The sequence below is a fragment of the Phacochoerus africanus genome, chromosome 13 (genome assembly GCF_016906955.1).
Source record: "Phacochoerus africanus isolate WHEZ1 chromosome 13, ROS_Pafr_v1, whole genome shotgun sequence".
NCBI classification, from domain to species: Eukaryota; Metazoa; Chordata; class Mammalia; order Artiodactyla; family Suidae; genus Phacochoerus; species Phacochoerus africanus.
In genome coordinates, this window is record NC_062556.1 from 2,299,710 (window position 1) to 2,442,713 (window position 143,004).

The 143,004-nt window shown below is 48.8% G+C and overlaps 2 protein-coding genes and 1 long non-coding RNA gene across 8 annotated transcripts; 1 reads left to right on the plus strand and 2 right to left on the minus strand.

Moving 5' to 3' along the window:
* Positions 1-11,982: 11,982 nt before the first annotated feature.
* SGCG (sarcoglycan gamma) lies at positions 11,983-76,831 on the plus strand. 6 transcript variants are annotated; one of them, XM_047756081.1, is made up of 7 exons: positions 11,983-12,192; positions 46,524-46,718; positions 49,040-49,141; positions 53,856-53,943; positions 63,267-63,386; positions 72,825-72,948; positions 76,117-76,831. In XM_047756081.1, exons 1-7 carry the CDS (start codon positions 12,139-12,141, stop codon positions 76,727-76,729), a joined length of 1,296 nt encoding a protein of 431 aa, XP_047612037.1. In that variant the 5' UTR covers positions 11,983-12,138; the 3' UTR covers positions 76,730-76,831. The 6 variants fall into 6 exon arrangements, with proteins under 6 accessions (XP_047612037.1, XP_047612038.1, XP_047612041.1 ...); XM_047756082.1 differs by lacking the exon at positions 11,983-12,192 and adding an exon at positions 30,156-30,292; XM_047756084.1 differs by lacking the exon at positions 11,983-12,192 and adding an exon at positions 30,384-30,447.
* Positions 76,832-80,114: 3,283 nt separating this feature from the next.
* On the minus strand, positions 80,115-119,436 carry SACS (sacsin molecular chaperone). Its single transcript, XM_047755764.1, has 9 exons — positions 119,294-119,436; positions 119,075-119,225; positions 115,513-115,600; positions 114,540-114,625; positions 111,647-111,758; positions 109,174-109,320; positions 105,475-106,960; positions 104,654-104,745; positions 80,115-92,239 (listed from the first exon to the last, which is right to left on the minus strand). The coding sequence occupies exons 1-9, from the start codon at positions 119,302-119,304 to the stop codon at positions 80,682-80,684; spliced, it is 13,731 nt and encodes a 4,576-aa protein (XP_047611720.1). The 5' UTR covers positions 119,305-119,436; the 3' UTR covers positions 80,115-80,681.
* An 18,522-nt stretch (positions 119,437-137,958) lies between these two features.
* LOC125113499 (uncharacterized) lies at positions 137,959-140,491 on the minus strand. Its single transcript, XR_007131477.1, has 3 exons — positions 139,860-140,491; positions 139,507-139,629; positions 137,959-138,601 (listed from the first exon to the last, which is right to left on the minus strand). It is a non-coding gene; the product is annotated as an uncharacterized LOC125113499 (long non-coding RNA).
* Between the last annotated feature and the right edge of the window lie 2,513 nt (positions 140,492-143,004).

Below are 143,004 nucleotides of genomic sequence, written 5' to 3' on the forward strand. Positions count from 1 at the left end.
ACTAAGCACGCGCTGCCCCACGACGAGCGACTTGCCGTCCAGGCGTTCAGCCGGGGGAGGTGAGAGCGGGTGTCCCCGCAGGAATGACACAGACATGGTCACACGTGCTCTGGTCCTAAGAGACAACAGTCGGGCGCAGGCTGTCGATCGCAGGAGGGCGACAGAGACACGCTGTGTTGCACTCAACAAGGCTCTGCGCGAGCAAAGAACACACTCCCGCGGCGGAAGGGCTCTCGGATGCACCGCGCGGAGGGAAGGCGCCTTCCTCACAGCCACGGACGCCGCGCGAGGCCGGGACGCCAAGTTCCATCGCCGGCAGGGCTCGCGGGCCCCGGCAGCACCGGGAGCTGCGGCCGCGTGTGCGGGGAGGAGAAGAGGGCACGTGCCGAGGTGGGGGGGGGCGTCCACACGCCAGCAGAGCGCCGACCCCCCCACGGGTGGGTGCCGTCCAAACTCGTGGCCCCACAGCACACGTGAGACTCCGCGGCCTCCCACGACCCAGAGCAACGCATGGACGTGGAGCACGTCAGCCGCCACTTTCCTGGGAAAGTCACTGTCCTCGGACGGGCCTTTTCCTCGTTGGGGACATGGCCTCCTCAGGAAACGGGGGTCAAGTGAGCGACGTGTGCTCTGGGGGCTCAACACGGAGGAAGTGGGGCTCCGCCTTGGCCTGGGCTGGGACAGAGGCACAGAGCTTCCGGGCTTCCCACGTCCTCATCCAGGCTGCTGTTGGTCTGGTCTGGTCTGGTTTGGTTGGGACAGGGGCCGTGGAAACGGGTAAGAGGCGGTGTCTTGTAGTTTGAACACCTATTTGTCCATCAGGGATGCTGAGCATTGTTTCATGTGCTTTACTAAATGCAGAGGGCAAACCTGGAAAAGAAGGGACTGGACCCTCGTGCCCTGAGAGCCTGGTGGACCGGCGCAACTCAGAGCAACCGGCATCAGGGTGGGGGGGGCCCAACCACCGGCGGTGCCAGCGGCCGGTGCCACTAAGACTGTGCCTTCACGGCTGCGAGGGCCCCGCCTCTAACGACTCTTACTAAAGAGACAGGTATGAGGTCCAACGTCAGGTGTCAGAAGGTCGGTACCATGCCCGTGCCTCACCCAGCAGGACTCGGCCGAGGAATTCCAAGCTGTTTCACAGCCACAGTCCCACCCACGGCACGGAATTATCTCGAAAACACGATCTACTCCAAATCTAACACACGCGACAACTGTATCTAATCATCCTCAATATGCTTCTTACGCTCCTTCTTCTCAGTGCATCAACTCCCAACAATACTCTCTTCGAAATCCCTCAAGGGACATCTGGCGGCACCTCCCTTCCTCACGCTCCAAAGGGAGCCGCTGGGATTCCTCGGCGTTAGGAAATGCCCACGTCTTTCTCTTGGTCTTTCCTCCCCCGGCTGGTACAGTTTTTGATAGGTAGTAGGCACCGCTTAACACGTTACCTAATTTTATTTCATTGAACATATAAACGCAAGGCTTAAAGGTTCATAAAAGTTTACGAAGGAAAAATGTTCTAAATCTCTGAAGTTGAAGCTGAGAAGTGACATACAACTCTAAAATATCTACGTTCTTCCATCCGAAAATTCTTTATTATTCTGTTACAGCTTATCCGGACCCATTTCAAACATTTTTTTTTTTTTCCTCAAAACCAACAAAGAGCTAAAGAGTAACATGTTAAAGCACAATTCAGGAGTTCAAACAAATTCCGTTTTCTCATCATAAACTCAGAGTTTTCTCATCATTAAAGTTAATGACCCTTTGAGACTAGCGTTTTAAGGTGAAATTATGATGTTATTCTCGAAATCTGTTCATGCCTATTCATGGTGAAGCAGTTTTAGGTTCCCTGAATTTACATGTGACATACGGCAGAACGTGACAGCTTGAAACCCCAGAGCCAAGACACCGTGTGACTTCTAATTCGAGTTAATTTATGTCATAAATTTGCAAATATGCAGACCTGCCATCGACCCAGACCGCAGTGGCAGGAAGAAACAAGACAGCTACGTCTTTGCCACCACGTTTCGGGCCGGTTTCTGAGTGAGCGTCCTTAATAACATTTTTACACTTTCCTAACATATTTTAGGGCTTCTGACGTCTGTTCCAATGTGCTAAGCCTTGTGACTTCCAAAATTTCTAGCACAGTCCAGAGGCTGCAAAGACTTAAACACTTTTCTTTTGAAATTGAGTATTAGAACACAAAGGTATCTGAAGGAGAATCTGACCCTGGGACGACGAGGCTGTTTCATGCAGGGAACTTTTTTAAGAACCTTATAAGGGTGACAGACACCGTCAAACAAATGCACACGCACACAAAATTCTGCTTCCAATTTTAGGAATCTCAAAGACAAATGAAGTCCACCTCTTAGACCCCAGATCAAGAATCCTTACCTGGTTCACCCCTGCCTGAGCACCAAAGCCCAGCATGGGGCAGGACCCAACACTGCAGTGGCTGAGCCAGCCTGAAATCCAAGCCTTTGCTGTCTGAGTTCAGTGCTTTTACCTCAAGCTCGAAAGAGGTGACTAGAAACACAACAGAGGGTTACAAATCAGGGTTCTTATTAGATCTAGAAGAAAGGCTAAACAAGACAGAAATAAGAGGCGTCATAGCTGTAGCATCATGTAGCCAGTGATAGAAAACAGCCAAAACAAACCATCCAAAGTGACAGCCTAAGCACTAGTGGCCACTGTCCATCTATAAAGTGACCATGGATCAATGGCTCGTCAATATGACGTTACTGCTGGAAGGGAGCAGGGAGGGGGCACAGGAAGGGAGGAAAGAGAAGGGGAGGGAGAGGAGAGGACTGTGTTGACTGGCACAGAAATAAATATTAAGTCTAAAAAAGTCACACTTCTGCTAAGGTTAACGCTGCTTCATCTAGGCGACTCGGTAAAAATGCGAAGATGATATAAAGGCCTGCCGTAAAGTAACTGTAAAAGGAACACATACTATCTCAAACTTGGAGTAAGATGGACCATGCTAAGATCATGCATTGTCCCGAGAAGGCCAGCTAAGGCGCGCCCCCTCCCGTGTCCCACCGGGAGCCCAGGCTGGGAAGAAAGCAGGCGCCATGCGTGCAGCAGGAGCGGGAGGCGCATCTGGCCTCCTGGGCAGAGGGAGACCCGGGACAGGGAAGGACAGAGGTGGGGAAAGAGAAAGAAGGTGGTTGCCAGGAGGTGACAGAAGGGCTGCGGGCCGGAGGTCTCTCTTGCTCAGGACCCCAAATCTTGAGATTGGTCTCCAACCCACAGACTGCTGAATGCAAGTGTCTGCCTCATGGAAAACCCGGAATGAGCTACACGCTCCCCTCGAGGGCGATGGAGGGGCCAAAACCAAGCTCTTCGTTCGAAGCAAAGGCTTTCTGACAACAGACTGTACTTCCAAGGACAATGAGAGAATTGTCTCCGGAAACGTTAAGGCTGAATCAGTTACCCAAGCGACTGACATAATGCAGCAGCACAACCAGGCGAGGGCCTCAAAATCGGCTAAGTATCTTCTTTAGCATCTTTGAACTTGTTTCTTAGGATTCCATGATTTGCCTTCTTCAATAGCCTCTTGTTTTAAAATATTAGACACCATTAGAAAGAAGAATTTCAGATACTGAAATTAAATATGTCTGTGAGATTCACTCATGCACATGGATTTCATTAAGTTCAGTGAAGCAAATAAAATCTGTTACAGAAAAGGACCTTTGACAGCTCATAATTACATAAAAATAAATGCATCAGCTGAAGAGTAGAACAAAATTAAGATGTCAGCACTGATGGATCTCATACAGAAATTTTTAAGAAGCCCTTTAAGACTCAGTAACTTTTCCCTGTCTTGTGTGGTTCTATTAAAATGGTAACAATTAATTTTGCAGCAACTCGACAGTAATTATTTAATTTTTAACACATCACAGAAGTTAATTTTTAGAAATGATAGACTAAAATATGTTATATTAAAATCTACTTAATTAAACCATGAAAGACTAAGATGGCAATTGCAATGAGAATCTAATTAGAAATGAGAATTAATTCAGAACCAGGACTAAATTTACAGATTACAAGTACATGATTGATTCCAACACTCACAAGCAAGGATTATAGCATTAAAGATAAAACTAGCTCCAGATGGCCAACGAGCACAGGAAAAAATGCTCAACATCACTGATTACTAGAGAAATGCAAATCAAAAGTACCACAAGATACCACCTCACACCAGTCAGAATGGCCATCAGTAATAAGGCCACAAATAACAAATACTACAGGGGGTGCGGAGAAAAGGGAACCCTCCTGCACTGCTGGTGGGAATGCCAGCTGGTACAGCCACTGTGGAGAACAGTATGGAGGTACTCCATAAAACTATACATAGAATGACCATATGACCCAGCAGTCCCACTCTTGGGCATATACCCAGACAAAACTTTCCTTAAAAAAGACACATGCACCCGCATGTTCACTGCAGCTCTATTCACAACAGCGAAGACATGGAAATAACCCAAGTGTCCATTGAAAGACGACTGGATCAGGAAGATGTGGTATATACACACAATGGAATACGACTCAGCCATAAAAAAGAACAAAATAATGCCATTTGCAGCAACATGGATGGAACTAGAGACTCTCATACTAAGTACATCAGAAAGAGAAAGACAAATACTATATGATATCACTTATATCTGGAATCTAATATACAGCACAAGTGAACCTTTCCACAGAAAAGAAAATCATGAACTTGGAGAATAGATGTGTGGTTGCCAAGGGGGAGGGGGAGGGAGTGGGATGGATGGGGAGCTTGGGGTTAGCAGATGCAAACTATTGCTTCTGGAATGGATGGGCAATGAGATCCTGCTGTGTAGCACTGGGAACTCTGTCTAGTCACTTATGACGGAGCAGGATAATGTGAGAAAATATAATGTGTACATGCATGTGTAACTGGCTCACCATGCTGTACAGTAAAAAAAAAAAATGTATTGGGGAAATAACTATTAAAAAATAATAATAACAAAAAAAAGAAAAACAGCAAATTAATAAGTGTTTGAAATTATGTAGTTATATGCACTTTTGAGTTGAACATCTTAGTGTCATTCAGACGACTGCACTAAGGAGACAGAAATTTAAATTAAAGATTTGAAAAAAAAAAATACTAGCTCCAGGCCAAGGAGCTACAAAAGGCATTGTTGGCAATAGGGGCAAGAAGATTCCTTCTGGTAAAAACTCCTAGCCAGCAATAATTAGGACAGATAAGTATGGCAGGCATCCCTTAAAACTAGTCTCAGATCAAAATCCATCACACATGGAGATTTTCATTACAAAATAGGAAAAAAATAGTCCATTCCCCAGTTCTGCAGATGATGTGAAGACCACAGCACCCTTCACAAAAGCCTCATCCAAGGCAATGATATTCTCTTACCAAGCATCACCCAGTGACCACACCCTCAGAGTAGGACTCTGTTAGCTGTCCTTTCAGAGTCAGGCACCAGTTACCTTCCAAATCAGAGGCTGAACATGGGAGCGCGCAGAAATCCAGTCCAAAGCTCCACTCCAAGGCTACTTGATTCTCAACATTTTTCTAGCATATGCATGCAATTATGTATTTATCTCTAAATTTTTATAACCAACCTTTATATCTTAAACACAATGAATTTCACTGGTAAACAGCATCTTTGGCATATTAATAAGCTACAACTTTTCCAGGAGAAACCCATTTCTAACACCCATTATGCTCACTTACTGACCGACAATAAAGACAACCAGGAGCACCTGTTGTAGCTACATCTTGAATGTGGTTCTTTAGGGCAGGGAAGGAGCATGGTGAACGGGACAGGCAGAAAAGCGAGACCGCTCAGAACACACGCGGATTTAGAGATGTGACACTGGAATGACGAAATCAATTCACACGTTTAGTTAAAGTAAAAAGAATAAACTGCCAAGGAGCCTAAAACCATTTCCCACAGCCATGCCATCCAAACAATTGCTATTAGGGTCCCGAACCTGACATCATCCAGTATGAACCAACCACAGAAATGTTTGCAGAGCTAGCAAAAGGCATGCGCTAGACCGCTCATTCAGCCGCAAGTTAGAAATAAGACAAACGCCTGCCAACACTAAAAGACCTTGGGTCCTCACTGATCGAGGTAATTCACAGCCACAGAAACTGCAACTACATGCAGTGACACAGATTAAGTCATAAGTAGCACGTGCAAGAGAAGCCAGCCACAATCTATGTATCTATCTGTTACCTATCTATTCTTCCTGGGTTTTTTTAGGGCCATGCCTGCAGCATATGAAAATTCCCAGGCAAGGGGTCGAATGGGAGGTGCAGCTGCCAGCCTACGCCACAGCCAGGGCAATGCCAGATCCTGGCTACATCCGTGACCTATACCACAAGGCATGCCACAACAGCTACCTTCCTACAGGTTTTTCAATCAACAGCAAAATATTTTAGGGCAGAATATTGCTATAATAGAGAGGAAATAAACCTACTTTGTCTTACCCCTTACATTTCTAGATTGCTCATATACAGCAGTGTTTATATGCACTTTTTAAAATTATAGTTGATTGATAATACTAGCTTCAGGTGTACAATATAGTAATTCTGTATTTTGTAGATTATACTCCATTTAAAGTTATTATAAAATACTGGTCTATTCCCTGTGCTATACAATATATCCTTGTGGCTAATTTATTTTTTTATATCATAGCTCATACCTCTTAATTGCCTATCACTACCTTGCCCCTCCCCCAATCCCTCATCCCACTGGTAACCCCTAGTTTGTTCTCGCTCTGAGTCTGTTTCTGCTTTGCTATATGTATTCATTTGTTTTATTTTTTAGATTCCGCATAGAAGTGATACCATACAGTATTTGTCTTTCTCCATACGACTTCAGCGAGTAGGGCGCCCTCTAGGTGCATCCTTGGTGCTGCAAATGGCAAAAGTTCCTTTTTTGTGGCTGAGTAATTTTCCATTGTGTCTATGTACCACATCGTCCTCATCCATTCACCTGTGGATGGACATTTAGGTTGTCTCCACATCTTGGCTGTTGCAAATAATACTGCTATGGCCATAGGGGTGCATGTGTCTTTTTGAATTCATGTTTTCGCCTTCTGTGAATATACACTCAGGAGTGGAACTGCTGGACCATGTGGTGGTCCCATTTTTACTTTACTGAGGAACCTCCATACTGTTTTCCTTCATCAGGGTAGTTGTTTACATTCCCACCAAGAGTTTACAAGCATTCCCTTTTCTCCATATCCTCGCCACCTTTCGCTAGTGGTCTTCTTTTTGATGAAAGCCATTCTGACAGGTACGAGATAATATCTCACTATGGTTTTGATTTGCACTGTGGTAACATTAGCATCTTTTCATGTGCCTGCTGGTCATCTGTGTGTCTTTTTGGAAAAACATGTATTTAGGTCCTTTGACCGTTTTTAATCAGGTTATTTGTTTTTTGATGTTGATTTGTGTGAGTTCTTTGAATATTCTGAATATCAACCCCTTATTGCATATATCATTTGCAAATATCGTCTCTCATTCAGTAGGCTGGCTTTTCATCTTGCGGAGTTTCCTTACTGCACAAAAGCATTTTAGGTTGACACAGTCCCTTTTATTTTTGGCTTTGTTTCCCTTGCCCGAGGAGACACATCCCAAAAATAATATTGCTAAGCCTGATGTCAAAGACTGTGCTGTACGTATTTCTTTCAATAATTTTGATGGCTTCAGGCCTTGAAGTCGTTTATCCATCCTGAATTTACTTCTGTGCATGATGTGAGAAAAGAGTCCAGAAAGTTGACTCTTTTGCACGTAGCTTTCCAGTTTTCCCAGGGCCATTTACTGAAGAAGCTGTCCTTTCTTCCATTGGATATTCTTGCCTCCTCTGTTGCAGATTAATTGAACATTTAAGCGTGGGTTCATTTCTGGGCTTTTAGGTTCCACTGATCAATGTGTCTGTTTTTGTGGCAGTACCACGCTGTTTTGATCACTGAAGCTTTGTAGTATAGTTTGAAATCAGGGCGTGTGATACCTCTAGCTCTCTTCTTCTTTCTCAAAATTGTTTTGGCTATTTGAAGTCTTTTGTGTTTCCAGATCAACTTTAGAATTGTTTGTTCCAGTTCTGGGAAAAATGCCCCTGGAATTTTGGTAAGTAATGCACTGAATCATTTGATCGTCTCAGGTAGTGTGGTCATTTAAACAGCCTTAATCCTTCCAACCCGTAGGCACAACACATCTTTCCATCTGCCTACATCATCTTCAATTCCGTTCATTAGCGTCCTACAGTTTTCTGTGTACAGGACTTTTATGTCCTCAGATTTATTCCTTGTTATTTGATTCCTTTTTATGTGATTCTAAATGGCGTTGTTCTACAAATTTCTTTACGGAATTCCCTGTTAGTGTATAGAAACGCAACAGATTTCTGGTTGTTAATTTTGTATCTGACGACATTACCAATCTCACTAATAAGTTCTAGTAGTTTTGGGTGGTGTCTTTAGGAATTTCTGTGTGTCGTATCATGCAAACAGTGACAGCTTTATTTCATCCTTTTCAATTTGGATTCGTTTTATTTCTTTTTCTTGTCTGTTTCTTCTTCATCTGCTTGGCCTGTGGGGTCCCGGGACTGGTGCTGACTGGCAGGTGGGGGGGGGGGGCTGGAGGAAGGATTTCGCAACGGTCCTTAACAGCACCAGCATCCTCCTGGGGAGATGAGCTCCCCAAAGGGCTGCTGCAGCGTCCTCGCCCCAGGGTGAGCTCCAGCTTCCTCCTGCCTCTCTAAGAGGCTCTCCAAGACAGCAAGTGGGTCTGACCCAGGCTCCTTCCAAATTTCTGCTTCTGCCCTGGGTCCTGGAGTGTGTGAGATCTGGAATGTGCCCTTTAAGCACGGAGTCTCCATTTCCCACAGCCCTCTAGGGAAGCCTGGCTTCCCACAGTCGTCTTCTCTGTCTTTATCCTTGGGTTTCTCTGTTAAGCCTCTAGCTAGTCTACCATTTAGCTTTTTGCTATCATGGAGCTACGAGACTCCTCGTAACTGGCTATTACCAAGATCTGCATCGTTTCGGACAGTGCCCTTAAACCGGAACCAGCCCACACTCTCTCCAAATAAAACCTGTCTCCTTAGGGAGGGCTGTGGAGCTCCCTTCTTACAGCCTGCCTCCCTGGGGGCAGAAGCTCTGCCCCGGCTGCTGCAGGACCAGAGGCAGGCATGGCAGTCCCCTTCTTGCAGTGACCTTCTGCGCTACGACAAGGGCACTGACCAGGGACTGGAGCGTCTGGTCTCAAGTCTCCTCTCTGAGTGTGGAACTGCCCCCCTGGAGTGAGTTAAGATGGGGACAGTTGTGGAGTTCCCATTGTGGAGCAGTGGTTAATGAATCCAACTAGGAACCATGAGGTTGCGGGTTCGATCCCTGGCCTCGCTCAGTGGGTTAAGGATCCGGCGTTGCCGTGAGCAGTGGTGTAAGTTGCAGACGTGGCTCAGATCCTGCATTGCTGTGGCTCTGGTGTAGGCCAGTGGCTACAGCTCCGATTAGACCCTCTAGCCTGGGAACCTCCATGTGTTGCGGGAGCGGCCCTAGAAAAGGCAAAAAGACCAAAAATAAAAATAAAAAGATGGGGACAGTCGTGGCCCAATAGCCTTGGCCTGCCATAACTGGGGCAGGGTTTCCACCCTAAGGTGGTGGCTGGGTGCACAGGAAGTTCCAGATTGATCAGCCCCTCTTGCCCTGAATACAGCTTGTGCCTGCAGCTTAGGGGAGTGCAGGTGAGAATGCTGGGGGCCTGCACCTCTGGGGAAGAATCCAAATTGCAGACTGAGAATTGGAAGAGAGGGAGGCCAGCTTCCTGGCTGCGCCACACGGTGCATCACACTGAGCTGGGGGGCAGAGGTTCTCATCCTGGCCCAAATATCCAGACTCCTGCTGCTCTTTCCAAGATTTAGTCCACGCTCCATTTGCTGTACACCCTTAGGACAATTTACAGAGACTTTAAGTAATCGATGGTAAAAGAATTTTCACCAATTTTGATTGTTTCGCCGAAAAGAGGGTCTGCCAAGATCCTCCCGTCACCATTCCAATACTTCTTCTATTTATTGGTACTTTCACTGTTCATTTGAAAACCTCTATTTGCATTTTACAATGTAAGTTACAAATAACTGGACATGCCCTGCGTTGCTCAAAATATTTCTTGCTGATGAGGAGCGCAATCAAAACCGTTCGGAGAGTTCGGGCCTTGCACACACCCCTGGCATTTTCCACACTCTGCTTGGGAGAGGTTTGTTTTTTCCATCATGGAAATCGTGGCAAGTGCTCTGGGTCCTCTGTGCTTCCACCATCCCCAGCAGGAAGCTGGGGCCACAATTCCGTCTTTACCAGTCAACGCAAGACAGTGCTGGCTCTGGGATCATGCTCGTGTGGGCAAATTAAACGCCTTATTTTACATACTTTTGACACAAATATAAAAGAGCAGCCTTTGCTGGACAACATGCACAGTTTTTAGAGAAGCAAGCAAGCAACTCTTTTCATTAAGCTGCCTTTGAAATATGTAGAAAATGAACACATCCTTAACAATCTACCTCAATCTACATCAATCTTACTCCTTCTCCTGAGAGTAAGTTAAAAAAGAAAATCATCACTATCACCTATGAGGTAGAGAATTAATGAAAAATTTCCTTGGATTTGTCTAGGAAATTGGCTTTTGATTTCTACCTTTGAAAACGTTTGTTTTAAGAAATGAAATCTGGAGTTCCCGCTGTGGCACAACAGGATCTGTGGCATCTCTGCAGCACCAGGATGCAGGTCTGATCCCAGATCCCACACACTGGGTTTAAGGATCTGGCATTGCCACAGCTGCAGCACAGGTCACCACTGCAGCTCAAACGTGATCCCTGGCCCAGGGACCTCCATACGCGGCGATCAAAAAAGAAAAAAAAAGTGTAATCTAAGAGTTGTAAATATTTCTGCCTTGCAATAATCTTTGCTACATGAAAAACACTTTTAAATATCCCAGCATCTTTATGTTTCCATTTGGTTTGAAATGTAACAGCGTATCTCCATTTAAAAATGCATAAAATAGTCCAGTGATCCTTCCACGAACGTTTGGTAATTTACCTCGTTAGCACATTCATCAGACGCCTCCAACACCCAGGCCCTTCCCAAAGACACCAAGCTGCTGAAATCAAGTCGCTTTCCTGTGTGAATGAAGGGATGCGCGTGGATGTCAATGAGCAAACACCGACGCACTAAGGAAAACTGTTCGCCACATAACCATTTGAGCGAACCTCTCCAGGCTTTAAAAAAGAGAATCACAGTACCTCTTAAAAGTAGCCTATGGGCGCTATTCAGGAGCCCCGCTCTGAGAGCTGGTTCCAAACTGTTTTTCTGCCGCAGCCAGAGTTTCTGCAAACCCCGAGGGGGCCTCCCAGCGGCCGGGCCGGGCCCTGCCGTGTGTCCGGAGCCGGAGAGGTTCGCGGGGAACAAGCCGGGGCGACACTCCGGAACCCGCGAAGGGCCCGGTCCCCAGCAGGGACTCCCTGCCACGCGCGGAAAGGGCGGCGCTGGCTCTGGTACCTCGTGGGCCGAGGGCCGAGGTGGGAAGACCCGCCGCTTCTAAGCGCAGCTCGGAGCCCCAGATGCGCGAGGCGACTCAGCGGCACGGGAGCAGACGGAAGGCGCCCGGCGGGCGGCGGAGGGGCCGGGCGGGAGTCTGCGAGGGGTGCGGGGACCCGGCCACCTGCGGGCAAGAGACCCGCGGGTGGGGCAGCGGAGGAGGGAAGGGAGCGTGCAGGAGGGACGGGACCGGAAGGCCGCGAGGTCTACAGGCGCGCGGGCGATCGCGCAGATGCCCGCGATGCAGGCACGTGGACGCACGCGCGAGGCGGGGTCGCGCGGGGCGGGGCGCGGAGGGCGGAACCCTGCGTTGGCCCCGCCCCCGCCCCGCGTTGGCCCCGCCCCCGCCCCGTGTGCTCGGCTGAGTCTGAGGCCCCCGCCTCCGCCGGCGCCGCGTCCCGGCGTCCAGAGCCAGCGCCGGGATATGGGCGCCCGCGGCCGGGGGTGCGGCTTCGCCGCGGAGGAGCAGAGTCGCCGCGGCCGTCGCGGAGGGCGGAGGACGGAGCAGTAGCCCGCGCTGTCCGCGGAGAAGACGGTGGCCTCCTTCCACCTGGAATGAAGGGACACGCGGGGCCGGTCCGCGCCGCCCGACCCCGGGAAGCTGGGCAGGTAAAGAGGGCGGCCTCGGGCCCCCGCTCCGCCGTCGGCTGCCCAGTTTCCTGCCCCTACACTAGCCCCTGCGAGGTCGGGCACCCCCGGCCCCCCAGCTCCCGCCGGCTCCACCCCTCACCTGCTGGGCAGCGAACAGGTCTCCTTCCGTGGCTGCGGCGCGGGGCTAGGGAGCCGCCAGGTGTGGCTAAACCGTCCGCCTGTCTTTGCCCCAAAGACTTTGCTGGCCGAGCGGCACTCGGACTGGACTTGACTTTAGGATAGTGAGTTGTGTTGTGTAAGTCGGTTTTGCCCATCGCGACGCCCTGGGTCGCTGCCTAGTCCTTCGGGGTTAGGTAGGAGCGGCGGGGGCACTAACCGGGCTTCCCGGAGGGGCACGGAGAGGTCACGTGTCTCACACCCTCTCCCCTGGGCTTGTGCTTTCATCCTCAAGCGAGTATATCCACTACCCCAAAGTACCCGTGGTTGACGTGTGCTTACTGCATGTTATCACTTGGTTAAATGGGGATTAATTAGGACGTTGATAATAGCCCTTGCTGGATAGTTGATGTGCATAAATGCTGGGACAGTCATGTTGCGTTTTTCTGTGAAATAGCTACTTTTCAAATGATACCTGCTGGTGTTCCGGAAGTTCTTAGTGAGATGACTGTGCGTGTGCTGGGTGTTCCTTAAAGCGGATACATCTGTGTAAAGCAATGGAATGGAATTTTTTTTTTTTTAAGCAAGACTTTTTATATGGCTCTTCATGTCCTTTTCTTCCTTTAATATGAGCGGGATATATATATATAAAACTATGAAAATAGATGTTACAGTATTATTCAAAAATCTTACCCAGTTCTCGTGATGGAATATTTTACTGGAAGCTTCCGTTTGCCGCCTATTAAACCTGCCTCTCCAGAACACGTGCTTCCAAAGAAAGTAATTGCAAAGTGGCAGCCACTCACAGGTGTAAAACATCCTACAGTGGACTGTTAAGGTTGTGGGACAGTCCTGTTTTCAAGTATTTAACTCTCTCTAAATCCTGTGTTCTTTCCATTTTCAGTGTTTGTTGCTGCTGAATCAGACCTTAAACCCAATGTTTAGTAGATACTACCCATAAATCATTAACACAGATAATACAGTTACCGTTGCCAGCTTACAAGAATAAGAAGGTGTCTCGCATAACAGTTGTAATTGATGAGACAATGTTTCTTTAATCTCAGAAAAAAAAAATGTAGGGATGCGTAGTCCATTTAATAAACTAAATTCATTAGAGCTACATAGCAGACTATAAAAGAAATAAGTGAACTTTTAACATTTAACCAATAATGTATTTGCTTTTTAAAACTATGAAAATACCTTTCTCAGAAATATGGAGGTACTAATACTCATTTCATTTTCAAAGAGGCATTTTAGTCACATGTTCCTGTGGCTAGCTCGTGTTTAAAATATTTTTTTAAAATATGTGTGTGCTATAATACCATTTTAATCAGCATCATTTCATTGCCCAGGGTCTGATTTTTTTCAAGTGTATAAGCCCCTGCTTTAGTGTTTAGTTCTTAAGATTGTGTCCTGCAGAAGCGCCTTCTGTACTGCGGGTAATGCATGCGCCTATCCGCAGACACAGTTACAGTTCAGCCAAAAAGATAATTTTACTTCTTTCTATAGAATTGTATTGTTAGAAAGTGATGTATATGGAAATGGCCATTATGGTATAATAACCCAAACATTTCATTTTCTCGACTTAGGAGATGGTGCTTTGTGATTTAAAAAAAAAAAAAAAGTCCAATTCATTGTCTTCTTAGTTGAATTTATTTGAAGTAAATAACTAGTTATGTGCTGTCAGTGTTCTCTGTATAGACAACCCTTGGTCCAAGTATGTTTATATATAAATTTCTGAACATGACACCTTCAAATTAGGCAACAAAATAACTGCATACAACAGCTTGGATTTTTAGCTTATCTTTTGTTGTATATGAGGGAGCTATTTGTACTTTAATGAAGGCTGCAGGAAAAGGAAGGAGTTGCTTAAGAGATGCTTCCTAATGATTTTAAGGTCATGGACCCCTTTGCAAGTCTGGTGATGGCTCTAGGTGTGCTAGCCAGAAAAAACACCTGGACAGGTATACCTACTCTGGATTCAACTTCAGGAGGTTAACAGCCTTCTAAGCCCAGCCTTGGACCCCAAGCAAGATCACTTCACTTAGATTGTTAGCATGTCACTGGGCTTGGTTGCTGCAAACACAAAACCAGCATTACAAAATATAACTACAGTAATAATTACCTTAATAACACAACAGTGAAAACTGAATTGGAAAAGCAATATGAACCAGGTCTTCATTTATAAAAGTGTGCTTATTATATTTATCTCATAGACTTTACTATTTGTTGCTAAACTTTCTTCAGAAAGAAGGTATCTGAATGAGGAAGGGAATATTTTTTAAATGCAAAAACTATGACTAAAACCACATAGCATTGGAGTCAAAGGCCTAAGGAGCAAACAGATACGGAAAAGCTAGGGCTGTATACAGGTTATGTTCTTATAAAGAGTGTCTGTGTGAACATTGCGTTATTTCGGTGAAATTCGGTGGACTGTATTTTAACTGAGCTCTTCTTCATTTCGAGGGTGGGTAATGTACAGACAGTTGTGTTGCAAAGTACCCCCGAGTGTAAAGGACCAGCCAGCCTCCCTGACCAGTGGTCCCTCTCGGCAGCATGGTTTCCCCCTCTCATCCTTCTCCTTCAAGATTCTGAACTCAGGCTGTTTGCTGATAATCCCTCTTAACCCATAGTAGGAGTAAAAATGTGATAAATTCAGTTATCTCCTGATAATTTTCTTCTCAGATGTGCCCCTAGTAGCTTTCTCCTTTACCTCTGTCTTCTAGAACTTGTCCTACAGGGAAAAAGTGGTGTGTCCGTTGCCCCTGCTTTAAGCCAGGTGCTTTAGGTATTTCATTTCATCTCATCTTCACGAGCACCCTGTGATGAGGGCCCCACTTTACACAGAAGGAAACTGGGCCCGCAGAGGCTGTCATGGGCCAGGGTGGCTTCTGGGCAGAGGCCCGTGGTAACACAGACGTGACCCCGAACCCAGGCTTCCCACGCAGCACAGCGTCCAGGCAAACGCTCCCATCAGCCCTGCGTTCCACTCTTTTTATGGATGCAAAACAGCTGAAACCACTCGTCGATATGGCCAGGGCTAGGAATTCCTTGAATCAAAGGAAAGAAGACAAAGCAGTTAGGATTAAAGTTAAATAGTGTAAAAAATAAAGACCCCTAACCTTTGAGCCCTTGAGACCTCAGAGAATTTGTCTTTGGAAACTCTGTAGTTTAGATCTTCTTTCTCTAATTAGATATTTTTTCTCTGTCTGTTGAGTAAATCAGGTAAATACAGGAGATTGTGGGATAATCTCTTACTAACACAGGAGTCTGTCAGCACGTCTTGAGATGGGTTGACCCTAGTGAGATGGTGTTTTAGCCTGTGGGGCTTCCTTTCTGTGAAAGGTTTTATTAACACATCCTAATCAGGTGGCAGTGCTATCACCCTTCACATCGCATCATGTTTTACCATTTCATTTGTGCCTTTCTTCCTTTCTTCCCTTCTTGATGAGCAGTTTTTCTGGACACATCATTTCTGTACATTACATTCACATTCTAAATCCCCACCAATAAAAAAAAAAAAAAATTAACAAACCCGACTAGTATCAGTGAGGACGCAGGTTCAATCCCTGGCCTCACTCAGTGGGTTAAGGATCCAGTCTTGCCATGAGCTGTGGTGTAGTGTAGGTCACAGATTCGGCTCAGACTTGGCTTTGCTGTGACTGTGGTAGGCTGGTAGCTGTAGCTATGGTTCAGCCCCTAGCCTGGGAACTTCCATATGCCACGGGTGCGGCCCCCAAAAGACAAAATAAATAAATAAATAGGAGTTCCCGTCATGCCTCAGTGGTTAATGAATCTGACTGGGAATGATGAGGTTGCAGGTTCAATCCCTCACCTCGCTCTGGCGTTGCTGTGGCTACAGCTCCAATTAGACCCCTAGCCTGGGAACCTCCACATGCCGTGGATGCTGCCTTGAAAAGACAGAAAGACAAAAATAAATAAATAAATCCATCCCCACTGTTTAGAGCATGTATTTGCTGTAGATTTGGGCAAACTCACACCCACGGTGTGCTGCTGGCTCTGCCTTTGCTGTCTTTCTATCCATCGCCTTGGGGAGGGGGGCCTCGTCCTGTGTCTTCTTCCATGATGGGAGCCCTGGCCTTGCCCTGGCCAGAGGCCAACTATCCCCATTGGCCACTGAGTCAGGCTGGTCCTCTGAGCCCAAGAGTGGATCTCATCACCTCTGTGCTTCTCTCTGCAGTTTCTCCTCCGGCCATCTCTGGCTGTGACTTCCATCCTGATTTCTAGGTGTTTTGGGAAATAGTTAATTTTTTTCATTTTTTCAAGGTTTTTTGAAGTATAGTTGATTTACAGCGTCGTGATCATTTCTGTTGTGCAGCACAGTGATTCCATAATACATGTACAGACATCCGTCTCTTTCAGACTCTTTTCCCACGTAGGTGACCACAGACTATTGGGTAGAGGTCCCGTGCTGTACAGCAGGTCCCCAGGGGCCATCATTCCATATGTGTCATTGTGCACATGCCAGTCTCAAACCCCTCTCCCCGCAGCCTATCCCCTTTGGTAACTGTAAGTTTTTCAAAGTCTATGAGTCTGTTTATGTTCTTCAAGTTAGTTCATTTGCATCCTTTTTTTTTAAGACTACTTATTGGTGATGTCGTCTGATGCTTGTCTTTCACTGTCTGGCTAACTTATGATGGTAATCTCTAGATGCATCCATGTTGCTGCAGATAGTAGTATTGCATCCTTTTTTATGGATGAGTAATATTCCATTGTATATATGTATCACATCTTCTTTATCCACTCCTCTCTTGATGGACATCTAGGTTGCTTCCATGTCTTGGCTGTCGTAAATAATGCTGCAGTGAACGTTGGGGTGCATGTGTCTTTTCAAATTATGGTTTTGGATAGATGCCCAGGGGTGGAACTGCTGGATCGTATGGTAATTTTATTTTTAGTTTCTTGAGGAACCTCCATATTGTTTTCCAACGTACATTCTCAACAACAGTGTAGGAAGGCTCCCTACTCTCTGCACTTATTGTTTATAGACTTTTTGATGATGGCCATCCTGGCTGGTGGAAGCTGGTAGCTCATAGCCTTGATTTGCATTTCTCTAATAATTAGTGATGTTGAAGCATCTTTTCATTTGCTTTTTTTTGGTTTTTTTTGGTTTTGGTTTTTTTTTTGGTGTTTTTTTTTGTTTTTTGTTTTTTTTTGGCCATCTGTACGTCTTTGGACAAATGTCTTTTTAGATCGTCTTCCCATTTTTTAACTGAGTTGTTTGTGTGTTTTTTGGTTTTTTGTTTTTTTTTTTTTATATTGAGTACACAAACAAATACAGGAGGTGTCTGTGTATTTTGGAGCTTAATCCCTTGTCAGTTGCTTCATTTGCAAATATTTTCTCCTGTTGTGTGAGTTGTCTTTTCCTTTTGTTTATGGTTTCCTTTGCTGTGCAAAAACTTTTAAGTTTAATTAGGTCCCATTTGTTTATTTATGTTTCTATTTGCATTACTCTAACAGGTGGATCTGAGAAGATTCTACTGTGGTTTATGTCAGGAAGTGTTTGGCCTGTGTTTTCCTCTGAGTTTATAGCATCCAGTCTTATATTTAGGTCTTTAATACATTTTGAGTTTATTTTTGTGTATGGTGTTAGGAAGTGTTCTAATTTCATTCTTTTGTATATAGGTGACCAGTTTTCTCAGCACACTTGTTGAAGGGACTGTCTTTTCTCCATTGTATATTCTTGCCTCCTTTGTCATAGATTAGTTGACCATAGGTGTGTGGGATTATTATTCTATGCTTTCTATTCTGTTCTATTAATCTATATTTCTGTCTTTGTGGCAGTACCATACTGTTTTGATGACTGAGCTTTGTAGTATAGTCTGAAGTCAGGGAGCCCGATTCCTCCAGCTCCATTTTTCTTTCTCAGGATTGCTTTGGTTATTTGGGGTCATTTGTGTTTCCATGCAATTTTAAATATTTTGTTCTAGTTCTGTGATGCATATCCTTGATAATTTGATAGCGATTGCATTGAACCTATAGATCATGTTGGGTAGTTTAGTCATTTTGACAATATTGATTACTCCAATTCAAGAGCATAGTATGTCTTTCTATCTGTGTTATCTTTGATTTCTTTCATCAGCGTCATATAGTTTTCAGAGTACAGGTCTTTTGTCTCTTTAAGTAGATTTATTCCCAAGTATTTTACTCTTTTTGATGCAATGGGAAGTGGGATTGTTTCCCTAATTTCTCTTTCTGCTCTTTTGTTGTTAGCTTATAGAAATGCATTCCATTTGTGTGTATTTATATCCTGCAACTTTACCAAATTCATTGAAGAGCTCTAACAGTTTTCTGGTAGCATCTTTAGGATTTTCTAGGTACAGTATCAGGTCATCTGCAAACAGTGATAGTTTTACTTCTTCCTTTCCAATTTGGATTCCTTTTATATCTTTTTCTTCTCTGATTGCTGTCACTAGGACCTCCAAAACTATATTGAATGAAAGTGGTGAGAGTAGACATCCTTGTCTTACTCCTGATCTTAGTGGGGATTCTTATAGCTTTTCAACATTGAGAATGTTTTAGCTGTGGGTTTGTCATATATGGCCTTTATTATGTTGAGGTAAGTTCCCTCTATGCCTACTTTCTGGAGGGTTTTTATCAGAAATGGGTGTTGGATTTTGTCAAAAGCCTTCTCTGCATCTATTGAGAGGATTGTGTGGTTTTTATTCTTCAGTTTGTTAATGTGGTGTACCATACTGATTGATCTGCAGATATTGAAAAAGTCCTTGCATCTCTGGGATAAATCCCACTTAATCAGGTTGTATGATCCTTTTAATGTACTGGTGGATTCAGTTTGCCAGTATTTTGTTGAGGATTTTTGCATCTATGTTCATCAGTGATATTGGCCTGTAATTTTCTTTCTTTCTTTCTTTCTTTTTTTTTTTTTTTTTTTGGTGGTATCTTTATCCAGTTTTGGCATTAGGGTGATAGTGGCCTCATAGAATGAGTTTGGGGGTGTTTCTTCCTCTGAAGTTTTGTGGAAGAGCTCCAGAAAGATAGATGTTAACTCTTCTCTAAATGTTTGATAGAAATCTGGGCCTGGGCTTTTGTTTGTTAGAAGATTTTTAATCACAGTTTCAATTTCAGTGCTTGTGATTGGCCTCTTCACCTTTTCTATTTCTTCCTGGTTGAGTCTTGGAAGATTGTACCTTTCTAAGAAATTGTCCATTTCTTCTAGATTGTCCATTTTATTGGCATATAGCTGCTTGTAGTAATCTCTTATGATTACTTATATTTTTGTAATGTTGTAACTTCTCCTTTATAATTTTTAATTTATTGATTTGAGTCCTCTCCTTTTTTTTTTTCTTGGTGAGTCTGGCTAAGGATTTATCAGTTTTGTTGATCTTTTCAAAGAACCAGCTTTTAGTTTCATTGATTTCTTCTATTGCTTTCTTTGTTTCTATTTCATTTATTTCTACTGTGACATTTATGATTTCTTCTGCTGACTTTGGGTTTTGTTTGTTTCTCTTTATCTGGTTGCTTTAGGTGTAAACTTAGGTTGTATATTTGAGGTTTTTCTTATTTCCTGAGGTAGGCTTGCATTGCTATAAACTTCCCTCTTACAACTGCTTTTGCTGTGTCCCATAGGTTTTGAATGGTCATGTTTTCATTGTCATTTCTGTCTAGGTATTTTTAAAATTTCCTCTTTTATTGCTTCAGTGATTCATTGGTTTTCAGTAGCATATTGTTTAGTCTCCACTTTTTTTTTTTTTTTTGCGGTTTTTTCCCTGTCATTGATTTTTAGTCTTAGAGCATTCTTGTTGGGAAAAAATCTTGATATGATTTCAGTTTTCTTAAATTTACCAAGGCTTGATTTGTGGCCTAAAATGTGATCTATCCTAGAGAATGTTACATGCGTACTTGGGAAGAATGTGTATTCTGCTGCTTTTGGATGGAATATCTATAAATACCTATTAAGTCCATCTGGTCTAATGCATCATTTAAGGACTGTGTTTCCTTGTTGATTTTCTGCATTTGTACCCACGATTGCTGGGTTTGGTATCATATTCGTGTGTGGATGATTTCCTACCTTTACTATATGTTTGTGTTTGCCAATGAGCCTTATCCTTTGTAAATTTATTGTTTATAGTTGTTGTTGGTTTTTTTCTTTTTCCACCTAGAGAAATTCCTCTAGTATTTCTTGAAAGCTGATTTAGTGGTGCTGAATTCTTTTACCTTTTGCTTGTCTGTAAATTTTTTGATTTCTCCTTCAAATCTGAATGAGAACCTTGCTTGGTAGAGTATTCCTAGTTGAAGGATTTTTTTCCTTTCATCACTTTAAGTATTTCATACCATAGTCTTCTGGCCTGTGGAGTTTCTGCTGAAAAATCAACTGACAGCCTTATTGGGGTTCCCTGTATGTTATTTGTTGCTTTTCCCTAGCTATTTCTCTCTTTGTCTTTAATTTTGTTCAGCTTGATTAATATGTGTCTCTGGGTGTTCCTCCTTGGGTTTATTCTACATGGTACTCGTTATGCTTCCTGGATTTGAATGAGTGATTCCTTTCCCATGCTAGGCAAGTTTTTGACTATTATCACTTCAGATATTTTCTCTGTCTCTTTCTCTCTTCTCCTTCTGACACGTGTATTAATGCCAGTGTTGGTGTGTTTGACGTTGTCTCAGAATTCTCACAGACTGTCCTCATTTCTTTTCATTCTTTTTTCTTTCTTCTGTTCTGCATCAGTGATTTATACCAGTCTGTCTTGCACCTCATTGTATGTTCTTCTGCCTCCTGTATTCTGCCATTGGCTCCTTTTAGTGAGTTTTTTATTTCGGTTATTGTGTTTTACATCTCTGCTTAATATTTAAATCATCTATTTCTTCAACATTTCTTACAGTTTTTCCTATGGTTTTTTTTTTTTCCCCTGAGATCCTTATTATCATTACACTAAAATCATTTCAGGAGTTCCCGTCGTGGCTCAGTGGTTAACGAATCCGACTAGGAACCATGAGGTTGTGGGTTCGATCCCTGGCCTTGCTCAGTGGGTTAAGGATCCAGCATTGCCGTGAGCTGTGGTGTAGGTTGCAGACACGGCTCGGATCCTGCGTTGCTGTGGCTCTGGTGTAGGCTGGCAGCTACAGCTCCAATTAGAACCCTAGCCTGGGAACCACCATATGCCACAGGAGTGGCTCAAGAAAAAGGCAAAAAGACCAAAAAATAAAATAAAATAAAATAAAATAAAATTGTTTTCCTGGAGTTTTCTAATCTCCAGTTCACTTAGCTGTTTTTCCTGGGGTTTGTATTGTTCCTTCATCTGGGGCTTATTTCTCTGCCTTTTCATTTTGTCTAGCTTTCTACGTTCGTGGTCTCCTTTTTGCAGGCTACAGGGTTGTAATCATTCTTGCTTCTGGTGTCTGCCCCCCCGGAGGTGAGGTTGATACAGGGGCTTGTTGCAGGCTGCCTGATGGGAGGGACTGGTGGCTGCCCACTGGTGGTAGATGGAACTGAGTCTTGTCCCTCTGGTTGGTGGGGCTTTGTCTCTGGGTGTGATTAGAGGTGGCTGTGTGCCTAAGAGGACCTTATGCAGCCTGTTTGCTGATGGGTGGGGCTGTGTTCCCACCCTTTTTGTTGTTTGGCCTGGAACTTCTCAGCCCCAATGGGTGGAGCCAGATTTCTCCAAGATAGCCTCCAGGGGAGGTCACACTGACAGTTATTTCCCGGACTTCTGCCTCCAAGGTCCTGCCCTTCCACTGAGCCACAGCCACTCCCTGCTTTCCTGGGAGATCCTCCAAAACCTACAAGTAGGTCTGACCCAGGTTTTTATGGAGTCCCTGCTTTGTCCTGGGACCCAGTGCCCATGAAGCCCTGTGTGTGCCCTACAAGAGTGGAGTCTATTTCCCCCAGTCCTGCGGAGCTCCTGCACACACACCTCACTGGCCCTCAGTGCCAAATGCTCCAGGCGCTCCTCCTTCCAATGCCAAACCCACAGGCTAGGGACCTGACCTGGAACGCAGAACTCTCACTCCTGTGGCAGAGCTGCTGTGATATAGTTACTTTTAAGTCTGTGGGCCGCTCATCTGGCAGGTGTGGGATTGCTTATGTTATGAAAGCACCCCTCCTAACTTCTTAATGTGGCTTCCTCTTTGTCTTTAGGTGTATTGTGTCCTTTTTGGTAATGTGCAGTCTGTTTTGCGGATGGTTGTTCAGCAGTTAACTGTAGCTTTGGTTCATGTGAGAGAAGTTGAGCTTAACTTCTACTCCTATATTTCGTCCCAGTTTCTCAAATGTCATTAAATTTATGCTTTTAGTAAGACTAATAAAAAAAGGGAGGACTCAAACAAAAGCAGAAATTAAAAAGGAATCATTACAAATGACAGCACAGAAGGACCATGAGAGACTCCTATGAGCAATTATATTCCATCAAATTGGATAACCTAGAAGAAATTGGTATATTCCTAGAAAAACACCACCTACCAAGACCAAATTAGGAAGAAACAGAAAGTCTGAAGAAGCCAATAACAATATGGAGATTGAATCAAAATTTTAAAATCTCCCAACAGAGATAAGCTAGAAACCAGATCTGGCTTCCCTGGTGAAGTCTACCAAACATTCAAAGAATTAATGCACTTTCTTCTCAAATTCTTCCAGAAGTATGAAAAGGAAGGAAAACTCTGAAACTCATTTTACCAACCCAACATTACCCTGACACCGAAGCCAGATAAATACACTACCAGAAAAGAAAACTACAGGAGATACTCCTGACAAATATAGATGCAATAGCTGTTAGCAAAATATTAACAAACTGAGTTCAGCAGCACATTGAAGGGATTATACACCATGGTGAAAGCAGGCTCTGGGATGCAAAGATTGTTCAAATCAATACACATAATGCATCACATTAATAAAATAAAGGTAAAAGTCACATGATCATCTCAATAGAGATAGAAAAAGAATTTAATCAAACACAAATCCTTTCATGTTAAAAACACTCAACAAATTTCATATAAAAAGAAGATATTTCAGCCCACAGCTAACATCATACTCAATGATGAAAGGCTGAAAGCTTTTCCTCTAAGACCAAGAACAAGACAAGAGTGCCGGTGTCACCACTCCTGTTCAGCAGAGTACTAGAAGTCCTAACCAGAGCAGTCAGGCTTGGAAAAGAAATGAAAGGCATCCAGATGGAAAAAAACAGGTAAAATTTGTCTTTATTTGCAGATGATATGATCTTATACATAGAAAGTCCTGGAGTTCTGTAGTGGCGCAGTGGTTAACAAATCCGACTAGGAACCATGAGGTTGCGGGTTCGATCCCTGGCCTTGCTCAGTGGGTTAAGGATCTGGTGTTGCTGTGAGCTGTGGTGTAGCTTGCAGACACAGCTCGGATCCCACGTTGCTGTGGCTGTGGTGTAGACCAGCGGCTACAGCTCCGACTGGACCCCTAGCCTGGGAACCTCCATATGCCACAAGAGTGGCCCAAGAAAATGGCAAAAAGACAAAAAAAAAAAAAAGTCCTAAAGACTCCACTGAAAAGAACTGTTAGAAGTAATCAATGAAGTCAATAAAGTTTCAGGATACAAAATTATCATATATAAATTAATTGTATTTCTGTACGTTAACAGCCACCTATCTGAAAAAGAAAGGCAACAATCATTTTCACTGTAGTATCAAAATGAATAAAATACTTGGGAATAAATTTAACCAAGTAGGTGAAAGATACGTACACTGAAAACTACAAGACTTGGGTGAAAGAAATTAAAGTCATAAGTGGAAGATACCCATTGTTGCGGAAACCGCAAAAACCGTGGCAACGGAAGGAGACAAACAGCACTCGGAGATATGGAAAAGCAAGGTTTATTCAGCACCGGTGCGGGCTCAGAGGCGTCACCTCCAGAGTCTGAGCACCAGGTCTTTGTTCTCAGTAACTTTTATACACTACAAGGTCTTGATTTTCCCATGTAAGCATCTCGGACCTCCCCCATCCCCAAGCAGACAGTGTTCCTCCCTAAGAAACTGAGCGAGCGAGGTTACAGAAGCAGAACTGATGAGCAATGCTGGGTACCTGATGAGCAAGGCTGCTGGCTTGGACAGAGGGCACACGGTTGTTACATTATTACAAGAAGGGTGGTATAGTGATGAGCACAGCTGGAAAGGCTTGCAGCTGCGTTCTTGGCCAAGGGGGGGTTCTTTAGTTAAAACTCCATTTCACCATGTTCATGGATCAGAAGAAGAAATATTCTGAAACTAGCCATACTACCCAAAGCTATCTATAGAGTCAGTGCAACCCCTAACAAAATTCCAATGGCATTTTTCACAAAAAAAAAAAAAAAAAATCCTAAAATTTATGTGAAACCACAAAAGACCCTGAATAGCAAACTACTGAGAAAGAAGAGCAAAGATGTAGGCATCATACTTCCAGACTTCAAAATATACTACAAAGCCATGGTAATCAAAAAAGTATGGTATTGGCATAAAAATAGGCACATAGAACAATGGAACAGAATATGAGAGCCCAAAAATAAACTCTGAAATAGTCAGCTAATATTTGACAAGGGGGCCAAGAGTACTCAGTGGGGAAAGGATAATCTTTTCAATTAATGGTGTTGGAAAAACTGGAAACCACACACTAAAAAATTACACTCTCACAGTGTTAACTCAAAGTGAATTTAAGACTTAATTATAAGACCTGAAACAGGAGTTCCTGTCATGGCATAGTGGAGACTAATCCAACTAGGAACCACAAGCTTGTGGGTTCCATTCCTGATCTTGCTCAGTGGATCAAGGATCTGGTGTTGCTGTGAGCTGTGGTGTAGGTTGCAGACACAGCTCAGATCCCGCACTGCTGTGGCTGTGGCATAGGCTGGCAGCTATAGCTCCTATTTGATCCCTAGCCTGGGAACCTCCATATGCCACAAGTGCGGCCCTAAAAGGCAAAGAAGAAAATAAGTGCCTGGCAATGATTTTTTTGGGAAATGATACCAAGAGCACAAGCAACAAAAACAAAAATAAACAAATGAGACTACCTCAAACAAAAACTTCTGCAGAATGAAACAGCAAAATGAAAAGTCTGTCTACTGAATTGAAAGAAAGTATTTGTAAACCATCAGTCTGATAAAGGGTTAATATCCAAAATACATAACGAACTCAAATGCAAAAAACACCAGACAATATGATTTTAAAAGGGGCCAGGGAACTAAGTAGATATTTTTCCAAAGAAGCCGGGCAGATGGACAGGATGCACAGAAAGGCTCCACACCACTAACCATCAAGGACATGCAACTCGAAACTGCAGTGAGACCTCAGCTCGCAGGTGTCAGAATGGCTTCTATTAAAAAGACAAGACGTAACAAGCGTTGGTGAGGGTTTGGAGAAACTGGGACTCTTGTGCACTCTTGGTAGGAACATAAATTGGTGTAACCACTATGGAAAAGCAAAATAAGGGTTTCTGTAAAAGTAGCACTCCCGTATAATCCAGCAATCCTGCTTCCAGGTGTATATGCAAAGGACATGGAACAGGACATCAAAGAGATGGTGTCCGCACCCCTATGGTCACTGCAGTGTCATTCACAACAGCCACGCCATGGAAGCAACCTAGGCGTCCAGTTAATCCACTCCCCCCGGCAAGAAATGAGTGAAAATTATGGAGAGAGCCCAGGAATGTTAGCACAATCGAAGGAACCTTCTCACAGAAGGAGCAAGTGTTTCTTCTGTAAATGACCATGTTCCCCCATTTTCAACGCCTGACATTCTCTCCAAGTCCCTGGGCATAGATCTTCGTATTTCTCCATCTCCAGACTTCCAGTATTCTCCTTTCCACTTCCACTCTTCACGTCCAATTTTATTTTATGTCGCTTTTCTTTCTTTACGTAACTCCTGCCGTCGTCTACCCTCTAAGCCTTGATCAGAAACTTCTGACTAAGGCCAAGAGATTTTAGGAGCATCCGTGAACTTTAACTTGTCTTCTTACTGGATAATGGCTACTTTGCGATAAGAGTAGCTGCACTTACATGTTATAAAGGTGCGTTATCTTCTCCTTGATCACATCAGATTTGTGAAACGCCGGATGAATGGGAGAGGAAATAAATGGAGAATACCAACTTACTCAAAGGTGCACGCACCTCTCTCTAAGTAGTGACGTACCTCGCTCACTAGAAGTTAGACGTCACATCAGACCAGCGTTACACTTCTCTGCAGGCTCTCTCAGTGATGGATGTTCGCGGACCAGGGACGGCAGGTTAGCCTGAAATTATTTCCATCCAGAATTTAATGCTAAATGAAGCAGCCACTTCTAGAGCTAAATCATTAAATTTTCAGATGTGAAAGGCCTCAGACGATCTACTTCTGAAAGGTCCTTTTTGAATAATTCTTTGTGGGCTCCATCAAAGCCGGGGGCTTGGGAGGGGGGGGACGGGGACAGGAGATGATTCAGGAAGTGACATGCCACCTGTGCGGGAGGCCCAGCCCTGCTAATCAGCCCGAGGCGGAGCAGGGAGGCCCTCAAGGGCCGGGAGGCTGGAAGAAAGGCCATCCTGTCCAATGGGTGTTTTTCCCAGACATGTGGCACAAGCTTGAGCACGTGACAGGGAGAGAAGGCAGGAAATAAAAGAAACACCCCTGAGAAAATAACGGAGGTAGACGGGAGTCATGCAAGAACGTCATGACCCAACCGTGATACAGACTGTCGAAGTGACAGGAGGGCGGTGCATTTCAAAAAGAGAAATGGAGTCCAGATAATATGTCAGTAAAAGCTGGGAGACACCTAGGATGCCCTGAGGAGGGCACATTCGCCGCATTTCTTATGTTACAGCAGAGGGAAAAATGGTTGTCGGAAACCCTGACAACAGAACGCGACAGGAAAGGCATCGTGTCAGGATGAAGCAGTGACAGTGTTTGGAGGACTGCTGGAAAAAGGGGCTTCCATTCAGAACGGATCACAGCAGCGTGGAGAGGCAGCGAGGGCAAAATTAACCCTTGTCTCTGAGACGAAACAGCCGTAAAAATGTGAACACTGTTCTTTGCGTTTTAATTTTTTAAACCAACGCGGTCAAAATCCTAGGAGATGGAGGAGGTGACAGTTTTCACACAGAATGTGAATGTGCTCTTTTGATCGTGTCAAAGTTTAGGGCAAGTGATGGAGGCCGGGGAGAGAAGGGGCAGGCGTCCGAGGGCAGAAGGACGGGCAGGCCCTCTGTCGTTAGGGCCCCAGAAACAGATGGGTACATGGACTGTTAATTTCACAGGTGACTGTTTTGAAGAAGTGTCGCTTTAATTGAAGGGGCAAATAATTCACGTGGCTTTTGAAAAGCTTTAAAGTTTACCCCTTACAAAAGAATTTAGTTTGATTTTTCCTTTCCTTTGCTCTGAGAGCCACGCTCTTATCGCTGTTATGCTGACCCCTTCTGGATAGTTCTTGTAATGTCATCCTGATCATCTATGTTTGTTCTGTTGGTTTTTTTTTTTAATATTATTATACATTATGGACTTAGTATCATAAAAAAAAACAGAGTCTGACGTGACTGTTCAAAGTTCGGTTCATTGAGGGTTCACCGAAAGCACATTCTGAGCAGGGCATCCATGGTCCTGGAGAAAGAACAGGTATAGAAACTGGAATGGCATGGTACATGCAAGTAATTATGTTTTAAAATGCATATGGAAGGCTGGCTTTTGAAAGGTAGATAGTCGCTCGCCCGCAGCAAAAGACACAGCCGGGCACCCAGCAGCACTGTGACTCCCAGCAGAGCCCAGAGGACAGGGACAGGGCCGGATTATAAAGGTGTGTGCACCTGCCCAGAACCTGGCACCACGTCCTGAGGGGCCTGAAGCAGGAGAGGGGTGAGGACAGAACCGCTTGTTCTCAGCGTTTCCCCGGCAGTCCGGGAGTGTGAGATGGAGCACAGAGGTACCTGGAGGCAGGGAGGTGGTGCCCGCTACACGCAGGCCAGGCCTGGTGGTCAGTCCCCCAGGCAGAGGGGCCCTGGGGAGGGGTAGGGAGGCAGCGTGCGAGGCACTGGGAAGTAGCGAGGGGGATTCCAGATCCGTCTGCCCGACCCTGCGGAGGATGGAATCACAACCAAGAGAGGAGGGATGGACAGAAGAGCAGGGGCGGGAGGTTTTGTCACAGGCGCTCACAGCTGCAGTCAGGGGATAAAGTGCCAGCAGCTGTTAAACTGGGGCTACTGTATGTTCAGCCACACCTGCCGGGCCCTGAACACGATCCACTACGTGTCACGAGTTGCCTGCCTCTTGAGGGCGACCCCTTGAAGCGTCTCTTCCCAAACCTCCACTTGCCCATCTCAGAGTCCCTTCTGTCCAGGCCCTGGGCAGCTCTAGCCTCCAGCACCCTCCCTTCCAGCTGGTGGAGGGTTAGGCTTGTTTTCTTTGAAGCCTCTTAAAGCTTTAAACTGGTATGATTCTGTGGAAAACAGAGGAGATGTGAGTTACAGACCTAAGTTTGACCTGCATTAGACTCTTTGAAGATCTTGTTTCAATAATCTCAATTATCCTATAGAATCAAAGGATTTTTTTTTTCTTGAAGTCATTCTCCAGCAGAACTAAAAGTGGCAGTTGATAGGGTCCAATGACTGTGTGAATGTGAATGCAGATCAGATAGACAGCCTGACTGACGGCCTTCCAAAGCAGAGCCCCCACGGCTGAAAAGTTTGTCCCTAAAAACCAGTTTACTGATTGCTGAAAAGTCCCACGGTAAGTAACCTTTAAGTGTGGCCTTTCAACCAGAATATTGAGTTAGGAGTTTTCAGACACACAAAGATGCAAAAATATATCTCATCACTGTTAAATACAATAGACATTTTTGTTAAGAGTTGGTAGCTGTGCCCTAATTTTGTGTCTAACTGAATTGCCAGGAAAGGAAAGATAGTAATGAGCAGAAAATTTTTGAAAGAGTTTTAAATGCCTTATAAATAAATGTACGATTAGTCAAAGCTGTTGCCAGCTTTTAATTTAAGGCCTGCAGCTGTTGGTGTAAGAAGCATCACATTTCAAAAGAAGTTAGAGCATAAAATAAAGAGAATCAAAGAAAAGGTCTCCTAAGAAGAAAAGAAAATAAAAAATTCAACATACGGGTGATCGTTACATTGCTTCTTTCTCATCATCAGGGCTTAGTGCTAAAATAGGAATTTCAAATATATGATTTCGTCAGTTTTAAGTCATGCTGCAAAGCAGGCTTTGTAAAAATAATGCAAAATGAAAGATTATTCGAAAGTTCGATTTTCTTGAGTCCTCATAAAAATGGAACGATCCGATTGTTCTTTCTAAATGAAGACAGCATCGTATCACCTTGGGACATTCACATAGTTTGTTAAAATACGAATGTAGTTTACTTAGAAAATGACTCTCATATTTTAACGTGCAGCACTGACCTTCTCTTTACTGTGACGATGATTATTTAAGATTTTCTCAAATATTAAAGTTTTTTCACTTAAAAAGAGGCCTAGGGAAAGTGATTTTCAAAGAGTGACTGCTTGAGAATATTCTGTTTATTTGGATAAGAGCATTTAGTACTAGTGAAGTCACAAGTTCTAAATGTTGCCTGTGAATTCGAAGTGATTTTTTATGAGATTTTTGTCGACGTTGGATCCTGCTGGGAACTCGTCTCAGACGTTTTTGCTGTTCCTTTAAGGCAAAGTTCACTTTGGGAAGTTACCGTTGCGTAAGACCGTCATGATTCAGGGTTTAACTTGGTTTTATGGAAATTTTTTTCTTCTTGGCGCACACAGAGCTGTGTCCCGGAATTGGTGCCCAAACAATTTTAAGTGTGGTGTGAGCTGTTTGTGTCACGGAGTAAAATTAGATGTGCCTGTGGCTTCACAGGAGGATGAAACCTGAGACCAGGCCAGGCCGGGGGCCTTTTCTTCCAGGCTGGTTGGTGAACTTGAACCATCCCCTGTCCCTCACCGAGTCCCAGGACAGCCTGAAACGCTGTCTCAGAAGGATCTGGAGCCAGGGCAGCTGAGTCACCAGCGTGCTTTGGACAACCGCTGCGGTAAGTGGTCGGATCTGACTGGGATTTTGCATAATGATGCCGTTCAGCTTAAACAACCAAGCGCTGTGGGGCTTCTTGATTTTGTTTCCCTTCACAGACGACGTACTAGAAGGCAAATGCAAGAGGCCGAAGCGACGTAGCTCTCGGGTCACGTAGTAAGTCCCAGCAGGATGCAGGCAGCTTCTCGTTTCAGCTTGCTGTCCGGTTGTTCCGACTGCTCGCGGGCAGGGCGTCTTTAGCCTGACGGCGTCCTTTGTGTGGTTTTCGTCGGTGAGGGACCAGGATCGCGTTTCTGTACTCGCGGCCTTGCCCTTGTGGCGCTGGGGTTCGGGCCGAGAGGTGTCTGTCATCTGTACGATCACCTGCTTGCAGTCCTGCTCTTGAGCCGCTGATGGTGGAAGAGCCCTTGCTTTCCTCTCTGTCCGCAGTTTTGTTGCCGACATTGAGAAGCAGTGAGATTAATGAGAACAGAAGTCCAGGTAGTTGGATCAGGTGGGAATAAGCAAAACGGAGCAAAGTGCCCCCTTCAGCTGCCCCGCTCTCCGTGGATGAGGCAGAGAGGAGTGTTCACCTCCCCAAATCCAGAAAGAATAACGAACGTGTTGCTCAAAATGTGTATCACAAAGGAAAATAAACAGAGCACAAGGTGAATGCGTGCTGCCCGTCGGCCTGCGACGGCGCCTGTTCCCCCTGGTGGGTGTGCTGAGTTATGGGAGGCCCCGGGAGACGGGTGATGAAGAAGGGCCTCAGGAAAAGCAGGAAGGAAGGTTTAACTCAGCTGCTGGCAGATTTGCCAGCAGGATGGGGTGACTCACTAACCAGTACAAAATGGCCTGCAGAACGCACTCTCTTTATATTTTGCCTGTTTTCTTGGAAGCTCACGCACTGCCTAGTGGTGGAGTTGGTCTTAGTCAGCAGCTTCTAGAATTTATCTAGGGTTTCTTTCAAAGCCAGGTGAAAAGTTGTATTTTAATATATTTAAGTATCAAACCCCAAAGGCTCACATGGAGTTCCCGTCTCGGTGCAGCGGAAACAAATCCAATGAGGAACCATGAGGGTGTAGGTTGGATCCCTGGCGTCACTCAGTGGGTTAAGGATCCCGCGTTGCTGTGGCTGTGGTGCAGGCTGGCAGCTACAGCTCCGATTGGACCCCTAGCCTGGGAACCTCCATGTGCCGCGGGTGCAGCCCTAGAAAAGGAAAAAAGACAAAAAAATATATATACACACTCAATCATTAAACCAAAGTGCTATTATACTGACTATGGACATCAAATTATAATTATAAATTGTGAATGGGTGCCCAGTTTTTTTTTTGTTTTTTTTTTTTATTTATTTTTTGTCTTTTTGCTATTTCTTGGGCCGCCCCTGCGGCATATGGAGGTTCCCAGGCTAGGGGTCGAATCGGAGCTGTAGCCACCGGCCTACGCCAGAGCCACAGCAACGCGGGATCCGAGCCGTGTCTGCAACCTACACCACAGCTCACGGCAACGCCGGATCGTTAACCCACTGAGCAAGGCCAGGGACCGAACCCACAACCTCATGGTTCCTAGTCGGATTCGTTAACCACTGCGCCAAGATGGGAACTCCCCAGTTTGTTTTATTTTACCCAGTTCTCTCTCTATCCTCATGAGCTTTGTAGCATTCCTCACCCACTTTATTTGCCTTTTCAGACTCCGAGTTCACTTTTAATTTTTCCTGTTATTATGCCTTAGGGAATTGTGGGAAGATAGATGCAGGAGTGCTTAGTGATGGTGGGTTTGCCGGAGCCTCAAGACTGCGCTCCGCATCCCCCCGAGTCTGAGTCCTCCTGACCGGGGTGCAGCTGGTGTGCGGTGCAGCTGGTGAAGGAAGTGGCGTTCCCGCAGCTGTGTCCCCCCAAGGCACCTGTGCTTCACCCTCAAGCCTTAGGGATGGGTCGAGTCGTGGGGAAGGTCACTCTGGTTGCCATGGAGACTGGAGAAGGGGCGTGGAAAGGGGAGAAGGGCGCTGGGAAAAGTCGAAAGACGGCCTCAGCTCAGGCCTGGAAAGCAGATCCCAGCGGAGAACCAGCCAGAAGTAGTAGCTGTGGAGACAGGACTTAAAACCCAGCCGCATTTTTGCGACTATTTAACTCTATTGTAAACAGTCTCGGTGAGTTGTCTTTTTTTGTTAAAGCGCAGTTGATTGGCAGTGTTGTGCCAGTTTCTGCTGTCTCGCAAAGTAACCAGGCACACATATATCTACATTTATTTTTCTCATGCTGTCTTCCATCATGGGCTATCCCAAGAGATGGATAGAGTTCCCTGTGCTGGACAGTAGGTCTCAGTCCTGCTCAGCCATAAAAGAGAATGAATGACATTTGCAGCAACGTGGATGCAACCAGAGATGCTCATACTAGATAACGGAAGTCGGAAAGAGAAAGACAAACACTGTCTGATATCACGTACACGCGGCACCTCAGTGAGTTTTACATGTGCGATTTCTCTGGAAAACCACACTTTTTTTTTCTTTCGTCTTTTGTCTTTTCAGGGCCGCACCCACAGCATATGGAGGTTCCCAGACTAGGGGTCTAATCAGAGCTGTAGCTGCCGGCTTACGCCAGAGCCACAGCAGCACCAGATCCGAGCCGCATCTGCGACCTACACCACAGCTCACGGCCACAGCGAATCCTTAACCCACTAAGCGAGGCCAGGGATGGAACCCGCAACCTCATGGTTCCTAGTCGGATTTGTTTCCGCTGCACCACGACGGGAACTCCTGAAAAACCACACTGTTGGTGAAGAAGCAGGGGTTAAGAGTTGTGGCTGTGGGGCCAGACTGCCACTTTCTCGCTGGTGTGATTCACTGCTCTCAGCCGAAGTTGCCTCGTGTCTCAACCTGGGGGTAATCGCAGTCTGTGCCCCCCCCCCCCGCCCGGGTTATAAGGAGCATGGGATTTGGTCCATGCGGAAAGCTCCTGTCGCCTTGGTGAAGAGTAGCCCTCCTCCTTGTCCCCACCACCATCAGCAATTAGAAACCTGCAGCCTTGTCTCATCCCTGTGGCCGGGGAGCTCAGGGAGGAAGCTCGGAAGGGTAAGATCAGGCTCTAACCTGCGGCTCCCGGGCCCGGAAGGGCCGCCACAAGCCCTGTTCTAGGCTGGGGCAGCGAGTGTTCTTCGCCTGCAGCAGGGCTGCCCGGGGGCTCCGTGGGTCCAGAAGGCACCCCAAACCCACGCCTCTCTCACCAGCTGAGAGTCCCCGGGGGGGCCTTGAGTGCTTATAAAGGGACAAAAATCAGATGATGGCTTAGGCTTCCTGTGAACGTGTTCCTTTCATAACACGTCCCAGATCTTAATGAAAACTTTGTATCAGATATGCTAAAACGTTCATCTTGGTGAAGCATAGCGTGCTGCTCCCACACCGGGAACGCGTTTGACCGTGTGTTTCTCACAAGACTTGCAAATCGCTTTAAAATCCTGGCATGCCCATCCTGCAGACAAGGCGACTGTGAGGGCAGACGTGAAGCGCCCCCCGAAGTCCTCTGAAACTTCAAACGAACTGTCCAGGCTGCACCCCGCAGTTGCTGGAACCTTAGTCATGTCTCCCTCCGACTGGTTTTCTGCCTGACACCTTTCAGAGACTTGCAGCTAAAAAGATGCTCAGCTCGGTTGATAAGTTTCAATGACTTTTTAAAGCGTGTCCTTCGTTTCGTGTGCCTATTCTTCAGAGTGAGAATTTCCTTAAATGCTATTTTTAGGGCCTAGGCCAATGGGGGTTTTGAAGGGAGGGGGTCAGACATGTCTTGCCTGGAAATAGCAGCTTTGGTATAAAAGTCACATGACTTAATGAAGTAGGTGACAGAGGGCTTTCCCCTCTGTTTGGTTACGTGCAGCGTTCGTGTATAATTTTAATGTAAGACTCTTCTCAGCTCCGCCTTACCCGATTAATAATGTTGAACCAAAGGGTCGTGTCCGTGCAGGATCAGCCCCGTGCCCCCCACAGCGCTGGGGTGTTAACTGGCTGCTTGGCACACGTCTCTGGGGAGTTGCCCACCTCTGGACCAGCATCCGCACTCAGCCTCCTCCCCTGCCTGGCAGGTGCCTCTTGAGAACGTTTTCTTCGTAAGTCAGTTGCGAGAGTATCTTCCTCGCAGGCTCTGCTTCTAGGGAACCTGACCTAAGGCGGGTACAGCTGCCGTGTTCTCCCCAGGACCCCGTCCCTGAATCTCATCACGTCCAAGGTCCCGGTCTTTCCCACAGCACTTAGGCAGACGGGAGTGAGAGTGAGAAGAATTGCAACCCGAGGGCTCTATTTCACGTGTTTTCGTACGAGCACACATGGCAAGTGCATGTGTTTTAAAGGCATCATTTATATGATGATTTTAGTAGACTGAAATGTGCGTCTCCTTTGGCTCTATTGCTGCTGTTTTATGTTTCTTCTGACTTAGTCTGAGTCGTAGCTGGAGTAATCGTTTCCAGGACTTGGTTGAGATGTATCACCATCAGATTCTAGAAGAACATTTTCTTTGAAATGCTAACATGATCTGGCTTCAAAGTCCAAAGACCATCAATCTTACACTAAGTGTACAACAGCAGCAGGTAAAATGCCTACTCTGTGCTAAGTATTCCTTTTCTTCAAGGAGCAGTGCATCTTCCAAGTGCAGCTTTAGTGACAATTTTCGATGGGTGAGATATGTAAGTATATTTGGGGATGCGTCACAGCAGTCAGAATGTTGACTGGGCTCTGGGTGAAGACTGGATGTCCACTGATAATAAACTGACTTGTTTGAAAGAATAACGGAAATCAGAGGCACGGCAATGATAGCCGAATCCGGGTTCTTGTTCACGGCAGTCCAAGAACGAACTTGGCAAACACACAGGCAGCAAGCAAGCAAGGTCTTTATTAAAGGAAAGCAGACGGCTCCCAGGGCTGTGGGGAGGGGAGAAGAGCCCCCTTCTCTACTGTCCTTGAGGGATTTTCCTCCTAAAGGTGAGGAAAGGCTCCAGAAAGGTGTGGTCTACTCCCATTGGCCTTGCTCAGTTACCTTCATCAGTCCTTGTCCAGTAGGGGTTTTAGGGGTGGAAACGTCCCCAAAGTTTTCTGGTTTCTTCGTCCTTGTCTTTCCTTGGATGAAGTCGCCATTCCTCCCATTCCTTTTCTGTCTGTTGAGGAGTAGGCTAGAGACTCGCATTTCCTACAGAAACAAAGCCTCTGGGGAATGCACGTTTCCCATAATAAAAGAAGGCCTGTGGAGGTGGTACTCCCTGCAGCCCTTAAGCCACAGATGTTAATCAGTATCCATATCAAAAGACAGTGTCGTGTTGGAGCCCAGGCTGCTCCACTCACTACCTGAGCTAGTATTCTGTCTCAGTCACCTTATGAAGCTTCTCATTCTCATGATGCTAAATATATGCAATTCACCCAAAAATATGTACATTCCACCTGTTATGAAAAAGATGCCAGCAGGTACAGGAGTTAGATGGCTCTTAAAAACTCTAAGAATCTCATTCACAGCATTGTAGGACTCTTTTTAAAAGAAAGGTGTTACATCACTCTTGATATTAGAAAAACTTTTAGAAGTTATGGTGCCAATAAACAGCCCTGTGAAGTCTTCACGTGTTAAATTTTTTTAACAACTGACTAATTAAAAGCTGTATTTGGTGATATTTTTTGTTTAGACAGCTTTCAAAAAATATTATGCAACCAAATATTCTGCACATTTGCAAGCACTTTGTAATTTGACGGAATACAGAATCAGCCACAAAAACTTTTTTTTTTTTGTCTTTTGTCTGTTGTTGTTGTTGCTATTTCTTGGGCCGCTCCCGAGGCATGTGGAGATCCCAGGCTAGGGGTTGAATCGGAGCTGTAGCCACCGGCCTACGCCAGAGCCACAGCAACGCGGGATCCGAGCCGGGTCTGCAAGCTACACCACAGCTCACGGCAACGCCGGATCGTTAACCCACTGAGCAAGGGCAGGGACCGAACCCGCCACCTCATGGTTCCTAGTCGGATTCGTTAACCACTGCGCCACGACGGGAACTCCACAAAAACTTTTTTAAAGGAGAACCATATAGTGTTTTCTAAAAGTCTGCATGTTAAAGAAACCCTCTTCCCCGTCAAAAAACGGGTAGAAGACCTAAATAGACATTTCTCTGAAGAAGATGCACAGGTGGCCGAGGGGCACGTGACAAGATGTTCAGCATCGCTAGTGAGAAATGCACAACCTGAAAGCAGAGAGTTAAGTTTTACGTGGGGCAAAATGAGGCCTTAAGCCCCAGAGACAGTATCCCAGAGTTTCCACAGCCCGCAGGTCTCACCAGGACTCACGGGCTCTCTCTCCAAGCCCTCGGAGACACCTTCACGCGTGCCGGTGACATTCTGCATCCTTAACTACAGACCGGGCTGAGACGCCCCCCAGGGAGGAAAAGGGGGCCTGTCAGGGTGTGATAAAGCCGAGGGGAGGTGCCTGCAGCGCAGGCACATTTTACAGAAGTTTGTGGCTGGTCTCCCGAAGGTCACTGCCGGTCACGAGGAGCAGGCATCACCCTGGAGGGTTGTAGTGTTTTTCTCGATATGAGCGGAGGCGAGAACGGGGCACACAGAATCTTCCCCTGAAAATACCCGAGGCTCTGGGCCTGTCCTCCCAGTGTTCCCGGAGCACAGAGGGCCGCCCTCCTGGTCTCCACCCTGAGCCCCACCCAGGGAGTGCCACGGGTCGGCAGGGCAGTGGCTCATGTTCTGCTCCACGTAGAGGCTGGTGGCACGGGCCGAGCTTGAGTTCACAGAGCCAGAGTAAGACGTCACCTCCCACCCGTCAGGCTGGCTCTCATCAAAAATCTGTAAATACTAAGTGATGGAGAGAACGTGGAGAAAAGGGCAGGTATATATTTTAATAAGTGCTTCAATATTCTGGTCCCTTTCACCCAACATCTGATCCTCAGCGTGTCCCTAGGGAATTTCTCTACTTTTCGAACAGTCGATTCTGTAATGCTGTAATAATCCAGCGAGTGCGTGCCGCAGATGCTTAGCCTTCACTCATTCCGTTTCCCGGTGGTCAGCGTTACAGATAAGGCCACAGTACATATAACTCGTCATTTTCATCCCTAATTCACCTCTGGACTGAGTTTCTAGAACTGAAGCTGCTGTGTGTTGTGAGGTTCTTGGGGGACAACGACGAATACTTTCCGGAGGCCTGGTGTCAGAGTCCTCCCTTCGCGCACGAGAAGAGCTCCGTGCCCGCGTTGCAGACGCTTCGCCGTGCTGCCCACCACCAGGTCTGGAGTCTCCCTTCATCTTGGAACTCGAGTCTGCTGGCACTTGGTGGTGAGGCGGAACCCTTTACCGTGTGTCCTCGTTGTTTGCGTTGCTTGAATGTACGAGCCTGGGTTGGCTCGAGTTGTCTTGGGTTATTTTCGTTTTTGAGGCTATTAACCTGTCTTCAAGGCAAGCCTCGCCCCCGTTTGTCATCTGCCGACGCATCTTTCCCCTGGGTGTGCTTTTTGTCTTGGCGACTGGGGCGAGCTCCTCGCCCGCTGCTCTTTGTTTTCCTAAATGTTGGCACCACTTGGAAGTGATGTGAAATCAACTAGGATGCAAACAGAGAGGCAGGAAGTAAATACCTTGGGAATTAACTCTTGAGTGTGGGGACGAGCTGCTTCTTAGAAAAAAGAAAATGGGAGTTCCCGTCGTGGCACGGTGGTTAACGAATCCGACTAGGAACCATGAGGTTGCGGGTTCGGTCCCTGCCCTTGCTCAGTGGATTAACGATCCGGCGTTGCTGTGAGCTGTGGTGTAGGTTGCAGACGCGGCTCGGATCCCGCGTTGCTGTGGCTCTGGCGTAGGCCGGTGGCTACAGCTCCGATTCGACCCCTAGCCTGGGAACCTCCATATGCCGCGGGAGCGGCCCAAAGAAATAGCCAAAAAAGAAAAAAAGAAAAAAAAAGAAAATGGAGGGAAACTCATCCAGGGATGCCCCGTGCCAGCACGACCTAGTCAGTTTTAACTTCGTAAGCATATGTCAGAGATACGGAAGCAACCTAAACGTCCATCAACAGAGGGATGGGTAAGGAAGATGTGGTACCTTGATACAGTGGCATACTGCTCTGCCATAAAAAAGAATGAAGCCATGCCATTTGCAGCAAGCTGGGTGGACCTAGAGATTGTCATACTAAGTGAAGTCAGACAGTGAAAGACACATGTCATCTGATCTCACTTCTACGTGGAATCTAAAATATAATACATAGGAATTTATTTGCAGAACAGTAACAAATGCATAGACGACAAATACGGTTACCAAAAGGGAGGGGTAGGATAAATTAGGAGTTTGGAATTAGCAGATACAAAAAACTATATATAAAACAAACAACAAGGGCATACTAACTATATTCATATCTTGTAATAACCTATCATGATAAAGAATACACACACTCACGCGTCTGTGTGTGTATACCTGAGTCACTTTGCTGCACACCTGAAACTAACACAGCATTGTAAATCAGCTACACTTCCGTTTTATAGATAGATATTTAAGAGATACATATGTATCTAAGAGCGACGCGTGTACACTGGACGTCTCTTATTTCTCACATTCATCCACCTGTCCCTTCTTGTCCTGGCGTCCGCATGCTCTGTGTCGATGTGTTGGCTGTCACTCACTCTCTTCTTTGTGGCCGTACGTAGCGCACAACTGCACTCTACATCCCGCAGGGCAGCCCCGCTCCTCACACAGTCACTTCTTTGGCGCGTGTTTACTCACTGCCCCTTACATGCACCTGTCATACTGGTCACCGTGTGTTGTCACGCACCTGCGATTGACGTCTCGCCTGAGTTGCCTTGTCTTTTTGGTGGATGATGTAACACAATGGTACTAGTTACATAGTGAAAAATCCCGCTTCTTGAATATAGAGCTAGGCAACTAAGAAAGGCAGTTGTTGAAACTGAAAAATAATTTTCCTGACGTTTGCAAAGGGACGTGATGGATGCTGCTGTCAGCGGTGTGGTGAGCCCGCGGTCAGCATGCAGCGTGGCCTGGCAGGACCTTCCTCGGGGGGCCGTAGGCATGTGGACCGCGGCTCCCTCAGTGTTTGCTTCAGGTTCTTCTTTGGTTTTTATCAGCTGTTTACAGATGAGCAGGTGTGGGTATGGACATGGGTGTGTCAGGTGTGTTTGGGCGATGCACACCAGCCCAGCCTGTTGATGCCTCCCCGGGAACTTGGCTTATGTCTCTAGTCTGACCGCAGTGCCCTGCCATAACGTGCCCTGTCCTTACGGGGGCTCAGATACAACGCAAACGTCAGGTGGTTCCTATCCTTTGCTTCTGCCCCAGGAAAATGCCTGGTTTTCATCCTCTTTGGGGAGAGGATGGGTCCGGGTGTGGTGATGGCTGTATCAGGCTGGAAACGAGCAGTGCCAGCTCTAGGGTCACCAAGAGAGAGCTGTAGCACCAATAGTCCCCTCGACTGTCTCCCCAGCAAGCTTCCCCGGGTGGTCCTCGGAATCCTGCTCCTTCCTCTCATGCCCTTTACTGAATCTGTGAGCGCCCAGGGCTCAGCACCGCCCCCTTAGGTGCCAGGCGGGAAGTGCCAGCCCGGAGGAGGCTGAGCTGGACTTTGCCCGCAGCCTCCTTGGATTGTGCCTCCACTGGGCGGTGGCACCAGTTCCACAGCGTGACCCTCCGCTTACAGAGTGGCACGAAGTTGCTTTGCTTTGGTGTTCTCAGACTCAGATTATACTGAATAAACTGCGTTTATGCTGCTCAGGGGCCCGTATCTGTTTCCAGCCTAACCTGTCCTGTCGTGGAACATTCTTGGCAGTTAGCCCTTTCATCGCTGTCTTTGCTGTATTTGCTCCAGTTACTCCCGCTGCAGCTTCAATAAGACACACTTGGACCAGCGTACTCATCACCCATGTCCTTCAGATGCCTCCACGTCGCCTGTGTTGCGAAGACCCCGGCGTGTTTCCAAGCTCTGTCTTTCCATGGACACGGATCCACTTTTCAGCCCTGTGTCACCTGCTCAATATAGGGAAACTGGCTTTATGTATGTCTCTGAACTCTAAGCTATGCAATACATACTTGGGAATTTAAAGTATAACCGAACTCTTCTTTCTTTTTTTCCTTTTTTTTTTTTTTGCTTTTAGGGCCGCACTGGTGGCATATGGAGGTTCCCAGGCTAGGGGTCGAATCAGAGCTGTAGCCAGCAGTCTACACCACAGCCACAGCAATGGGGGATCTGAGCTGTGTCTGTGACCAACACCACAGCTCACAACAATGCCGGATCCTTAACCCGCTGAGCGAGGCCAGGGGTCGAACCCGGAACCTCATGGTTCCTAGTCAGGTTCTTTAACCACTGAGCCATGATGGGAACTCCCACTATAACTGAACTCTTCAGAGGCATCTGTTTAGTTCTTGTTTTAAACCCACCTTTTCAAAAATAATTTTATATGAGTTCCTTTTGAACGGTCATCTGTGTTTTTATCATCAAAGTCCTGGTGATAGCCTGTCCAGATGAGGCATGTCAGGAAATGTTAGTTAAAATTAATAATGTCATTGAACATTTATTTAGTAGACGCTGTGTTCTATTACTAGACTATGATAAGACTCAAAGGATGTAGAAGGCAGAATTTCTATCCTTAAGGTGGTTTTATTTTAAATAATAAATAGGAAACCATGAATTCAAACATATGTGAAAACTGATATTTTGCAAAACATACTATAGTGTTTCATGTCTGGAGCCTTATCCATTACAATGTTATAACTAGATGTAAGAGAACCATTTAAAGCCGACAAAATTAAGTATACCATCAACAGACTTTGAAGACCGTTAGCAGAGAAAGAGGTGTGATTTTTACATGGTAACATCAATTTTTTTTGAAGTAAAGGCGTCTCGGGGTCCCCTGGTGGCTCAGCAGGTTAATGGTCTGGCGTCGCTGCGGTGGAGCGGGTTCAGTCTAAGGTCCAGGAGGTTCCACATGCCAAGGGCATGGCCAAAAAATTAATTAACCTAATAAAGGAGTCTGTGAAAATAATTTTCACTCAGGATATAGTAAAACTCAAAATGTTTTATCTTGGAATATAGCTTTTTAAGTTCTAACAAGGTGTGATCCCACTGAATTTTTTTGTAAAGGGTTTATAAATAGATCACAAAGCACCATGCACTATTCCAGTGCAGCTTCTTGCCAGCACGAATACTGCTTTACGGTTGTCCGACCTTGAAGTGATAAAGAAGTGTTCTTCCCTGTGCTAATTATAACAGCTATCGGAAGGGGGATAGCTGAGCCGGGGAGTCTCTGCAAGTCCCTCTAGCAAAAATTGAATCTAGCAAAACATGAAAACAGAGGGTCAGAAATCAGAGCCACTGTGAGCTGTGAGGAATAGAAGCTAATCGTTTATTAAATAACACAGTCAACCTTTTAGAAAGACACAGGAGTTGAATGTTCTCCCTCCTCCTATTTTTTTCTTTTTTAAAAATGTTATGGCTGCACCCATGGCATGTGGAAATTCCTAGGCCAGGGATCGAATTCGAGCTGCAGCTGTGACCTGCATCACAGCTAGCCTTTAACGTACAGCACCAGGCTGGGAACTGAACCTGTACCTCTGCAAGCGACCTGAGCCCCTGCAGTCAGGTTGTTAACCCACTGTGCCACAGTGGGAACTCCACCTGTATACTCCTTTAAATCTTGCCTATCTAGAGTAAAATCCTCGATTATGCTCCATTTATAGTTACTATAAAATACTGGCTGTATTCTCCCTGTTGTATAATATATCCTGTAGCTTATTTTATACATAAAAGCTTGTGCATTTAACACTGGCAAATGGCAGGGCAACCAAAAGAGTGAAAGTGGGTGAGCATAAGACATGATAGAGTAAGAAATACAACAAGGGGGGAAGAAAACAGATTTGGGAACTAATAGAAGAGATTTTGGAACATAGGGTTCAAACCTGGAGGGACCAGAGAGTAGGTCCCAAGCTTCCAGAAGTCAGCCTATTCTGCTGAGGAGATGGGGTGTGGCCTCTTCTTCAAGCTGCACAGATGGGGGTGACTCATCAACCAGAGCAGCTGCCCAGCTCCTCTTCCCAGGAGAGCCTCAGACAGTTGTCCTAGAGCCTGTGTGTCTCCTCCTCAGTACACCGCTAACTCACCCCACAGCCACGCTGCGGTGCCCCTGGGTTTCCACTTACTCATCCCCAACAGCTGAGGAAACTGAAGTCACCCTCAACTTTGGGTTTGGGGCTATGCCTGCCTGCAGCAGGCGGAAGTTCCTGGGCCAGGGGTCTGGCCTGTGCCACAGCAGTGACACTGCCAGATCCTTAACCACTGGGCCACCAGAGAACTCCACTCTCACCTTATTTTATTGCCTGTTGTACATTTAAATTTAAATGAACTTATCTGAGTATTTGGCCACTCAACACTTGTGCTTCATCTACTCTGCCAGTATGTGTTGAGCACATGTGCTGTGTTCCTGGTGCTATTCCAGGTGCCGGGGAGAGGAGAGAGTAACAGAACTGTTGCAGACGCTACCCTCTTGGGGTTTCTATGAGGTGAGCTAGGGCAGAAGGCAAAGCGGGAGGGAGCACAGGCTATGCAGTGGTGTTGGCATGGGGGGGGGCAGGGGGTGTCATAGCTTAAACAACATGCAAGGCGCTCTGTTCATAAATGACCTTGGAGCAGAGTCGAGTCTGTCTAGGAGGAGCCCTGCAGTTCCCTACCTTCCAGGTAGAGGGAGCTGTAACTGCAGATTCCCAGGGGGTGGGATGGAGCTCAGCGTGGACATGGGCTGAGGACCAGCGCCAGTGTGACGGGAACAGAGAGAGTGAGGGGGAGGGTGACAGGGACGCAGACAGGGTGGGCAGTGCCCATCAGGGTAAGGATTCTGGCTTTTACTCTGAGGGATATAGAAAGTCCTAGGAGAGTTTGGCTTGGGGTTTGGAGTTTTGTTTTTATTGTTTTGATGATACAGGGTTTTGTTTTTTTTTTATTGATGTATAGTTGATATACAATATTACATAAGTGACACGTGTACAATACAGTGTTTCATAATTTTTACAGCTTAGGGTCCGTTCATAGTTACTGTAACACTGGCCCTATTCCCTGTGTTGTGCGTACACCCTTGCAGCTTATTCTAAGGTAGTGGTTTGCATCTCCTAATCCCCGCCCTCTGTTACCCCCTCCCCCATGCCGTCCCCACCGGTAACCAGTAGTTTGTTCTCTACACCTGTGATCCTAGGAGGGTTTTATGGCGAGAGGGCATGTGAACCAGTTGGTGAGTTAAAAGGCACCTCCAGCCCCTTGTTGGAAACTAATTTTAGAAGGTTTCAGGCTGGAAGCAGGGACCAGTTAGGTGGCCGTTGCAGTAACCCAGGTGGAGGATGGTGGAGGGGGGCCAGTTCTGGGTTCGAGGTGTGCTCTGGAGTTAAGCGGGTTGAGGACCTAACACTATCTCTGTGAGGATGTGGGTTCAATCCCTGGCCTCGCTCAGTGGGTTAAGGATCTGGCGTGGCTGTGGCTGTGGTGTAGGCATGCAGCTGCACCTCAGATTTGACCCTGGACCAGGAACTTCCATATGTCACAGATGTAGCCATTAAAAAAAAAAAAAGACGGTGCTCTGATTTGCTGACTTGGTGAAGGAGAACAAATGATGTGGGTTTGGGCCTGAGCACCTTGAAAGGTAAAGCTGCCTTTTAGTGCGACGCGAAAGGTTTTACAGGGAGCAGGCTGGCGAGATGAGGTCGGGATTTGGGGGACGTGGGAAGTTTGAGATTCCCAGGTGGGTGTAGGAGTCTTGATTCAAGGGGAATAGACACCATGTAGACAACGGGGGGGGGGGGGGTTGTGCGGGGGTGGAAATGCAGGTGAAAAGGAGAAGCCCAGGGTGAGTGTGGAGCAGGAGATGAGAGGCAGCACAGGAGAATGAGAGGTAGCCGTCCCTGTGAGAAAGAGGCCAAGGAGCGTTCTGGAAACCAAGTGGGCACATTTCAAGGAGGATGGGGTGGCTGGTCTTGGGCAAGTGCTCACATGGGGTCTTGCGATGGCACCTTTTGTTTGGCAGTGGGGCCAGGGGTGAGCTTGCAGGGGCAAGCGGAGTGGAGCGGTGAGTGAGTGTAACGGGGTTCCAGGGAGGAAGGGAATCAGACCCTGAGCATCATCCACGCAGGAGTTTCGCTCTGGAAACAGGGAGCTGGGCTCCCTCCCGCCCATGGGGCTGGGCCGCAGGTACTCCTGGGAAGCACCTGCCGTCACCAGGGCAGGTGGTGACACAGCACCACCCCTGTCCTTGGGGGCCTCGGGCTGGTGGCTCGATGCCTGTCAAGACCAGGTGGGGGTTTTGGGTCTTGTACTTCATCCTCATTCCTGTTTTTTTCAGGATTTCAGATACTGGAGAGACCTCCTATTTATATACCCCTAGACCCCTTCCCAACATGTCAACTCTGACACTGTTTTAACCGGGACAGCGTAGTTTATGTTCACCCACTTAGCCATTTGGGACGCGCCCCTTGGCTGCGAGCATTATCTAAAAGCTTGGCCTGGGAGTACTAAATCGTTTGTTAATGGATGGAGCAAATTCCTAAATCACCAGACGTTCTGTCGGCTCTGGGCCTCAGAGGACTTACCCCATCTGTCTGGCCCCCTTTTCTAGCATCCTTCCTGGCGGGTAGCTCAGTTTGTCAGATTCAACAGTTCTTTCATTCCTTTCTTGATTCGTTTGTTCATTCATCCACTCAAGACTTTTGTTGGGAGCCTGTTACACGTTAGGGACACTAAACACTAAATGAACAGGAGTCACATGGAGTTTGGATTCTGGAGAAGGGATATGAGTAAGCACGTGAGCCTCAACTAAAAGAACAGGTTCGCAGGGCTGCAGTGAGGGCACAAGGGCTTCCCTCCGGGCAGAATTGCCACCAGCCCTCCTGAAAACCACAGCAAAGTTGACGTAAGTGACATGAAAGTTTTCTTGATTTTCTCTGTGAGCAAAACTTGGGAAGATTTCAAACCACAGCGTGACAGGAGCTCTCTTACACTTGCTGCTGGGGCGGGGGCGGGGGCTTCCAGAGCAGAAGGAGGGAAGGAGGGAAGAAGGCTGGCAGCGGTGGCGCCGCCGAGGGTTCCCGGCAGCTGGCGGTGGTGCCGCCGCAGCCCCGGGAGTGGAGGGGAGGCGGCAGATGCGGGAGGCAGGTTGAAGACAGAGTCGAGAAGGCCTGTAGGCCTGCGGCTCGAAGGGAAAGGGGAGGCGCAGGGGTGACTTCTGAAACTGGAGCAGCGGCCTGTGCGGGTGACTTCCTGCTACAAGGAAGACTGGAGGGTTCAAAGATGAGACGCCCTTGCGACATCCCGGGCACTCCGGTTCTCCGCAAGGAGGGGCGCCAGCCCCCCGAGCGTCTGAAACACCGGGTGGCGCTGCGCACCATTGCGTGCGGTCATTCAGACACGGAACGTGCCTGCTGCTCGGCTGGAAGGAGATTGAAAGAATTATTTTAGACCATGACCTTTTAAACAAGGACCTCTCCAAACCCTTCCTAAAAATAAATGCATTTTAAAAATCTCGAGGAGAGGATTCTACATGCTGCTTCGTGGCTGTGCTCCATTGACCATCAGAAAAGTCATCACAGTGTCTCATCTTAATTTTAAATTCAAACCGTGTTTTTTCTTTGTGTAAAGGCAAAGTGAACCGCTTTTTAAAAACCTTCATAGAGTTGAAATTGTTACTGAAACCTTTATTTACATAAAATGATGAATGCTTGTAAACATTTGTGCACACACGTTTTGACCTTTCTGGACATGAGTCAATACCTGGGAGCCTTATTATAAGCAAAAGTTGGTGGGGTTGGTGTCTTGTAAAGAGCCGTTCAAATTCTGAGTAATTTAGCTGAAGGAAAGTGCAGTGTAATCCTTGGCATAAGCTTAAGTGATTGAAATGTGTCTTAAGGCATATGGGTTCCAGCTTGATTTCCCTCCACTGACTCTTTTAAGAACCTGGTAACTTAGTTGTCAATAGGTTGACGTGTCCATTCCCGATTTAATCCTGCAGAATTTTGAAAGCCGTGTGTGCATCAACTTGATTGATTAAAATCTGAAAACGTAATCACCGGATGCCACATGAACGCATCACGTCTCTTTTGAGTGACAGATGAGCACTGCAGTTGAAATACAGTGACGTGTTTCACAGTAGCATTTAATGCTCTTTTGAAAAAATCCTAATTTGGGGAATGTGTTATTGGGCAATGGTAAGTCCCTGTTGACAGACGAGTTCTCCCTGTCTCCTCCCCTCCCCGAGGCAGATGGTGCGTGAACAGTACACCACAGCCACGGAGGGCACCCAGGTGGAGAGGCCAGAGAACCAGGCCGTCTACAAAATCGGCATTTATGGCTGGAGAAAGCGCTGCCTCTACTTATTCGTTCTTCTTTTGCTCATCCTCCTCCTTGTGAACTTGGCTCTTACCATTTGGATTCTTCGAGTGATGTGGTTTTCCCCAGTAAGTATGTCTTTGTATTTCCCGAGACGCGTGTTCGTGTCTTGTTTGCATGGTCACCCGCTCCCCATCCATCAGTAGCAACTTCCGTTCATTCACTTAAGATCTTTTCCTGTCGCGTTTTCAGCAGCAAAAATATACATACAGCATTTACTTTTCTTGTTTATCTGTTTTAGTCATTTCACTGTGAACGCTACTGTGTTGGTTTTTGTGGTTTGTTGTCATTGCCATTTTGCGTAATTGTTACCTTTGCCTAGTGGGGAGATGGTCAGAAGCTTGTCGGCGTTGACTGCATCATGACTGTTTAAGATGATTTATGCATCACGTTGGTAATATTGTATAAATCATGTTTTTTGAATCACCTTCATTTATAGACATTTACCATTCGGATGGTACTTTCTGATCGTTTAAAAGCTCCCTTCTTTTTTTGTGTGTGTTTTTTGCCATTTCCTGGGCTGCTTCCGCGGCATATGGAGGTTCCCAGGCTAGGGGTCGAATCGGAGCCGTAGCCACCGGCCTATACCACAGCCACAGCAACTCGGGATCCGAGCCGCGTCTGCAACCTACACCACAGCTCACAGCAACGCCGGATCCTTAACCCACTGAGCAAGGCCAGGGATCGAACCTCATGGTTCCTAGTTGGATTCGTTAACCACTGAGCCACGACAGGACTTCCAAAGCTCCTTTCTGATACACCATAAATTCACGTCTCCACGTCAGTATTTAACGACAAATTTAAATAAAGTATTCATAATCTTAAAGAATTCCGATTCTGTTTTAAGTATCCTCCTAGTCTCCAGATAGCTGGGCAACTGTGTATGCTCTGATCATATTTTGGACACTTTTTGAAGAAAATTTCGTTTAATGCAGAATGTCTTAATTTTGCAAGACAGTCGCAGTGAGAAAAAAATGCTGCAGTGAACATTTTTTTTGGAGACTGAACCACAGTCGAACTCCTCGAGTTTAAACTCGGGATCGTGTGGGGGCTTTTCCAGACCAGCGAAGCCCCTCGGTCTTGTGGACCCTCTGAGAGGCCGCTCGCTCCACCCGCAGGAGACCCTCGGGGGCCGGGGGGAGAGCAGCAGCCGCCCGGCCCGCAGGTGCTGGGGACAGACAGGTTGGAAGAGGCCCTCGGCGCCAGGGGCCGAGTTCTCCTGGTGCCCTGGGGATCCCAGAGCGTGGCTGGCACTCAGTCCGCGTGTCTGGAAAGAACGAAGGGGGCTTGGTCTCAGAAACACGCGTGCTACACACCGCGTGAAGGGCAAGTGCCCGTGGGGATCGTTTGCTCTCGTCTCACGGTGTAGCGGTTCACACAGCCTGCAGGCGTTACGCATTTCGACGGAGTGAAATGAAACGGCACCCGCAGCCGAGTCCACCGGCCCAGCTGCAGTCGGCGCCTCAGAACCGCAGAGCCTGCCGCGTGGCGGCCGCTGTGCGTGGCCTGCAGCCCGCGGGATGCGCCTCCTGAGCGTGGGGCTTGCTCTCCGCAGCAGGGGGCACCGGTCGGGATCGGCAGTGAATGTCCGGGTTCTTGAGCGCTGCTCTTCAGCCAGCAAGATGAACCCTGGAAAGGGCCAGGCCTCCGTCTGAGACGGTGTCGACCTGGGGTCCTTCTTGCCGAGGGGCTGGGCGGGAGGACGTACTCCCGCAGGTGCATGCGCTGGGTGCCTCCGCGCTTTTTCACATGCGCCGCACACGGGGAGGCTGCGGGTCGATGCGCGCTTTAGTGGTTGGAGAGATCTCCCTGAACCAGACTGCACTTCCTTTGTTATTTTATTCCCAGCTAACCAGCTAACCCCGTATCCTTCCCTGAATACGTGCACGCCAAGGAAATAACGGGACTAGAAAAGAACATTTTTTGAGAGCTTTGGCACCGAAATGAGAAACAGGAAGGGCTTTCACCCCTTGCCACCAGTGTATCTATCCAGCCTTCCTTGTTGCTGAGACAGGCACCCCGTCCTGTTGCGCTAGAAACCACATTAGCTCTTCACATTCTGTAGACCGTTCTCTCTTGACTCAGTGGTTTTGCACCCATGGGATGTTTTACAGTGTCCTCAAGACTTAACAGCGTGGTGGTCCCTGGTGATCTCTGGAACAAAGTCTTGTGTCCTTTCTGGTCATTTTTTGTGACTGGAAGCAGGCGCCTAGAATGCAGCCGCATGTCCTCCCACGTGGCTCGTCGCATAGAAAGGTCCGAGAAATAGGTGTTACGTGGTGAACTCACATGGTGCACTTGAAGCCTTAAAAGGGTTAAGTTGATAGTAAAAAAAGAAAAGGAAAGAGAAAGCAATAACAAAATCTCTATTGTCTCATCTTTTTAACAGGCAGGGATGGGCCACTTGCAAGTGAAACAAGAGGGACTTCGCCTGGAAGGGGACTCGGAGTTTTTATTCCCATTGTATGCCAAAGAAATACGCTCCAGAGTGGTAAGAAGACGATGAAACGTTTAAATAATTTGTGTTTTATGAAGAATAAATAATAGTTCAACACAGAAATTTAATACACTTCAGAGGAGAGTTTTTAAAATGTACACACGCACACATATATGACACACTCCTCATGAAAAGCTTGTCTGTAAAGTTGTGAGATTTGTTTTTGATGTTACATTCTAAAAAGACTCCATTCTTGTGCCCTTCAGATCTGAAGTTGGTGGCCTCAGTAATTTATACCATAATAATTAAGGGTTTAGTAATGAAGACATTGAGTTTTTAAGCACTGTTTTAACATACACAGTGGGTTTTTAAGCCTCTTCCAAACTAGACCCCAGGACAGTCACCATGCTCTGCCACCAACTGCAAAATAATGGGGCATAAAACTTCACACACACACTGCAAAGCACACGTGTGGTCACTTCGCCCTGTTTGTTCCTTCTGGTCCACATCCACGACAGTCGGAGCAGGCGATTGGCCTGGATATCACAGCTGACACATGTATGAGCCTGACACTGAGTTTACTCGGGTGACACACTTATGATGGCATTTCAGTGCATTGAATAGCTCTGTTGTATGGAAAGTGGAGAGCTGACACACACTTTTGTGGCAAGGGAAGTCAGATGTGAACAAAGAATTCAAATACTAGAAAGAAATAGACGCTCAACAGGAACAGAAGGCAGAGTCCCAGAGCTCACACGGGATGGGAAGGGCTCACGCTCCCACCCACCAGAGCAGGACAGCTTTGTAAGTCACGGGACAGTGGGTCGGATGCTCAGAAGCGTTGGCTCAGGATGGGCACAAGAGGCACTGGAGTATATGCTGATCTTGTCCCATCTAACAAAGCCTAACAAGCTGTGAAAGGACCATACTTTCTCCGGGTGACTTACTGGGTCCCAGAACACAGCTTGAAAAAACGGTGTTCCACCTGGGCAAAAATGTCAAGGAAAGCCTGGACACGTACAGAGAAACACGAAAGATGGAAATACAGGACAAAGCCCAAATTAGTCTTCTAAAGATGAAAACTTTCAACACGTGGAATTTAAAAAAAGTCATTTGGTGAGATTAGCAGATTAACAGCAGACTGGACACTGCAGAAGAGAGGATGGGTAAACTTGAAGATACCGCAGTAGATACCAGTTGAAATGAAATATAGAGAAAAAAGACAGGAAAAGTGCACAGAGTATCAGTGAACTGAGAGATAATGTCAAGGGCTCGTATATATGCATAATTGGAATTCAAGGAGAGTAGAGAAGAGATGACAAACATTATTGGAAAGAATATGTGATTTTTCCCCCCAGTGCGATGAAAACGTTAAACCCACATATAAAATGTGCCTATTAAACCTCAAACAAGAAATACAGGAAGACGACATCAAGATACATTATAGTTAAAGTGCTCAAAATCAGAGATAAAGAGAAAGATTTTCAAAGCAGCCAGAACGAAAGGACATATTCCATACAAACAAACCAAGAAAAGGATACCAGTAGACTTCCTGTCAGGAACCATTCAAACCAGAAGATAGCAGAGCACTGATTTATGGATTTTCGACTACTTAAAGCTGAAAAAATTTGCTTCTGACTGGCACTGTAAGAAATATTAAGGGAAATCCTTCATACAAGGGGACTATGATACCAGGTGAAAATCTGGATCTTCACAAAGGAACAGAAAACACCAGAAGTGGTGAATTTGTGGGTCAATAATAAAGAATACCACATTTCAGAAGCCATTTGACTGCAAGAGCAGAGACAGTCACATGAATGTATAGTTCCTAACAAGGATGGAAGTAAAAATGCAGGAAAACGATACAACAGAGACCATGAGAGCCAGTGCGGAAGCCCTGTTCGAGCGTATTTTCAGGTCAGACACGAAGTGGCCTAACATTGTCTGAAGACAGACAATGGGAAGGTAAAGGCGTGTGGTGTAAATCATGAAGCACATACACCCCCACGCTGGGAGGAGCTAATGTGCCAACCAAGGTGATGAAATTAGAAATAAACGAATCGGCAAGGGAGAAGACAAAGCAAAGGGCAAATGGGATGACCGCAAAACAGACAGCAAGTCATTAGATTTAGACCTAGCCATCTCAGTAATCACACTAAATATAAATGCTCTAAATACTCCAAAGGCAGAGATTGTCACACCGAAGGAGAAAGCAAGGCCAACTCTATGCCACCTGCCAAAAAAAACCATCTGAATTGTAACGATACACAGAAGGGAAAAGTAAAAAGACGTTTTAAAAGATACACTGACACTCGTCCGCAGACGTCGCAACGGCCATGTTAGTAACAGACGGTGGTTTCAGAGCAGAGAGATAAAGGTCTCAGACGCAGAGGGTCACTTCAGTTGGCCAGGAGTAAACTCACCAGCGTTCAGGTGGCTAAGTGTTTCCAAGCGTCAAGATACACGACGCAAAAATAATAGAACTGCAAGAAGCAAAGGGGTATATCCAACTTTATGGTCAACGATTTCAATATCACTTTCTCAAGAACCGATAGAACCAATAAGCCGGAAGTCAGTGAGGACGTAGGAAACTTGAACAACACGATCAAACGTGTGCAGGGCGCTCCCTCTGATAGCCAGCAGGAGAAGGCAAGTTATTTTCAAGTGCACTGGGAACATTCATCAAGATCATATTTTGGACTATAAAACAAATCTCTTTTTTTTTTTTCCCCTTTGTAAGGCCGTACGCACAGCATATGGAAGTTCCCAGGCTAGGGGTCAAATCGGAGCTGCAGCTGCCCGCTAGCTCCAAATCAGAGCCACAGCAACGCCACATCCAAGCTGTGTCTCCCACCCACACCACAGCTCATGGCAATGCAGGATCCTTAGCCCACTGAATGAGGCCAGGCATTGAACCCGAAACCTCATGGTTCCTAGTTGGGTATCATTTCCGCTGCACCACGGCGGGATCTCCTATAAAACACATCTCAATAGATGTAAAAGCATTGAAATCCTGCAGTGTGTGGTGTCCTGCATTATCAGGAAGCTGGAGGGGGCAGCTGTGGCCATCCTGTGTCTTGGCCCTCCTCCTGTGCCCCACCTCCCCGATGGTCACTAGGTGTCTGCTGGGGCACACACAGAGCACGGGCCTGGAAAACATGCAGTGTCAACGCCTGCATCCCTTTCATCAGAAAAGCAAAGCCTTGCCTGGAACTCCGGCCTCATCCCAGCAGTTTCCGCATATGTCTCCTTGACCAGGGCTGCATCCCAGGGCTCCCTCAGTCGGTGCAGCGCAGGCTGAGGAAGCACTTAGCTCTTCCAGCCCCTGCCGAGGAAGCCAGAAAAAGAAAAGGGTTGGAGAGTGGCCTTTGGATCAGACAAGCAGAGTGTTTCCCGGGACAGCTCCCTTTGTGTGGGCCTCGGAGGGGGCCTCCCAGCTCTGACCTGGGCCAGCCCTTCCCTGCAGGGAGAGCGATCGAAAGGGGCCTGAAGTTGGCAGCTGAAGCCTGGGTCCCATCACGGAACTGTCACTTGCTGGCCGTGGGTTTGTGTGAGCTGTAATTTAATCTCTCTGAGCTCAACTTCCTCATCTGTATGTGAAGAACGATGCTCCCTCGTTCAGAATGTAGCAGGTTAAAAAGAGAGGCTGGATGGGAAAAATCCTTGTCCTTTGCCAGCTCCTATATCACACAGTGTTTCCTAACAATGCAAGAAGGAGCAGTAAGGTCACACCACGGCTGAAAGGTGCAACCCTGAGAAATGCATCGGCTTCCACAAAGCCAACTGGAGAGTTTCTGACCAGCTGGAGCTCCAGAGGGCCCCTAAAACTTTCCTTCTGAAAAACCACATTATCCCCCCCACCCCCAACTTGGGAAGATATTTGGTTCCCTCCTGGTGACATGAACCTTCCTGAATCCAGCAGCCAGCTTGCTGCATTCCCTTTGAAGACAACTGTTTACATAAGAGCCAGCAATCTTCTGTAAAACAAAACCCCATTCAGACGGCAATCCTGCAGAAAGCACTTATGAGCTCAGAAAGCCACTTTATCTTCCAGGAAAGAGCTCTCAAAACGTAGGCATCCAACAAATTTTAAGAGCTCTTTTGAAATCAGAAGCCTTTGCATTTTGAAAACAACGTGGTATTTATTTTAGAAGCACGAACCCTTCTCTGATTTATCTTTTACAAGTGTATCCTGTCCTGGACATAAATTATAAGAAATGAAAGTTTTAAGTTCTTGGAAAAGAGAAGAACACTGATTAAACCTTGATTGTCTCAGGTCTTCCCCCTTGAACGTGGACTTGGCACGTGGTAACCGGTATACACAGGTGCCCTAAACCCAGGAGGTCATTATATTTTGTAAAAGCAGTTAATGCATTTACCCCCTCAACATAATCCAAGTTTTCAGAATAATTTTAGCTGGAAATTTATCAGATCACAGGCTCAATGGAGAAATTACTTTGTATAAACCCTAAACTCATGTACAAAGTTTATTTTTTTTGAGGGAAATGATGGATCATTTTAACCTTCGGGAAGTCTTGAAAAGGCCTTAGCAAAAAGATTCAGGCACTATAAGAGAAAAAGTGGGAAAATTTGGCATCAGATTCAGAAGTGCCTCCCAAGTGAAACCCGGTCCCTGGCGGCCGGGAGCGTGGTAACGGTTCAGATGTTTGCAGAATCCAGATGCACCCTCGCTCCGGCCAGCGCGGCCCTTGACCTTGTTCCCGCTGGCCGTTCTCAGTGGGAGCTAACCTTGTAAATCCCTTTGCAGGACTCGCCTCTGCTTCTGCAGTCCCCGCAGAACGTGACTCTCAGTGCCCGCACGGTGGAAGGAGAGGTCACGGGCAGGCTGACGGCGGGTGAGTCCTGCGGGTGGTCCCCTGGCCGGGTGCCGAGTGGATACACGCGGGGAGGGGGGGCGGTTCTAAAGGGTGCAGAGGTATTTATGCGCAAAGGAGGAATTTTCTAAATGGAGACCACAGAGAAGAGCGGGGAGGGCGGGGGGAGCAGCCTCAGGTATTTTAATTGACGTTATCTGGATGCCAAGAGAGAGGGGACCGGTTCAGGCAGTAGAGGAAACGCAGTGGTGCTTGAAGGATGCGGAGTCCCTCGCGGAGCCCGGGCCAGGAAAGCGGTGGCCGGCCTCACGCAGACGCAGACCCGGGGCTGAGCCGAAGCCTCATCCCCCACGCCGCTCCCTCTCGCCGCCCCGTTCCTCTCCTTCCCAGTGGGTCTTGGCCCGTGATTTTCACCCGAGCGTCATGGTTACCCCAGTCCTAACTCTGCGGGACTCTGGTTCGTCATCTGAGTGGCCGTGGTCCCCACACCAACCAGCGTGGGCTTCAGTTGCACGAATACCGACCTCCCAGCAAAGCACACTCATGGGCCCGATGCAGCTGCTCAGCCACGGGCGCTCGCGTGAGCTGGGCACCCACCCGCTCAGCTGAGACAGGAGAGCACGGCCACGTGGGGGAGAGGTCACGTGGCAGCCTGCCCTGTGAGCAGAAGGGTCAGAAAGGAAGCACGGAGATGCGAGAAGAGACAGAAGAGCAAACAGCGGGCGAGGGGAACGTGTACCCCTTCTCTCCAGCATCTGCGCTCTGGACATTGGCTGCAGCCAGGAGGCAGGATGGCCCTTCCGGTCTCTCTCTTTTTCATGCCTGTTTTTACTGAACAGTCATGTTATACTGGAAACTTCCTCCGTGTCGTAACTGGCGGTTCCTTTTATTTACGCTAAGACGAGGGTTCTGTATTTTGTCTTCCGATTGAATCTTTAGAACTCATGCTGAATGATAAATTGTTTTCCTCTTTTGCTTAGAAGCTCGTTGGATCACTCGGTCCCTTGAACTTCTCAGTGGCTCTGGGGCACATCTATGTTCACACAACGTACACGTTTGTGAAACCTGTTAAACTGAATCATAGCTTCTTGATGAATCGTATAGTACAATGCTACGATTAAATTTGTTAAAATTCTTTAACCGTGGCTTTTAAGTATTTCAGGGATGTTTTGCCTATCTTTTGTCATTCATTCAACAAACATGTATTGAATACCTATGCGCTAGTTTCTCTATGCTGGCGAGTAATTAATAGCATTTAAAGAGTGTGTAATTTTTTTTTTTTTAAATGGCCATGGCATGCGGAAGTTCCCAGGCCAGGGACCAGAGATGAGCCGTAGTTATGACCTAATCACAGCTGCAACCATGCTGGCTTCTTTAACCCCCTGCACCGGACCAGGAATCAAACCCATGCCTCTGTCGCAACCTGAGCTGCTACAGTCGAATTCTTAACCCACTGTAGCACAGTGGGAACTCCTGTCATTATTTTTTAGGAGCTCCAAAAGGGAAAGATTCTTTGTATAGACTTACAAAAATGATTTAATACAAATACTCATTTTCTCATTTGAGTTTTGGCTAAATGTGGGTTTTCCTATAGCCCACAAGGGAGTTAGAGATAAGTTTGTCTCCAATTTCAAGGATGAAAAAACGGGCGTGCTGGAAGGCTGATGTGCTCGAGAACACACAGCTAGTAGAACAGACGAGGCAAGAGTCACCCCAGGACCTGATTCCCTGTCGGAGGTGTGTCCGCCACTCTCGCTCTACTCAGACGGGCCTACGTCAGGGCACGCCACTAACTGTCCTAGTTACGGCGCATGTGGTTCCCTTTTTTGTCCCCGAGGAATTTATTTTTTTTAAGAAAAGCTTGCCATTAGAATTACTTTAGGAGTTCCCATTGTGGCTCAGTGGTAACAAACCTGACTGGTATCCATGAGGATTCGGGTTCGATCCCTGGCCTCGCTCAGGGGGTCAAGGATCTTAACCACAGCAGTAGAACGAATGTTTTCCTTCTCTTGCGGGAGTTGGTGACATTTCTTTTTCAATGATGCTGTCTTGGAGGTACCATAATGGAGGGCTCTTAATGCGGCATATACCGTAAATCAGGAACTGGATTGTGCTTTCACTAGAAAACCGTTAGGCCAATTTCACAAACTTAATTGATCAGATCCTAAAATCTTCCTCTATTTATTCCTTTGTCTTTTATTTATTTCCCTCTTTGTTTATACCAAGGGCTGTCATTAAAAATTTTATTTTATCAGGGAGTTCCCGTCGTGGCGCAGTGGTTAACGAATCCGACTAGGAACCATGAGGTTGCGGGTTCGGTCCCTGTCCTTGCTCAGTGGGTTAACGATCTGGCGTTGCCGTGAGCTGTGGTGTAGGCTGCAGACGTGGCTCAGATCCTTCGTCGCTGTGGCTCTGGCATAGGCTGGTGGCTACAGCTCCGATTTGACCCTTAGCCTGGGAACCTCCATATGCCGCGGGAGCGGCCCAAGAAATGGTAAAAAGACAAACACAAAATTATTTTACCAAATAGCTGGGGTTTTTTTTTTTTTTTAATCACCAAGAAAGTATTTGAGATATATTTCTTGAAGAACTCTGCTGCAAACGAGGGTTGCTTGTTCAGCTCTAATGTGTGTCCAAGTAGGTTAGAAAGACTAGTGGAATATTATGGACAGTTGAAAGGTTTAATTATAAACGCAGTTATTTGAAGAGATGATTATTCCTGTGGCGGGCTTCTTATCACCTGGAGAACAGTTTCTGTGGAAGTGGAAATCATATTTCAATGTGACATTCAAACGCTTCTATTTAAAATGGATAAGCAGTGAGGTCCTCTGCGCAGGACAGCACAGGGAACTACATCCGGTCTCTTGGGATAGACCACGATGGGAGAGAGTAAGAGAAAAAGAGTGTGTGTGTGTGTGTGTGTGTGTGTGTGTGTGTGTGTCTGGGTCATTGTGCTGTATAGCAGAAATTGGCGCAACATTGTAAATCAACTATACTCTAAAATTTTTTTAAAAAATTTTTATAACTAAAAAGTAAATATACTTCTTATTTAAATTGTCTTGTCAAGAAAATTGGCATTCAATATCTATATATTTTTTAATAAAATGGAGACGGAATTTCACTAACCTATGAGCCTTTGCTCAGGTACCGCCTCTGTCTGGAGTGTTTGGCCCTTTCTCCATCGGGAAGGGCAGGCTCTCTGCTCAAGGTCAGCTCAGACGTCCTCTTCCCCAGGCTGCCATCCCTGACCCCCGAGGAGGACTATGAATTCCTTGTCCGGGTTCTCACCCAACACTGTCCCCGCCTGCGCCCCAGTCATCTCACTGCCAGGGGACGAGTGTGCAATGCCTTATCTTTCCGTGGACGCTAAACCTCACACTCACTTCAGTATCCTCAACTCTCAGTGCAGAGCTTTGAGCATGAAGAACATACAATATATTTATCTTGAATGGAAGAGACTCCCTTTCCCGAATGTTCTTTGAGGGTCTTTGTGGCTTTGTTACTCATGAAAATTATGCAGCTAAACTCATTTGTTGAATGTTGCATCAGTGTTTATGGAATGATATCATTTAATTTAACCCCTTTCACTTAATTAGGTTCCTCAAGTTGTTAAGTGAGCTTCCGATGAGATAAACAGTGAGCTCTTAGTGGATAAGTTACTCCAGGTTTTTCCTCTTGATTTTAAAGTCAAATAATTTGATATTCATCATTTAATGCAAATCAGTATTCATATGATAAATATGTAAGATTTATCAGCGACCCAGAGCAGTAAATAATGGCACTGAATCACAGAGTAACCGAGTCTGGGTGGACACTCAGAAGAGCAGAAATACAGATAACAATCACAAAATACTGTGTTGGACAAAAGTGGGAGAGTGGGCATCCTTGTCTTGTTCCAGATTTTAGTGGGAAGGCTTTCAGCTTTTCTCCATTGAGTGTTATGTTTGCTGTGGGTTTGTCAGAAATGGCTTTTAGGATGTTGAAATATGTTCCCTCTATACCCCTTTGGTCAGAGTTTTTATCATGAATGGCTGATGGATTTTATCAGATGCTTTTTCCGCATCTGTTGCGATGGTCATGGCTTTTTTTACTTTTCTTTTGTTGATGTGGTGTATTACACTGATTTGCGTATGCTGTATCATCCTTGTGAACTTGGGATGAATCCCACTTGGTTATGGTGTATGATCCTTTTTAACGTGTCGGAGTCAGTTGGCTAAAATTTTGTTGAGAATGTTTGCATCTATATTCATCAAATATACTAGCCCATAATTTTCTTTTTGTTAGTAGCTTTGTCTGGCTTTGATATTATTGGGGTTATAATCATTTCATGGAATGTCTTTGGGGGCGTTCATTCTTCAGTGTTTTGGAAAAGTTTAAGAAGGATGGTTGTAAGTTCTCCTTTGTATGTTTGGTAAAATTCGCCTGTGAAGCCGTCTGGTCCTGGACTTTTGTTTGTTGGGCGTGTTTTTATAACATACTCAGTTTCATTTCTGGTGATCATTCTGTTTAAATTATCTATTTCTTCTTGATTCAGTTTTGGAGGGCTGTATGTCTCTAGAGAGTTGCCCATTTATTCTGTGTTGTCACATTTGTTGGCATATAATTGTTCATAGTATCTCTGATGGTTTATTGTATTTGTGCAGTATCCATTGAGATTTCTCCTTTTTCACAACTCATTTTCTTCATTTGGGTTCTCTCTTCTTTTTGGTGAGTCTTGCCAGAGGTTTGTCAGTTTTGTGGACCTTTTGAAAGAGCCAGCTCTTGGTTTTATTGATATTTTTTGTCTATTTTTTAACCTCTATTTTATTGAGTCCTTTCTGATCTTTATGATTTCCATTCTTCTGCTGACTTTAGGTTTTGTTTCTTCTTCTTTTTCTTATTCCTTTAGGTGGTAGGTTAGGTTGTTGATTTGAGATCTTTCTTGTTTTTGAGGAAGGCCTGTATCACTGTGAATTTCCATCTGATTGTTTTGTGGCAGCCCATGGATTTTGAACACTTGTGTTTTCACTGTTGTTTGTCTCAAGGTGTTTTTTAATTTCCTATTTGATTTCCTTGTTGACTCGTTTTTTTAGTAGCATGTTGTTTAGTCTCCATGTGGTCAGGTTTTTTCACATTTTTTCCTATAGTTGATTTCTAGTTTCATGCCACTGTGGTCATAGAAGATGCTTGAAATAATTTCTGTACTCTTAAATTTGTTGAGGTTATTTTGTGCCTCAGTATGTTCCATGTGCACTTGAAAAGAATGTATATTCTGGGTTTTTTGGATGTAATGTCCTGAAAATATCAACTAAGTCTGACTGTTCTATTGTGTCGTTTGGGATCTCTGTTGCCTTATTGAGTTTGTGTGTGGAAGATCTGTCCATTGATGTGAGTGGGGTGTTAAAGTCTCTCACAGTTACTGCATTCCTATCAATTTCTCCTTTTATGTCTGTTAGTATTTGTTGTGTGTATTTGGGCGCTCCTATATTAGGGGCATAAATATTGACAAGCGTAACATCCTTTTTTGAGGTGATCCTTTTATCATTAAATAGTGTCCTTCTTTATCTTTCTTTATGGCCTTCATTTTAAAGTCTGTTTCGTCTGATAGGAGTATTGCAGCTCCTGCTTTCTTGTCATTTCCATTCACATGAAATAATATCTTTTTCCATCCCCTCACTTTTGCTTTATATGTGCTAATACTCAGTAGAGAAAAGCTGAAAGCCTTCCCACTAAAATCTGGAACAAGGCAAGGATGCCACTCTCACTTTATTCAACATAGTATCGGAAGTCCTAGCCACAGCAGTCAGACAAACAAAAGAAAGAAAAGGTAAAAATTGGAAGAGAAGAGGTACAGTTGTCACTATATGCAGATGATGTGATACTGTATATATTGTATATGAGGCTATATACAAAACTACTCCAACTGAGCAACAAATTCAGCAGAGTAGCAGGATAGAAGATTATATTTTGGAAATCTGTTTCATTTCTGTATACTAACAATTAAATATTAGAAAATGAGTATCAAAAAAACCGTACCTTTTAAAATCACACCCCCCAAAATTAAATACCTAGGGATAAACCAGACCAAGGAGGTGAAAGACTTACACACTGAGAACTATAAAACATTAATCAGGGAAACTAAAGAGGATTCAAAGAAATGGAAAGATATTCCACGCTTCTGGCTTGGAAGAATTAATATGTGAAAATGGCCATACTGCCCAAAGCAATCTACAGATTTAATGCAATCCCTATCAAATTATCCATGACGTTTTTCATAAAACAATCCAAAAATTTTTATGGAACCTTAAAAGACCCAGAATTGCCAAAGCAATCCTGAAGGAAAAAAACAAAGCAGGAGGAAATCCTGAGCAGTCCTGAGGGGGGAAAAAAAAACCAGCAGAAGGTATAACTGTCCCAGACCTCAGGCAGTATTACAAAGCTACAGCAAACAAGACAGTGTGGTACTGGTGTAAAAACAAGCGTGTGATCATTGGAACAAAATAGCCCAGAAACAAACCCAGACACCTATGGTCAGTTAATCTTTGACAAAGGAGGCAAGAATATAAAATGGGAAAAAAAGAAACAGTCCCTTCAACAAAAGTGGTACTGAGAAAACTGGGCAGCTACATGTAAATCAGTGAAACCAGAACACGCCCTCACGCCATGCACAAGAATAAAGTCAGAATGGCTTAAGACTTAAACATAAGGCAAGACACCATGAAACTCCTTGAGGAAGAACATAGGCAAGACCTTTCTGGACATCAACCAGACAAATGTTTGCTTAGGTCAGTCTCCCGAGGCAACAGAAATAAAAGCAAGAATAAACCAATGGAAGCTAATTAAACTTCAAGCTTTTACACAGCAAAGGAAGCCATTTTTAAAAATGAAAAGACAACCTACAGAATGGGAGAAAATAGTTGCAACAGTGCAACTGACGAGGACTTAATCTCCAAAATATACAGATAACTCGTGCAGCTCAACAACAACAAAAAACAACCCAATCAAAAAATGAGCAGAAGACCTAAGTAGACATTTCTCCAAAGAAGACATACAGAAGGCCAGCGGGCCAATGAAAAAATGCTCCATGTCACTAAGTATTAGAGAAATGCAGATCAGAACCACAATGAGGTAAAACCTCAGGCTGGTCAGAATGACCATCCTTAGGAAGTCTGCAAATAACAAATGCCGAAGAGGGTGTGGGGAAAAGGGAGCCCTCCTTCACTGTTGGTGGGAGTGGAAACTGGTACGACGACTATGGAAAACAGAATGGAGGTTCCTCAGAAAACTAAATATGGAACTGCCATATGACCTGGCAGTCCCATGCCTTGGCGTACAATTCAAGAGGATACCTACACCCATATGTTCACTGCAGCACTATTCACAATAGCCTAGACATGGAAACAACCCAAATGTCCATCGACAGATGACTGGATTAAGAAGATGTGGTACATATACACAATGGAATACGACTCAGCCATAAAAAGGACAAAATAATGCCATTTACAGCAACATGGATGGAATTAGAGACTGTCATACTGAGTGAAGTCAGTCAGAAAGAGAAAGACCAACACCATATGGTATCACTTCTATCTGGAATCTCATAGACGGCACAAATGAACCTATATGCAGAACAGACACAGACTTAGAGACAAGGAGAACAGACTTGTAGCTGCCCAGCTGCCAAGGGGGAGAGAAGGGAGCGAGATGAACTGGGAGTTTGGGGTTAGTGGATGCAAACTATTACCTTTAGAACGGACAAGCAGTGAGGTCCTGCTGTACAGCCCAGGGACCTCTATCCAAGCACTTGGGATAGAACATGGTGGAGGATGACAATGAAAAAAGGAGTGTATATATATGATATGTATGACTGGGTCACTTTGCTATAAATCAACTGTACTTTAATAGAAAAAATTTAATAAAAATTTTAATAAAAAATAAAGCTTAAGAGGAGATAACACATAGAGGAAAGATGAGTTTGACTTTATAACATAGACACACACATATGAATGAATGAATAATCTTGGGATGGTTTTGAGGTACAAACTACTGGAATGACACAGGCACGTTGGTGGCCGGGTCTGAAACTGATGACTGCGCTCCTTGAGAAGCTTCTCTCTGCTTTCCAGCAGGTGCCCGTCAACCTGAGTGGGTACAGGGAGGGGCACGGGGACACATACCCAGAGACTATTAAGTAGTCATCTCCCAGGAAACCTACTTTTCTGGAAAAGAAGATGTGCGCTCCCAAAAGAATGAAGGGACACTTGTAGTTCCTCAAGCAGACGCTGAACCGTGTGTTCCAGACACTTTGGGCCGTTGTCCCGCCAGGGTTGCGAGGGCGGGGAGCACAGGGAGATTGAGAAACACACACTCACGGATGCCCAAGTGCACCAGTGAGGGAAGGTGAACAAGACTGCACTTGCCGAAGGTACGTGTCCCCGCTGCCTGGCACATAGAAGCACGTGTGAAACGCTTGCTGCGTAGTCGTGCTCCGGAAGGCAGGGAGTGAGCTGGGAGAGAAAGCCACGCCCCCGGCCCCGGAATGGGAAGAAGGCGGAGCAGCCTCCAGTGACGGGGGAGCAGACCCAGGGCTGTGCCTCCCTGTGGGTGTCGCTTCTCTCCACGCGGAAGGAGGCGAGGCTCAGGGCGGAGGTGACAACTGCAGTGTGACCCAGGGTGTTCACGTGGGCCGTTAAAGTGAGCCGCTCGGAAGATGGCCTCACGCTTCAGGATACAAAGCCCTCCGTTGGCTAATACTCATAGCACTCGCAGCTTAAGTAGTCTGGCTAGAAGAATTATACTGTCTATGGCAAGTTTTAAAAGCCACTAACTTTTTTCTGTTTTTTGGCTTTTTTTTGTCTTTTTGGTATTTCTTGGGCCGCTCCCGCGGCATATGGAGGTTCCCAGGCTAGGGGTCGAATCGGAGCTGTAGCCACCGGCCTACGCCAGAGCCACAGCAACGCGGGATCCGAGCCGCGTCTGCAACCTACACCCCAGCTCACGGCAGCGCCGGATCCTTAACCCACTGAGCAAGGGCAGGGACCGAACCCGCAACCTCCTGGTTCCTCATCGGATTCGTCAACCACTGCGCCACGACGGGAACTCCCAAAAGCCACTAACTTTTAAATAATGTATTCATGCATATGGTGGTATAGATTAACATGTGTGACCTCAATTACTTTTAATTATATAATAGATTTAAGCTTAGGACTAAAAAGGCAATCATAGAGTCAACAATGTGGGTAACACATCCTAAATATTTAGGGATTCGGTAGTGCTGGGTGACAGGGCGTGTGTAAAAATAGAGCTTTGAACACCACATAGGGTAAAGGCTTTGTTATAAGAAACTGTTCTAATTAATTCTTCAGGTCCCCAAATGGTAGAGATCCAGAGTCAGCACTTTCACATCAACTCCAGGGATGGCAGGCCCCTGTTTACCGTTGATGAAAGGGAAGCTGTGGTCGGTGCAGACAAGCTTCGAGTGACTGGTACGTAGGAACTCTTATTTGTTTAAATTAGGGAATAATCACCATACCGTATTAGTTTCAGGTGTACAGCATACTCCATATTTGCATGTATCGTGACACGATGACCTCACTAAGTCCAGGTAATGTCCGTCGCCGCACACACGTACTAGTTTTTCTTCTTGTGATAAGAACTTTGAAGGTTTACTCTCTTAGCAGCTTCCAGCCATCAGTACAGAACATTCTGGACTTTTCTGGGGCTGACGTGCTGACGTGGCATCCGTGCAACCAGAAAGCAGCTGCCTTTAGCCCAGGCCCTCGGATTTCCTGCAGGCGGGAGGAGCCTGCTGGACCAGACAGGGCTGAACCGGAGGGGCGCCGGGTCGGGGACGAGGCCTGTGCTCAGAGGCGGCAGGACCGTCGTCCAGCAGGACCCTCGCCACCTTCGGATTTTAGTCACCTGCTCAGTGAACCCACCGTACTCAGCATGTCTCTACCTGTCTTATTAACAACTAACTTGAGATACAATTTTTCTTTACCGTTTCTTTTATATTTTGCAAATCAGGAGAAGTAAGGGGGAGGGAATAAGATAGAGGGATGCAAAAATCGTACAGGTTCCTGTGACATTATAGTCTCTGCCACACCAGACGGTGTGGAAAACGTGTGCACTTCAGGCAAACCAAACATGGTGCTTTCGCATTTGATTGGCACAGGGTATTGTCGCAGCGCCAGTGCTTAGGAGGGCCTTACTCCCCGTCATGGTCACCATTATCCTGTAGGTTTGCAGAACTGCCGTCTCTGAGCCACAGGCCTCGTCCCCGACCCGGCGCCCCTCCAGTTCAGCCCTGTGTGGTCCAGCAGGCTCCTCCCGCCTGCAGGAAATCCAAGGCCAGTGCGGGGGTGGGGCCTAAGTCAGGGGTGGCCGAAAGCAGAGATGGGGCCAGGACGGGGGTGTGGCTTAAGATGGGCTGAGGCCTAAGGCCGCCCCGGGGAATGCAGGCCAGGCGGAAGGACCTCGAAAGTCATGATGAGCCTTTCTGTGTGAATCATCCCACTGCACACAGTTTAAGAGTGTGGGCTTTGAATGCAAAGCACAGCCCTGCCACTTGGCTGTGTAACTACGCAAGTTAATTAATTTTTTCTATTCCTCAGTTTCCCCCTCTGTAAAATGGGAAGATAATCGTACCTGCCTTGTGCTGCTCTGCGTAAAACAAGTTAGGATGTATCAGAGAGCCCTTCATTTTGATCTGAGCATCTCGGCACCTCAGCCCACAGCCACAGCACCTTGTGTATAACTGGGTTCTCAGACGATGAGTCAGCTGGAAACTGCTGATTCCTAGAAATTAGAAAGTCAGTTTTAAGTATTTAAAATTGTAATTTTTCTGAAAATTTCCTGATGTGCTCTAGGAAACAAATGATACACAATGAAATTTTTGTACATAAAATCTGGAGAATGAATCAAATTACTGTTACCTAGAATGTATAGACGTAGGCAGTTTTCAACCCAAATTGCTTTCTTTCAATTTGAAGGCTGACATTGCTTTCTCGCTTTAATTTTTTAATTGAACTATAGTGGATTTACGATGTTTTCGTTTCTGGCAAGGCTAAGAAGGTGACTCCGTTTTTATAAATATATATGTTTGTATGTTTTCTTGTTCTTTCCCAGCGTGGTTTATTACAGGATGTTGCATCTAGTTCCCTGAGCTATACAGGAGGACCTTGTTTATTTTGCATATAGTAGTTTATATCCGCTGCTCCCAAATTGTTTTCTAGCTTTCACATAAGCCTAGGTATTTGTAACTGCTTTAAACATCATGTTGTGTTGATAGGAACCTATGAAATGGTGATATACTTGGAAAAAGAGGAAAGACGTTGTGCTTTTTTTTCTTCCTTGTAACTGAAACCTCTGTACAAACTCAGCAGCCATCAGAACCTACGGGTCCTGTGCTGTGCCGTGTAGATGCTCAATTTGTTGGCTGCCGTTCCCTTAACTTTTGTAAAACGCTGCGTCTTTGCTTCGTGTTTAGGGCCTGAAGGGGCTCTTTTTGAACATTCAGTGGAGACACCCCTCGTGAGACCTGACCCCTTCCAGGACCTCAGGTAAGAATTTTGTTCCAGTCGAAGAGACCCCCTTACGGAAGATCCCTGGACATGGGCGGCGGCAACACGTGGGCGCCTCTTACCAAATCCTTCCTACTTCCACTCGCGGTCTTTACCCCGATGGCGTTCCGCTCAGGCAAGTCGCTTCTGACCAGGATCCGAAGGCGGCGAGGGTCCTGCTGGACGACGGTCCTGCCGTCTCTGAGCACAGGCCTCGTCCCCGACCCGGCGCCCCTCCGGTTCAGCCCTGTCTGGTCCAGCAGGCTCCTCCCGCCTGCAGGAAATCCGAGGGCCTGGGCTAAAGGCAGCTGCTTTCCGGTTGCACGGATGCCGCATCAGCACGTCAGCCCCAGGAAAGTCCAGAACGTTCCTCAGGGCTCTCAGCCTGTGACCTAGATTCCCCCTCCCGCTGGGCTCTCCGCGGTGACCTAGATTCTTTCTCTTCCTCCCTGCCCCCCTCTGCCTGTCACCCGGACCCCCCTGGGCACGGGCATTGTTGGGCAGCCACCACCATCACCACCCTCCGTCTGCAGACATTTTGCAAAACTGCAACTCTGCCCCTTAACCACCAGCTGAAAACCCCCATCCTGCTTGCTGCCTCTGTGAAACTGCCTGCGCCGGTGCCTCATTTAAGTGGCGCCATGCAGTATCTGTCCTTTTGTGACTGGCACCATATCCTCAACCTGCGGTTTATCTTCACCAAGTATCAGAGTTGATAAAATCACCCAGTTCCTCATAGAAGTTTATCTTTTATACAGAGTCTCTGTGCGCCTGTGTGTATTTCTCTTCGCAGGCTACTGGTGTTGTTGACTTCTGTAACTCTTTATTCCAGTAGTATATTTGTATTTTATAACAAAGACTATTTTTTAAGTGTCTTGAAGAGATCACCAAAACTCACATTTAGAATGTGGACTTGAAAGCTATTCGAGACAATTAACATATTCCAATAGTTCTGTCTAATAGGGGAGACAGCATACAGTAGGAGTCCCAGCTATCCAGGAATCCAAGCCTGGTGGGCTTGGTCAGACTCACCTTTTCAGACTAGTTTTTCTCACATATAAAATACTGATAGTAATACACATCTCAGAGGGTTCTAGGAAAGATTTAATAAGCTATTAAAATGAAAATTTTTTGTAACATTGTATACAAATAATCATTTTTATTATCATAATACCAAGTAGGTATTTATACTAAATGGAATTGGAGTGAGGAAATTCAACATTTATCTTTAATGTCTAATTAAATACTAATCAAAAGCGAGTGGAGGTTCAGCTCCTCTTACCCACGTAGAGAACATTTGCAGCATATACATAGATGGTGACTGTAATTAAAACAGCTTCATTAGTTTTGATAAAGGATCATAAGATGATTAGTACAGAATTATTGTAGTTAGGGAAAAAGAACCACTTTATTTTCCTAGGAGAGAAAAATGGTTCAATCTCTTTAAAAAATAATCCCATTAAAACCATTTTGGAATTGCAAAAATAATGTAAATTGTAGCAATGTCAAGCCACTCTGCAATGAATGTCATTTTAAAATTATAGATTTTGAAATTAAACAATTCATCTTGTATTTTCTCATTAAGAAATAAATCTGCTGGCTTCTACAGCAGGACCTTAATAAAATGATGATAAATGTCAGAGGAGTATCCTCTGGCTTCTAAAAGGTGGTGCTCAAGAGGGATTATGTAACCCAAGTGTTAAAGCCAAAGTGACTGAAAAATTGTAAGGAATTGCTTGAGTGTGATTGGATAGAAGGGATGAACTCACATTTTAAATGCCTTCAACTGTCAGGAACTGTGCTCTGTGGGTCACAGAATTTATCTCATTTAATCACCTCTTGCCCCGTCTTATGAGAGAGAATCTAGATCTAGACCACAGCACATCTAAGACACAAAAAAACATAGGCAACTGATAACTTCAGCCCTGACTCCAAAGCCTGTGTACACTCTGTTCCCTCTCTCCACCACCCAAGGGTAGCATTCAGTGATTTCTTCTTTTTTTTTTTTCTTTTTACAGCCACACTTGCAGGATATGGAACCTCCCAGGCTATGGGTCAGATCAGAGCTACAGCTGCAGGCCTACACCACAGCCACAGCAACATCAGATCTGAGCCACGTCTGTGACCTACGCCACAGCTTGTGGCAACACCAGATCCTTAACCCACTGAGTGAGGCCTGGGATCAAACCACATCCTTACAGACACCAGGTCAGGTTCTTAACCTGCTAAGCCACAGTGGGAACTCCAACGTATTCTTTGGTTCACTACCAGAGTCCAGTGGTGGAGTGCGTGAGAGTCATATTCTGTAATTCTTGCCATGAACTGTCTTTCCATTTTTATTTCTGGGTCCAGTAGCATTGTAATTCCTGGCCTGAGTAAAATGAAAACAATTCTAGATTATCTTAATTGGTCTATGCAAACTTTTAACATGGATTTTTGTTGGATTCAAGTCACAAGGCATTTATCCAAAGATGTCTGAAATACGCATGTTTAAATATCACAATTTAAATGTTGGTATTTGCTCAAATGGTCACAAAAGGGTAAGAATTATTATTTTGTTTGAGAAAGAGTATAATGAACCTGTATTTAAGCCAGATTTACATTTCTTTTGGCAAATCATCTTTAAGAAAAGTATGGACTATGATACGCTGTTTTCAGGCTACTTCTCATTCCTACGTGATACAATCCAGTCTTTTTTTAAAATTCAGCACAAATGTATTAAGCATATTTCTGGTCCAGAATCTGTAACAGATGCTGTTTCTATGGTAGTAAGAGGCATGGTCCCTGACCTCAGGGAGTTTAAAGTCTGTTGGGAAAAGAATCTCGCAGACAGGTTAGAGCGACGCAGTTCATGGCTATGACGCGGGTACCCGTGACAGTGAGGCATAGGAGAAAGGGCGTGAGCTTTTCTCGGGGTAGCCTTCTGAGGTGGTACCACAGAAGAGGCAGCGTTGGAACTGAAACGTCAGGACTCAGTAGACGTGAACGTGGTAGGTAGACTGCAGATCTCGGCAGTCCCGCAGGGAGGGGTGGCGATTACTTGCCACTGTCCGGGACCAGTGCCCGGCACGCAGTCAGTGGTAGGTGTGTATGTTCATTACATAAGCACAGTGAGCAGCGGGGGAGACACCTGCACCCGTTGCAAAGACTCACAAATAATGGTTTGCTTAAGAAGAGCTTGTCAATAGTGCCCAAGTAGAAACCAAGAAAAGCTCATTCCCGGGTCCCGGTAATAAAGAGGAAATTGATGGACAGAGCAGAAGCCAAGTCGGGGGACTCATGGAGAAGCCAGGCTCTGGAGAGATTAGGGGCGGGAACTTGAAGATATTACGGGACTCAGATTCCAAGCTACAGCTTTGTGTGTTTTAAATGCCTGAACTAAGATATCTCGTAAGTCTTGGCCTCCAGGAATCAAGTATTTGAGTTTGCTCACTGCAGGAAGGATGGCTGGCTGCGCCGTGGGCTGTAAAGTTACCCAGGAGGAACCATGAACCTCAAGTGCTTGGTTGGCCAACGTAGGACGATGAGATCCGCCCTCCCTCCTTGTGTAGGAGCCCTAAGCTGGAAAACTAACGCTCCAAATGGCAGCGAGTTTACAAAACTGATAGGAGAATTAAAAAAAGAAACTACATTGGAGAAAAATTAACCAGTTAACTCTGACATAAAAACGCCAATGGAAAACAACGCTTCCTGAGGAGAAGAAAAAGGCAGACAGACAAGGAATTGAACTGCCATGGAGAGAACTAGCCACCCCTCCAAGTAGTTGAACAAAGTGAAGAGATTTTAAAATAGATATGAACAAAATGCTCAGAGAGGAAAAAAAAAAAAAAACTTGAATGCCCAGGTAAAGCAAAGATGAGATGAAAACAGCAGGTTTGGAAACCAGACATTCTGGACATGAGAGCTCAAGTAATGAAAATAAAACCAGTGGCAGCCAGAACTTCGTTTCCCATCCCTTTCTCCAACAAAGGAATCCGGATTCCTTGGAGAAATCCGTGGCTCCTTCTAGGACTGGGGAGGGGACGTGGATGAATTTCGAGTGCCTTGTAGCTGGTAGGTAAGTGCTCAGAATCAAAACAATGCAGGTACCATTAAAAAAAAGAAAAAAGGCAGCTGATCATTCCCTTTGTGCCACAGCGGAAACGAATCTGACTCGTGCCTGTGAGGATGAGGGTTCGATCCCTGGCCTCTCTCAGTGGGTTAAGGATCCGGTGTTGCTGTGAACTGTGGTGTAGGTCACAGACGTGGCTGTGACATAGGCCGGCAGCTGCAGCTCTGATCCAACCCCCTAGCATGGAAATTTCCATGTGTCGTAGGTACGCCCCCCCCCAAAAAAAAAGGGAAAAAAAAGCAGTGCTAAACAAGTCACCCCCAAACGTGCAGATCATTAAATCAAATCAAATGATGTCATGATATTCCTAGGAAAAACAGGGTGTGTCAAAAGGACAGAGGAGCCAACTGCAGGAAGCTCAGGGGCCGAAGGTGGGTAACTTGAGCCGGAAAAAAAACTTTACTGTAATACTGGATTGAAGCCCAAAGTTGGCAGGTATCAAATCTCTGTGATTTTTATATTCCATGAGATACATTTTAAAAGGTGATGTTTTGTGGAGTTCCTGCTGTGGCCCAGCAGGTTAAGGATGCAGCGTTGTCTCTGCAGCACTCGGGGTCACTGCCAAGGGGCGGGTTCATTCCCTGCCCTGGGAACTTCCACATGCCATGCATGCGGCCTGAGAAACAAAAGGTGATTTTTTTTGTCTCAGAATGACAGTGTTTATAATATGGACGCGGTCACATCGTTTGCAGATTTAGATGTTTAAACGTGTGATGGGTGCGCAGTATTTCAAAATTCTTTTAGGGCGGCTGGGAAGAGCACTGCTCCATTTCAGAGTCTGCCGGGCTTGGGAACGTGTGGGTTTCAGATGTGAACCCACTCCGCTTTACCACTCCTCCCAGCGCTTGCACGCGTGTGTGATTCCACACGCAGGAAGAGTGGTCTTCCTACCCTTCTTGGCAGTATTAGCGCCGTCAGAGATGATGACTTCTTTCGTTCTGATGTGCGTGGTACTGTGCTGTGTGGCTTTTCATTTCCCTGGTGACGGGTGTAGTTAAGCATCTTTCCTATTTTTATTTTGCTGTTAAGGCGGCTGCTTCTGTGAACTGACTCCTCATCTCTTTGCTTCTTCAGTTACTTTTTTAAATGGATTTGTAGGGATTAAACTATATATTCCGAGTATTGGCCTGTTTGCTGGTCTGTGTCTTCATTTTTAATGTTTATATACTGAAATGTATTCATTTCTTTTATTACGTCTGGAATTAAGCCATCGTTAAAAGACTTGCCCTTCAGGAAGAGAAACTCATCAGCCATATTTCTTGTCCGGCTTAATCTTTGACATGTAGATCCCTGATCTGGGTGGAGTTTATTCTTGTATGAGCGACAAGGTTCAACTTCTGGCTCTAATTTTCTCTCTTCCAACTGGGCAGCCAGGTGCCAGCAGTTAGACTGTGTATGCAAAGACCTACCTCTGCCAGTACGATGGGAAATGCAGCCCTTAGCAGGTGTCAGAGCGCCCTGGGCAGGGGGAGCCATTTCTGCACTTTGTGTGCTGTCCGTTAGGCTGTCTGTTCAGGGGCACATGCCAGCCTGGTGCCTCAGCGAGCTTCGGAAGGCACTGCAGTGTCTGGTAGGACGAGCTCCCCCCCCCCAACCACCACCACCGCCCGGCGGCTTTTCTCTACTGTTTCTCCATCTGCTCCTGCTGATTTTCCCACATGACCTTGAGGCCTTCTGTGTCCGCTGCTGTTGAACCTGGCTGTGGGGATGCAATTCACAACATTGCAGGCGCAGCCTTTTTGGTTGCGGTGCATCTAAAGCTCTGCTGAGCCAAGATAGCTCATCTTCAAGGACTGGAATTAGGCAAAGAGGTTGCTCTCCTTGCAGCGTCATTTATAATGTGGTTGCCGGCTGGTCACGGGGCCTGTGGGGGTCGTTCGTGCTTTGGGAAGCGACCTTGAGGCCGACTCCCTTTCCCCAGGGTCCCTGAAACGGTCCTGCCCTTGGCACGTGGCTCACACATCCTCCTCGCCTCCCCCTGCCCCCAACCCCTTCCCTCCGTCCATCCGTCCGTCCAGGCCGACAGCCAGCCAGGCTCAGGGAGCTGCCAGTGCTTCCCCAACACCCTCATCGTTGGACCAGTAAACCCCACAGATACCTCTCAGCGTTTTCGCACGCTCCAAGCACAACTGTGAAAAGTGTGACAGGCACACGTGTACCTCCTGCGATGCACTAAAGAAAATGAAGCTTTGTTTTCCACAGCAAGCAGATGAGAGCTCTGCCACTTAAGGCAGCCGTCCATCTGCCTTAAGTCTGTCGGGCACGCAGCAGATTCTCACGCGGAGTCTTTATCAGGCAGGTCTCTCCTCCCAAACCCATGCCCTCTGCCTGCTGCCCGCCGCGGGCAGTGTCTGTCCTGCCCTGCTCAGTGATCTTCAGACCCCCAGTGAAGCGGGTCGGCCTTTCAGCTTCGGGCATGAGCTGGGTTGGAGCAGCTGCAAACCCTTTCAAGTGGTCCCGTTGTGCCATCTGGTGGGAATTCGGTCTCTTCCAGGCAGAATTCTCCCGCTCCCTGGGTTCATGGTTCTGTGTCTGTGTTTGACCAAATCACGAGGAGATGCTGACAGACATCACAAAGGCACAGCCAGCCGAGGCCAACGCCACACAGCTCATGAGTTCAGCATTTTTCCGAAAGAGGTCTCTGCATCTGCCCTGTCAGCTTCCCGAATTAAACAGAACAAACAAAATGCAAGCAGCACCTAAAAGGCAAAGTTACATCCTGTTTTGTGAACGTGTAGCAGATGAACGTGTTTGTCTTTTTCCCAAAGAAGTTTGTGTTTTGCCGAAAGAATAGGTTTGCGGAGGTTTTCGCAAATACTGTTTCTTCTGGAGCCGTGTACAGGCTTTCACCAGGCCGTCCGGAGCTGCGGTGCGGGGACGGGCTGTCTCGTGTCTCTGTCTGTATTCAGAGGACACTAATTCCACAGAGTCTCGTCAGTGGGAAATTCAGTCTCTTTTTTTGGTCGTGTCTGCAGCATATGTACAAATTCCCAGGCCAGGGACCAAACCCGAGACCTGAGCTGCTGTAGTGACCTCACTGGATCCTTAACTGCTAGACCACCCGGGAACTCCAGTTCTCTTCTGCCCTTTATTTCTGCCTCTGTCAAGGAGTCATGTGGCAGACCTTGGCATTCAGCAAGGCATGAAGCTCCTGTACACCCGAGTGATGCTGTTTCTGTGCCCAGCCGCCGGCTGGGAGTCCTAGAGCGGCGGTTTTAAGCTGTCCTTTCCTGCTGTCTTGCCCATTTCAGACTGGAGTCCCCCACGCGGAGCCTCAGCATGGATGCCCCAAACGGCGTTCGCGTTCGCGCTCCCGCGGGGAGCGGGGCGGCCCTTTCCCAGATGGACGTCGTTCTTCACAGCAGCGCCGGGCCGGTGAGTTCAGCGGGCGGAGCGCCTGCGGGCGGGGCCTCACGCCCCCGAGGCTTCCGCACTGAAGCTGATGGTAGTTGGGGAAGACGCGTCCGTCGTGAGAGGCCTAGGGCAGAAAGCGGGAAAGGAAGGGAGGGACCCCTTCTCGGGGACGGAAGGGCCGAGAACGGCCGAAGCAGCCCTTCGTGGGTCCAGGCCGCTTGCTTTGAGTGCTGCTGGTGCTGTCAGTGTCTTGTTGTGTTCAGCTCTGAATAACCTTAGAGGCTCAGCGCTTGCAGGATGTACCTGTTCTGCCATCGCGTTGTGGTCCCGTGTCGCCCGGTGGGGCTGTCAGTAGGGGTTACCTGCTACCTGCCATCCGGTGTGCTCACACCCAGCTCTGCTCAAGTGGGAATTAAACTCACAAAACTAGGGAGTTCCCATTGTGGCTCAGCAGAAATGATACCCGACTAGTATCCATGAGGTTGTGAGTTCGATCCCTGGCCTGGCTCAGTGGGTTAAGGATCCAGCGTTGCTGTGGGCTGTGGTGTAGGTCGCAGGTGAGGTTCAGATCTGGTGTGGCTGTAGCTGTGGTGTAGGCCAGCAGCCGTAGCTCTGATTCCACCCCTAACCTGGGAACCTCCATATGCCACAGGTGCAGCCCTAAAAAGCAAAAGAAGGAGTTCCAGTTGTGCCTCAGCAGTTAGCGAATCTGACTAGCATCCATGAGGACGCAGGTTCCACCCCTGGCCTCACTCAGTGGGTTAAGGATCTGGCATTGCTGCGGCTGTGGCATAGGCCGGCAGCTGTAGCTTCAATTCGACCCCTAGCCTGGGAACCTCCATATGTTGCACGTGAGGCCCTAAAAAGCAAAAAAAAAAAAAAAAAAAAAAGCAAAAAAAAAATAAAGAAAGAAAGAAAAAAGAAAAGAAAGAAAGAAAGATCAGAGCTCCAGTAATGAAAACCTGGCACCTCAAGTCCAGAAATAAAACATCAGTGGCACGAGCCATGGTCTCGTGGGCTGCAGAGCGCAGGCTACTCACTATGGCTCCTCCTAGTGCCAGCCCAGCCTGCCACCTGCCTGCTGGAATTCAGGGGAGTGAACAGGCCTCTCTGGGCCTCTCTCCTCACTTGTCAAGTGGGAAAACAGCATTTACTCAGCTCTGTCACAGGCTTATGAGAACTCCATGCGGGACGGTAACTATGGAATTATATTAATTGAGTATTAGCAGGTATGTTAGGGGCAGCAGATGGAGCCCAAGGAGCAGCTCCCAAGAGGGCAGGACCCACCTAAGGGCAGCCTGCTGGTGGGCACAAGTATCATCCGGAAGCCCCTGCAGGCTGTAACCTAGAAATTTTAAAAAGAAAAACTTGGGAGTTCCCTGGTGGCTCAGTGGGTTAGGGATCTAGTGTTGTCACTGCTGTGGCACAGGTTCAATCCCTGGCCCAATAATTTCTGTATGCTGCAGGAGCAGCCAAAAAAAAGTTTTGATGTCTGGAGCAGATAAATGCAAAAGTGGAAATCAAGAATTTTGGAATCTCCATGGAGTTCCCATCATGGCACAGTGGTTAACGAATCCGACTAGGAACCATGAGGTTGCGGGTTCGATCCCTGGCCTTGCTCAGTGGGTTAAGGATCCGGCGTTGCTGTGAGCTGTGGTGCAGGTCGCAGACGCGGCTCAGATCCCGAGTTGCTGTGGCTCTGGCGTAGGCCGGGGGCTACAGCTCTGATTCCACCCCTAACCTGGGAACCTCCATATGCCACGGGAGCGGCCCTAGAAACAGCGAAAAGACAAAAAAAAAAAAAGTATTTTGGAATCTCCAAATGCAAAAACAGCTCAGGCAATAAAGGAATAATTAAACAAACAAACAAAAAAAGAATTTTGGAATCTTATTACTAAATCATGTCACTACGTACTGAAAATGTATCACCTGGAAAAAATCCATACCGATTTTAATTTTGAAGTAATATTACTTGTTTTCATGAGTTAGGTGTCATTTTTGCAAGTAGCACTCAGCCTGCCCCACAATTGAAGGTGAGGCCCCTATTACTGGACATAGTTCAGAGTGAAGGAATGTCTGGTTTCCCACAGAACCTTCTCCACAAAAGGCAAGTGAAGATGAACAGGAAGCAGTATGTGGACCGCCGGGGGCCAGGGTTTGCCAGAACAGGGAAAGTAACTAGAAAAAAAACAACAGTTACCCCGAAAGAGAAGAAAAGCTGAGCTAGGGAAAAGGACAGACGTGGACAGAATCCAAAACGCTGGGCCTCTTAGGATCCGCTTTTTAAAAAGCCACACCCATTTGAGTTCCCGCTCTGGCATCGTCCCAGACCGCAGGGCGAAGCCTGCCGTCGTGCACGGGCCCCGTCCCCCCCCCACTGCTTCCCCAGCAGAGGGGGTACCAGCTGCAGCGCCAGGAGGAGAGTTGCAAAGTAGAGGAGAACCAGCCTTGTTGGCGCGGAGGCCGCGGAGCCGCCCCTGACATCGAGGCGTCGGGCGCTCGGGTGGTTCAGAGCCTGGACACGTACTTCCTCAGGGTGTCAGAGAGATTTCCACATCTCCCTCTGGGGCCGCGTGTTCGCATTTCCGCTCCACTCAACCTTTGCAGGGACGGAAACGCCCAGGGACTTTCCTCTTACGGTAGTTGCTTTAGCCTGTGTGTCACCTGCTTTCCTGCGTCTAACAGAAGGCAGCAGCGTTTCAGAGGGTTTATTTTTTTTTCAGATGTTTTCAGAGTCAGGGAAATGCTTGATAGCTGTTAGCGTGAATCGCCTTGCCCAGGAAAATTGGGAGAAATCCCGGCATTCACAGATTCAAAGGACAAGCTGCATCTACTTCTGCGGCTTGTTCTTTAGCCTGACGGGGCGAAGCTTCAGGTCAAGGTGGATCACAGGATGAACGGGAATCTGCAAAAGAATGATGGGCCTTGTCTGAAATGACGGGGAAAGGCCTCCGTAGGGCTGTCGCCTTGCACCTCTTCCCGCCGCAGGGAGCCCAGTGGGCGAGAGGAGGAAACGGCCTCCCTCCGGTGACCTGGGCTGCGTCACCCCCTGCCCGAGCCACGCGCGGGGGCCGCCCCGTCGGAGCGGGGACCTCAGGAGAGCCGGGCCTGCACGTCCTTTGGGCGGCGGCGGGCCTGCGGGTGGCCTGGGGAGCCCTGACGCCGCATCTCCCGTTTTCTCCCACGCAGCTCGTCCTTGATGCTGAGACCGTGTGTTTACCCAGGGTGGCCCAGGGGACGCAGGGCCCCGGCAGCTCGCAGGGCCTCTACGAAGTCTGCGCGTGTGCAGATGGGAGGCTCTACCTGGCGGCGGCGGCCGCGGGCACCACGTGCCACGAGAACAGCGGCGTCTGTCTGTGAGCGGCGCCCCCTCGGGAGCTCGAGGTCGGGCGGCGGCTTCGCTGGGGGCGCTCCGGGACCGGGGTGGAAGCTCAGCCGGCACGCGGTGGGTGCCCTCACCCTGTTCCATCCGATGCCCGGATCGCGGCGGGGCGGGTCGTCGTGGACACCGCCGACGGTGCGTCTGTCCCACCAGGCGGAGGGGTTTTGCCCTCGGAAGCTCCCCAGCTTTGCCACTGGGCCGCGGCGGCCTCCAGGGAAGCCCTCTGCGGTGGTGTGGACGCACGCCCGGCGTCCAGCCACGGGGTCTCCCTCGGGAGGAAGGGCACCTGTCCTGCGCGCGTGTCCCCAGGGTCGCGAGCCTTTCCACGGCGTCCCTCACACCTCTGAGTGCTGTCCTCGTTTTTATGCAGAACGCGTGGGTCGCGGGAGATCTCCGGGTTTAAAGGGACCTGGAGGTTGATGTGATTTTCAGCGGGGCCTCGGGATAAATTACACAAAACCCCTCCTGCGTTCTTTATGTATATTCGAGGAGCAATAAAAATCAACCTGCGTTTTCCACAGATTTTGAAGTTTTTGAGTATCTGACTTTCTTTAACCTTCACAACTTTAGGGTTGGTGCTGTTTCCCCCCGTTGCTGGTGACAGAAAGGTTCAGATGGGCCGGGTCACGTGGAAATGACCCTGAATGGAGAGCCTGCGGGGCAGCATCGGTTCTCACCTAGAAACTTGCGACGTGTCTCTTTCCATGCGCATCACCAACCTACCTGACACCTGCGCGGGCGGCCGGGCGCTTGCTTGGGGTCTGTCACCCACCAGCGTCACACCCCGAGCAGGCGGCCTCGTGGCTGCCCGGCCCGCGTGCTGACCTCACAGGCCAGGCCGGGGACCAGGCGACGCTCCTGGGAATCGGCCCGTCACAGTCACCATCGCGGTCGTGTAAACCGGGCATAGGCCCGGGGGAGGCCAGCCCCACACTCTGGAAGATGCGCTCTGCACAGAGCAGGGGCCTGGCTTGGTTTGGGCTTTGGCGGTTCCGCTAAGCTCTCCCCTGGGCACACGGCGGGGTGGGGCCAGCAGCACTGCACTTGCAAAAAGGATCTACGGTGACACACACACAACTGCAGACGCATCCTCTGCAGAACCGAGAGCTTCATTTCTAACGCTGTGTGCATTTAACAGTGTCCGGCTTCAGAGTGTCCTGAACACTTGAGGTTACAAAATACAAAGACGCTTGGGCCTGAGCAGTCAGGAGCACACTCAGCTCTGCAGATGACGCTCCTGGTGGGGTGGGGGCTGGTGCCTGGACTATAAATCGGTATTTGCCTCTTCCACTTAGTTAAGTCCTGATTTTAAAAAGCACTGTCCTTCCTTCCGTGACATTCCGATTGTCACAGTAAATAGTGTTGTCATATTTACTGTCTTGTACCGTGTTTGTGCAAAAGAACAACAGAAAGTCTTCAAGCCCAGACGAGGTAGACACAACCCAGGACGCCCAGGGAGCGTTTCCACCTCAGCTTGGTTCTCACCACACACACACGTCCAGAAGAATGGCGCAGATGAGAAAGTGGTGTCCAGAAAAAGAATCGGAGAGAAAGTAGGAGGGATAGAACCTTTTAAATAAGGGTGTAGATCCGATTTTTTTTTTTTTTTTCGGTTTCCTTTACTGCATGGATTCATTACAAAAGAAGTTGTTTATAGCTGGGTTCTCCAACATGACGAGGAATTTATCCTCATTTAGAATAGACACCTATAGGTAGGCTGTATTCTAAAATGCATTACATAAACCTGTCTTCTTAAATACATTAATACAGTGTAATTTAAATTTTCATTAAAGGTGTTCTAAAAATCCAAATTTTGAAATACATGTGAATGCAAGGGTTTCATGTAAAGAAGTGTGAACCCGTATTTCTTTTTAAAAAAGAACGTCTAGAAAAAAAACACAAAACCCCAACTAGACTAGATCAACTGTCACAAAGGCCGGACAAGGTTTTCTGTGGACATTTGAATACCCAAAAGCAATACGATACATTCCAAGTGCTGAACCTGAGGGTTTGGCGGCTTTTGTCTGTTTTTTGTCTTTTTAGGGCCCCACTTATGGCACATGGAGGTTCCCAGGTCAAATCGGAGCTATAGCTGTCTGCCTACACTGCAGCCACAGCAACACCAGGTCCTTAACCCACTGTGTGAGGCCAGGGATCAAACCTTCGGCCTCACAGATACTAGTCAGATTTGTTTCGACTGAGCCACGATGGGAACTCCCTGAGTCTGAGTTTTAAAGTACGAGGAACTTGAGAAAGTCCCAGGAAGCTGGAGCCCCACGGTCTGGGTGACCCCAGACCAGAGAGCCCTCAGCCTGGCCTCCCTGTGCCTCAAAAGGAGGACGAGCCCCCTCTCCGCTGGGGTCCTGTGTGCATCAGCCCTCCCCTGCAGCAAGGTCAGTACCTCTTCAGTCTTCACCTCCAGAAGAACCGCATTTAAGGTAGCTACTTCCAAACACATGTGGATATCCTGTGTCAACCAGTCTTACTCCCTAAAGAGGTAAAAATAAAATCAACTCTTAAAATCAGTGAGCACCTTAATAAACCTAGTATATCAAGTGCTGTATATTCAGTCATAAAAGAGAAACCTATTAAAATTCCAGTATAGGGAGTTCCCATCATGGCTTAGCAGTTAATGAACCCTACTAGCATCCATGAGGTCACAGGTTCGATCCCTGGCCTCACGCAGTGGGTTAAGGATCCGGTGTGGCTGTGGCTGTGGTGTAGGCCGGCAGCTGTAGCTCTGATTCCACCCCTAACCTGGGAACCTCCATATGCCACTGGTGCGGCCCTAAAAGACAAAAAGACCAAAAAAAAGAAGAAAAAAAAAGAAAACACCTTAATGTAGAAAGATAGCAAGTGAGTTTTCAGGAAATACCAGCTACACTGATTCCATATGTACACCTGCTTTATTAAAATTGTGGCGCTTGATATAACAGCAGAAGTAATCACATGGCCTCACACCCAGAAGCCACACGACAGTGGAGGCGCAAACATTCCTTGTTACCGGTACAAGTGAAAAGTTCAATAATATGTTCCATAAGCCCTTAATTGCATAAAATATTATATTTAGCAACATTTACAGCCAGGATACTTGCATAAACTCATTATCGTCACTTTTACATTCTGCATAAAAAATAACGGATGTAGGACACTCATACATGATAAAGAAATCAGACGTCAGTTCTGCATCATTCATGGGGAAAACACAAGCATAATTCCTTTCAGAGCCTACTAGATATTGTCACAATGATTTTACATTTTTTTTTTTTTCTTTTTCAGCCATGCTCACAGCATATGGAAGTTCCCAGGCCAGGGATCTAATCTGAGCTGGAGCTGTGACTACGGCACAGCTGTAGCAACGCCAGATCCTTGACCCACTGCACTGGGCAGGGGATTGAACCAGCACCTCCCAGAGAAAGCTGGATCATTAACCCACTGTGCCACAGTGGGAATTCCTGATTTTATAATTTTTTAATGTCTTCAAAGTAAAATCCAAAAAAAAAAAAACCCTCCACTAAGTGCCATGTTGGAGGACAAAAAATTTTTACTGCAGCACCTTTAGACAAAAGATTGCATCCTGCTTAACCACACTATCTAAATTATGTTTGTGGAAAATATGTACAAACATAAGTGCTCTAAGAGTGACAGATGTCGCTCTGGCAGGCAGTTCCTGGAAGAAGCAAATGACATCCAGGGTAAGGACTGCCCCCAGCGGGGTCTCCTACATGCTACCTTCATAAGCCTGGAAGGCCGTAAACACCAGGTGAGAACACCTGCAGTGAGGATGCGACTGCCCCCCCCCCCGCCCCCCTTGACCCCACCCCGGGAAGGGCCGTCTGCAGATTCTCAATCAAGTAATATTCAGGAGTAATACTGTACCGTCTTTACATGTACTGAGTACTTAATACGCAAAATGGCAACAAATTCATCATCAGATCCAGCTGATAAGAAAATAACACATCCAAAGAGGATCCACTTAAAGAAATCATAAAGTCCAGAGACTTAATTCCCCTTATTTGTTGAAACCAGTGACATGTCCAGTGTTTCATGAGCTCTTCAAATGGACCATGTTAGAAACAGAAAACTAACTTCATCCGAAGCAGAGACGCTGGCCTCTTAGCTGACAGACCGCTAAGCTTTGGTTGTACACAGAGCGGGTGAACGAGGCCCGTCCCGGCCGGCCAGGTACACTGGGCGGTCAGGGAAGTTGCTCTGTCGATGGGCAGGCTCACAGCTCCCAACTCCTTCCCAAGCAGTCGGAGTGTGCTTTGCAGTTCCAAAATAGCGGACGGGGAAGCTCAAGGAGGCATAGCAATTCCTATTTGTGCTACAACACATTCAAGATCTGGCTCTGCTTTTTCTTTAAATACTTTCACAACTTCTGCTGTATAAAATTTTCAAGTTTGATGATGATACAGGCCGTGCACTCCATCACCCTCATGGCAACCTCGGAAGTGAACCTGTCGTTTGGGATCTGGGGGAAGGGCAGCAGGTCGGGGTATCTTGTTTTTAAACCATCCACACCATAGGCTTCCAAGGTGTGGACGTCATTCGTCAGGCCTTCCAGCTGCTGTCCGTACTCCTCAATTTTCTGCGCCAGTGCGGTCGGCTTCACGTCTTTGTCAGATTTGCCCCTCACGGCGTAGTCGGCGGCGATCAGAGCCAGCTTGGTAGAGAGGAAGCATTTAAAGCACACCCACTCGTTGGCATTTTTGTGAAGGTCATTCCTGGCAGCAGAGAAATTCGCTCTGGCTTGTCGTAACCACCTCCGAGCTTCGACCGGGTTACCGACCGACTTGAACGTGGGAGGAACGAAGAACCGCTGAGAGTAAGTCTGTCCGGCTGAAGGTGGGCACTTTTCCTTATTTTGTTGCTGCCTCTCAGATTTATGGCTCGTTGCCTCTTGATTCCAGGACGTGTAAAACCTCTGAAAGGAGAACTTCTCTGACGGGAATCGCGATGCCGGGGTTGAAAATGGGCGCCTTGAGGCTCTGTCTGAATTTTGATCTAGAAAAGCCTGTTTCTCTAATCTGTTGATTTCATTCTGCAAATGCTTAAACACCTCATTAGCAAGGTCATGGTTTTCTGGGTTTTTGTCCGGGTGCCATTTCAAATACAACCGCCTGATAATCTTCTTCCGTTCAGACTCTGGAAGCTTCCAGGCTTGCTCCACCACGGATGTCACCTCTTTTAAAATTTCTGGTAGAGAATTCGCCTTCAGCTTTTTGGGGGAATGATGCTTGGACGATGGGGTCTTGGGGGTCTCTCTCCCAGAGAAGAGAGGAGGGATGCTTCGCAGACCCGGGGCTGGGAACTCCGTGGGGCTGGTGGGTGTGGACGGGGCGCTGTCTCTGCTCTGAGAGCTCTCCTCTGGCCTTGAAAACTTATACAGATCGAGAGAGCTAACTATTTTATATTCACTGTAGCCAATATCAATCTGATAGATCTTTCCTAGAAAACTGGAGTTGTCCGCATCTTCCCTCTCAACTTCCTGTACAATGATGGCGTAAGTATACGTCGGCTGGTACGACCCGTAGATGTCACCCCCTTCGGCATCAACGAGGTACCCCACGTACTCTCCAGGGTAGAAAACGTTCATCGGATCCATGAGCAGCGTGTAGTGAATCTCTGCAGGTATCGGCGTGCCGGGCGTTGGGAGTTCAAGTTTCGATGGCTCTGAGGAGTCGTATTTCACTCCCAGACTGTCCAGCTTCTCGCTGATCCTGTAAATATCGTTGCAGCCCAGCATGGCAATCAGATAGGAGGTGTCCGAGATGAGGTTGTCGGTGGCCGACTTCAGCGTCATGGCCAAGGCCAAGAGGAAGTTGATGTCTCTGCTGTCCGAGTGCTGGATGTAGAGCAGGATGACCGCGGTCCCAAACCTCTTGAGGAAGGCGAACGTCTCGCTCCTGCTGTGGGGGATGGGGTTGAAACCCTTCACCCGCAACGTGGTCTGAAGCTTCTCGAAACAGGACACCTTCAGTCCTTCGCGCAGGGCTTTGCAGAGTCGGATGGCTTTCTCCTCGTTGGCCAGGAAGGCGTTGTCGTTTTCGTGCTTCATGATTCGAATCAGGCCCGTGATGAACTGCTCCGAAGACAGGAGCAACTGCAGCCTGCCCTGCAGGGAGCACAGGGCTCCAAACTGGCAGACCTTGGGCGTCTCCTCGTCCAGCTGCTCCTCGAGGATGCTGCTCAGCAGACGCGGCCGGAGCTTCTGGGGAAAGAGCATGACCAGCTTCGTGTGGAACCCGTGGTCCTTGCCCAGGTAGCACTGGCTGAGGTCCACCAGCATCTGCACGCCGATGTTCCCCTGGACCCTGCTTTTGTAGTGCGGGGCGTCGTCAAACACCAGGATGCTGGACTTCACCAGCCTCCCGTCCTGGCTCGGCAGGTACAGCGCCAGGTCCCGCACGTTCTCGAGGTCGCCCCGCACCTTGACGGAGTCGTTCTGCAGACTCTTGAACAAGCCGGACACTACCCTCTTAACGGTGCGCATCTCGTTGGGATCCAGCTGTTTTCCTTCAGAATTTTTGAATATGCGGCTCAGCACCTCGACGTACTGCTTCGTCGAAATGATGTCTTCAGTCCCCAAGTGTTTGAAGAGCTGATGAAAGGTGCCGAGTTCCAACGGCAGCTTGTACAGATACGGTTTGAAGTCAGACTCGTACTCCAGGTTTATCACCACCTCCTCTGGCTTCAGAAGTTTCCAGCCATCCTCCACCATCACGAAAGCAACCCCCCGCAGCTGAAAGCGAAATTCCCTTTTTTCTGCGCTGAGAAATTCGTATATGCTCCGTAAGACCCTTGCTCTGGTTTTGACCATGTCTTCGTCCAGGGTCGTTATGTTGCATATGTTTCTGCAGTTACTGATGACCTTGTCCAGAGGGGGGTCCAGGTTCACGCTCAGCATGCTCAAAACCTGCTCCAGCTGCTCCTGTGGGCCCAGCTCGCTCCCCTCTTGCTCTCTGATGCTCAAGGGTGTGGCTTTCTCTGGAAGGATAGGGCAGGACGTCCATAAGAGCTGGAGCACATCGCACTGCTTGAATTTGGGATTTACCTGGGCTCCGTTGAACTTTATAAGAGGAAGGGTTCCGTTCACCTCTTGATACTGAGGGTGAAATCGAATAAATTCAGCAGGGGCCCGTTCGGGACATAAGAATGGTATTAAAGAGAGTTCCTTCAGGAAATTTCCAGATAACAAATCCATTCGTTCCTGGAATATATGGTGGAGAAGGATATCAACTGTGTTTTGCAGCGTTTCTTTGGACCAGTTTTCCGTATTGGCTCTCACACTGATTTCCTTAGCAAACTGTAACAACTGCTGCTGAGAAAGTATGTGTTTTAGTCCAACATTTCTCAAGAATTCTACCCAGGAGGTCATAAATGCAGCTTGATTTTTGGGCTTTATAAGTTGTTCCAATTTTTTAAAGAAGTCCTTAGGAATAAACAGTTTCTCAGGAAGCATAACCTCAAAAACTCTCACGGTTCTATCATAGAAATGTTTTGCTTGCTTTAGCCGCCCGTTGGCGTCATGAATTATCAGCAAACTTTCCAGCTTTTCAAAAAGTTGTTCCTTGATCTCTGACAGTTCCTCGCTACTTGATAACCTATTCTTAAGATAGATGAGATGCTCTAATTTTGCATCGTAAGAGAGATTTTCAATTTTTGGTAGGAGGTGTTTCAGATAAACCTCCAGATCATCTACGGGCACACAACCAAGCACCTCGTACAGTTCCTTTAAGTGCATTTTTTCTTCAAGAAACGCAGACGACGATAATTGTGTCCACTTTTCCACTTCGGCCGAAGGGATGCTTTTCGTGAGCACATAGCACGTTCCGAATTTTGCAATGCTCATGTAGCGACCACTGATGGATTTGTAGCAGGGAAGTGACTTTAGAATTTTTATGTCGTCTTGGGACATCAGGTGACTCAAATTGCAATTGAAATACATCAAGAGCGCTTCAAAGTCGTTTTCTACTAACTTGTCAGTTCTAAATGTTGAGGTTTGGACCATGTAGTGCACGGCCTTCAGAATACTCGTGGGGCTCTCGATGTTTGCCGTGTGACGGGACAGCAGAGGGACAAACGCACTGTCTTTGGAGCAGATCTTGTTCAAGGCAAGCTGGATACAGCCGGCTTTCATGAGCGCGTGGAAAACCTTGTCGCTCTGGGCGTTTGGGAAAACGGCGATGTGCATGAGACTCAGAGGCAGCAGGACGTCGCCCTCGGGCACCACCAGCTGATTGGCCGAAACCGTGAACTTGGTTCCGGGGAGCAGCGCCCAGTCTTTCAGGGTGTCAGCGACAGCGTCAAAGTTGGGTTTTGTCTCGTCCTGATCTTCCTTGACATTGACAGCTTCACTGACAAAATGCCAGGCATTCTTAAGCCAAGACTCACTTGCAAAATTGTCCTTCCACTTTGTACAGGTTTTGGTCTTATACTCACGAGGCAGCACAGACGATAACAAGTCAGCGAAGCTGGAAATGTCAAACACTTTGGCCACTCTGCAGCTCAGCAAGATGTTACTGTACTTCAGATACAGCGTGTTCATGAACAGGTCTTTGCGGGACGGGATCAGTTCGTGGTACGTGGTCAGAAACTTGGGTCGTCTGGCGTCGAACGTTTGCAGCACGCTGTCCAGGGTGATGAGGAGGGGCAGGCCCTCCACCTCGATCTCATTTTCCTCTGCGTCCTTAAAGCAGTAATCAACTAAAAGTTTCAAACTGTGGAACAGTTTCAGGTTGGTCTGCTGCAGACGACAAGGCAGCTTCCCGATGTGGCAGCTCGTGTCGGGAGAGGAAAACGTCATTAGAAAAGCCCGGACGTCGGCGGGGGTGACGTAACTCACAGGAATGTCGGCGTCGACGAGGCAGTGGTACAGGTTAGCAGTTTCATCACAGTTGTAAACCAGGTTGAAACCAATTTCCAGAAGCAGGTGCTTCAGCCTGTAGACGTTCTCCGCCACTGTTTTGCGTGTTGTGATGTTATAGTCTGCATTTTTCAGGTGCTGTAACTCATCCTGCAGTAAATTGTCAAAAAATGGTCTGGTTTTACTTGAGGTCGACATGTTAATCCAAGTGATTATAACTGCAGAGTGCAGGTCAGAGCCGTCGATGTTTGGAGCCCGGACGACAGGTAAGAGGCGCTTCATGTCTTCGTGAATGCAGCTGTACAGGGCTTTCACCAGACAGTACAGGTCCGGCTGCAGATCGAGCCTGTTCACTGGGAAAAACGATAAAAACTTCTTCAGTGTGTCCTTCACCACGTGAATGGGCGTGTTCTGTAAAACGGACAGTGCTGGGTCGGAACCCGGGAAGTACCGCTTTTTTAACTGGATCAGCAGTTCCACGTAGGCGGGGGCGATGAGGGCCGTCATGAGGCTGTTGTTCCAGTCGCTCCGAACGCCGACCCCGTCATCATCCCGCCACAGGTTCCTCCTAGCTGAGTCGAGGGCAAAGTGGCCGTTGACGTGGAAGGGGAGCCCCGTCTCCAAAGAGAGGGGCAAAAAGCAGAAGGCCCGGTGGGGCTTTTTGTAGTTGTGCGTGATGCAGGCAGCCACTCCGCCGCGGGGGAAGAGGGTGATGTCCTGGTTCCTGTGCGCTGACAGGACGCTCCTGGACACTCTCTCCAGGCTTGAGAAGCCCGACCTGTTGCAGATGAGCCAGGCCGTGAGGTTTCCTTCCGAGTCCTCGGTGTCCATCGTGTAGGTGATCTGCTGGACCGGGATGTCCTTGAGCTGCCTCTTTTTGGAGACACTGTCCATCACAGAGGCGTGAAACTGCTTCCTTTTCAGCCTGTCTCCGTCGGTGATTTTGCCTTTCACGGAGTACAGCACATTTAGGGCTCCAGTGGCTTTATCGATCTCACAGATAGAAATTTTTTCCATGTGATTCAGAAACATTAGAAGTTCTGCCCCATCTGACCGCAGTTTGTCCAGAAGATTCTGGACCATTCTGTCTGAGGATGGAACGGAAGAAATTTCTGAAACTTTCGCCATCTCCGCGTTGCGGAGCGGGAACCTGAACATGGTGCAGTTGTCCAGTTTAAAGTGGGTTCCCAAGTAAAGGTCCAGGACGTCTGAGAACTGCGTCCTAAAATCTGCATCCAGCTCTCTAAACATGCGTCCGGGACTAACGGATGTGGCCCCCGGGGCGTATCTGGCGTGGGGATCAAAGATACACAGGATGTCATTGCCAGAAATAAAGGAAGGACAGTCTGTGATGTGATACACAGAATTGAACCCTATTCCGTACTGGCCCGTCTTACAGGGATTTCCCTCTTTGGTGCCCTTGCCAAGATTCTGAATTCCTCGGACATCGTCTTCCGTAAAGGGTTGGTTGTTATACACGCACAGCGCTGGGCCCTGCAAGGGAGCCCACTTATCATCAAATATTCTATCCACGGGATGCTGTCTGGGGTCAAACACAAAACAGATTTCTGTGGCCTTTGCATCATCAGCATTCTGAAGAAGTTCTTTCAGCATTTCCTTTTCGGAAGGATAGGCATTAAGGATGCTCTTAATCCTGCTGGTCAGCTTCTCTTTCTGTCCAAATTCGGTGCCGAGCGCCGTAAAGCAGATGTTGGACGCGTACCTCTCCAGGGCTTTATGGCGCTTGGGGACGGCGCCTAGTTTTACAGCCACTTCCCTCGGTATATCCGCATGACAGTATTTTACGGTGGAATCCTTTACTTTTATCCAGGGACAATCATTGTAGCACAGAGATTTGGCAGGAAGAAGCCTAAGATTAGTATCTGGCAACAGTATTTTGCCATAATTTTTCTCACAAAATTCTTGTTTCTTTTCTCTAATGAGACCCCATATTCCTTCACTGATTATTCGCCGGCAAAGCTGAAACTTCTCTTCAGTTATCTGTTTCGATTCCTTCTCTTGATCAATCGATTCCAAAACGCGAGCAAAATCTTCCACAGTGAAAGACTGCCTCACGCCCACACTTTCAAAAAGTTCACGGAAGTTATTTTTATATTTATTAGGCAACTGAAAAAGGTATGGGGCTGCTTCAAAATTCAAATGAAAAGCAACTTTTTCCACGTCGACATAGGCGTTCTCCACCAGAATGAAGCTGAAGGTTCTTAACCTTTCCGCGATGGCTGCCTTGGCGCTGTCACTCTGCGTCGCTGCCTCGTGGAGGTATCTGTAGCAGGCGCTGGTGATGCTTTCTTGGTACAGTCCGACCCCATCATCAGCTGACTTCGCAACTTCTTTCAGCTGCCTCACCACCAGATCAACCGTGGGCTTCCTCAGTAATCCCAAAAACTCTTTGACAGCCAGTGGCATGGAGCCACAACCTCTGAAGGAATGGGAATTTTCATTCAGAATTGGGTGCAGAAGACAAACCATATCTTGATACTCGGCCGTGTAAAGGTCCGTTGCCGCAAACATGGTTTCAGGCTTAAAACTGTTACCTTTCCAGTCCAAAGAAAACCCTGCTGGTTTTGTTAGAAATGGAAGGAAGGGGATTGTTTGATATTTTGCAGCAAAATCCTTTGCTCTAGGATCCCTTATTTTTAGTTTTTCATCAATCAGACTTAACAGAATGCTACTTCTTAGACAAGCAGCGCCGTGATCGCTCTCATTAATTTCAGCTATTGACTCTGCTCGTTCCAGCATGTCGTCCCATAAAATATCATCTTTGGCCATACCTAGCTGGACGAGTTTAATCAGGATAATAGGGTTTAGGTAATCCCGAGTAGAGCCGTAAGGAAACCGTCCATCTTTAGTGTCAAATAACTTTGCCACCCGTCCCTCAGGGTGGATTAACCTTGAGGGTAAGACCAGAGGGTGCCCCTCCAAAGAGCAAGGAATACACGGAGTAACTCGGAGGATTCCTGAGAACTCGTCAGCTTTCTCATTGAGAACAAAATTCATTAAAGGATCTCGGAGTTCTGCTTCAATGTCTTGAATATTTGGGAAAAACACTTCTGAAAAAAACTGCTTCTCCGAAAATGTATTTTCAAGCAGTATCTGTTTGCAGCCAGCTTCTTCGAATCCTAATTTTACTGAAGAAGGAAGTTCAACAGCACAGAGGGTTTCCGGCCCTGTCTTCTTGAGGTACTTCAAGAATATCTTGAAGGCGGCGGGGCCGACGTCTCTTCTTTTAAGTATAGAGTCATCTAGAAACCTCACGTGCTTCATCGAAACCCACGTAGCCCCATCCGAGAAGACTCTGGTCAGTTCCTTCCCTCGCCCGTGAGCTATATCTTCATAAAACCCTTGGCAGATGACAGAAAAATCATCATGAACCAAATCGGGGTGAGGCCACACGGCATGGTAGGTGTAATCCATCAGCTCCCCGCTGGCGGCCAGGTCGCGAAGGACGCAGAGCGCCTCCAGGTAGGCTTTCACGATCACGTGTCTCATGAAGGTGCTGTTCCACCGTCCTTTCGTGTCTGTCTTCCAGACCTCCTTTCTGTTGGAAGTGACAGCAAAGCACCCGTTGATGTGGACCGGCAGTCCCGTCTTTATGCGCAGGGGCAAGTAGCAGAACACCTCCCCAGCCTGGGGCCGCACAGCCCACGTGTGGTCCTGGACCTCGGCCAGAAGAACGCCCACTGCCCCACAGGGAACCAGGCCCAGCCTTCTTCCGCTTTCACTCAGGGAAAACCTGAGGGCCTCTCCCGTGTCCATGCAGGTGCATATAAGCCACGTGGTACACTCCACTGTTTTCTGCGGCAACTCGTCCGATGGCTTTTTGGATTGGCCGGACTTGGCCATTTCAAAGAGCGTAGCTGGGTCGTCATCCGGGCCTCTGAACAGCGGCGACTGTAAGTCGGCGATCCTTCTGAACACGTGGTGAAATTCTTCCACCGTGATCTGGAGGATGCAGGAGGACTTGGGTGCATCGGCGGGGAGCTTTTTATTACCGCTGCCGCACGTCTTCATGAGCTTGGCAGCTTCTCTTAAGACGCTTACGACAGGTGCGCTCAGTGCTTTGGAAGGGCACGACTTTTTTTTAATTATTACTGTATCTTGGGCTAAGCTGGGGTTGCTTTCCTCGATTTTCAAGTACTTCAAATACATGGAGGTTACACTCTGAGTGAAAATGATAAGCCTGTGTCCACAGAGACTAAATTCGTCCACGAGAGCGTAGATATCTGCCGTGTTATAGCAGGTACTGCTCACTTCACTCACCTTCGCTTCCTGCTGCGTTCGGAAGGACAGTCGGAAGAGAGTTCCCCCGTAGCTGTAAGGTGCCTCCACCGTCAGAGGCAACTGACAGCCGAAGACGCCTATGAACGGCTTGAACTGATTCGGGAATTTCCTGAGCCTCTTCTGCTGCTTCCTCCAGTTAATTTTGATCCCAGGATTAGATCTGTCCTTGATGTGTTTACTGATGTGGTTTATGTTTGGGTCGAACATGATCATGAACTCTCGGCTCATGATGATGGGGATGTCGGTGATGTGGTACACGGAGTTAAACCCGAGGCCAAACTTCCCGACTTTGTCCACCTCTCCCCGCTTGAGCGACTCCCCGAGCCGAGTGATGTTCACGAAGTCCGCGTCTGAGAACTCAGAGTTGTTGAAGGACCAGAGCGCCGGCCCGTGGCAGGCCGCCATCCCCGGGTCCAGGAGGCTCTCGCGGATGTCCAGGTTCCTTCGCATGTCGATCAGGAAACTGCACTCCGTGGCATTGGCGTCGTCCGCATTCTGAAGCAGCTCTTTGAAGATATCCGACACCGACGGGTACTCTTCCAGAATGTTTTTAATTCTTACCGTGAGTGGCTCTCTCTGTCCCGACTGCTCAAAGCCCATGTTTTCGGGGTTGATCAGTCTGGTACTGAGGCATGGGACTTTGAGCCACTCCGCGGTTTTCATGGGTATGTCCTCATGCACCAAAATGATGGGCTCCACCGAATCTTCCAGTAAGTCGTTAAGGTCGTCAACTTTGATGTCACAGTAACAGCACTCGTGAATCGGCTTCATGACGAGCTTGGAGGGGTCTTTGCTGTGATGGATGGGAACGGGTGTGTTGGGGCTCGCGGGAATCTGGTTGCTATACAGCCACCTGATGATGTTCAGCATGAGGTGAAGATTCTGTTTGCTCTCTTGGTCACTGAGCTCTTGCTCACTTTTGACGTACACCTTCTGAATGACCATGGAAATATGATCTGAGGTCAGCTCCTCGATTGAACCACACGCCTTGAACAGCTGGTGGAATTTCGCCATGGTTTTAGGCACACTATGCAAATAAGGCTGAAGATCAAGGTCGTGGAATGGTTTTATCACAGCCTGGGCCAGAGGACAAAACTTTTTGCCAGTCCAAACCCACGGAAACGTCAAGGCTCTAAAAGCATCTTTCCCCTCATTGACGTGGTCGTGCATGAATCCATAAATTTCCAGCAGGATGTGCTGGAACTGATAGGAGTCCTCGTCGCTAAAGGCCTTGGACGTGTGCCAGTCCACGACAGCTTTGAGGTGCCTCAGGACAGCACTGATACTGGGTTTCGTGAAGATACCTAAAGCCTTTTCCAAGTTTCCATGGACACTCTCCACGAGGGGAAGGGACGAGCCAACCAGAATGGCGTGGGCTGCGTCGCACATGTCCGGGGGCGCGCAGAGGTCACAGAGGTCCCCCTTCCAGACTAAGGAGCCTGGGTAGTTGGGAGGCCTCTCCTTGCAAGCTGGAACCCATCTGATTTTCTTCAGTGTCACCTTTCCTTCCGATGACTGCAGCAGGGCGTGGTTCTTATTTAAGACCAGTAAGAGCGTCCTGGCTTTCTTCAGGAGAGGGTCCTGGTTTGGACAAGAACTGACCTGTAAGGCCTCGATTTTTTTAGCCACTTGCACGACATCTTTCTCTCTGAGACTGGCTTCGTTTTTCAAACCGATCTGTCTCAAAGAGTGAAGAATATCTGGCGAGGTGAAGGCTGGGGGCGGGAAGCAGGTTTCTTCTTCGCTGTAGAAGAGATCCCGTAACACGTCCACAGCGGGATCGAAGAGCTCGCTGGCCGAGACCACCCGTCCCTGCGAGAGCGGAATGAATTTTAACGGCACCAACCAATCCAGCACATTTGGATTCTCGTTTTTAAGAGAGGACAGGTTCTCAAGGACCCACAACATAAGGTGTGTTGTCTCTTCCTGAGAGTAAAACGCGCTGTCAATATCTTTCACGATCAGCTTTAAGCAGGTGGTGGTCTTTAACGTCTCCACCTTGAGCAGGTTTGCCAGGCGGATGGTGGCCTCGTCACTGCTGTCGATGACGGAGAGGGACAGGCGCAGGCCTGCCGGGAGCCGGGCCGTGTGGTGCAGGACCCGGCAGCCTTTCAGCTTCGTGTAAGAGGAAACGCCCTCGCTGGAGGAATGGTTAACGCGCTTGAATATGGTCAGTTCCTGGATGATTCTTCTCTCCTTCTCGCTGCAGTCGGTCAAACTGGCGAAGAACTGCCTCAGGGCGTCCTTGTGCGTGGGAAGGAGCGAGGCTATCTGACTGCACAGTCTCTGCAGCGGCATCTTCTCCATGACCTGCAGAACAGCATGCGGGGACGGCGAGTGAATGTATTTCTTAATAAGTGGATGTTGGATGGAGGCATCTAATTTTTTAAGCACAGTCCCTCCGAGCTTTTGCACAATGTCTGCTAAAAATTCTGGGAGCTGTGCTTCCGATTCATCGTCTAAAATGACCAGTGATGGAATCCTGAGTCTAATGAGTTCCACACACGTCTGACCTTCTTCTAGAGCCGTGCTAGGGATAAGCGGCATCTCGTCAAATAAAGTCAGATCCTCGGAAAAATGTACGTAGAGGTGCTTCCAAACCATTTTAAGCCACGAAACGGGCGGGTGATTCCTGTCTCTGTCACACGGGTACCACTGAACGACCAGGTCTCTGCCGGGCCAGAAGTTGCTCACTACTTCCTTGATGAGACGGGCGAAACGCTCCGGGCTTAGCAGCTGCAGCTGAGTACACGGTCTTCCTGCAAATCGCATGAGGACAGGGCATGTGAATACCCACAATTCTGTTGCAACTTATCTAACTTCCTACTCTTACAGATTAGACAGTACCAGGAAATCATGTGAAGAGTTTTAAGTACACTGTAAAAATGCAAAAATTCGGCATAACTGGGCTGGAAGAGAACCACATAAAAACCCGTATTTATAACAACCTACGGGAGCAATAATCCTCTCTGGAAGGTGCTTATTTTAAATAAATACATAAAATGCATTTACATGTGTTTCAAAAATTATCCTATAATGTCCTACAAATGGAATCACCACGGAAAATAATTTTTAGTGGCAATTTGTCCACAAATAAAAGCACCAAGAAAATGTGGATAAAGCTTAAATAAGTATCATTTTATTTAAGGATAAGTAATTTATTAAAAAACCCAACAGGAATCTCTCCCTTTCCTGTTTCCAGGAGCTAGGGGGCTGCACGGGGCACAGAAGAGGCCCAGGTGAGCAGCGCACGGGGGCTGGCACCTTGTCCCATCTGCCCGCAGGACACCTGCAGAAGCTGAGGCCGCACAGACTGGCGCTTCCTCTCCACCACTACCCAGATGTGGGTTGGGTGTCAGGCACCTTCTCTGGGACTTAAACTCCCTCATCTTTAGGAAGGATGGGGACGAGGTTCTGGCGCTGAGACTGCTCCATGCAGGTGTCCATCCACAAGCCTCCAAGGCGGCTTTCACTCGGGTCTCAGCACTGATTAAAGCGTGTTCTTCTGAACCCTGGGCTTTGCAGAGTGCTTCAGGGACAAGCAGGGCACTGCTGCTGCCAAGGCAGGGCTGACCCCCCAGGCAGCTCCGCTGCTGGATGTTTCATCCGCTAGGAGACTAATAAGATTTTCTCTGGGGAAAAAAGATGTTGGATGATTTTTAACCACTGGTCGAGAAAATAACATTTCTAAGTGCATTTTGCTTCAGGGTATTATATTTGCAATACCAGTAGTAACAAAATTTTAAAGTCAGGCTGTGTACCTATAGGCATTTGCCCGTAAAGAGAAATAAAAAGCATCTCAAATTGAATCCTATGGAAAACTACTATTCCATTTTCTCCCTTTGTACTTATCATTTCCTGACTCTTAAAAGACTAATCTTGGAAAAAGTTATAAACGTTTCAGGGGCACACCTCCAGCCCCTGCAATTTCCGTCTATCATTATCTGTTAACCAAGGAAGGGCACCCTTACTTCACAGACTCCTGTTAGGAAAATGACCTTACCCGTACCGAGGAAATCCCTTCTCATGTTATATATATATAATAAGACGTTCAGAATTACTGCCGCAGAAGTGTAAGCAAGGACACACGTTGGTGACTTTTTAAGATCTCAACACGCACATTCTGGCTGTTTTCAGTTTCTAAATTGTGCAACTTAGGATGAGACAAATGGGAAGATTTAAGGAGCCATAAAATCGTGTCAATAATCTGACTAGCATGGTCTCCTTGGTCTGTGAGTCCCATTAAAAAATAATTATTCAGTTAATCTTTTTACATTCTAAAAAACTCTCACTGAATTGGATTAACTATAATAGCATATCCAAATCACAAGTAAGACAGAGGTCTACCACAAGAAAAAGAGTTAGAAAGTACAACTCAGAACACTCAAAACACACGCCAAAAGATATGCACCACACCGTGTTCTGTGTTAATCACTGTCACTTGACATGCATTCTGTGGGTCATCCCGTCGAACAGCCATACATGAAATCTGGCGACTTATAAAATACGTACCTACCTTCAGGAAAGGTATCGAATATCAATGTATCGATAAAATGCCAATAAAACTCACACACCACAGGTAACATGCAGTTAACACCTGCCATGCTCAGATGAAAAAACATCATAGAAAATAAAGGAGAGAGAAAATAGAGTAAGACACTCAACTGATTCACTCAGAGGTCCTGATTTCTGTTTATTTGTATTTAAGCCTTTACTTCTACCCTAACGTTTGAATGGTACCACAAAGTCTCCATGCCCAGGGTCAGAAAGCCACTGAACTGGCGAGGAACCTCTAACAGTATCAGTAAAATAATTTTCCAGCATTTTAATAAATGACTTGTGTTTTTGTGGCCCCGCCTTCAAAATGTTCAGCTCTGTCAAGAGGTCAATTCAGTGTGTGGTACCGACGTGTTCCCAGAGACAAAGTTTTTATCTAAACTCTTGGAAGAGCAGTTTGTGCTTCCTCTAGCTCACTTCAGAATAACAACCTCAGCATGTGTGGAATCACTGCTCAGGGATGCACCACGTCTTTGGCTGTGTGTGTCTGTCTAAATGTCTGCATTCAGTGTGGACGGAAACAGGGTGTTACAGGCGGCTCCAAAATAAGGCCAGGGTCCCCATGAAGGGTGCGCTGCACGTCAGTCACACCTTCAAGGACCAAAAAGGAAAGGGAGGGGGAGCACACAGAGGCAGGAGGGGATGGCCCGCCAGCCAGCTTGCTGCCCCCCCACCCCAACCCCGGCACCCTGCGAGCCCTGGCAGCATCTGACACCGCGAGGGTCCCGCGGAACGCCACCCGCTCACAGGCTCAGCACCACACTGCTGCCTCCTCCCTAGTTTTTGTCTCCAGCAGGAGATGGAACAACGGTGAGGAGACGGCGGACAGAGCCGGCCCCTCGGGCAGGTGCTAACCATGCAGCCTGCTCACCTCAAGATTCTGTCTTCCTCTTTGATTGCACCCTAGGAATTTAGGAACATCCAGTCATAGTGGCTGTGAACGATAAACCCCCCGAACAGGCTAGAAACCAAAGTTCATATTTACATGAATTATCACTCTAAAAATGACTTGGTTTCTCAATTAATTTCGTTAGAGGTATATCTATAGCCTGCTTCAAGGAAGAGATTGACTCCAAAAATAATGTTTATTACAAAAGCAATTTCTATAAAGCAAATCTTTCCTCTAATTTTCCAAGTGAACTGGGCAAAATAATACAAGTTGAGTCGAAACTTGTTATGAGAAGAAGACAGGCGACAAATGGCCTGGGCAGCGTGAGAACGGTCAGCGGCCGCCCCTAAAGCCTGCTGTCGGCCCCACCTCTGCTCGTTCCCTGGTGCGCTGGGCAGGCTGGGCCACACTCCACAGTGGTCCGCCCTCAGAGGCCTCCCTTCAGGGGCACAGGTCCCAGGATGGAGCCCCTCTGTCCTCCGCCTGCGCTAGTGGGAATGGCACAGCAGGTGCGCGCGCTCACTTCCCCATGAGAAGCCACAGCTTAAGGTACAAATCTCAGCACAGTTCTTTCGGTGGAAGGACTGCTCCCCAGTCATTTAAAATGGTTTCACTGTAGTAGGTAGAACAGCCACCTCTATCAGTGTGGTTTCCTCTCTCCTTTAATAGTTATGACCACCAGAAAAAAACAATGGTGACATAATTTCTAGCTACTTAGGTAAATGAAAAAACAGGGTTCAAAGAATCAATGAACAAAACCATCAGGCTACAAATGAACACAACATTCAGCCAGTCATCATACCTGAATATCCCCAGAGAAGCTGTTGTGCTAGAATATAATCAAATCTGTCTTAGAAAAAGCCAGAGTTGTCATAACTTTCATATGACAGCTACAGAAATTATAAAGTATCTTAACACTGTTTGTAGAATCTTTACACATAAGAGGTAAAAGAAAAGCCATAAACAAAACTCCATACATGGCAGAATATACGTTTAAGATTGAAAGGTGTATTTCAACGCAAACTAAATCCAAACTACGTTAAGGGGGCGAAATCTCAGTTCAGAAAGAAATCAAAATATGTACTTTATCTGCATCAATTACATTTCAACAATATAAATACAGTCAGGTGATAAGCTCCAAGTGGGCTTTTTTGTTGTTGTTGTTGTTGTTGTTGTTGTTGTTGCTATTTCTTGGGCCGCTCCCGCGGCATATGGAGGTTCCCAGGCTAGGGGTCCAATCGGAGCTGTAGCCACCAGCCTACGCCAGAGCCACAGCAACACGGGATCCGAGCCGCGTCTGCAACCTACACCACAGCTCACGGCAACGCCGGATCATTAACCCTCTGAGCAAGGGCAGGGACCGAACCCGCGACCTCATGGTTCCTAGTCGGATTCGTTAACCACTGCGCCACGACGGGAACTCCCAAGTGGGCTTTTTGTACAAGCTCTCATCGTATAATATTCAGGTAGCCTAGATAATTAAGAAAGGGAAGACCTCTGATTTTGGAAGGCTTTTGAATACCTCTGTAGAGTACACACAGTACACTTAATTCTGACCTTATGACAAAGAAAGGGAGGTTTTATCCCATATTTCCTCTACCTGCCTGCGGTAACCAACAATTACAGACCTCAAAGAAGCCCTCCTCTCCCCAAAGCAAGCACCTGCCTACAATTGGGTAAGAAGGCTGGGGACTTGGGTACCTTGGGCTCAACCTGTCAGCAGATACAGAGACCACGGGTCTTGGCAAAGGAATTTAAGCTCCTCTGATCATCACATCCGTCATTTTGTCAGTTACCAATACTGACTGGGCCCTAGAGACACAGAAACAGACAAGACAGCCTGGTCGCAGACCTCGGCTTACGCCTCGTGGGGAAGGCAGGGAGCAGACACACTCTTAGAAATGTCCAGCACAGGCAGGAGCTCAGGATGGGGTCACACGTGGACTGTGCCGGCGTGGAGCACAAGGCCAGGGGGCAAGGACAGCCACGGGCACCGTGCCCACGGGAGGGACAGACACATGGTCGTCCAACACGAGGGGTCGCGGGAGGTGAGGACCCAGGTGACTGACGGCACTCACAGTAAGGGCAGGTGCGGCAGCCCCTTTCCAGGTACCAGGCCTCATTCTAACAGCCAGAAAATGGAGCCAAGTAACAAAGAACCCCACATGCTAAGGATTCTGGCCTTTATTCAGAGAAGACGGGGACGAAGCCTTTGAAAGAGTTTCAGGTAAGAAATGAGAAAATCTCATTTCAGAAAGATAGCCTAGCAGTGCTGTGGCCTTCACTCGAGAGGCCAGAGTCCACGTGGGGAGATTGTCCGGGGCATTTCCAATCCCAGCTGAGAAGAGGTCGCCTCCAGGAGGCTGACGGTGGGGTCGGGAGGGAGAAGGGCTCCTGAAACGCGGCCTGGGGGGCCACAGATTCGGCCCTCGCGCCGAATCTCCCCACACTTCTCGGCTACACACGGGAGGCTGACCCAAAGCTGCCGCTTTTCCGGGAGGGCTCCCTGCAGGTACCTGAGCTGCCGCCTCGGTAAGGAACCCCGAGGGGCCACACCACCCCTCAGACACGACGTCTGCACACTTTGCCTGAGCGCCTGCCACGGAGTGTGCCCGCGCCAGCTCCTCTGCCAGCTCCCTAACCTGCCAGCCTCCCAGCAGCGACTCTGTCCCTGTATGTGACCCAGGCCCCGTCCCCCAGCTCTGCCTCTGTCCCCGTATGAGACCCAGGCCTGGTAGACTGGCCCACAGCACTGCGGACCCTGCTGTGAACACCTCTGGTTTCATGCTTCTTTATATTCTGCCCCCGAGCGCCATGCCCAGCACGTAGGGGCAATTCCAGCCACTGTTCGCTGCAGAGACCGGGGCCATGAAATGGACCAAGGCCCAGGGACCACCCCCAGTAAGTGTGGGAAAGTTTCGATGTGCGTAGGGTCTTGGTGCCAATCCACCAGGCCTTCCCACCGTATTCCCTCCAAAGCCCATTCTCCTGCTCTTGTACCTTCTGAGGCATTTACTCGAGTAACCTAATACGGAAAGAGTCTAGACCATTAAAAAAGTAAAACACACGGAATTGTCATTCCAACTCTGCATCTCAAGCGAGTCCCTTAAATCCTACAAATTCTTTCTGCGCAGTGTCACATCCCTGGAAGGAGGACAGGAACACGGGCTCTGCCACCTGAGGGAGATGTGACCAGGCACAGCAGGGGGCTCGGCCTCCGTGTCTGCCCTCAACCCCACCCACCCCGCCCAGCAGCAGAGGCGTGGCGCTAGCCTGGCAGCCAGGCACGGGGACACACAGAGAGTAAGGGCGGCCCCAGCTCTGGGACAGTTAACTGTGGCTGCAGGCGGCGGCGGGGGCAGCACTGGACAGAGGGAGGCGGGCCCCCCAGGTCTTCGGCAGGGCAGGTGGCGAGACGGGAAAGAGAGGAGCCTTGTGGGCTGCATGTGAGAGGAGGAGCCAAAGTGGGCAAGGCCTAGCAGAGGGCCGAGGGCAGATGAGAGGAGGCCCTAATTCGGCTAACAGGAGGTCTCGCCAGCACCCATCAGGCCACAGGCACTGTGCACGGCAGGTCAGAGAGACTCCTGAGACCGAGGGAACTCAAGTTTGTCGTTGGTCAGGTGCGCGGGGAACGAGGGCAGAAGAGGGAAACTGAGGGCCCTGCTGTCCACGTGGACGGGACTGGCCTGTCCCCATCACGGAAACTGTCAGGCAGGACCAAAGAGGTGAAGAGGGAGCACTGCCTGGACTGGAATAATTAATATCGTAAAAACGGCCATACTACCCAAAGCAACCTAGAGATTCAAAGCAATCCCTATCAAATTACCCGTGACGTTTCTCACAGAACTAGAACAATTTAAAATTTTATATGGAACCAGAAAAGACTCAGAATTGCCAAAGCAATCCTGAGGAACAGAAACCAAACAGGAGGCATAACTCTCCCGGACTTCAGGCAATACTACAAAGCTACAGTCATCAAGACAGTGTGGTACTGGTACCAAAACAGACAGTCTGCCCAACGGAACAGAATAGAGAGCCCAGAAATAAACCCAGACACCTGTGGTCAATTAGTCTTCAACAAAGGAGGCAAGAACATAAAAAGGGAAAAAGACAGTTTTTTCAGCAAGTGGTGCTGGGAAAACTGGACAGCTGCATGTAAATCAATGAAACCAGAATACACCCTCGCACCATGCACAGAAATAAACTCAAAATGGCTTAAGACTTAAATGTAAGACAAGACACCATCAAACTTCTAGAGAAGAACACAGGCAAAACATTCTCTGACATCAACCAGACAAATGTTTGCGTAGGTCAGCCTCCCAAGGCAACAGAAATAAAAACAAAAATAAACCAATGGGACCTGATCAAACTGACAAGCTTTTGGCACAGCAAAGGAAACCACAAAAATAAACCACCAAGACAACCTATGGAATGAGAGAAAATAGTTTCAAATGATGCAACTGACAAGGGCCTAATCTCTAATATATGCAAACAACTTACACAACTCAACAGCAAAAAAACCAACAACACAATTGAAAAATGGGCAAAAGACCTGAAGAGACATTTCTCCAAAGAACATATACGGGTGGCCAATAAGCACATGAAAAAATGCTCAACATCACTGATTATTAGAGAAATGCAAATCAAAACTACCACGAGATACCACCTCACACCACTCAGAATGGCCATCAGTAATAAGTCCACAAATAACAAATGCCAGAGGGGGTGTGGAGAAAAGGGAACCTCCTGCACTGTTGGTGGGAATGTCAGCTGGTACAACCACTCTGGAGAACAGTATGGAGGTTCCTCAGAAAACTATACACAGAACTACCCTATGACCCAGCAGTCCCACTCTTGGGCATATATCCAGACAAAACTTTCCTTGAAAAAGACATGCACCCACATGTTCATCGTAGCACTGTTCACAATAGCCAAGACATGGAAGCAACCCAAATGTCCATCAACAGATGAATGGACTAAGAAGATGTGGTATATATACACAATGGAATATGACTCAGGCACCAAAAAAGAACAAAATAATGCCATTTGCAGCAGCAGGAATGGAACTAGAGACGCTCATACTGAGTGAAGTAAGAAAGAGAAAAACAAATACCATATGATAGCACGTATCTGGAATCTCATATACAGAACTAATGAACCTTTCCACAGAGAAGAAAATCCTGGACATGAAGAACAGACTTGCGGTTGCCAAGGGGGAGGGGGAGGGAGTGGGATGGACTGGGAATTTGGGGTTAACAGATGCAGACTAGTGCCTTTGGAATGGATAAGCAATGAGATCCTGCTGTGTACCTCTGGGAACCACATCTAGTCACTTATGTGGAGCAGGATAATGTGAGAAAAAGGAATGTATACATGTATGTGTGACTGGGTCACCTTGCTGTACACTAGAAAACTGACAGAACACTGTAAACCAGCTATAATGAAAAAATTAAAATCATTAAAAAGAAAAAAGAGGAATTCCCATCTTGGTACAGCAGAAACAAATCCAATTAAGAAGCATGACGTTGCAGGTTCAATCCCTGGCCTCGCTCAGTGGGTTAAGGATCCAACATTGCCGTGAGCTGTGGTGTAGGTCACAGATGAGGCTGGGATCTGGCACTGCTGTGGCTGTGGCTGTGGCTGTGGCTGTGGCTGGCAGCAACAGCTCCAATTAGACCCCTAGCCTGGGAACCTCCATATACCGCGGGTGCAGCCCTAGGGAAGAAAAAAAAAAAAGAGTGAGCCCTGGAGGGGGGGCGGGGGGCCTGGGAGGGAGGGCCTGCACCGTGGCAGGGGCGGCAGAAAGAGGAGGGGCTGACGCAGAGGCTGCGCGGCAAAGACGGCGAAGTGGGGCTGTTTCTGAGCACGTCGAGGGTGGGCTGCTCCCACAGAGAAGAGACGGCGGCTTGAGGAGGGTGGAGACTGGCTGTGGAAACGCCGATTTGGAGACACTAAAGGAACTCCAGGGCAAGCTCATGGCAGCTGCCATTCCATCAGCATTTACCACGGGCCACATAGTGTTAAACCACACGCGTCACGGATACCGCGTCGGATCGGCAGAGACATGCCAACAGTGAGACCACATCACAGCGCAGGGTTTTCAATCACCTGCCCTACTGCGAAAACCAGGTAAAAAATTCAACTGGGGAGTTCCTGCTGTGGCGCAGTGAGATCAGCAGCGTCTCTGCAGCGCTGCAGAGCAGGTTCAATCCCCAGCCCAGCACAGTGGGTTAAAGGATCCGGTATTGGCACAGCTGCAGTGTAGGTTACAACTGTGGCTCAGATCTGATCCCTGACCCAGGAACGCCATATGCCGCAGGGCATCCAAAACAAGGAAAAAAATTCAGCGGGTGAGTTGTGACTGCCGGCCATCCCCCACTCAACCTTATTCTCGCGTCATCACACTTGGAATAAAGCACTCTGCATCTCAGGGAAGGCACTCTTGAGGCCGCAGACATCCTCTTATGGAAGGATGTTACTGTGTTACCATGTTACGGATAAGGCGAGAAAGGCTCAGAGAGATTGGGTTATTTTTTCCAAGTCGCACAGTAGAGGAGTGAAGTTTGAGCCCAAGTCTGTGTGACGACAGAGGTGAAGCTTGTAACCACCACACCACACTGCGCTGGCCCTCCTGAGGTGGGGGTGCAACTGAAGGTGTGGAAGCCGTGCCACGTACAGGACAGCGGGGGCCGGGAGTGACGGAGGGTGCTCCAAGGAGACGAGGGGCAAACAAGAGCTGAGCAGGAGACCCTGAACAACCCCAGCGGGGGGTAAGCTGAGGAACAGGTGCTCACAAATAACTCGGAGAAGCGGGCAAAGAGCAGTCTCAGGAACCCAGCGAGCACAGTCGCAAGGCCAGGGAGCTCAGAGCGGGGACGAGGTAAAACACAAACGCGCTCCGCTGGCCTTGCTGACACCGTCAGGAACTGGGGGCCTCGGTCAGGCAACCTGCCGGCCATGCTGGCAGAAGCGCAAGTCAGCGGGCAGTGCCAGGAACGATGGGGCAGGGTGCGCAGCAATACGTGCCCCCAGGCCTGGCCTGGGGCCAAGGGCAGGCCTTCCAGAAACAGGACTGGGGCCGAGGGCAGGTCAGCGAACCCAAGTCAGGGTGTGTTTCCCGAGGGGGAAGGCGGAGCCGGGAACTGCGCAAGGAAAGGGGCAGCGGGGGCAGCAGGGACAGGGCCGGCAGGAACACACTCAGCTCGGGGTTTTTAACGTGAAACAAGTAAGAGATAAACGACCACGTCACCGTACAGACCCTGCCCGGGCTACCGGGTTAGAGAAACACCCACCACAGAGGAAGAGCTTCCCATGCAGCTGTATGCAGCAGAACCTTCAAAACTGGCGAGCTTTTCCCACTCACTGGAAAGACACGTCCGCGGCGGGCGCGTGGGGTCAGCACAACAGTCACAAAATCATTACGTAGAGCAAAAAAGACCAAACGCTGTCACACATCGGTGGTGCTTCCTACGGTGGGAAGGCAGCCCCATAACTAAGGCTCCCGGCTCCCCGCCCCACACTCGCTGCCCCTCACCTGCCCGCCAGCAGAACGGGGAATGGCTCGCCGACCGGCCCGTTTAGAAAGGGGCTCTGCTGCTGCCCAGGGAGACTGCCAGGCCCGGCCCGCCAGCCCCCGTGCACGGCGGGCCCCAGCAGCCTCGGCGTGCCCGGCCAGAGTTCAAGGGCAGGACGGTCCGCAGCCCCGACGTCCACCTGCCGGGCCCTCCCTGCACACCCCTCACGACTCGGGTCTCAGGGAAGGGAGGCAAAGGTGTCACTTAGGGGTCCCCATCAGCTCCTACACCGTTATGCTCCCGAACATCCCAGCTGTGAATGGCAATAAAGCCGCAGCAACAACAAACTCCTGCCTGGACCTCACGGTATAAAAACAGGGAAGGCGCCCCAGGGGCAGTAACCCCTCACCCCATGGCCAGACAGAAACACGAAAAGGCTAGGGGTCGGGACCATTAAATAAGCACAAGAACGGCGGGTTAATAAGTCAAGCTACAGAAAAGTGACCGTGAAGGCCAACCGTGGGACAGCTGAGCCACAAATTACAGGTGACACACGCAGTGAAGACACCCTATCCAGTGTCACCGTCCAAAACAACTAACCAGGAGCCAGAGAGAAAACCAGTGTTCATGGTATGATCCCCAAGTAACAATCGAGAAGGCACAGTAGACGAGAAGATGAAAATACATACAAAGCAGGAAGACTCAAGGTTATCAAGATGTCACCTTACCACAGGGAAAAGGACCTGACTTTAACTCAGCCCTACAGACGTAAGAGCCAGTGCCCAGCAGCAAGGCCGTTGCGAGGAAGGCAGCCCTGCTCCGCCGTCGCAGTCCACCCCTTCTGCCTGCTGGGTCGGGAGTAACTTTCAGCCAACTTCCAAATCCACGTCCACCTCAGAAACCTTTGGCCACGGACAACGGCCCCTCTTTCCACAGTGAAGCAGCACAGCCAGAGACTGACCCACAGCGGCACGTGCGATCCCGGACGGGCCTGGCAAACCTAAGCGTGCGCCACGGCAGCACGCACAGCCCACACCGCTGCCTCCTCCACAGGACGCGCGGGACTCTGGATCACGGTCGCCCCCGAGGTGACGGGGCTCCGTGCAAAAGGCGTGGAGCTGCAGCACGTGTTGGGTTTATAAAATTTCATCAGGCCTACATTTAAGACATAGAGACTTTCCATATGCACATTACATTTCAATGTAAAGTTTTATACAGGAATACAGGCGAGAATTTGAAAACTAAAGATTGCTGGAATTGGAGCACAGGATGGCAGAGTTACAGGCCAGCGTGTTTGGCTAAGGCTCCCTGGAAGATGACGATTCCCAACTAAGGGAGGGATCTGGATGCCCTCGGGCTCGCACGGCACCCTCGGCCTCACCCCACTTCACGTGGGCCTGGCCCCGTCCAACTCCTTCCCTCCTGCTCCAGGCGGGGAGAGGCGCCGTCGTCAGCAACTCGTCCTTCGGCAGGTGTCTCTGACAAGAAAATTGCATCCACCGCCAAAGACACGCCGCAAAGAATACGCTTTCCAACCGTAACTAGGAGGACAAATCTAGACGTTTTCAGGCCAATATCTAACTTCAAAGGCTCAGGCAACTGTCTTGCAAGAGAAGGGTGTTTGCCGAAGCTGAAAGACCATACTGCACACAACCACGCCGTCCTCTCTCTTCCTAAGAAGAGCTCCCGCTCAAGGACGGCACCCTCTGCTGGGGCCGCCCCGCCGCAGAGCTCCTCGGCCCGCCAGCGCTTGCCGGCACAGCCACACAGGGCTGTGGAGGGCACGTGTCATGCCCACGGGCCAAAGCCGACCCCTCTGCCCTGTGCCACCTAAGGGACAGCGGCTGCACTCACTGCCACACGGGCTACGGAGGTGAGGCGGGGGCTCAGACCAGAAGGAAACAAGAAAGCACTAAAAACTGCACAGCCCTGTGCACGTCTAAGAACTGATTTCCATAAATGCCCACCACCACCGTGACGAGAGAGCCCGTCAAACACAGTATCACCTGCGGATTCTTTGGGATGGCAAAATCCACTATTAAAACATCTTAAACTACAATCACATGGGGTTGATGTGAAACCATCGAGTTATGGGTCTAAAATGCATAACTATCGGCAATTTCACACTGATTCAACCTAATGGAAAACTTAAACTGTTTACATTTCTATAAATACGTTTATTTAAAAAAAAAAAAACTAAACAGCTATAATACCTCGTGTTTGGGCAGCTTCCTTTAAAGCAGCCAGAAGATGAGGTTTCAAGTTATCCAAAATAAATCTTCCTTCAAGACCTGGGAAGAGGGACCTAAAACATGAAAGAAATATAAGTTGAACCTTCTAACAAGGCTGAGATAAAGACATCCAATCACACAACTTCAAGGCAACTCCATGTACTTACTATTTACATAAATTATAAGGCACACGTCAAATCGCACTGCAATACTCCTGATCAAGCATCCCCCCGCTTCCCTTTAAGACAAATCACGCACCATTTCCAAAACCAGGCGGAGTCTACACATCTCAGGATAAACCTAGTTTACTTCCTGAAATGTCAATACACATCTCGGTCATAAAGAAATTCTTAACATGGCATTTTCATTCGTTTAATTTCATCAAAATAACTCACTACTGACTACTTTTAGTTAGTATTAGCTCTTTAGAATCATTATTTGCAGTGTTCTCTTACTGGAATTTCCAAGAAAACAACTGCTACAACTTGTTTCCCCTGCAGCATGCAGAAGCTCCTGGGCCAGAGATCAAACGCATGCCGCAGCAGTGACAGCACCGGATCCTCAACCGCGAGGCCCCTGGGGAACTCTGAACTTTCTAACTGCCAGTCATCTGCACGCTTTTGCCTTCAGAGTGTAACCGTGCGTCCCCTCCTGTTCTAACAGGGCCGTTGTGCCAGGCCCTCCTCGCTGCGGCTGCACCGTAACCGCTGCGTTTCCCAGCAGGCTCCAAACGCGCCCGGGATGGGGCCCCAGGATGGGGCCCCAGGAGTCGGTAGCGCTGTGGAAGCGGGCCCCGCACGTACCTGGGGTGGTCCTCTGAGGTAATATAGACGACATCCTGGTCTGAGACAGATGAGGAGAAGGGAACAAAGCTTCCACTTTGCAAAGGCAGCAGCTCCAGCCCGAGCAGCTCGCTGTAGGCCTGGTCGGAGAGCACAAACTCGAGCAGGTGAAGCTTCTCGGCGGCGCCGCCCAGGGGGGGCGCCTTCCTCAGCACCTGCCGTGTCCACGCGGGCGTCACCTTCCCCGCGGGCCTGGCACCGGCGGCGGCCAGCTGGACGGCAGCAGCCACGTGGGCCGGCGCCTTGACCACCTGCTTCCCGGCGCTCTGGAGGTAGCTGAGCACAGACCTGGTGTAGTCCAGACTCTCGTCCAGGTCGGAGAAGCACGCCTGCTCCAGCCTGACCCAGCGGCCGCTGAGGGAGTAAAGGACCTCGTTCTGGAACAGCTCGCGAAACAGAGGCTCCAGCACGGGCTGCCAGTGCACCCGGACCCGGTCCACGTCCGGCCAAAGCCCGTAGACGGCGTCGGCTGACAGGGGCAGGCCGGGGCTCCTTTCCGCCTGCAGGCGGCTGATGGCATCCAGGATCAGGGTGGCGTAGGCGCGAGGGACCACGCTCCCGACCAGCAGCTCGTTCCACAAGGCCGCCGGGTCCCTCCACTGGTCCAGCTCTCTCCATTTGATGCTTCTGCGATTGTCCGTCAGGCCGAAGAAGCCGCTGATGTGCACGGGGAGGCCCGTCTTGCTCTCGTCGCCCGGCGGCAGCGGGAGGAAGCAAAAGGCCCTCCCTGCGAAGCCGGAGGCTGCCCTGCCCGCCTCCTCGCCCCCGCTGGACAAGGGCATGGCTATGCCAATGACCGGCACGAACTTCAACTCGTCGGCCAGCGCGTCCAGCTGGGTACTGACGCCCCGGCCGCCCACACTGTTACACACCAGCCAAGACGTCCTCTGCGCGCCCCCAGCGCACGCGTCCTCCACCACCACGTCCGTCGGGTACGTCGCGCAGGTTATGCTCTTGCTGGGCACCTTGGCACAGTAGCTGCTGATGGCGGCGCCCAGGGCCCTGACGGCATCCGGCCGCTCCGGCTTCGGGGCCTGGCCCTCGCTGGCCGTCACCCTGAACACCAGCTTCTCGGTGCCATCGGCCTCGCGGACGTGCAAGGAGACGTCCTGCACACTTTTCAGGAAGAGCAGCACCGTGTCTGCATCGGCCCGGAAGGACTCGAACAACTCGAGAACCTTCTGCTTATTGTAGAGGTTACCGCTAAGCTGCGAGGGCTGCAGGCGGAGGGGGAACCGGAAGAATGTGCCCGGAAAACTGCCACTTAGAAACGTTTCCTCGGTGCTTCCAAAAATGCCAATAAACGGTGCAAACTGGTCTGCAAGCTCGCTGATTTCTTTGCTGTCATCTTTAAGATTCCAACACTGGCCTGATTCGTGTGGACCAAAAAGCGTTTGGTGGGGATCCAGCATCCCGATCTGGTCCCCACTGAAGATACAAGGAACATCTGTGAAGGAAAACCCACCGTCACCATCGGCTCTGAAGCGCAGTGGACGAGCACCACCACAGCCACACACGAGCTAGCACCAGAACGTTCCACCTGAGAAAGCATGCGTCACAACAGAGCCGTCCAAGAACAAGCTACAGTTAGCGTTGAGAATACGATTCTCTGGACTCGAAAAATGATGACTCTCTTGAGTCACAAAGTCCCAGGCATCGAGGGGCTTCACAAGAGGATCGGGAAACCCTAAGCTCCACCTGCAAACACACACCACACAGCTCCACCAGGTAACGAGTACGTGGGAACTCACACGCCCACCACAGCCGTGGGACCTCAATCAATCAGAACAAAGCTGCAGCCTACGCCCCAAACACGAACTTCACCCGGAGACTCCAACAGAGAGGGGACAGAAAGAACCACGCAGGCGATTCTGTGGCCTGGAGCGAGTCAGAAATGGGCTCATCTGACTGAGGCCTTCGTCTGCAGATGCAATGCAACCAGGGACGTCCGCCTGTGACAGGGCTGCTCCACTCTGGGCTCAGCTGTCACACCGCCCAGGCCCAAGCCCTCCGGGGTCTGATGTAGGAACTGGTAACTCGGCCAACCCGGCCGCCAGGTCGAGCACCAGCGCGGTCTACACCCCTTCCGTCCACACCCCCTTCCCACGCCTTTTCCCAGAGCTGCGTCAGGAAGCCTCCTGCCGGTGGTAAAGCAGGAGGCGTGACCTTCACCAGCCCCAGCTCGGAGCAGCCGCTCCAGCCGGCGCCACCCCACGTGCCCACGCTCATTCCGGACCAGGGACGAGCCCACATGAGACGCAGACACGGAGTCGGCGGACTCAGAACGCTTCGCTCCTGCACAGTCTCCGCGCCACTGCAGCTCACACCTGCGCCCCCGTAAAACTTAAAGGCTGAGGGTCACGCACAAAGAGCTGAACACGCAAATGTGCACATGTAATCGGTATAGGATGTGGGATGGGCCTTCGTCCATCCTGGTATGCAGTGTAACTAATGTCACCTGGAAGGGTGTTTCACGTTGCAACGACGTAAGGGCAACTGGAAACAGGCTTCCTGAAAGTGGGCCACAGCGAGCAGACCGCCCGCCCGCCTGCCTGCGGCGGTCCCAGGTCAGGCCAGCGTCTGAGAAGGAAACCACGTCTTTCACCCTCAGGAGTGTCCCGCTGTGGGTGATAAATTATATGGCCACGCTGGCCCCAGCTACGGCCTGCCAGCTCAAACTCCCCTTCTCCTGCAGGTTCAAAATGCAAACACACTTTGAAATTAAACCATAGCAAGCGCTAATTTCTGAAAAGCTTTATCACAAAACTACAGTAGATACTAAGAGCTCTGACTCTGGAAGAACAGCCACATACGCTGAGAGACGTCTACCCTAGAGTGTCACATACCTCCTACTGTAACTGCGAATCGGAAACCTCCTATTCTTCCTAGATGCCAGACACGATTTCAAAGTGCTAAAATACTCCTAAGTTTAAGGAGAGCAAAATTTTTATGAACAAAATGAGAAAGGAGAGTCACGTCAGAGATCTTTTGTCAGTTCCTCAACCAGAGGCTCCTACCCTTTCTGCGTCCTATTATTTAAAAACACGTACAAGGCGTTCCCACCGGGGCTCAGCGGTTAACGAATCTGACGAGCATCCATGAGGATGCAGGTTCAATCCCGGACCCTGCTCAGTGGGTTAAGGATCTGGTGTTGCCATGAGCTGTGCTGTAGGCCACAGATGCAGCTTGGATCTTGCATGGCTGTGGCTGTGGTGTGGGCCAGCAGCTACAGCTCCGATTCAACCCCTAGCCTGGGAACCTCCATATGCAGCCGGCGTGGCCCTAAAAAAAGCAAAAATAAATAAATAAATTAAAATATGGAGAAGAAAATCTGTGAAAATCAGTTTGCCTGACTCAAAGATTTGCGGCATAAAATTTTTTAGAACAACGATTTTGTGTAGGCTTTCAACAGCTCAGAGGAAATTTCAAGCCACAAGTAAGATGACGGAACACACTGACTCCTTGGATCACGTGATGAAGATTCAGTGCAGTTACCGTGGCAACTTGAGAAAATGCACGACACACTGATATTTCATTGACATACTTCTTGCCACTGACACAATCTGGGAAAGATGCCTTTTAAAACAGCTTCACCTCTGAAGTTAACCCAATAAACGATAATAATTTTCAGTATCAAGACTGAAAGGCCAGATACCATACCTGTGATATGATAGACAGAATTAAACCCGATTCCGAATCTTCCGACCTTCAAAGGGTCGTCCTTTTTCCGGCTGCGCGCGATCTCCTGGATGCCGTGCCAGTCCTCCGGGGTGAAGACCGCGTTGTTGTACACGTAGAGGGCTGGCCCTAGGCGGCAAGGGACGTGCGGGTGTTGAGAAAGGGGGCCGGAGTGCTCAGTCCCCGTTGGAGACCTGGCCCTACTTCACACTGCTCAGTGGCGGGAAGACGGAACTGAGCCCAGTGACTGAACTCGGCCCTCAGTTCGGCTGTCTTCACCATAAAAACAAATGACAAATTGATGGTAAAAATTGCCAGGAGAAGAAACAGTATTGTCGACCAAAAATTCAAGGAAAAATCACGGTCCTTGGATACTCGACACACAGGGCAAACAAGAACATCAATCGCCGTGCACTACTTTGTAAACTGTGTTTCTAGAGAGCACAGTTACTGATCTTTGCAAAGGGAATTATCTGTAAATGCGCTAAGATCTGCGATCTAAAGAAACCTGTTTGTGGATCACTTCATAAGGTGAAAAATAACCCTGCGCACTCACACGCCTCTGGCCTCAAGCGCAGACGTGGGGTGCTGCCATGGTCCGTGTTACAAAACAGCGTGACTGCCACTGGTGACACAGTCGCCGCAGGGATCCGCATGCAGCCCAGGCTCCTAGGAAGGACGAGCACTGGGAAGGCCCCTTCTCTAAACCCAGCTACGGTGGGTGCTCCCCCAGCACGAGAAGACCTGGGGAGCCTCTGGGAGCCCCCGGTTCTCCCAGCTTCCTTCATGCGTCACAGCCTTGAACTCATCAGTTGAGCACGAAGCTGGGAAGAGCCTGGGTCCTGCACCAGATCGGACATTCGAAGCCCTGCCACCTCGTTATACGGAAGCACTCAGGAGTTCTCAGCTACATGCTGTGGGTAAGGGGAAACTGTGACCAGGAAGTGACGGCAGCCAAGACACTAGTCACACCTGCTGAAAACGGAAGACGCCCTCAGGCCTCACAAGCAGGGGCTGCCGTGTGAAAAGGCCAGAGGTGGCGCCCGAGTTTTTCAACTGGCTAATCTGATATCACCGGAAGAACCTGGCTCTAAGGGTGCCTATGCACCAACTCAGCTCAATAATCTTCTTTCAAATTTTTTTTAATGAGACCAAGTCAGGCCTAGGGCAAAATTTCCTAGACGTGAGATAGAATTTTGAATCAAACACTTCCAGGACCTCATCCCACTCTCACCTTCGCCGTGTCGCTTCTGCAGGACACACCCAGTATCAGTGTGTCAGCAGACGGGACACTTCTCAACACACAGGATCTCATTTAGCCCCCAGAGCACCTGGGAGCCCGCAGCGCTCCCCCACCGCAAAGGCAGGCAGGCGAGGACACGGCCAGGCTCTGCCCTCGGCTCAGTCCCAGCGAGGGAGGATGGGATCAGGGCCGCTCACCACCGGGTCCTGTGGAGACGGGCACAGGGCGGCCCTGGGGAGGGGACTTGGACCAAAGTCCCTCCCAGGACACAGAGAGCCTTCCGCGCGATTACATCAACCACAGACTCTGAGAGCCAGGAAGCCTGATGGTCGGACCCTCTGGCTGTAGAAATGAAGGACCTGCCCGAGGTCACGAAGGAGCAGGAGTCGGGACCAGAAGGAAAACCTCCCCGTGTGTCAGGTGGCATCGCACCCTTGACAGACACCACCACGCAACCTTCCTGTCACAAGCGGGGCCTGAGAAGAAACACATTAACTAGGAGAGCACATGCGAAGTATTTACTATTTAACAACAATGGCGATCACTCTCCTAAATCACAAAGCCTCTTCCACAAATCACACAACTCACATCTCCTTCAAAATGTGTCCAGGCAAGTCTGAGCTGGTCCCCGCTTCGCTCAGTAACTTTCTTCCACCGTCAGTCAGTCACAGTCCCCCATCCGCGTCACGGCTGAGCCGCAAGTCCAGAATATTCTTTTCAACACCGTGCTGCCCAGCCTACGACACCAGGAGTCCCCTAAGGATTGGCTACGGTTTCTACCGTCTCTCATTTTCCTTACTCACGCCTCTCCTGCTTCAAAATACTTCCAGAGTCCTCCGAAAGGAGACAGTACCAGAAACAACCAGCCCTCTTACTTCTTTCCAAATGCAGAGGGGTGTTCTGTTTGCAAGGGCGTCAGTCTGCCCTGCTCCTGACAGAAGGTACGCTCGCAGGTCACTGAGCAGAAGAGGAGACCCACGTGTTTCCTCTGCTCGTTCCTCTGAGTTGAGATTTTCAGTCCTCGTTCTGTAAAAATACCAACTAGCAGGGACACCTGCTCACGAAGAGCAGAGGAAACACGTGAAGGAGTGGAGTTCAACCGGCCAGAAGGGAGGACCAGTGGCGACAGACCGTTCTTCACACACTGCACTGGAAGTCACTCAAGATCGCCTGTTCGTACAGGAACTAACCTCCCCAACGAAGGATTCTTACCCTGATATTGTGCCATATCTTTCGACCAGAGCGTCTCTGTTCCATACTGAGTTTCATCATATAAAAATTTAACCTCTGTGGCCCCAGCATCTTCTGCGTTCTGAATTAATTCCTAGTCAAGAAAAATGCCAAAAATGAATACTTAATAAGATGGTCACCTACCGCCTGTACTTACCTACAATACGTTAAAAGTCATTACACATGAGTGAGGGCACCCGCTCTGCATCGGGAGCAAGGTCTCTGTCCATTCTCAGAACCAGCGACCAGCCAGCTCAGTGTCGTTTTTGTTCCTGGGATATTTTAGCGGAATTGAACCTAGACTAGTCTAAGGTAAGGAACAGGCGACAATTTCCTGGATGAACTCCGACTTAGACCAAACCGAATCAAACGGTTGTATGTTACATGGATGGGTCTCTAGACACAGGCTAACCCACCCTGGATTAGGACACTCGTGAACCGCTATCTTGGGGGGCACTATTTTTTACCTTCCCAGCACCCTGGAACCGCCGAGCAGGGGGCAGGGATGGGCAAGGACCGCAGAGGGCATTCCTGATACTGCAGCTGAGCCAGCAGCAGAACCTTTACCCCAGCAGGGCCACAGCGCCCCCGTGCAAGGAGACTGTGGGCAGGGCAGCGTGGCGCTGAGGGGCTGCCTGGGAGGTGAGCTGGGGAGCCCGATCCCACCTGCTGCTCACCCCCAAACACAAACAGGCGGCCACGCCTTGACCTGCCTCCTGTCTTCCTTTCACACGACCACCCATGTCTCATAGGGTTTTAAGACCATTCCCACCCAATCCAGTCTAACAGAGTCTCTAAAAATGAGCCATCCTATTCACTTTGGAATAGAACAGAAAATTAAAGGCAGAAATAAGAAGTAAATAGGTAGCAAATCAACGTGTAACTGAAGAGCACTTTAGAGGCCGGAGCTCGCGTTCATCTGTACAGCTATTGTGACTTACGCACATTTTAGGGAGCAGAGATAAAGGAAACCAGAAATAAAAGTCCCAGGCTCTAACGACCCGTCTCGAGTTGGAGGAAAATCAGGACGAGGCACTTCTTCTCAGGGATCTCTTTCAAACGGATTCTGAGAAGAAGAGGCAGTAAGTGTGCCAGCTGCACAAGCGCTTGGGCTATAGACACTCAAGTGCCTCTGGCCCTATCTTCTCTCGGCCAACATCACAAAAAGTGCAGGTCTAAGTCCAGGGGATTCTAGGATTCCTATTAAAATCTAAGGCGGCTGAATCCCCTAAAGTACCCAAGGAACAAAAAGGACACCGAGGACAGGCGAATACACCCCGTGAGCGCAGTGGAAGGACTCAGCGTCAGCTGGCCGCTGACTCTAAGCATCCAGAGGCCTCGCTCACCACCTTGGCCTCGTCTCCACTCCCTTCTGAGCTGATGGCCTAGTTTAATGTAGTCTGTTCACCTCTCTCTACCCAAAACAACCCAACGACCACACGCTTCCCGCCTTCACTCTCCTAATGGAAAGTTTTCAAGGGAGCTTTCTGTGAACCGCTGATGCCTGCTCTCAAAGGTGCTCCCACATGTCCTCGTCATTAAAACCACTCTCCTCAACCAGCATCTGAGGATAACTGCTTAGTATTTAAAGTAAGTTAAACAAGGAGTTCCCATCGTGGCGCAGTGGTTAACGAGTCCGACTAGGAACCATGAGGTTGCGGGTTCGATCCCTGCCCTTGCTCAGTGGGTTAACGATCCGGCATTGCCGTGAGCTGTGGTGTAGGTTGCAGACGCGGCTCGGATCCCGTCTTGCTATGGCTCTGGCGTAGGCCAGTGGCTACAACTCCGATTGGATCCCTGGCCTGGGAACCTCCATATGCCGCGGGAGCGGCCCAAAGAAATAGCAAAAAGACCAAAAAAAAAAAATAATAAAAAAATAAAGTAAGTTAAACAGACCTAGTGCTTATTCACTAAAATTTTACCATCTAAACTAGAAAATAGGAGTTCCTGTCATGGCTCAGCAGAAACAAATCTGACTAGTATCCATGAGGACACAGGTTCGATCCCTGGCCTCGCTCACTGGGTTAGGGATCCATGTTGCCATGAGCTGTGGTGTAGGTTGCAGATACAGCTCAGGTCTGGCGTAGCTGTGGCTGTGGCATAAACCAGCTCCGATTTGACCCCTGGCCTGCGAACTTCCATATGCCACAGATGCAGCCCTAAAAAGACAAAAAATAAAAATAAAAAATAAACTAGAAAACAAAATAAGAGCTAAGATATTGAAAGTAATAAACACTCTATAATAAGAAGAAAAATAAATAAGAATTAATCTACTTTTACAATTAATTAAGGAAGTTTCTTACGAAGGTGAAACACAAATCGAACTTCAGCATCTTCCCACTACTGCTTTCTTGTATGGCTGCTCAGTTTGTTTTTTAATGACTGTATTCAAACTAAAGGAATATATCATAAATAAAAATACTTAACTAAAATAATTATCCCTTTAAATCAACTCTCCTAAAAAGCAAACTGCTAAATCCAAAGGAGTCAAACAGGCTTGGGTACACAGCCCCTGAATGTGGGTTTTGTACTATTTTATTTGGTCAGCTGGTTGGTGTGCAATAGCCCTGCACAATAAAATTCAGAAAATTACATTATGTACTTCCATAAAATTACCCAAAAAAGTGTTTCTAGAGCAACACTGCTTGATTACAGCACAGAGCACTGAGGGGTTCCTTCGCCCCTGAGTTTAAACCGACTGCCCCTCGGCCCAGGCCATCCTGCCAGGGCACTGCAGGTGCAGAGGGAAATAGATACAGCCACTCAAATCTAGACGAAATGTTTACAACATAAATACCAACAGGACCAGTAAGCAACTTCAGTCCATCTCGTTTTTACCAGTGTCGGTGCACACAGGTACACGACCTCGCCCTACCTTAAGAATCTGTCCTCCTTCTGGGTATCTTCTCAGAATGTCCTTGAGAAAATCGACAAGCGGTGGGGTTGTTTGCCCAAATCGACCTAAACACAGAACATATTTTACATGACTTTTTTTAAAAATCCTCTGGCCTGTTGCCAATGTGTTACTTGATTCTGAACCAAGTAACTTGTAAAACCACACAAGTCGTGACTTCACGCAGGCACTGCAGCACTTTTCTGGTAGGAAAACCTAACTACATGGATTCGGTAGAAAGCAAAGCAGAGTCGATTTTATCAAACCTCAAGATTTTTAATTAAACTACAAATTCAGTTTTTTAAATACGTTCAAAAATACACTAAATGTCACATAAGATTATCACGGGGGGATGTTGCTATTTTCCAAAGCAAATGAAATAAATGGTGCTACTGTGTGGGCGCTTTGAAGCTAAGTAATCAGCCAGAGACTGGGGTGGTGCCTGTTCTGACATTCCTAATATTCTCAAACTCACGTTCCGCCTGATTTGAAGTTCACCCAGTCACTGTCTCAGTGGCTGCCCAGGTCAAACACCCTAAGTCTTTCTAAAGTGGAGACGCTCCGAACTGACCCACCAGGTCACCTTCAGACGGGTGCCAGACAGCAAGGTGCAGGGAGGCGGGGGGAAGGGCGGTAACTTCTCAGATGCCCAGAATAAAAATACAGCTGTTTATAAGTAAAAAAAGAAAGCTGTGCTTACAACGAAATCATCACTATGAACTCATCTGCGTCACATTGGAACAATGACCCACCACAGCCAAGCCCCGCGGGACTCCGCCCGCAGACTGCTCCTGCCCACGCATTCTTCCAGCCCACCAGCTGCGCCCACCTGCGCCTTCCTCTGGCCCTGACAGCCCCTCATCCCACCCCAAAGGCATGTTCCTCGTTTCATTTTTAAAACATAATCTTTATGCAATAAAAACGGAATTTACGCCTGGTGAGGTGGATTTCATACCTCCCCCTTTTAAGCCTTTTGACTGAAGGTTTACAAAGAGATGACGACTGCCGCGAGTCAGCTCTCCAATCGGGATCCAGTCACATAACTGAAAAATAGAAAATAAAATGGATGAAAAGCAATATAGTGCCTAACTCTGTAAATTCAAATTTTCACCTCATTTGGTTTCCACTTATGAAATAACATTAACTTATGAATTAACATTCCACTTATGAAATAACTTATCAGGAAATAAGTTGCTCTGGAGAACTGAATATGGCAGAGAACAAAATTCTGTTTAAAAATGTAAATGATTTTTTTTAACTATAAAGAGATAAAGATACACATATTTATGTTTTAAAATAGTTAAAAATGTTTTATGGTGAATCAGGATTATTGACATAAACAAAATCAGTCTTTTGAATAGCATTTCCAAAGTGTATTACTCGGGGAGCTCCCTGGGAGTTGTCACTGCTGTGGCGTGGGATCGATCCTTGGCCCAGGAATTTTCACGTGCTGCAGGTACAGCCAAAAAAATAAAGAAACAAAATGTATCACTCAGAACACAGTCCAATGAGATTTAGCAGATATTCGAGAACCAAAAAAAAGTTTTAAATTAGTGGGAATAATGTGGTTTTTAAGGCATTTAACATACTAAGGTAACTTTCTTGAAAAGGATTATACCATGTGGCATTTCACACCTCTTGGCAGTGACTGTTTTCACTTATTTTTGAAGAGCACCTTATATTACTCCTAGAAATACACGTCGGAAAACTGCTCAGGTGTTGCCATGAAAGCCGTGATGTGCAAGACGGCACACGAGGACTGGAACCTCTGAAGCCGCTGTGGCTGCCACGTCCCCAGTGGGCCTTCCTGAAAAATGTCCTGGCATTCCTTTTCCTTTCGGCAATGGTTCTGTGTCCCACAAAGGCAGGGTCCACTGTGTGTGCCCAGGACCCGGGGCAGGGCAATGAAGGGCCTTTTTGGAAAATGAGGTAAATGATCGAAGCCAGAGCCCCTTCTCCCCAGCAGCCCACCCCGAAGGGTCACTGCGGAGAGACTTACAGGTCCACCCCTGCAAACACTCCTGCTGCCCTGTCCAGAACCACCTCTGCAACTTCCTCTTCCTCCATAGACGTGAAGGGCGTCCCTCTCATCTGCGTCAAAACCACTGTCTACAGGAGTTCCCGTCGTGGCGCAGTGGTTAGCGAATCTGACTAGGAACCAAGAGGTTGCAGGTTCGATCCCTGGCCTTGCTCAGTGGGTTAAGGTTCCAGCGTTGTTGTGACCTGGGGTGTAGGTCGCAGACGCGGCTCAGATCCCACGTTGCTGTGGCTCTGGCGTAGGCCGGCGGCAACTGCTCCAATTGGACTCCTAGCCTGGGGAACCTCCATAAGCCGAGGGAGCAGCCCTAGAAAAGGCAAAAAAAAGAAAAAAGACGAAAAAAAAAAGAACCCAACATAGTGTCGTGAGGATGCAGGTTCAATCCCTGACCTCACTCAGTGGGTTAAGGATCCAGCGTTGTTGTGAGCTGGGGTGTAGGTCGCAGACGCGGCTCGGATCCCACGTTGCTGTGGCTCTGGCGTAGGCCAGCGGCAACAGCTCCGATTGGACCCCTAGCCTGGGAACCTCCATGTGCCACGAGAGCGGCCCAAGAAATGACAAAAAGACAAAAAAAACAAAAAGCCACTGTTTACAAGCACCCACCTCCCACTGCGCCCGCCCTCCCTCCAGGGGTCCCCAGGCTGGGCCTGTCAGAGGCGGCCTCCCAGCCTTCTTGCCAGCCCAGGGCCTGCTCCGCATGGCGACCAGCTCTCTCCCCCAAAACCCAAGTCCACTGGATCCCCAGCACGTCTAACTGGCTCCGCTCCATTTCCAGCTCTCAGACTCTCGACGCCTCTCGGACTTTGCTAGCAATGTCCCACCCGGCCTCCGTACTCTCTGTACGTCATCTTCACTCAGTCCCCATTTCTAAAACACAATCCAAACATAACTGTGACGTTAACAGTTGTTACAGTTCCCAGTTTATGAAGCACTTTCATTTACACATTCCCACTGCATGCTAAAGCAAGCCGATAAACTCTGTGCCTGGAAACACGGGTAAGAATAATTGTAACGGTATTGTGGTTAACAGCAAAAGTTTAAAAACAATCCAAATTCTATGACATATTCATATAGTGGAGTAGTACAGAGCAATGAAAATGGTGTAACTAAATAACTACATAAATTTGAGTTGATATTTACAACATAATATTGAGTGAAAAAAGGTTAATTCCAAGTTGCTACATAAAGCATAAGCTTCTCATAAAGTTTATAAATAATTAGAAGCAAACAGTATATTATTTAGATTATACACACACATACAAGCCCAGGTACAGACACACACACGATAAAACCATCAAAACAACTACAAAACAGGCAACAGGACAAAACACATGAACGGGTAAGGTGGGAGAGGCTCTGGGCGTGACCACACCTAGGGGCTAAGCTGACAGCGCAGAACCACAGGAGTAACCAAAGAGGGAGGTCCAGGGCCAGGAGAGGACACCCAGTCAAGAGACTGGGCAGGCGCAGATGAAGAGGTAAGAATGACAAGCCTTCCTCCCCAGTCCCGCCCAGTGTCCTCAAGCAAGCCACCATCTGCCACCACCGGGACCGAGCAGCAGGAAGACGGCTCCCCGGAGGGAGGAACGTCAGAACAGGTCAGCCTGAGGCCCAGCTGGGAGGGCAGGAGACCAGAGGGCTGAGACTGGACCGAGGGGCTACATTCACCAACACCTGTGCTGGTAGTAAGGCAGCCCAGCACTTGAAACGCCGTCCTGTGGGGCTCAAGCAGTCCTCGTGTATCTTGCTCAAGTCTCTTTTGCCTCTTTTATCACAAAAAAGTGAAGATATTTACAGGGATCAAATAATAAGTTAATTTTCAGTGAAGTACCTCCATTTAACTCCCTTGAAGGTCACTGTAGTATTTCCGCCGATCTTAAAGGTGACATGTGATGTGAAATCTCCTATTTTCCAAAGTTTTGATGTACCAGGTCATTCATGTGCCCTTACAAGTTTTAATATAAACTTACTCCTCCAAATAACAACTTCCATATTTAAGTATGTCTGAGGACCCATCCTTTCAGTCCCCAATTTCTGTGATTCAAAGATGCAGGGAAACTTCTAGGACATACCAGGTGGAAGGACGGATCGGTATTCCAGTTAAAAGCCAAACGCCATCAGAAAAGTGTCTGTGGTCACTTCGGTGGCGATGGCTCCAAAGCAAACTAAGAAATTTTTAAAAGCCCCCTGTCTATAACGCCCATCAAGAGCACCTTAATTTCAGGCAGTGAAGATGCAGACAAACCAGGGGAGGAGGTACAGCGTTGAGGCGGCAAACGGACAGAAATGACAGGCACACGGCCGAGTCATGCCAGGCTGTTCACAGGGCAGCCCTTCCGGCGGGCAGGAGCCCGGCGGCCCACCCCGGCCGTCCCGTCCCCGCTTGCCCCGTCCCCCGGGCCCCCACCCCCGGCCCCAGGCTCCCTCCGCCACCCCGGCCCCCGCGTGCCCAGTCCCCGGGCCCCCGGCCCCGGCCTACCTGCCGGCCGCCGAGCCACAGCCGCTGCTCCGACGCCGGGAAGCCCGTCTCGGCCGCGAGGCGCCGCTTCACGTCACGCACCGTCCAGGACGCGGGCACGGCCACCGTCCTGCAGCCCACGCAGCCGGGCAGCACGGTCACCCGCAGCCACCTGTGCGAAGGCAAAGGCCTCAGCGGGCGCCACGTGGGGGCCGCGGCCCCCGCCGGCCCCGCGCTCACCTGTCGCCCATGGCGCGTCCTCACCGCCCGCGCCGCGCCCGCATCGTGCTCCCCCGCAGGCCCACGCCGCGCGGCCCGCCCCGCCGCAGCCCCGGGAGCCTCCAGGCGACGAGGAGCCGCGGAGGAAGCCGTGCGCGGCCGGGCAGGGGCGGGCGGCGGCGGCGGCGGCGGCGCGCTCCCGGCCGCAAGGGCCCCGGAGGCGTCGCCCGCGGGCACGCGCCCGTCCGGACCGTTAGCTGAGGAGACGCCCCTCCCGAAAGGACTCGCCCCGCCCACAAGCCCCGCCCGCCCCTTTCCTTGCGAAGCCGCTGGGCCCACCAGGCCCCGCCCCTCCCGCCCGGACTCGCCGGGTCCCCAGACCACGCGCCTCCTGTCAGGACTCGCCCCGCCCGCAGGTCCCGCCCCGCCGGCCCCGTTACGTGAGAAGCCTGCCTTACGGGCGCCGGCCGGCCCCTCCCACTAGGCCCGGCCCAGGAGGCCTTGCCCCGCCCAGACCCTTCGCGGAGAAGCCGTCTGGCCCCGCCCCCCACAGGCCCCGCCCCCGCCCGCCCTCCCCGCTTCCGCGGCGGCGCAGCGCCAGGGCGGGACGGCTTAAACGCTGAGCGCACGTTTGGAGAAGACGTGTGGAGTTCAAAACCGCCCTGAAATACAGAACCTCGTGTCTTTCCACGCTAGGGACCTGGAACCTCTGGAAGCATCGCCCAATGAGATTTACGGTGGCCTCTTGGGCACCCGAGGGGAACGAGGTGGCTGCAGAACACAACCGTCTCCGGTTTCGTTTCCTTCGTTTCCGGCTTGCTTTTTAGGACACCTTAAAAGGGGGATTCACCGTGCTGGAGTAAGGAGTGACGGGGCAAGTGACAGATGACTACGCACCAACGCATCCACCCAGGACAGGCTAAAATGTACGTAACTGGTTTTGGCAGTACTGTCTTCTACTGTTGGTGGCCCGTTTTCCCATCACTCCTGCAAGCTCCTTGAAGGCTTAGAGTTCATCAACTCGCCCCACAGTGACTAATGCTGCCTTGTAATGTGAGTGTGTATGTGGCTTGATGACGCTTCCAACAATGTCTGTCCTTCTGGCTAAATTCTCACAGGTGTGGAGGAGACACGTTGCAAAAAAAGGCAACATCCATGAAGGCTATGTTCGTGAACAAGCAAACTTGCATGTTTCTTGTTTAAACACCCTTAATAGAATAAAATGTTAGTGTGGACCCAAAAAACGGCATTACTGTTTCAGTTCTAACTTCTCTCCACAAAAAATATTTCTCAGAACTCATTATCAATAATAAATATGCAAGACAACCCTTAGAGCTGTTCCATCCCTTCCTTCTAACCCTATTTAAAAGGGAAGTTGCTGTAGGTCATGCAGGTGTTTCCCTACTTGGAACAAGTAAGCACCTTCGATCAATTAAAGGAGAACGGAAAAACCCTAATGGGCGAATATTCACGTCTTTGATCAAACCGGACACTACCAGCAAGTGCATTAGAATATCAACAAGCGGAAAGAATGTGAGCGCTCCCTGCTCTGCTGAAGAGTCACCGAGGTGACCCCAGCACAAATCCTGCCCAGGGCAACCCTTTGGTGTTCTTAAGCTCCCTCCTAGGAAGCTGGGCACACAGGACGTGGTGACAAAGGAACAGGAGTACAGAGGGAAAACTGGAGAGACAAAGAAATGACCTTAACGGAAAGGATTTCACAAACGGTGAAGCTGATTTGGCTGGAGAAGGAGGCTGATCACAAAAAGCTCTGAACATCTGGAGTTCGAAGCCTCCTCGGGGTATCTTTTACAGGGTCGGCCAGCTTGGGGAACGCGACGCCGGAACTCAGGCGAGACATCAAAGCTACAGGAATCATTTGTATAATCACTCAGCTAATACGTATTAAACCTCTCCCGTGTCTTCTATGGACACTTTTCTAGAGGACAGAGAGCAGTGAACGAAAACAAAGCCCCTCTCCTGTGCTTACATTTTGAGGAAGGAAGACAACAGTAAACACATAGACAATTGATGAATTCATGCTCTGGGGTCAGCAGTTCTATCTAAGTGAGGGGAGGCAGCAGAACGGGAGAATAAAGCATGAGGGGGCGGCGGCGGTGCCCCTTCCTAAGAGGTGACAGTGAGCAGAGGCCTGTGAAACACAAGAAGACGGGCTTGTCCAGTACGAGCCTAGAAAGGGGCGGAGAACGCTACAGCTCATGGGCCTCTGGGACCTGCGTTTGCTGTCGCCACCTGCCTGTTGGCTCTCTTCCAGGGCTCTGTCTCCGATCCACCCCCCCCCCCACCCGACACAAACTCAGATTTGGAATTAGTGTCTCTTTTTCCTGATGGCTTCCCAGGGCCTGGAAGAGGACCTAACACAGAACAGGTGCTTCCTAAGTACAAGGAAAGGAGGGAAGGACAGAGGGAAGGAGGAATATCTGGAAAATACAGAAAAAGAGAAACTCAAACATTATTCATAGTCCTAACATCCACCCCAATACAAACAATTGTATTCACTGCCATTTATTTAAGAGTTTGTAATATGATGGTAATTATACCATGGATACGTAGTATTTTTTGATGTTTTTGTCACTGTATAAATCTCATTTCTAATAACTGCCTAACTTTCCATTGAGAAGAAATAGCTCAGGCTGCTTAACCTGATTAGTACTCGTACTGCAATTTTAATTTTTCAAAAGTGTGCAGAGGAGTTTCCATCATGGCACAGCGGAAATGAATCTGACTAGGAACCATGAGGTTGCGGCTTCGATCCCTGGCCTCGCTCAGTGGGTTAAGGATCCAGCGTTGCCGTGAGCAATGGTGTGGGTTGCAGACGCGGATCGGATCCCGTGTTGCTGTGGCTGTGGTTTAGGCCAGTGGCTATGGCTCTGATTCGACCCCTAGCCTGGGAACCTCCATATGCCACGGGTGCGGCCCTAGAAAAGGCAAACCCCCCCCCCCAAAAAAAAAGCCAAAAAAAAAAAAGGCATCTGTGAGATGAACTAAAAAGCTTCAAAAGCAGCACAACGTTTCACATAGCTGAGGTGCCCATAGACTTGACAACCAGGCAGCCAGTGTTGAGTTAGTTCTGGGCTCCAGATCCTACAGGAATTTCCTGATGGCTAAGGGGTCAAGGTCAGGTTCGGCGTGGCATACGAGGCCTAGTACAGCTGAGCCCCAATCAGCCTCCTCAGATTCTTCTGAGGCCACCCGGCCACCCATAATACAGTCCGTCTCCAAGACCAGCTGATGATAATATGTGCCACGCACAGAATATCCAGCAGGTGCCAGGCCCCGCCTAAAAGCCTGAGATTTAGCTCATTCGACCTTCCCAACTACTCTGTGAAGTATCTCAATTGTCAGAGAAGGAAGAGGAAAGGAAATACGTGACCTCTCGGTGCACAGCTGCAGATGGGAGAGCCAGAACTGGAACCCAGCTCACGCAACTCCCGAGCCCAAGCACTGTTTATGTTTACAGAACATGCAGTAACTGCACATTGCCTGGTCCCTGGCGGGTCCACCTGCACGGCCCTACCAGCCTGCATGCTCCCCCCATCCCTCTCCATCTGATAGGCCTAACCTGGTCTTAGAATCACAGCTTCTCAAAAAAGCTTGCCTCAACCCTTCCAGGCTGCTTCCTTAAGCAACCTGTACCTTGGGGCTTCATGTTGGGGCTATAGCACCTTTCGCATTTTTGTCAATATTTCATTTTCTCTTTTTTTTTTTTCTTTTCTTTTTTTGGCTGCACCTGGAGCATATGGAAGTTCCCAGGCCAGGGATCAAATCTGAGCTGCAGCTACCACCTACACCACGGCTGCAGCAACACCAACCCTTAGCCCACTGCGCTGGGATCAAACCCACTCCCACAATGAGATCCTTCGTCTGCTGCGCCACAGCAGGAACTCCTCACATTTAGTTGTATTCACCGCCATGCACTTCTCTTCGTATCTTAAGGGCCTGGCACACAGTATTATTCAATCCACGCTACTCAGACCTTTAAATAAGGATTGCCTGTAGGTGGATTTTAACTCCACTCCCAACATCAGTCAACAAGGTTTTATTTTGGTTTTTAGTTCTGTGCAAAAAGCTTTCGGCTGCAAGCAGCTCCCTACCTAACAGTAGCTAAAGTGATAAAATGACTGAGACAGCCATTTATCTGTAAATGTCTGTCCAGCCACCATGCAGTTTGCTCCACGTGAGCAAAGCTGCTGTGTGACTCACCGCCCCCTCCTGCCCTGACCAGCCCAGCTCATCACAGGGGCATAGCAGTTCGGTCACAGGTGCAGCTCATGCTGCTCTGCCACCTGCTAGACACCTGAGGCCCTGGGTTTCCTCGGCCTCTGACTCAGGGCTCCAGCACAACCAGCCTTCACGGCCACCATGCCATGGGGCTGTCCTCTGGCTTAGGGCCTCTCTGTCGGTGTTGCTCCGGGAGCCTGTGTTGTGGCTTCCAGCACCAGGTCAGCCACGCAGCCAACCCAACCTGCGGTCCTTTACAGGCCAGATCCTGCCAGGCTGGCTTCCTCCCAGGGAAAGTGACCAGCTGCGGGGGGGAGACAAGGGCAAGACCTCAGGATACCTCCTCATGAGGAGTCTTGGCATCTAACCGACAGCTCACAGCTGACACCCTGGGAGACCCTAGGCCTGGGCTTTCAGAACCCACAACCCCAGGGTACTCGCCAGAGCCCTGCCTGGAAATATGACTCTGCCCAGACCCTTCAGCTCTGCTGCCCCAAGAACTGGAAGCTTCCACCTCATGGCTGCCTTGTCCCCCCAGTCCCTCCCAGGTGGCCTCAGAGGTCTGTCCCCTCTGCAGGCAGTCCCTCTCCTGCCCCAGCTCCATCCCATGTGAGGTAGGATGGCCCCAAGCTCCCGGAGCTAGGACCACCCCCTTCCTGCAGTGGGTGTGTCCCTAAGCCCGCTCTCTGCCTCCCCCCAAACCCCCTCCTACAGCACAACCTCAGACTGTGGGGACCCCCCCACCACGCCCGCATCTTGCCATCTCTCCATCTCGTGATGACAGACTGTCTAAAGCGGCAGGGTTTTGTGGGGCAGTCAGCTCTGCTAGACCGTGGGCGCATCTTCAAACAGCTGCGTGACAGTCAGTGCCAGCCGGGGGCGGAGGAGGGGCATGACCGCTGAGGGACGTCTCTTGGAGGTGAAAGGAATGTTCTGGAGTCCTGACAGCCAGGGGCATAGCCTAAAAACGCTGAACTGGACCCTGGCACATGGTGAACTTGAGGGTATGTGAATTACATCGAAAGATAACCCGAACGTTGTGCTGGACGTGAAGGCAGAGGCACATGCACTGCACTGCTGGGTGGAGACTCCCCTGGGGCACACACGTGGTTGAATGTGTCCTTGACAAGCCCGGGGCTTTGTCTGTTTAAGGGTCTTCTTGAGATGCTCTCGGTCTTCCTCCGGAGAGGTCAGAACCAACACCTTTGCTCTCACACACGATCATGAATAAGACGACACAGAACTCCTCCGGGGAACGTTCAGGTCCTGCTCTCGTGCTCATCCCTCCAGCCCCCGGGGGACTCTCCCAGCTCCCACCTTCCCGCCGGCGCTGCTCCAGCCTCATCCAGTTAGCTCATCCGTGGCCTCTGCCTGCACGGTCCTCCCTTCCCCGGGGTCCACTCCTCCTGCAGATTCGCCCCAAGCGTCCTTGGCCGGCAGCCTGATGCTTCACAGGGCACCTCCTGGGTGACTTACCCCATCTGTGTCTCCACCCTAAGCTGGTGGACCCCAAGCTCCAGCATCGGGACCTTAGGCAGAGCCATCCTTTCTGGGGGGAGCTGATCTCCAACCCGCGATGCTGGTGGCCTGGGTGGAGCTTATAACCAACACGCCAGACAAGTGACAAAACTTGCCTTCTCTGTGTGGCAGTGTAGACACCGTGGCTTAACGTTTATTTTTAGTTACATTAAACAGGCTTTGGGAAATGATATCATGCTTCTGAATTCACGGTCCTGCCTTTCCTGCTTCCACAGGGGATGCTGTGAATTCCCCAACAGGCCGTCAGAGACCCGAGGAAACAGGATTGTCCAGACTTGACACAACGCTTTTGATTCTACTGTTAATGCCAATGGGAGGTATTGGTTGGTTGCCAAAAACCCTAGATTACTTAAATATAGCTGTGCCACAGCAAAATCAACCAGGAAGGGCCTTACATGTCATCATGCGTACACGCAGCAATTGAATCATCTGAGGAAACTTGCATCACAAAGGCAAAAAGTGACTCAGGCCCTCAGATGTTATGAAGGTGACGCATCCCAGGCTAAATTCGCCATTTCGGGGAATCGCAAAACCACATGTGGTTTCTGAATTCCTCTTCCATTTATGATGCTCTCTCGGAACATTTTATAGAAAATATGGAGACAGAGTGAGCTAACTATAGCAGTCTGAACATTAAAATAAATTTACTGCATGCTAATAAGTAGAGTGTTTTGATGGAGTCTTGGCCCTGGACACAATAGCAGGAAACTTACGACATAAGCTGATAAAATATTCCATCATAAAATTGATTAAACTGAACATAAAAAAAGGAAATAGTATGACGAAGGAATACCATCCTAGACTATAATGCAGTCCTTCCCTTTTCCGTTTGGTCCTTTATTCACACTAGATGCTTTTCTCCACTTGACCCTGTCTCCATCCTCCACCCCCTGTCTCCACCCACTGCCCCCATCTCCATCCCCTGCCCGCCCCCGTCTCTACCCCCTGCCCCTGTCTCCATCCCCTGCCCCCCATCTCCATCCCCTGCCCCCTGTCTCCATCCTCTGCTCCCTTTCTCCATCCCCTGCCCATCTCCATCCTCTGCTCCCTTTCTCCATCCCCTGCCCCCTGTCTCTATCACCTGCCCCCGTCTCCATCCCCTGCCCCCCGTCTCCATCCTCCACCCCCCGTCTCCATCCCCTGCCCCCCGTCTCCATCCCCTTCCCCTCGTCTCCATCCTCTGCCCCCTGTCTCCAACCCCCTCACCTGTCTCCATCCTCCACCCTGTGGGTGATGCTGTTGGGAGGGGTCACTGCTTCCAGCTCACTTCCTCACCTGTACCACATGCCTCAAGGTAACCCAGAGGGGAACTGGGCTGGTCGCTGATCTGAGAGGGTCGCATTTATTCATCCAATAAAATGCGTGACAGCCACGGTTTGCTGGGCGCTGACATCGGATAAAGGGGCACACCTGCCGCCAGTCTCATGGGTGTGTCAGCCACCAGGCAGGCGTCGCCGAAGGGCAGCCCCCATACTCTTCTCACCCTCCTCCTCCCCTTCACCTTCCTCTCTTGCTTTGGTATCTGAAGAGTCAAGGTCAAAGCCGGAAAAATCCTGAAGCAGGCCAGCGGTGTCTCAGGACCCTTAAACGTTTAGGTCTCAACCTCACCTCCCGCTCCGGCCGGGCCCGGCCCTCTTGTCCCGCTGCACCAGCCCTGCCAAGGTCAGTCCCTCCACCTGCGCCCACCCTGCGGGCAGGTGCTCTGCCGGGTGCTCAGAAACCAAGGATTAATAATGATATTCAAAACAACCCCCCCTCCCCACCCATAAGGAGCTCAAAGAATGGAAAGATACTCAAAAGCTCCCCGTCAATGCTGAATGCCATGACGCCGCCCTGCAGTCGTGGGCTCCCCCATGTCCAGGCAGGAAAAAGACCGCCGTCCTGGTTGATTCTGTGTCAGGACTGAGATCTGATCTTTCCTCCCCTCGCATCCTCACTCCCCGGCGAACCACAGGGCCAGCTGCCATCAGCTCCGTCCTTGGTGTTGCTGGGGGCCTGCGTCCCCCAGGCACACTCCAGCCCCTCCAGCCCTCCTGTGCATGGGGACCGCCCCAAGGTGGCTCTGGGTCTTCCTTCCGGTGCATGTCCCTGTGGTTGTGTGCGCTTAGAAACAGAATCGACGCGTCCACCTCTCTAGACCCCCTTTGGAGAAAAGCACGCACAGGATGTCACCACCCTGTCCTCGGACCCTGCTTGCTTCTTCGCACAGGAAGGCAATGAAGCCTATTCCTCTCGCGCAGGGAATTTGTATTTTAATCTCTAATGTTGTGTGTGCACCTGGCTCAGAGTCTGGGAAGGTTAGTCCCCCAACTGCCTCTGAAATCCTGTCACAGAGATCACTGTCATTTAGGGCAGTCACTGGGATGGTGAGAAATTCAAAGCCATACCTCATCATACCTGCCATTCATCAAACACTTACTGGGCACCAAACACTGCTAATTTAATCTCCACTGAAATCCTATGAGGCATTTCTATTCCCATTTCACAGATTAAAAAAACAAAAGAGGAGCGTTCCCTTCGTGGCTCAGTGGAAACGAATCTGACTAGTATTCATGAGGATGTGGGTTTGGTCCCTGGCCTCGCTCCGTGGGTTAAGGATCCGGCATTGCCGTGAGCTGTGGTGTAGGTCGCAGATTCGGCTCGGATCCCGCGTTGCTGTGGCTCTGGCGTAGGCCGGCAGCTACAGCTCTGATTGGACCCCTAGCCTGGGAACCTCCATGTGCCGCGGGAGCGCCCTAGAAAAGACAAAAAACGACCAAAAAAAAAAAAATCCCAAAACTTCTGTGGCTCCAGAGACAGACAGATGTGGGGTTCACCATAAGGAAAACTATCCCAGCAATTAGAACAATACTCGTTTTTCATTCATTTCTCACCAACTCCATGCTGAATCTTTCGCATCCTCTCTCCACTGAATTCCCAGGGCAACCTTCGGAGGAGACACTGTCATCCCCAGCGACAAATCAGGATTCGGGACCCAGAGAGAGTCCGTGATTTGTCCCAGGTTTCCTCGCAAATGCCACCTGGCAAGGCTGGAACCCAGGTCTCCAGTCGGCGCGTCACGATCTTCTGTTTTCAAGCACGTGGCCCCGCCAGAGTCTGGCTGGATGTAGGCAGCACAAAGGCCCTCACACACATGCTGGAAAACCCTCTTAAAGGAATATGATCAATACGTGAGCCTGGCCTACAGATTACAGGGATGGACAGTCCGCAGAAAGGGCGAGATGTACAACTCACCACTCGCGTTCAGTTCGTTAAAGCCCACTGAGCTACCCGTTCAAAAATACGCTCCCTTATGTTTAGTTTTTAAGTGGTGTGTCAGATAAGGGTCCCTAGATCTGAATTTGATTAAACTAACAGCCTCTGGTCAAAAGTATTTGAGAAATGAGTTTATTTATGAAAAAAATAAAGAGGATATGAGTCTTTTTTATTTTGTCACATGTTATTTGTAAGATTTCTTGCTTACACTCACAATTTTTTTTTTTTTTTTTTTAGGGCTGCATCCACAGCATATGGAGGTTCCCAGGTTAGGGGTCAAATTTGAGCTGCAGCTGCTGGCCTCCACCACAGCCACAGCAACGCCAGATCTGAGCCGCATCTGTGACCGACACCACCGGATCCCTAACCCACAGAGGGAGGCCAGGAATTGAACCCGCACCCTCCTGGATACTAGTCCGATTCATCTCTGTTGTGCCACAGTGGGAACTCCCAGGAGAGATTTTTTTTTAACGCTCTTCTTTAAAATGTTCTTCTTTATCCCATGTCTAAATATCTGGACGTGCAGTGAACTGTCAGCGGTCAGTTCAAAAGATAATCACTGTGTCATCTCTGCGCAGAGCCGATGCCGCAGTAACTGGATAACGTCAATCAGAGAAACCACGGCCACGAAATTACCGATCTGCGAGTTTGTGAGAAGCAGGGTTCGGGTTTTCCCTTCGCTTTATATGAAAAGGGGAGCATGCGAGGCCTCCTCCCACAGAAGCAGACGTGACCGGCCTGGTGCCTGTGCTGTTTGGAGAACAATTAGAGTAGCCGGCAGTCAACCACGATTGGAGGGGGGCCAAAGGAAATGCTAGTTCGAAACAGGTCAAGGGAGGTTTTTAAGGAAAATCGGGAATGAAACTATTAAAAAAAAGAACTGGCTCTTATATGATTCCCACAATCGCACAGATGCTTCCTCTGTTAACAACCTACCTTTTGCTCACTTCCCAAACCATTTCAGATTTTCTCTCGCTCGGATTTTATTGCAGTTATAAACTATAACAGTAAACTGTCTATAATATAGATAGTTATAAAAGGGGGAAAGAGGAGTCCCCATTGTGGCTGGAGTTCCTGTTGTGGTTCAAAGGTTAACGGATCCAACTAGGAACCATGAGGTTGCGGGTTCAATCCCTGGCCTCGCTCAGTGGGTTAAGGATCTGGCGTTGTCGTGAGCTGTGGTGTAGGCGGGCAGCTACAGCTCCAACTGGACCCCTAGCCTGGGAACCTCCATATGCCACGGGTGCAGCCCTAAAAAAGACAAAAATAAATAAATAAATAAATAAAATGGGGAAAGATGCTGCTTATAAAAAAAAATGAATATTTCTGAAGCACCAAGGACAAAAATTTTAAGTAGAGAAAGCATAGAATAATGTTCAAATGTACAGTTATTTTTTTCAGAATTTACCCAAATCTAAATCTAAACAAACTATATGATTGTTCGCTATTTCTATCATCTTTATAAATATAATTCTAGGTAATTTACATGAAAAACTCCTCAGTGGGGGAGTTCCCGTCGTGGCACAGTGGTTAACGAATCCGACTAGGAACCAGGAGGTTGCAGGTTCGGTCCCTGGCCTTGCTCAGTGGGTTAACGATCCGGCGTTGCCGTGAGCTGGGGTGTAGATTGCAGACACGGCTCGGATCCTGCGTTGCTGTGGCTCTGGCATAGGCTGGTGGCTACAGCTCCGATTCGATGCCTAGCCTGGGAACCTCCATATGCCGCGGGAGTGGCCCCCCCAAAAAAAATGCCAAAAAGACCAAAAAAAAATTAAAAAACTCCTCAGTGGGGAGTTCCCACTGTGGGTCAGTGAGCTAAGAACCTGATGTAGTCTCCCTGACAATGTGGATTCAACCCCTGGCCTTGTTCAGTGGGTTCAGGATCCAGTGTTGCCATGGCTGTGGTGCAGACCTGCAGCTGCACCTCCGATTTGACCCCTAGCCTGGGAACTTCCGTATTCCACAGGCATTTGGGTGTAGCCGTTAAAATTAAGAAGACATTAAAAAAACCAAACAAACAAAACTCACCCACGGAAAATTATTTAGGGCAATTGAATGTAGTTCAGAACATACATTGAATTAGCAATTACAGTTGTGTGTGTGTGTGTGTCCTTTAAGCCTTTGGCCACTTTCCTGTTTCCTAGAGAGTCTCCCTCTTTGATGAAATAACCTGAAGCTATTGTAGATACAAAACAAATACTTCCAGGAAGAAACGCTGGCCCTCCTCAGCAAAGCCTCCTTTCCACACCCAGTCAGGCCCCGCGCCGGAGTGCTCAGCCCTGCCAAACATCTGGATCCAGTCCCTCGTCCTGTTCCTGTGGGTCAGGTCCTACTGTCTTGCTCAGACCACCAAGTCAGGGGCCCAGCTCATCTCTCCCTGCCCCAAAGCCTCTCCCCACCGGTGAGCGGTGAGCCCTCCCCGTGGCCGCCACACTGACCTGTAATAGGGTGCGACTGCGCCTCTCCCCAGCTTAACTCCACCCAGTACGTCAAGTCCAAGGCCAAGGCCTTTGCAGACAGGCTGGCCCTTCCCGCCTTGTCCCTGCCCCCTCTTCCCAAGCAACTGCCCAGAGGCCCGTAGCCTCGCTCCTGTCTTTGCACTTTTTCTGCACGTATCTCTTTCTGTTTGAAAGACGTTAACGTGAAAATAAAGCCCCAACAATAGGCATGGCTTCACCGGTCCGCTGAGTGGCCGCAGAAGCTTAAGTCACCTCGATGCCGGGAAAATCCACCTTGTGGAGTGAAGGAGTAGGTTCAACCTAAGCTACCCTTTGAGTGGCCTTCCCTACATACTGGGAAGGAAACTGGGTGACATAAATGGCACTGACTTTAAAAATGCAAAGCCACACTCCATGGTCCAGAATCATAAGCAAGAAACAAGGGTTTTCAATAACCTTATCATAGCATGACCTACGCATCCAAAGACTATGATGATAAGGGGCTCTTGGGAAAGCGGAGACGGAAAGTCACTTTTTCAGGGACTGTGGGCAGCGGGCAGAGAAGCCTTCGTTGGCCTCCGTGTGGAAGATGACATCGGCAAAGCCCTTGTCTTCCTCACAGACCCTCTCTCCTCTCCTTCTGGGACTCGACTGGAGCTAAGCTAAGCCTTCCCTCGTTAAGAAAAAAAAAGAAAAACCAGACAGCAAAGGGGCTGGGACCTCATCCTTCTTAAGGAACCCATCTGCCTCCCTCCTCCTTCAGGCCAAAGGGGAAAAGACCAAACGCAACGGTGTCGCAAGCTGTTCATGTTTGGCTCTGCCTCATGCAGCCTTCTTGCCACATGAAAGAGGTCCATTCCTTTCTTTTGTTTCTTCTTTTTTTTGTGGGCTGCGAGAAGGGGGTGGTAATTTAACCCAGGTCAAAATGTCAGTTGGGTTGACTGTGCCTGCCTGTGCCAGATGTCACAAGAGTACGTGATTGCTTTTACACAGGTTTTCTGTTTTTCCTATTTTCTATGAACGTTCAAGGGACTTGTTTTTCCTATTCACTCTTTCGGGGCTTTTTCTCCAGAACCTATTACATGGTCTAGGAGGTGCTGCAGGTTTCAGATTGCGTTTGGCCCCGAAAAGAAGTAGCGTTTTGTTTCTACGCTGTTTTTCTAGGGCTTCTGCTTTCAATCACAACAGGCTAGAAATGAGACCCATGTATATGAAAGTTTCAAATATAAATCGTTTTTCCCACTGCTTAATTTAAAAAAATAATCATAATCTTGAGTCAATCTGACTCAAAGTTATCATTTCGATAGGAGATTTCCTCCCTCATACTGAATTAGGAGATTCAGGAAATGAGATCATTTAAAACCTGTTTCATGCTGGGTAATAAATTAGCTTTATATGGTTCTCCAGAAAAAAAGCTGTCAGTGGATTCTTGGGTGGGGGGGGCGGGAGGGCTTCCTCAGTAGCGTTTAAAGGGCAATGATTCCGACAGCCACGGGAACAAACGTGTTTCTCCTGCTGTTGTCGTTGCTCTTCTCCCTTCCATGCCTTCTGGGGACTGCACTGCAAGTCCCTGGCTCCTCTCAGACGAGAGCCTGCCTGGAGCCGGGCAGCCCTGGGGGCTCCTGGGGATGGCCTGCAGCTTCAGGAGTGCACCCCCCCACCCCAGCTGTGCACCCTGGGTCCTGTCGGAAGGGACACCTAGGGTTTGCTTTTAACACCCTGATGCAAAGAAAAAGAGGGACCTGAACAAATTCGGCAGAGTTCCCATCACCACTGAATCTGCACAAGGGTCCTAGGTCCCTCTACTTCTTTCTAAGTCTGAAATTGCTCCTGATAAAAGTTTTATCAAGCGGGAGGGGGCCACAGCCACGTGTAGGGTTTCCGTCAAGTCCAGCTCAGATGGTCAAGCCCACACATGTCTCCACAGCCTGACACCTTCCCTCTGCCGGAGGGCCCGCTCTGTGCCCTGCACTTGGCCCTGGGCTGCCCGTGTGGACTGAGCATCAGTGGGGCTGGGCTGCTGGATGGACAGCAAGAAGAGGCCGGAGGCCCGCAGGCTGCAGGTTGAGGTGGCCCAGAGGAGCCCCAGCAGGAGGTGGGAGGGAGGAAGGAGAGCGAGGTCAGGACGTGGGCTCCCCCCAAAGCCACCCGCAGCCCCTCCCCGGCCTGACTGTGTCCTTCAGCCAAAGGTCCCTGCCATCTCCAGGGCCCTGCTCTCCAGCGTGGCGCTTCGTCCCTCGGGCCCCTTGGGTCTCCGGGTTCCTGGGCGATTTCTGCTGGTTCCTTCTCATCTTTGTGCGTAAACCCTTGGGTTATCCAGGCCTGACCGTGGGGTCCTGACCCCTGGGCCGCTCAACACAGCACGATGGCTGATCGGCCCATGACAGAGCAGGAGCATCCCACTCGCATCCATGGAAAGCTGCAGCTGCACCGCACTCACCAGTGTGTTCCCTCCTCCTACCGATGCCTCCCCCCGAGCCAGGTCTGGGCGGACCTCTTCCCTCTGAGGCTGACGGCGCTAACAGCACGGCAGCTGTTGCAGACCAGACACAGGCCCCAAATACTCCACAGACTGGCCAAGAGGCTCACCAAGGGCTGGTGCCCCCTCCCCACCCAGGACTCGTGAGATGGAACCAGGGCTGGAACACCCGGTGGGCTTTTCTGCCTGCCCACCAAGTATCACGTCGCCTCTCCAGGACTCTTTTTCTAAAGACACCACAGTGGGATCCTCCCCAGGCCCTCTCTCTGCATCTTGTATTTCCCCATCTGATGGCCAATGACCCTCCATAAGCCCCTCCCCTAAACAGGTAGCAGCACAGATGGACACAATGAGGGGACGCGGTGAGGGGACACGGTGAGGGGACGCATTCAGGGTAGGAAGGGAACTCCTTCCAACCAACCAAGAGGGACAAGTCAGGCAGGTTTGCAACGGCTCACTAGGCTGGGCTGGGCATGGCCGTGCCGTTCCTGGAGCGCCTGCACGACAGGTGCCCTGAGCTGCAGGTGAGCCACCCAAAGACACATGGGCTTTGTGCTTCTGGAGAACAGAGGGATGGGAGAAGGGCAACCAGTCAGATACGACACAAGTAACTCCCATTCAAAGTCTCTGGTTTAGCAATTTCGTAGGCGTTATTCTCCCCATATTAGGGGAAAAAAGGTAACTTATTCAAGGCCGATGACTAGTAAATGGGATTCAAACCAAGTATGTCTGGCTCAAAAGTTGATACTCTTTCCATTACACAATTTGTTTGCTCTTAAAGAAGCTGGGAGGCGTTGGTTGAGGTGGTTTGGTTTTGTTTGGATGCTGAGGTATCTAAGGAGGGTGGAGAGAGAAGTTAGAGAGGGGGCAGGACAGGACCCATCCTCTCCCTCGTCCTCATCACACGAGGGACCGGTGTGGAGCCTGCGAGGCCAGAGGTGAAGGTCAGGTTCATGAAACACTGGATGGAAGGAACGCCAGGCAGCACCGCCTCTCTCCTAGGAGACAAAATCAGCCCGGCCTCGAGGAGGCCCTCTTCCTCTCCCGGACCTCCCCAGCCACAGGCTGCAGTCGCTTTGGCCCCAAGGGGTCCACTGGGATAAAGTCTCACAGAGGCACAAGCTGCAGAGGTCGTGACAAGTCCCCTTGACCCAGAGGCTTGAGGGGAGAGAACATGCGCAAATTCGATCTGAGCCTGAGGCTAGAGGGGAGAGAACATGCGCAAATTCAATCTGAGCCTGGGGAGATGTCACCGCCCCAAGGACGTCCAGAAACAGCAGGAGGAAGAGCTGCCACCAGGCAAGAGCTGCCACCAGGCAAGAGCGTGGGGCTTGAGGTCTTACCAAGCAGCCAAAGGCCCGGAGCGTAGAGACATGGGGGTAAATATTAACTGACTTTATTTATACTCACGAGCCCCTGAAACCTAGCGGGTGTGGAACAACTGCTAAGCCACTCGTTCCTGCTTTGGACCCTGTCTCTGTGCCTCTGGTTGGGTTATTGCCCCGAGTGAGATCCATGGCTCCGAGCCTGGACCCACTTCTGTCCCTTCTCAGAAGCCAGGGCTGGAAAGTCAGGATGGAAAACAATACAGAAAAAGAATATATACATATTTATGACTGAGTCACTCTGCTCTACAGCAGAAGTGGGCCCAACGCAGTAAATCAACTCCACTTTACTAATAATTAAGTAAATAGATGATGAAATGAATTCGTATCAAAAAAAAAAAAAGAAGCAGAGGGGAGTTCCCGTCATGGCTCAGTGGGTAATGAATCCGACTAGGAACCATGAGGTTGCAGGTTTGATCCCTGGCCTCGCTCAATGGGTTAAGGATCTGGCGTTGCCATGAGCTGTGGTGTAGGTCAGACACGGCTTGGATCTGGCATTGCTATGGCTGTGGCATAGGCTGGCAGCTACAGCTCTGACTCACCCCCTAGCCTGGGAACCTCCACATGCCGAGGGTGCGGCCCTAGAAAAGACACAAAGACAAAAAAAAAAGAAGAAGAGGAAGTCAAGGCTGGCTGGCTTTCCCCGCCCTCCCCAGCCCACCTGCTCTTCCCGGTCTAGGCTTAGTTTTCCTGCACTTGGACTCGGCTTATCTGCTGCTCTGCTCAAGACTGGTCTCCTGCTCTCTCTGAATCGTTGTTACTCCTAATATGGGAGCGATACTAAAACATAAATATGTGGTCTTTGCCTCCAGGACCTGGCATGAAGCTCCTAAGACTCTCGGAATTGCCCTTGTGATGCGAGCCTTTCGTATGCTAATGAGGTAACTGGAGGCAGGGCCCCCAGATGGCCTCAGGACTGGGGGGGGGGGGGCAGGGGGATGTTGGCTGCCAAAGGAACCAACCACGTGATGGAAGGGTGGCACCTTCAGCCCCATCTCCAGGGAGGGCAGGACGGCTAGAGATTGGATTCAACGACCAAGGGCCAATGACTTAATTAATCACGCCAACGAAATGGAACTTCGAAGGGAATAATATGTGTGTATGTGCGTACGTGTGTATGTATTTATTTATTCATTCATCCATTCTTTTTACCACGGCACCTGTAGCATATGGAAGTTCCCAGGCCCGGGGTCAAATTAGAGCTGCAGGTGCCAGCCTATCTGCAGTTCACAGCAACGAGGGATGCTTAACCCACTGATCAAGGCCAGGGACCCAACCCACATCCTCCAAAAGACTGGGGGGTTCTTAACCAGCTGAGCCACAGTGGGAACTCCCTGTGTTGTATTCTTGATAATAAACTGTAATTGTAAACAAAGAGCTTTCTGCGTTCTGAGTCGGTCTGGTGAATGATTGAGCCTGAAGGAGGCGGTCACGGGAGTCCCTGACTCTGCGGTGGGTGTGGCCTGCGGATCCTGTTCGCCCCTGAGGCGGAGGCAGCCCCGCAGGATGGAGCCTCTAACCTGCGGGGTCTGTGCTCACTCTGGGTCGTCAGCATCAGAACTGATCTGAGTCGCAGGGCACCCAGGTGATACTGGAGGATTCGGGAATCCATGGCTGTGGGAAGGATGACTCAACACCCACCCTCACCAGGCTGCTGATATTCCTGTGAAATGCACCCGGCCCTCTGACTGCCTGATGGTCAGGATGTCCTCACAGCCCTGAAGAGACGGACCCGTGAGCCACCACAGAGGCGGCAGGTAAGTGCCACCCCCGCCAGAACTGCCGTCGTCTCCCACCTGGACTCTGACGGCACACAGTGGTCCCCGCCTCGACCGCTGCCTTCTGCGCAGCTGGCGGGATCCCTTCCCAGCAGCGACCAGACCACGCCGGTCCTTCAAACCCCTCGGCGGGTCCCCCATCCGCTTCAGAGCCTCCTCCTCTGCCCCGATGCTGACGCCCCGGCCCTCGGCCCTTCCCACAGCACGCCCCCCTCCTTGTTCTTGGACCGGGCCAGGCAGCACCCGCCCCGGGGGATGTGCGTGGGCTCCCCATCTGGAACATTCTTCCCCTAAATAGCTCATGATTAATTCCCTCACCCGCTTCAAATGGCACCCTCTCCGGGAGGTCTGCCCTGCCCGTCCTACGTAAGACTGACCCACGTCCTACGAAGCCCTGTCACAGGCCCGCCTCCCTTTCCTTGGCCACCGTTGCGTCCGTTCCTTTGTACGAAGGGCCGCATAACTTAATGATGTGTTAGCTTTATGGTGTATTTTCTGTCTTCCCTGGTTGAATGGGAAATTCTCAAGAGTCCGTATCTACGTCCATTTCAGCCTCCTAAGAGCCTGGTGTAATAAATGCTCAACACGCGTCAGCTGAGTGAGTGACTCTGTGAACCGTGGTTTGTCTGGGGGATCCTATATCCGAAAGGGCTGCACTGCGGCCCCCGGTTAGAGGTACACTCCCCTCGCCGCACAGACCCCGGAGGAAGGCAGGAGAGGCCGGGCCGGTCGTGTCTGGACTTGAACCCAGCCAGGGTGCTTCCTTGACCAAACGTTAGAAGGCGCCTCTGAACCCTCTCTCAGGCCTTGTCCTCAGGCTCTGTCTTTGACCTGCGGAGCCCAGTTTCAGCAAAGACACCCTCTGCCAGTTTAACAAGAATCTCCTCACCCTAGACATCCGATTAACCTCCATCTAATCAAAGTCCTACTCCCTGACCCCCAGTACGTGGTCACCCTGGCCTGTCTGCAGCAAGAATCCCCTACCCTTGATGGCTCCTCTTATTAATCCACCGACCCTCTCACTCTGCTCATGGGCTACGCATCCCCAGCGGTCAGCTTCTAGAGGTAAGGCTAGACCTCTCGCCCCACTGCAGTGGTCCTAACACCTGCTGCAGTGGCCCTAAATAAAATCCCCTCTACCACTGCAGCCAGTGTCAGGCTAATTCTTTCTTTAACCCACCCTCGGAGGGTTTTCTCATCTGTCAAATCAGACGCTAAGACAGGGGTCGCCTAGACACTGCCACCGGCCTGCATCACACTGTACCTGGAACAGTTTCCTTGGCATCCATCCTAGGGGGAGGTTGCCTCAAGTCTGGTGCACCTGCCACATCCTGGAACCTGCTCTTTTTGCACCGATCCAAACGGACACTCCAGAGTTTTCCAGAAGCCACGGAAGGAACCAGGCCCAAAGTGGCCTTCAACAACGGAGAATGTCTCCGCATTCAGCTTCAATGCCCAGACGGTAGAGTCACTAATACATCTGCTTTTATTTTATTTTAACACATTTTATACTGCCCATCACACAGATATTCCGACTTCTTCCCCCCCCCCCCCCGCCCCCGCCCGAGAACTTACATAGAGCCAGTGCCCCCGGAAGGCGCTGCATGTTAATGCAGTGGCTCTGAGCAAGCCCTGCCAACCACACACGCCCCTGAGACCTCGGGACCCAGCACCCAGAGATCAAGAAGTCCACCTTGGATCAGCTTTACTTTAAGGAAAAAGAAGAAGAAGAAGAAGAAGAAGTCCACCTTGGATCCTTTAGCTTTAAAAATTATCACCTTGTCCTCGTTCAAAAAGATCAGGTAGTTGAGTGTCACACAGGTATGGTCTTCATAAGACAGGTTTCCAATGTGTCTTCATCAAGTGTGTTTATGAGATGGTATTAAGTCAATGCTTTGCTTCTCAACTCATTCACTCTAGTCTATGTATTCATCAAATGCTGCTGTATCCAATCCCTGGCATTTTAGCTTTAAGTAAATCATGAGTTCTGAGGCAATTCTAAAGGACCCAAAGCCTAGAGGAGGTACGTCCTGCAAAGATACTCTCAACGTTAACTGACGCTTTGTTCTCCCTATAAACAGACTTTATCGCCTAGTGACTGCAACAAACCTCCAGCCTGTTGTGTTTTCCAGCACCTGAGAGATGCTTCAAATCAGTCCCCGTTGTTGAAAATGTGTAATTGTCAGCATTCATGACTCGATGTCACCGCTGCCCTTTAGAACAAATTCATAAATGAAATAATTTCTAATGAGCCAATCAGCCAACAGACAAGTTGTAGGAAAATGAGTTCACCTTAAACTTGAAAGAAACATGTCCCTTCAACACTAAAGGGAAAGCACTATATGAAAGAGTTTAGAAAGTTTAAAAAAAAAAAAAACCCACAGAAATACTGTGATATACCAAGAACGGGGCTACTTCAGTGTAGCTGGTTCTCTCAAGCTGAAACTACTGAACATCAGTAATGGCGACAAAAATTCATCGAGACGACTCCTTATACTACTAGAAATACCAAATAATCAAATACGCCAATTCATCAACAAAAATCAAATCCTTTAACAGTCTCAATACCTGTGCAATTCACATATTTAAGCAACAACCAGGCACAACATTAAGCCTGATTGGTTAAGAGTCCAATTCTGTTGGAAAAAAAAGTTACACTGACTTCCCCCCATCTGGTGAATAAAAAAATTTGAACGGTAAAGAGAAAAACACATACTGGTTTTTTTGTTTTGTTTTTTTTTTTCAAAGTTTCAAATCTGGAAAGCCAAATTTAAAAAGTCGTTTCATCTGTTGACATTCTTGGTTAGATGCCGTGAAGCCTGACCTGGTCTCTACGGCCCCAAGTGTTAAATTATTGAACGCACTGTTGGGACACAGCAGTCAAAAATCAGTGAGAGAGTATTTTGCGATATGCGTAAGAAAAAAGCAGCGCTACAGAGAACTATGCGGGGTCGTTATCCATGCTCACCAATGCTCTATTTGGCATAAACCCTCACGCTTGTGCAATATGTTCCTATGAAGCAGCCACTCGATTTGAGGAGAGAGCAAATGTTACCTTTGACCCTCGGAGTGTATAAGGGAGAAGTTCAGTGCTCTCTCGAATCCTCTGTCAACGTACCTGACGCCACTCCAAGCATCTCACAGGTGTGAGTTAATAGCTTCCCAAGCATCACGGGCCAGTGAAAGGCGCCAGTGTATACATTTTACGACGGAGGAAAAGAGGATACATCTGGTCCACGGTCTGTTCCCAGCGCCACATCAGGAAACGAAATCCAGAACCACGGGGAGAAATGTAAGGACGGATGCCCACCCACCGCCTTTCGCACCACTGCCCTCAGCCCCAACACCCGCAGGCGAGAGTCACCTCTCACCTCCAGGGAGCGTCCCCTGGTTTCTGCCCACACACGCGTCACGTGGGAAAAGCCACTACGGTCCCTTCCCCATGCAGCGGCGACCCGTCAGCTCGCTTACCTCTTTTCCTGGGTCTCCATGGTCCCGTGGCCTGCAACGTCCGTCTGGGAAGACCATGAAATCTTGTTCTTTCTTCCCGGTCGGGCCCTGGGCTTCCTTTCAGCGCGTCGGCCCGTTGGGCTCTGCCTGCCCAGGGGAGAGGCTGAGCCCCCTCAGTGTCCGCTCATCGGCCGGTGGTGGCGGCGGCGTCCAGAAGCATCGCTGAGTCCTCCTGTGCCTGTGTCCCTTCGCGCGAGCCTCCAGTCTCGAAACAGCACCTTCTTGGGCTTGGCCTCTGCCCCAATAACCCACAGATGGTCTCAAGGAAAAATGGTATCGAGTAGCTGATGGGTCTGGGCTCTTCCCCAAAGCGAAGATGAGCTGTTTTCAGCTGAGGCGCTCCCGTGTTTCTTTCGGAAGGTGGCGGACCCCGTGGCCGGTCTCGGGCTGCGTGTGCCTCACCCTCGTCTCAGCAGACGCGCAGGGCTCCTGGGTGGGCATCTCTCTTCTGGCGCTGGGGACACCTGCATCCTGGCATCACTTTTGAGACCCTGAAAGAAAGATCAAGGAAGGGTCAGAGAAGGCAGAGGGGGAAAGGAGTCAACGTCAATGCACTGGAAATGCAGATTCCCACGGAAGCCGGGCAGGGTTCTGAGCTCCAGGGACTTTCTAATTATAAACTGCTGGCTGCACCTCAGCCCTGCCAAGTAGCGTGGCACTTAGCCCTCCGCTCGCCACGGCAGACGCACATCATAAGCACACAGGGCCGTCGCTATAAATAAAAGCACATCAACCGAATTTCGTCTCATGTCCTCATGCCCTCTGCATTTCTCCTCATTCCTCCAGCTCCCTGGCTTCTGCCCAGTGAAATACGCATTCCTAGCAATACCCCTAGGTCCAAACCAATGACTACACATTATCAAAAAGACCTCTATGGTAACAAAAGAAGAGTCTTTATTTTTCCAGTAGCACATTTAATAACTTTTGGTACCTGCAACAGTCTGATATTTTAAGAAATTAGAAGAAAAATGACCAACTTTGTCAACAATGCTAAGTCGGGGGGGGGCATGAATTTTCCGCCACTCCTACAAACATCGTGGTTACAAATTCTTTACACTTTTCCAGGTGCCCTCTCTTAGACATTACCACAGCTGTGGCACGGGTCACAGCTCTGGCTCAGATCCAGTCCCTGGCCTGGGAACTTCCATACGACACGAGTACAGCCGAAAAAGAAAAGCAAATTAAAATTTAAGAATTAATATCAAGGAATCATAACAGCAAGTGAATAGGAGGCTTTTGTAGGATAATGAATTTTAAAATGTGGACTCTTGAGTTTGAAAGGTTTAGATTAAGTAAGGTTATGTAAACTCATGGAGGATTAGGCTACATTTCTGTGTCTGTAAAACAAGAGACCTGCAGTGAGTGTTCTAACCGATCAACTCCTCTAAAATTCTACGATTCTAGGAGTTCCCATCATGGCTCAGCAGTTAGTGAACCCGACTAGCATTCATGAGGATGCGGGTTCAATCCCTGGCCTCGCTCAGTGGGTTAAGGATTCGGCATTGCCGTGAGCTGTGGTGTAGGTCACAGACGTGGCTTGGATCCTGTGTTCCTGCAGCTGTGGTATAGGCTGGCAGCTATAGCCCTGACTGGACCCCGAGCCTGGGAATCTCCATATTGCCTTGGGTGTGGCACCCAAAATAAAATAAAATTCTATGATTCTAAACAAGCGTGTGTGCTTTTAACTCATCAACAGTTCTGAGGGCAGGAATTAATCCAAACACGTCAGTCAGTCTATTTATTTATTTATTTATCTATCTATTTATTTATTTATTTATCTACTGTCTTTTTGCCTTTTCTAGGGCTGCTCCTGCGGCATATGGAGGTTCCCAGGCTAGGGGTCGAATCGGAGCTGTAGCCACTGGCCTACACCACAGCTCACGGCAACGCCTGATCCTTAACCCACTGAGCAAGGTCAGGGATCGAACCCGCAACCTCACAGTTCCTAGCAGGATTCGTTAACCACTACGCCATGACGGGAACTCTAAAAACATGTCTTTTAAATACAAAAAAAAAAAAAGTCCATGAAAATGTCATCTTAAAGATAACCATGAGTGAGTTTCCCTGCTGGTGCAGCACATTAAGGATCCGGCTCAGATGCTGCTGTGGCACAGATGTGATCCCAGGCCCAGGAACTTCCACATATCACCAGTGTGGCCAAGAAAAAAAAAAAAAAAAAAGGCACCCATCAAATATGAGCATATATTGAACAGATGCAAGCTCTCTGTGAACGTTCGCAGTAAAGCATGAGCCTCCCAGGGAAAAATGTGGGATTGGTTCTCCTTGGAGCAGGACTGTCCGGGTGAGCCGCTCGGGAAGCCTCTGTGGGACTGTAGAGGGAAGTGGATTCCGGATCGCAGTGGATCACTGCACATCTGTGCTCACCAACCCCACTGGACGAGCGCCCGTCTCCAATTCCAGCTCGTTGATGCCTTTTAAAATATGTATTCTGTCATTGGGCTATGCATGAACTTTCCACCACCTGGCTTGTTTGATAAATTTGCTACACAGCAGAGAGCCCTGTGGCAAACTATTGTAACGTTCCTCCAGGTAGATAAGGATACAGTCACTACAAACGACCATCTGTGGATGGTTTCTCCTAAATAACTCTGAGCCCCATGAACGAGCACCGTACAAACTGACTCCGTCACTTCCAGCAGGACACGATGACCTTGGCCAGCATATTATTAAGGCCAAGACACGGTCCTTCTCCTGCCCTCCGCGGGGCTGTCCGTCTAAAAATCTTGTCAGGACGGAGGTGCTTTACAGAAGTGCCCTGGATGGACCCATGCAGGGCCCCAAGGATCACGGTGTCCCGTCTCACAGCCCGTGACCTCTGCTAGCAATCCAGTCTCACGTCCCCTGCTTTACGAACACCTCACCCACCATTTAGAATCCCCAAAGCACTACTCTTCCTTTTTTGGACCCTGGATCGTGTGTATTCTTATGTCTCCCCAGGACCTGTCCCGGCCTCTGATGATTCAGACATCACCCTCTGTGGCGGGAGGACTGCATATGCCATCAACATGCAAGTGGAGGACAGAAGGCAGGGTGTCGCCTGGAATGTGAGTTTCCCAACGATACTCACAAATGATAGTCATCTCAT

Coding starts and splice junctions, on each gene's coding strand:
- SACS (XM_047755764.1), bottom strand. Junction 114,626..115,512: donor AAAAGGCTTAAAAGGGGGAG/GTATGAAATCCA, acceptor TTCTGTGTTTAG/GTCGATTTGGGCAAACAACC. Junction 92,240..104,653: donor GGAAGCTGCCCAAACACGAG/GTATTATAGCTG, acceptor TGCGATTTGCAG/GAAGACCGTGTACTCAGCTG.
- SGCG (XM_047756081.1), top strand. CDS start 12,139: ATGAAGGGACACGCGGGGCCGGTCCGCGCCGCCCGACCCCGGGAAGCT. Junction 12,193..46,523: donor GACCCCGGGAAGCTGGGCAG/GTAAAGAGGGCG, acceptor TCCCCGAGGCAG/ATGGTGCGTGAACAGTACAC. Junction 46,719..49,039: donor GAGTGATGTGGTTTTCCCCA/GTAAGTATGTCT, acceptor TCTTTTTAACAG/GCAGGGATGGGCCACTTGCA.